The sequence below is a fragment of the Suillus fuscotomentosus genome (genome assembly GCF_016647785.1).
Source record: "Suillus fuscotomentosus strain FC203 chromosome Unknown F5891scaffold_121, whole genome shotgun sequence".
Lineage (NCBI taxonomy): Eukaryota > Fungi > Basidiomycota > Agaricomycetes > Boletales > Suillaceae > Suillus > Suillus fuscotomentosus.
In genome coordinates, this window is record NW_024539633.1 from 1 (window position 1) to 135407 (window position 135407).

Genomic DNA, 135407 nt, shown 5'->3' on the forward strand with positions numbered 1-135407 from the left:
AAGAAATTATAATACAAAGAAGCAGAAATGGGATAGAGAAATACCTCAACAGCAAACAGGTAAAAGACTTCTTCACATAAGTGCTTGCAGTCCAGTAAAAATTCCAAGTTGTCTCCACTGTCATATCCCATATATTCACGCTTCTCTTCTGGACTTCAGACCCTGAGATCCGATCCGGTCTGATGTATAGATCCGCTTCCGATCCGATTTACGATAAGCTTTCTAATTCATTTCCTGTTCATATAACGTTAAACACAGCCTATTCAGTATTTCCTCTTCCCGGTGTTTCAGTTATACTTCTTACCGGTATGCTTACTGATCCGTTAACCTATGTCTCATTTCTGACTCGCGTTTGATAACCTTTGCACATGCTTCGTACATAGCCTCGGACCTTTGCTTACTGATACTTCCGTTATCCTCATAGTATATAAACTCGTGTATATGTCCTGTAGTACCTCAGTTCGAATATCATCTTAGTTTGTCCTCTTTCTGTCCTCTGGACTTGAGTCCTTCTTACTCTTGTCACCCTCCGAGACTTCAGATAGATTCCAATAGTCTATATCCTTGGCTCTACCTTTGGGTAGTCTTTACTCTGTTAGTTTCTAGTTCAGATATGTCCGGATTAGCCTTATACGCGTTTCCGATATCCGGAAGACATCCGGATATACTACGAGACCCGTCCGGACCTTTGGACGCGTTATCGTTAGTACTTTGAAATAAGGGACAGTACTTGGGAAAGGGGCACAGCATACGAGCTGAGGCCGAAGTCCTTCGGATCCGACCCTACGAGAGTACGACCTTAACACTCCACCCTTCTTCCTATTCACAATCTTCTGGCCCATTCTCCATCGCACCTGCTCATATGTGAAGTGCATGTGCACAAAGTGGACATTCTTCCTTCAGAAAACACACTGTGACCCCATACTTGGAGCTTTGATAAAGCATGCCAGCCAGATCATGGTATGCCCTAGAGATGCAGCTTTGGTATGTGCGGATGCTGGGATAGCGTTCACATGGTGGAGGGGTGGAGTCTAGAAGGACTATGGTAGGTTGAGGAGGCTGAGAGTGGGCGTGCAAGTGTTGGGATCACTGGATTTAAGTTGTATGTGTGTGAGGGTAAACAGAGGATGAAGGGATGCAGTCAAGATATCCTTACCTGGGTTCTGGGGCGACCACTGTAATTTCCTTCATGCATGGGTTAAATTGAAGCTTGCTATTAGTAGGTTACAGCTTGCCCTGCACACAGCATGTGTAGCTCATCATTCGGTTCAGTCAAAAGGCATAAAAGACCCCCAAACCAGGGAGAACCTTCACTGTATCATGAACACATTTAGAGAGGTCATCCGTTTTTCTGCAAATAGATTTGTTAGGCATTGCAAAGATACCAGAGCAAACACTGACTGGGATTTGCATCCAATCATGTGCTGGCTTTTGTTAATACTGCCATAGTATTTGCGCACTCAAGAACAGCAGCATCATTGTCCTTAGGTGAAGGAGCAGCAATATTGAGTTTACTAAGATTACATAGATTGTTGGCCAGGCCACCGACCTTGGCCAATGAGCACAGTGTTTGTCAGCGGCAACATAGTTGATAGTGGGAGTAGGGAAACAGGAGAATTTGAAAGTAGGCTGATGACATCTCCAATGCAAGCAGCTTGCCAATCATGCATCATGCATCATGCTTGATGCGGCACATCACACCAAGGTTGTCCAGACATATAGCACCATGATGAAGGTATGACAAAAGCTTCATTTGCATGTGTCACTGGTCTGTGAGATGTGTTTACATCAGCTATTGCATTGTTCAAGTTGCTAAGAGACAGTAGTGCTATGAATACTGATAAAACTTCAGAGGCCAGAAAAGAGGAAGCAATGTAAGGTAATTGATTAGATAGATTGCATCAAAGTAGGAAGTGGAAAAGTTAGAAGAACTTTGGAAATTTGCAAGTTTTCTCATCATCTTACAGACTCTTCCACTTGATCTTCCTGCGCAGACATTTTAAGGCCCAGTGATAACAGTGCTCACTAGACACCCTTGGAAGGTGATTTTTGTGAGATGAGGCAAAAGTAATGGTGCATTTCCCATAACTGCTCTTGCAGCATTATCAGCAAGGCAACCAAGTAATCCTGGAGGTACCAGATAACATGTCAGCACCTGAAGGACTTGGAACTTAGACATAATGTGGAACCAGGCTGGCTGCGACAAAGGGCTGAGTGAGGACATGTCTATGAACCATGTAGCAATGTTGTCAAGTGGGAAGGGCAATTCGAACAGGGCAACAATAATGTCATGAATGTCTGGTATTGTTTGAGTGGTGGTGGAGTTGGGGATGTCATATTTGAAGTGCAAAACTTGAGTGCACATGTCATGGCTAAAAAGAAATTCAACCTCATGTGCAAGTGCAGAGAATTCTAGAACATGGCACTCAGACACCTTTAGCTGGTGCTCGAGTGCTTGTTTCATAAGACTGCTGTTGATCAATGGGAGTGCAATTTCGGTTGAAGCACTCCATAAGAGGTTGAGTGACACTGTTGCAGGAAAAACCACCCAAGGTAGGAAATTGAGGCAGGCAGCAAAGTCTCCTTGCAAATGCAAGTGCTGCAGGTGGACCAAGTGAACCTGCGCATACCTCAAGAGCAATGTCAAATGACTGGAAATGACTCCAGAGAGTATGAGCTCCTGGAGAAAAGGTAGGCACTTGAGAGTGTCGAGAAGCTCATTGTAGAGCAGCCTTGCCATGATCAATAAGTCATAGATCACAAGGTGCGTCAGATGCCACCCCTTGAGCATCCCAACATTGAAATCACAGTTTCGAACTTCAAAATGCCTGATGTTGGGAGAAGATGAAGCAAACAGTGATAAGGGAAGGATGAGATGATTTATTGAAGATCCACATACTGCACTTAGAGAGAAGGTGTGGAGGATGGGCAAATGCAGATTGAGATGTGGGACCAAAGATTGAATGAAGTGGCAATGAGCTCGAATATCAATGATATCAATATCTGGCAGCTCCTATAAAACCATGATGAAATTATGAGTGGCATCTTCATCATAGGGTGCCATAATTTGGGCATGGACACCAAAAGGAACTTGGGCAGATCGCTCCAAGATTGTTTTTATCCAAAATCGGTCATCATTAACGTCATCATTAACATCTAGCATGTTACTCCATAGTCTTCCACTGCGATATATAATGTCCTGCTACAAGCTGCAAACAAGTCCCAGGATGAATAATAATTCACGTTGTCCAGGAAATGGAACTACAAGCAAGAAGATGTACTCGAGGATTTCCAGTGGTAAAGAGAAGAGCAGCAGAAGGGAATTGCAGCGAAGTTGATGCTGTTTGATTTGAAACTTGAGTGACTGAACTGATTGGCACAAGCTCTCTACTGTTTTGTCAATACCCCAAATTTCACTGGCCAGAACACCCTCAGGAGAGCTTGACCAGCTGTGGACTGCAGTAGTCCCACTTGCTTGCCAGCCAACCATCCACCAACCAAGGCCAAGCGCATTGACTAGCAACAACATTGTAGTGGAAAGAAGTTTGAGAGTACTGAGTAGCATGTCAGATGAGCATGGGCATCCCACAGAGAGAGGTGGCGGAAAGCTTACTTTATAACTTATCTCTCCATTGTGGTTGTGTTGGGTCGACAGACTCAATTGGAAAGAGTTGAGCCTTTGAGAATTTCGTGTTGTTTGAGCATCTTGATAGAGCTCTTAGAATGGCCTCCCTCATGAGCTGAAACCCACTGAAGCGACAATGAAAATGCACTGACTCAGACATTGAACTCATTGTCACCACCCTCTAGGCAAAACCTGGCATTGTTCCCATTGTTCCCATTGCCCTCAATGAGTTCGCTGCTGTAGAGAATCATGCCTCTCATGGTGTGATATGATGCTTTACACTAGGAGTACATAGCACAAACTTGCAGCATCACTCTGTGTGCTATCCGCAGGTATTCCACTATGAGGCGCAGCTTTCCCGCGCAACGCGCACCATGCACGCACCATTCCTGCGCTTCATGATGTATACACACGTGCGCGTTCCCGCGCTTGAGCACCCTATAGTGCCAGCCATCCAGAAGCACCCATCCACTGTCCACCAAGCCCCCTAGTGCGTATATTTCTATTTCTCTCATTTGCATATTGTTCCGTCTTTATTTTTATCATGGATTCTCACTCATATATATCTTTACATACCTACTTGGTAGCGCTTCAGCTCTGCATTACAGCGCTTAGGCACGCTATATAAGCGCCAGCAGTACATAGTAAAACTTACTTTCCATTTTTACCACTTACTTTACCTCCCAATTACCTGTTACTACTTACTTACTACTTAGCAGAACATAGTAGAACTCTATTCCTTTACATCTCGCACTCTGACATCTCTTGCATCATATTATCACTTAAGTCTAGTCTCTCTATCATTTCTGCATATGCGTGCGCACTTTCACACACTTCGCGCCAATATGCGCGCATGTTCCCACCCCTCGCGCGCACCTGCGCTTTCTCGCACTTCGCTTGAGTGCATACCTCTAGATCTTTGCTGCACTCGCTTCCCCTTTAGGGTCGAACGCACTTGTCTCCTCAAGTAATGCAGACTAGGCAACACGCGACCTTACAACTATTTACAGATACAGTCAGGAGCATCATTTGTTCCTCTCAGTATTGTTGTTTCTACACCACCATCCTCTCCATTAATGATCCCAACCCTACGAGCGACACCATAATCAGGTATTCTGTTGTTCCATGATGGCAAATGAGCTGTGGGGTAGACATCTCAATTTTGAGAATCAAAATCTATTTCTGCATGTTTGCTGACCAAGGATGCTATTGGTCTCATGGTGCACACCATCATTTGCCCTGAGTCTGAGATGCTTGATGTCCGGATCAACGCTCCTCACGCTCTTGACCGCCTTTCAGAAATTTTGATCCATCATGCATTAAAACCAGGCTGGAGTCTAAATGAAGACACATTATTTGTATCTGCACCCTCAGCCAACAATTCTAACCAATAACTCACATTTGAACATCTTATGTAAGTTTGATATTGAATGAACTATATAATGCTATGGCCCATAGTAGGAGGAGGTAAGTCATCTCATAGTCCTGCTATGTTGCTCTTACTATACATCATTCTTAGAACCCTAGCCATTGCTCTCACCATCTATGTCATGTGGTTTTTCCCCACTGATTGTGAACGATGCATGGCTGTTTGCCAAGTTATAGAATTATATCACCAATATTTCATCCAAGGACCTATACTTGATGCAAAAAGAATCTACCTTCAATTGATACAACAAGGTGTATTTTACCTTTATCATGCAGTCTTCGATGTGCAACACTTGGATTCATCAGAGCTTCTTACTCAATGGTGAGGCTTTAAACTGGATTGATATACAGTGGCTCAAAAAAGTGTCCCAATGTTTGTAGCTTTTCATGTAATTGCTATATCATGTGTTGAGACGTGGGAATATGACTAAGCTATAGGGAGATGTCGGAAAGGTCTGCATCTCAGCTTCATTTCGGTTCCCTATACCGTGGGAAACTAATGACATTATGTGAAGATATGAGTATTTTAATTTGATGACTCATTGGGACACTTTTTTGACTTTGAGTTTTACTAATGTAATCTCTATAATTCTAGTACTGTGTGTGACCTCCTTCTGCTCCAATCACTTCTGCCACTCTTCTAAACATATTCTCTATCAATTTTGGGTATTTCTCTTTGGTGATTCCATCATACTCTGCTGTAACACTGTCTCATAGTTGGAATAGCCCCTACAGTGAATCTTGATATGCTACAAGTAATTTCTTGAGTGATTCTCAGGGGTATTCAATATGGTTGATGTCTTGGGTCTATGTTGAACATGATAGAATAGTAATATTATGGTCTTTAAGTTATTTGGTAGCCAATCTAGAAGGTTGCTCTATAAGACTTAAGATCTCTTAATCACTATATTCTAATTGGAAAGACTGCTGATGCTAATAAAGTGATTAAATTGATTATTTCCATCATTCCTATGACTATCTCTACTCAAATAGTCAGACAGACTCTCAAGACAGCCTATCTTAAAGCTATAATCAAGAAAAACAGATTCCTCTGTCTCCAACCTATAAAAATAAAAGACAAGATGCTACTTTCAAGTACAAATATCAGACTGCTAATAGCTGAAAGAGGTTTATCTAGTTAGATAAGGTTAAAATCAATAGGATGAAATCATATGGCAAGGAATTTATATTAAAATAGATAAGACAATCATTAAGATAAAGAAAAGTTAAATAAACACCTTAAGTTTCAAGACAAAACTTGATGGTATAGGACTAATGGAGTGGGAATATTCTATGAAGCAAAGGGGAGGATGAATACAGAGTAGTAAATACTCATTTGACAGGAGTGTCTGCTAAGAAGCATGCAGAAGTTATGAGTTAATGAAGAAGATACTGTTTTGTGATAAGACAATGACCCTAAGTATACCTCTATGTCGGAACTTTTTTTACGGCATTTTAATCCATTAAAATGGCCTAACGACACGGACCTATTATAATACATTATGATCAAACAGTCAGCATTTTGACCCATTTAAGTGCACATCGACATGATGACATAATAGGCATTTTAATGTACCCACCAAGTATCAATGCCCATTTTAATGGTACCCACTGAGTTTTAATATGCATATCAACCGAGTCTTAATGCCATCCTAACGAGGTGGTGATGAGCATGCATTGCATATCAATTGTTATTGCGAGATGTCAATACAAATACTAATCTACATTATGATATCGGTAAAAATGACCCTCTCCCCCATCCTTCTTGCTCTGTTTGCTGCTGACCGTCAGTTGTGTTGGGACAATGATAGTTGTGATGAAGGAATATTGAATGATAATGCACGTCACCGGACTTACGAAGTTTCATACTCATCACCGTCCAAGCCTGCTGCCGCTAGCTACTCCCTTGTCTTGCATGAATGGCCGGTAACTTAGCTAAGAGACACCCGCTCGCCCGCTTCCCATCGCTCTGGGCATGATTCAGAGTCTAGAACCCGGAAATGTTATCAACAACATCGAACATGGCACATATTACACTACTTACCCATTTATTGTTGCCGAGAATGAGGTGTCCCAACCAGGTCGGCGCAGCAGCAGCAGGGAAGGTGGCGTGGCCAGCAACCGCCACTCCAGTGTTTCCCCATTGTGATCATCCGATTTGCGTGTGCGGCGCAGGAAGTGCATCGGGTTCGGATAGCTCAAGTTCCAATCGATTGTTTTCAGGATGTACCGCTCTGCGAGAAGGATATCGGATTCAGTGTAGGATGAGTCCACGCAGTGAAGGAAGTGCGAGATGGATGGTGCAACAATTTCTTCAACCTTTGGAAGCAATGGAGACACGACGTAATGCCCATGAGTTGAAGTTTAGCGAGGGAGACGACACGTGCTGACAAGAACCTTTCGACAATGTTCACGCAGAGGAACACAGTCGCATGAAGTAATCAGAACCGTGCATGTACTTACACCAGCCAATTGAGAAGGATTCCACGCATCGACCAGGCCAGCTCTTTTTGCAATGCCATGTATTTCGGATGAGGAAGTGTTATAAGCTTAAGGCGTTTCATTAATTACAACGGAATGATAAAAATATACGGAGACTCGTACCTTGGTCTGCTTCATGTACTTGAAGATCTCGACAACATATTTGCTGACCATCAATGGATCATCGAAATCCTCAGCATCGAGATCGCCCCACTCGTCACCATCGAGGTCAGCTTCAGGTGCCACATCGACATCCAGAACAGCCGCCACTTCTGCCTCGTGTTGCGTTTGCTCGTCTATGTCAGTCTTGGGAGCATCAGAAGACATTACGATCGTCTTGAACTTCCTCCTGTGTCTCGGTCTTTATTAAGACGAGATGGAAAGAAGTTCATTGAGCAGCCTGAACACGTTGTACCTCCTGGGTGATCACCTGTTGAGTGTTCACCCCCGACCTGCGGGTCGAAACACATCGCGAGGGTTCAGGAGCCGGTGGGTGATCATTCCGTCCTTAGCAGATTCCAGCGGCCTTGTTCTTGTTGATGTTCTTAGTCGTAACTTCGAATAAAATGAGTCAGCATGTTTTATTGTAGGTTGAAAAATTAATAGACGGACATTTGGGTAGCGCCAGAAGAATGCAGGTCGATTCAGACCATAAATGTTGGCCAAGAAGGAGAAGGAGACAGAGCGACAGTGGAAAGTAAAGCAGACCGTGGAGGATGTTGAGAGTTACTGGTTCTAGTTACAGTGATACAAGGTAACAATATCGTAAATTTATCGACCATTGCTTCCCACGGCCGCATAACTTTATCTTTCCGGCTGTGAGTGTCAACCTTGTAGACAAGGTAATTAGGAACTAGCTGAAAGGTTATCAATATGGCGCATCTGAATTCGCAAACTGGGTATGTGGTAGTGTCTGGTGTGAAGATCAACACCAAACTTCGAGGTGTCGCGCTCATCAGCACTCTGTTCATGATTATGGGTATGTGGGGGCGTCCAGCGTGAAGATCAACGCCAAACTTCGAGGTGTCGCGCTCGTCAGCGCTCCGTTCATGATTATGGGTATGTGGGGGCGTCTGGCATGAAGATAAACGCCAAACTTCAAGGTGTTGCGCTCGTCAGCGCTCCGTTCATGATTATGGGTATGTGGGGGCGTCCAGCGTGAAGATCAACGCCAAACTTCGAGGTGTCGCACTCGTCAGTGCTCCGTTCACGATTATGGGTATGTGGGGGCGTTTGGCTAGTATATGCATGCATTCCGAGTTGAAGGACACCTAAACATTCTCAGATTACAATGGAGCTAAAATCTTGTGTCTGTAGGAATTGTGTGATCAGATCTTGATAGTAAGACTAGGAACACAACTACAAGGTAGGGGACTCTAATTTCATGTTGTTGTGTGACGTGAGGAGCGGCGAATAGTTGTGATATCATTGGCCGACGACTTAGGTTTCTTCTTGCCCCTGGATGTCTTTGCCTGAGATTTGGCAACACCAATAAGCCCAGCGGCTGGTAATGCATCCTCACTCTGATCCTGGGGATTGGCCGAAGTCTCTGCATGCGGTGCCATGGGTGTCGGAATAGGTGGAGTTGAGATAGAAGGTTGTGGAATGACAGCAGGCCCTGGGCTGCAACTTCAAGTCGAGGAGTGTCGACAGTGAACATAGTAGGTTGCAAGGTTGCGATGGTTGGCGCTGCGGCTACAGTGGCAAGGTGTACATCTTTATTAGCCTGCTCTTGCAAGTTGACATATTCCAATGACTCATCGTTCGAGTCTGAATCGCTGGCGTCTAGCGCAGCCATAATGCGATCGAGTGATTCAGTGACGCGCTCCACAGTACACTGAGTGTCATCGGATGGCTGCATCTTTACAGTACTACCGAAGACATATCCATTGATTTCGTCGACAATAGATTTGATGCGCTGGTGGGCCCACTTAACAACGAAGAATTTCTTGACTGTCTGAAAGACGGAGTGATATGCGATCGAGGAAATAGCACCAACTCCATCGCCCGAAAATTCCTGGTCCGGAGATAGGATGAATATGATCTACAGGGCGTGATGAGTATCAGCTCAGTATAAATTTAGAGTACTGAAACCTTACTGATGTGATGCCAAATGCAATCAGGCCAGGAGTGCAGCTTGTAAGCTTCCATATCTTGGCATAGGAAGGTGGTCCGCCACGCGCTTTGGAATACAATGACATCTTTCCACATATCGCAACCTTGATAACCTTCGAAACAACATATGAGTAGCTGGGTCTGTTATTGATGAGTAGACTACCTTTGCGATGACGATCCAATTTTTGAAAATTTTCTTCTCATTCACGATGTGGTCAGGGTAAAGTATCGGCGCCTTGAAGATATCATACATCTTTCCCTTGCCTGCTTCCCATCCAATCAAGTCTGTGACCTGCCGGAGGGAAGTACGGTCGTATTTGGAAACGAAATATTCATTAGGCATGTTGAAGATGCCACCTGCAACGGTACGCAGGCTGTTTAGGAATGAAGAGCGAGCTTGCTGCATTCCGCTCCCAAACTAAATGAAGTTTTGGTTAAATTTATAATGATAATATTAATGACTTGAGGTAGGAAAAACTACGCACCTGGTTGAAGAACAGATTTGTTCGCATCCGAGCATGCAACACGTGGTCAATGGATGCATAGAGTTCAGCAACAAGTGCATCCTTTTCTGTAGACCTCTTCGCATAACGATTTGGATTCGAGAGATCGACTAGAGGATCAGGACAGTCTGTTTGAAAAATGACCTTGTCGGGGAGGAACATCTCGGTAGTGAGTGCATACTTTTTGGCCAAGCTTAAAATAAGCTTGTCCGAGTCGATGTCACCCGTCTTCGATGAGTCAGAAGCTACGACGGAGGATGCAGAAGACACAGATGGCGCTACAGATACTTGTGATACAGATGGTACCCTGGATGATGGGCGTTTGCGAGAACGTTTCAGCTGTTGCACAGCAAGAATGTTGTTGCTCTCATTCAGAGACATATTCTGCTGCTGGAGCCGCCCTTGTTGAAGCTGGAGGTATTTAATATACTAATGTATCAAGGCATATGTTAGAATTTAGTATATATGATCTGAATGAAAGCAACAGCGTACCTCTTGGTAGTGCTCGATAGAAGCGTTAACACCCGGTGGAGCCACAGGCCGTTCTTCATCCACCAAGTCTGAGCCTGAATCAGAACTTGAGGATATTGGATTTGAGCCAGAGTCAGACATTTATTATGCAACGGGGAGGAATAGTATGCTCAACGAGCTGGAACCTGAGAGGGTGGGTCACAGGGTGTCGAGTCAAAGCCGTCTCGCAGTTGATGCTATTTTATGCAATCTTGAAGTCGGGTGGTGTCGGAGTGAACTCAATGTAATCATACACGCGGTCCAGGTTTGCTGATCGGCTCATTGAGGGCATGAGGCTGTGACCGAAAAAGTCAAATTGAATGGTAAATTACACGCAATGAAGACGTACATAATCATTATCGCAGCACGACGCAGGTCAATGTGTGATATTACACGTTGCAAGTCTACACACTATCATGCGGACAGATCAAGTCTTACGATTCAGATAAAACAAGGTCACTTACGTCTGTAAAACGGTGAATGTTGAGGGCTTGCCATCTTGCCGTGCATGAAAATACTTATCCGATCAAGCTGAGCCTCCCACATGAGGAATTTATTTGAAGGGCGTGTGCTCCAAGATACTCTAATTGAACAGATCGGAATCGAGGTGAGAGTTCATTCTAGGTTCGATGGTCGAGGTGGAACAAATAGAAGTGTAATGGACTCAGCCCGAAGCTTGAAAGTACACGTTTGAGGATTGTTCGTTCCTAATTTGATGCTTATTACAATGAGGTGTAAATGAATCGAGCCTCATTTTTGAACCGAATTGAACTCACTTCGAAGTCACCTCAGTTCAATTGCAACACTACCCTCAACACAGTAGCTCAGTTGTCAGAACTTTCCATCATGGCGCTGAGATGCCCACCTAGCCATATGCTGACAATGTGTAACAATGCTTTTGGAAGATGGTGTTGATACGAGGAATACTGCGGTCCCAGTAGGTACAAGATCTTAGACTTCGAGGGTAAGGCGCCGGTTCTAGCATCGCTTGATACTGTGTCTGAAAACCAATATTAAGTCAATGAATTAGAGGCAATACAACAATACAAGATGAACGTAAGATGGATTCGTCAAATGGTAAGACTCCGATGGCTGATTTCCAGTGCCTGCTCGAGTCGAGAGTGATGGATACGTAGATGCTTGTGGGAATGCGCTACAAGGGAAATTTAAGGTGTTTTTCTACTGACAACTGTAAATAGAGTGTGATGATCACCAAACGAATGCGAAGGTGATATGGAGTAACTCACTTTCAAGTCTGATACATCGGCCCTCTAAGCTACTGGGCATGATAGTGCGATGAAGCAAGACAACAAGATCAAGGATGGGCGGTGGTGGGAGTTATCTGGAAGAACTTCGTCGCCTTCAACTGCCGGAAGAGATTCTTTTAGTCATCGCATTCTCAGGTTGACTCTTGAGCTCATTGAGGACGAAACACTTGAGCAACTCGAACAACTTCTGATGTGATATACAAACTTTGACTGGCTGGTTAGGAGGAAGTGCTTCAAGTACCAGTTCTTCACCAGAGATACGTCCTGCGCATGATGCATGCGATCAGAGTGCCAATTATAAGGCTCAGGCGCCCATCATAGAGCATCACAATAGAAGTGAGGTCGTTCTCGAGAGGCCTGTCCTCACATCGCATCGTAAATTCTTCAATTGCCGGAATTGCAGGGAATCTTGGCTGACGAGGTCTTTGGGTGTCGTTCAGAACTGCGTGGAATGTGCAAATGGGTGGGTAGGGCATGGGAAATATCTGTAATACTACCACTAGTACATGTTATTGATCTGCGAAGGAGCATATCAATAAAAGTTTGTTGCAAGCGAAAGATGAGGAGACAAAAACGTACCAACAATACTGATAATAGCTTGCCTCACAATGGTTGAGCGCTAGCCTGGAGTGCCTTGACTCGAAGGAACATGTCAGTGTCCACAGTGTGGATGACGAAGTAATCCCCATCTGTTTCGGGATTTCTGGCGAGAGCAGCTCCCCGAACGATTGACCGAACCGAAATGATTTCAGAAGAAGAGCGAGGTTTGGCTCGCACGCGCCACAATCCCATATCATTATCCCGCCTCCGATGACTATTAGCAATACCGACGTCATATGGCTGAATAAGTGCGAGAGGGAATTCAGTGCCGCCAACCAAACAAGTGAACATGTATACGAGGCGAGCGAAGAATGGTGTGTTTGCAGTGTTCACGATGACGCAGTCGTATCTCGGCGATCCATAGAACTTTGGATTGCATTGGAGTAGGTCTCGGTGCATGCACCAGTCGACTAGTGATTCATAATTGATCCGCAAGAACCTAAACTCTGTTATCTGATAGAAATGCATCAGTATTATCAATTGAATGTAAAGTAAACGTACTGTATCCTCTGCTTGCATGTGAATGCGCCTTCCATCTGGTAATGGAATGTTATTCTGTGGCAGGAAGCCATTTAAGAAGTCGTTTAGCTTCATCCGAAAGTTGGTGAAGGCCCTGTCAGTTCCATGCAAGTGCATGATGTCGGAAAAAGAGTTATTACCCTGCCTTGAACCTAAATGTGCGTGAATAGTAGTAGATTTAGATGTTCCAGCGTCGGAGTCATCCAGTACTTCGTTGGTCTCAGGGTCACAGGTGTCTCGTTGATTGTACTTGTCGAGTTCGTCGAGTTCAGAGCGCATGGATGTCGAAGTTAGAAGCCATTCATCATAGTGTAGAATCTGTAACAATTAAAAACTATTGGTCTGAATCTGCATAACAATATAGTTAAGCAACGAACCTGAGAAGCAACATTCTTGAAATTTGTGCGTTGAAGATAGATTTTTCGTAAAGAGCCATGCATCTTTTCATTTGGCTTGGTACTGTAGTTACGTGTCACACCTTTGGCTAGAATATCGTCGAATGCATGCGAGACCAAGTGTTTCTTTGGAAAGTTCCAATTTTTGTTGGTTTCGGGGTGCGATTGTGCAATATATTCCTAATGAAAAGTCAGACAATTGTCATCGAAAACATCGGAACAACTTACATCCATCATTTCTGAGAACTTTTGCAGTGCCAGCCTTCCAGCTGCGATTGTATCCTCTGTATGTACTTCTAATGAGACATAAATATCAAACTCGACGTAGTAGTGAATGCAACGAAGAAGTAACTGTCCCAGTTTACAGTGGGATGAAGTAAGGATATCCTGTGCCGCAAAAACGATCATCTAAGTTTGTGTAAGTACCTAAAATCATTTATGATGGTGCAGACAAACCTTGGACAGATCACCGAGAACAGAACCATCAGTGAAATCAACTGCGACGACAGATGAAAAATGTGTTAAATTAGGCCATCGTGGAAGTTCATCGAAGCTAAGACACTGAGTCAGAAGTAGTGTCAATGTATTATAGCCACAATACATACTTTTTATCGAGTTTGACAGCCGCTTCACGCCCGAGGTCCAAAATCCAAAACTTTACTTCCTTCCACAAATGGTCACCCCATAATCCTTCCTCGTTTGTATGCAGGCGGTCGAAAGAAAGTGCACGATGAACATCGACATGAAGGATTCTCGAGAAGACATTCTAACAATTGAATTACATCAGCAAACTTGTCAATAGTAATAGATATAACAGCAGAAATGGTAAAATGGGAAGGAAGTGAAGTTTTTCATATGAGGTCGTGAATTGTTTGAAATACAAGTCAATCATTGTAAGAGGAAGGGTAAGTTGGGAGGGAAATGCATACCTCAACGTTTCGAAGCGAGAAAGCCTTTAGATGATCCTCTTTTTCCTTCTCAGACGGCTTTGATCTTGCAGTGCGGAGTATGTCTTCAGATTGGTGGCTTGTGCGCAGCTCATGGGTACGGAGAATGGACTGCTCGTCTTGTGGAACCAAACAAACTGGACACGGAAATTTTCCCTTAAGCCCACGGATCAATGCCATGATACATCTATAATTTGTACATGAGCAGCTCACAATAGTTAACTTGTAGTACTAGTATGACTTACTGTTCTTCGTAATCGGCACTTAAGATTAAAATGAGGGGCCAGAGATGACGTCGGATTCCGTCTCCGCATTCAAACCAATAGCCTGTATTTGAGTGCTTCGCAACCGAGGCCAGAAGCTGGTAGAAGGATGTATGCCAGACAGCATTTTTAAAGTCTACATAGTTCTTCTTTTTCGCATGTTCTTGATCCTCAACAATCTGAATTAATATAATGGCAGTCAGCATTACTATGAACTGAACAAGCTTGTCAGTATACTAACAATGGGCAGCCAGCCAACGACACGACCACCTCCTAGGGCAGTATTACTGTTACGAATATGAACCGGTAGGTTAGCGATGCGCGCAATGATTGGATAGCCTTTTTGGCTCCCAAATGACGATAGTTTACTCTTGTCCGCATAGAGGATGAATGCTAGTGGTTTTGCATCGGGCGGAAGCTGCGACTACAATTACAACAGTTTTGTAGCATATTATTAATTTAAAGAAACAAACAATAGATCAAATGTCGAAACATACTTGTGCCTTCCAAAACGCATCGGCAGTCCATGGTTCATCAATAAAACGTACAAATCTTTCTCCGTTGAATTTCGAGAGACATTGAGCATCAAATACAAAATGAGGTGCGAGACGTTTGTCTCGCAACAAGTCAAGGACCCAATCCCAGAGAGGGCGGTAGTGCATGTCGAATTCGCGCACTTCATTTCCGAGGGGAACAGACACTGCATCGTTCTGAAACTATGCACTAATGATCAGCTTATGGTAATGTACTAGTAGTAGCTACACGAGACAACACTTACTCTAGTATAACGTTGCGAAGCAAGGTCCCAGAGGGAGTGGACTTCATCATGATTATGCAGTGTGAACGTGTCATTGCCACTAGCAGATCGATGTATGAGATTGATAAGGCGATTGGTTTGATCCTTTGTCATCGCAGCTTCGAGTGCAATCTCTGCTACTTCGAAATCAAGCCGTGTGCGGAATGGCTCCCATGGTGAGTCGTTACGAGGTACATAGTCTTCTGTTGGGCAGCTGCGAGAGAACTCAGAGAAGCGATGCACGGTAGAAGGAATTTGGCTGTGAGGATGATGCTCGACTTTGATATCGTCAAGCTCGTGCGCAGGCTGATTGAGATCAGGATTGGACTCGTTGGGACCAGGATCGGGCTCGTTGGGACCAGGATCGGGTTCGTTGGGACCAGGATCGGGTTCGTTGGGACCAGGATCGGGCTCGTTGGGACCAGGATCGGGTTCGTTGGGACCAGGATCTGGTTCATTGGGACCAGGATCGGTTTGGTGGAAGTCAGGTAATGGGTCCGCCGGAGGGTATTGGCGAGGTGAAGACCCTCGCATAACTGATACTGTTAGTCTCAGTATAACACTAATCAAATTGAATCAAACGTACCAATGTCTGAGTCTGCGGCCCATATCGCGGTGGCATTCACTGTGTTGCGAGAAGAAAATTCTAAACCATAGTACTATTGTTAAAATATGAGTGCTCACCTGCAGATGATTGCGCATCCTCCAAACGTTGTAAATTATTACGAATTTTGCGACGCTGCCTTCGAAGTTCTGTAAAAAAAATTATCAACCATCTATCAAGTACATCATTGAAAGACAACTGATTCGAGTGCTCACCTTTCTTTTCGGCTTTCTGAACTATGCTAACAAACTCCTCATCTTCCTGCCGTTCCCGTTCCTTCTTCGCGCAAGACCTCGAATGGGATCCTAACCCACGCGCACGCACATTCACTCCACATCGATCACACGTCACAAGGTCTGATGCTCGTTGTTTTGACTTAGGCATTGATGTCAAGTAGCAAACGAGCAACGAGCAAGCTGATAGTGATCATATAATATTAGAGTGAGAGCGTAAAGCTGCGAGTAACGGAGTGCATACCGAGGACCAAGCGTCAAAGCCCGTCAGGAATACAGACAATGATTGAGGAGATGATATGTTTCGTTTAAACAAATTGGATATGCTTGGAAGAATTGTTGAGCAGAAGAACGACGAGTTTTGGATAGGGAAGACGTTTGGACTGACTGTAGACTTCGGATAGACGATGGGAGTGAACAAAAGTTGTTGTTATCGATGGTATGCGAGAGAATAAGATTATAAATCAAAGTGACAAGACGGTCCAGGGCTCAGTTCAGTTGAGAATAAAGAAGACAAATGAGACTGGAAAAGAGGCGTACAGTGTCGGAATCGAAAAAGAGGCGTACAGAGTCAGAACCGTTGATGCAGCATGTGTCGCCTCGCCTAGGTATAAGTCATATCAGTAATCCGAATCAGAATTGCATCAGCATGATATTCAAACTCCGCTTAAGGCGTCATAATGAGGTCGTAATGAGGGTCAAAATCATTTTGAGCCTGATTGTAACGCGTGACCATTATGATGCCGGTAAAAAATCTCCGACATAAATAAGCCACCAATAGCTTGCAAACCATGATATTACTATTCTATCATGTTCAACATAGACCCAAGACATCAACCATATTGAATACCCCTGAGAATCACTCAAGAAATTACTTGTAGCATATCAAGATTCACTGTAGGGGCTATTCCAACTATGAGACAGTGTTACAGCAGAGTATGATGGAATCACCAAAGAGAAATACCCAAAATTGATAGAGAATATGTTTAGAAGAGTGGCAGAAGTGATTGGAGCAGAAGGAGGTCACACACAGTACTAGAATTATAGAGATTACATTAGTAAAACTCAAAGTCAAAAAAGTGTCCCAATGAGTCATCAAATTAAAATACTCATATCTTCACATAATGTCATTAGTTTCCCACGGTATAGGGAACCGAAATGAAGCTGAGATGCAGACCTTTCCGACATCTCCCTATAGCTTAGTCATATTCCCACGTCTCAACACATGATATAGCAATTACATGAAAAGCTACAAACATTGGGACACTTTTTTGAGCCACTGTACATTCATGATCTCTAATATGATTATGCAGGAACTCTGGGAATTCAGATGATCTTATTGGTAAATAATGTGTTATTTCTGCTTTCATCATTCCTAAAACTCTGGGTACAGTTTCATAAACCGCATGCAGTGCTCAATGTACCAGCATATATAGGAATACATTCATGTGGGAGTCGGGGATTACACCTCCAGGATATTGTGCTTTGAAATACAGCAAACATTTAACAGAGCTTGTCATACAAACTCAAACATGTACTGGAAGTCCCCACATTTCCCATAAATTTTCCTCACCCCATCAGCATTGAGCAATGTCTCAATACACTGAACATGTGTCACACCCTTTGGATGTGTCTTTTCCTGGCACCGGAAAATTGCCACATCCTTTCCCTTGCATGGCCGATTTGCTACATATTTTGCAAGTTTGTTGCAGCATTGGACATCCACACCATTAGGCCACTGCCACCAAGCACATTCAACAAGGTGTCCAACCTGAGACTTATTTGCAATATAAACAGAGGTGTGAAAAGCGACTTCTTTCTTGAATGTGCGATGCACAGCCAAATCGAACAGTTCACAACCAAAGATATGAAAATCCATTAGAGTGAACAAAAATTGGGTGGATACTGCCTTATTCTGTTGAATATCATTACTTATGCAGAACAATAGTATTAAATCCTATTGCTAGTGAGCAAGAAAATGCGAAGATGTGGTCACGATGAAGGACATAGTCAGTGTCATTGATCTGAGTTAGTTTTTCTGGTAGGAAGTATCTGGGGTCCTCAGCCTTTTCTTACCCTTTCACCAGCAACAGTTTTTGACAATGGCAAGGGCAAATAAAAGGCTCTTGTTTTCTTGAGCAGGTTGCAATGATAGATACTGTATCCTTTAATTGCTCATCCTAGGGATAGATAATAGCATGCTTTGTACATAGTGTATATGTTAGCCTTTCACTCTGCTGATAATAATTCAAATAAGCCTAGCCTTTACTCAATGCAGACATTCTTGGATATTGCAAGGTGGTGATTTATCATCCGCTTGCATACAAAAGACCAACAAATTGATATCATTTTGAATCTTAATACTTCTAATGTATCTTTCTAATAAAAAGTCTGAGGCTTCACTCACAACATGTGTAGGTCATTATGTCCCCAAATAATTTCTACTGGGTCGTCTCGTGAATTGTTAAGGTTTATTACAGAGCTTGTTTAATTGAGACACTAGTTGGAAATTTTTTTAATTCACATCATTTAAAGGCAGCCTTTCAGTTACCTGTCAGTATCAAATATTTCAAAGCCTTCTGCCAGTCCTTTTCTGCATGTGTATTTTAACCTATATGAATAAAAAGTTTCAAGGATTTTGTGTTCCATTAGACTGCCAGTTGGAAAGCAATCTTGCATAAGATAAATTCCTTGTAAATCTGAAACCATTATCCATCCATTCAAAAGATAGAATATGTTGCAGATTTTGAATCCTTCTGACCTCCAGCAGTGTTTGTTTTTGAAAACATATTTTTTGTTGTAAGGATTGTTATGAATGTCAAAATTTCATGTTGAGTGAAATCAAACCTTACTAGTCTCACATATCCTACCCTGCTACCATAATGCAACTGCACAAAAAAGCCCATCATCCATGCATCATTCAGCTGGTTCTTGATTATATCTTACTGGTTGTAGTAAATGTCTAGGAATATAAAACACTTGTAGGGACTTGTAACACCACAGAAGTTAAAATTTTCAGCCATGCAATAGCTCTCAAATTTTATAAAATTAAGGTTTACATCCATTGTCCTGAAAGGCATTATAAATTTGTCCGTTTTTCATGCCTTTCTGATGCCTTTCATATGCTCAAAAAGGCTGCTCCTGCTGCAGTGTAAGTGACTGGTATAAAGTTTAAAAACTAGTAGATTTGTACAACCAGCATCACAAACATGTACATGTAACATATCACAAATATAATCCTGACAATGCACAGGGAATCCACATCAGGAAAACCCCAACTTGCTTAATCTTACTTAATTAACTTACCCACATTTGTTTCCTCTCTCATGCATCACCCACCTAGTAAATCTTGTATTTTTTAGTGCAGCCTGTAACAAAACATGTATATTAATATTATTATATGACTGAACAACTTTTTTTGAATATGTCAAAGTTGAATTCTGGCAAAGTAGGCTAAGTCACAAAGTGTTATACACTCAAATAGGTTTGTTATGTGGAGCCCTAAGGTGGGTGTTGTCCACTAACATTTGTGATGTAACTGGAAGGATCCGGTGTAGAAACAACAATACTGTGAGGAACAAATGATGCTCCTGACTGTATCTAAAAAATATTGTAAGGTCGCATGTTGCCTAGTCTGCGTTACCTGAGGAGACAAGTGCGTTCGACCCTAAAGGGGAAGCGAGTGCAGCAAAGATCTAGAGGTATGCGTTGAAGCGAGGCGCGGGAACACACGTGTATTAGCGCGAAGCGCGGGAAAGCATGTGCACACGTGCAGAAATGATAGAGAGACTAAGCTTAAGTGATAATATAATGCAAGATAAGTGAAGAGTGATGCGAAGTGTAGAGGAATAGATTTCTACTATGTTCTACTAAGTAGTAAGTGCTAGGTAGAGTGAGAGGTGAAGTTCAGTGGTAAAAAGGTAAGTCTGGAGTAGTATGTACTGCTGGCGCTTATATAGCGTGCCTAAGCACTGTAATGCGGAGCCGAAGCGCTACCAAGTAAGGTATGTAAAGATATATATAAGTAAGGGTCCATGATAAAAATAAGGTGGAACAATATACAAATGAGAGAAACAGAAATATACGCACTAGAGAACTTGGAGGACAGTGGATGGATGCATCTGGATGGCTGGCACTATAGGGCACTCAAGCGCGGGAATGCGTGCACGCATATACATCGCGAAGCATGGGAAAGCTGCGCCTCATATAGGGATAGCTGCGGGTAGCGCACGGAGTGATGCTACAAGTTTGTGCTATGTACTCCTTGGTGGAAACTGCCATATCACGCCATGAGAGGCATGAGTCTCTACACCAGCACAGTGAGTGAGACTGGCGACATCTAGTTGGCAGCAATCACAGATGCGCTGTAGGTACAACAATTCAGATGTAGGGGCTGCATGGCGTAGTGGTACCATTGCCAGCCTTGTTCAGAGGGTCGCAGGTTTGAATCCTGCAATAAACCACCAGGAGGTTTTAGTGGGTATTGCGTGTCAGTCGAGTCCCACAGTACCTAGAAATCTAGGTCTGCGTAAATGCATTCCCTCCTGACAGGTTGAAATTCCTGTATCGCTGGGTGTAATTCCCGGCATCCTAACGGGCCAACCTGGATTGACCTTGTCAGTTACCAGAAGCCAGTGGCCTCGAGCCACACGTTCTACCAAAAAAAAAAAAACAATTCAGATGGTGTATACTGAACTATGTGTTGGGTCTGCTTGCCTAAGCTGCTATGCTTGTAGTGACAAGAGCATTCGACCCTAAAGGGAAAGCAAGTGCAATAAGGATCTAGGAATTGATGCAGAGGGTGCTGTTCGTTGGCTGACGTGAAGCATATGAGGTGCAAGCATGAGTATGGAGTGCTTGAATGGCATGAGCATGGGAGAAGCACGAGGTAGGTTTATAAGGGAGGTTCGTAATAGACATTAAGGATATTCTTAGTGCCAATAGCTACTGACTATGGCATGTGACAGATGAGCTGTACACTGATAGTGATGTGCAGGGAGCTTCTATATGATTCGATGATCTAAAACATAAACTACAGGTTCCTATATATATGTCTAAAAATGTGCCCCTGAAGCAGAGCTGAAGTGAGTAGGTAAGTATGCAATTAAGGGTCCATGACATGAGAATTGAGCAATCATTAAATATAATAGTCTGATATGAAGAAAATGATATGAACACGTTGTAGAAACAACAACACAGTGAAGTATGAACGAGGCTCCAGACTGTATCTATAAATGTTGTAAGGTCGTGCATTGCCTAGTCTGCTATACTTGAGGCGACAAGTGTGTTTGACCCTAAAGGGGAAGTGAGTACAGCAAGGATCTAGAAGTATGCGCTGAAGTGAAGCACAAGAAAGTACAGGTGTGCACAAGGCACAAAGGCATGAGAATGTGTGCGCATGCTGCGCAACGTGCAGGTATGCAGAAATGAGAGAGACTAAGCTTAAGCAATGATATGATGTAAGATAAGAGATGAGAGTGCAAGATGTAAAGGAATAGATTTCTACTGCGACTTTCTAGGTAGTAAGTGGGTTGGTAAAGTTGGGTAAAGTGAGAAGTTAGGTGAAAGGTAAGGTGAGTACTGCTGGTGCTTATATACAGTGCCTAAGCGCTGTCATGCGGAGCCGAAGCGCTACCAAGTAAGGTATGTAAAGATATATATAAGTAAGGGTCCATGATAAAAATAAAGGTGGAATAATATGCAAATAAGGAAAATGGAAATACATGCACTAGAGAGCTTGGTGGACAGTGGATGGATGCTTCTGGATGGCTGGTGCTATAGGGTGCTCAAGCACAGGAAAGCGCACACACATATACATCGCAAGCGCGGGAAGGGTGCATGGAAAAGCTGCGCCTCATATAGGGATAGCTGCGGATAGCACACAGAGTGACACTGCAAGTTCATGCCATGTACTCCCTAGGGAAAAGTGCTATATCAGACCATGAGAGGCATGAGTCTCTACAATGTACCAGTGAGGTTAGTTTGGACAATGGATGGACATGCGACGTAGGGTGCTTCGAGCATGGGAAAGCACATGAGAATGCAGCACTTGGGGTGGCCGATGCATGGGAAGGTAGCGCACGCTTGGTGTGGGAGAGTTTTGCTTTGTATAGTGAATGATTGGAGAGGTATTGACACAAGTTGTGCATGGAACTGTACTTTGAGATGGTCACATATATAGCCTCTACAAGGCCACAGAGATGTCAGTCTCTACAGCACGTGTCATGTGACTACTAAGACAGATGTCTCCAAAGTCACCAGGCTCAAGGTAAGGACAGTCTTGTCCAAACAATAACAATGAGTGTCAATTGTATAGACTTAAGTGCGAAGAGCACTTAAGAAAAGATACTAGAGACTGAAGCTTGAGAGGCTTCAGAGAGAAGTATGTTTGAGGGAAGATTGAGTAGATTCAAGTTAGAGAATCTAGTACAAGGTGACTGACTACTTATACTAAGTGGAAAAGATTAAGGGCTGGGTTACTGTACTATAGGTAAAGGTAAAGGGGAAACAGAAGGGGTATAGGTACACTTGCAACATAGCCTAGATTAGTGATGGATGATCAAATGTAGAATGAGACTAAGAAATGTTAGAACGAACCAATGGTAAGAATACAATGCGCAGCAGGCATGAGTCAAAGAGATAGAAAAGGAAAGCTATATTAGTGGCATGAATAAGGATGAGTCATAGTCTGAAGGCACATGCATACATTGGTGTGAGAGGAGAGAAACAAGGAATGGAAATGGTCCTGAGGATCTGGTCAACAGATAGTTGGTAGAGGAGGGCAAGCCGGTAGCAGGTGAGGGCGAGAATGAAGGGAAAATGATAGGGGGGTCATATGACTGATGTTACTTGTAACACAAAGTATGACTCAAGTCTGTTTAAGGCAAGCTTAAGTAAGTTGGGTTTTTCCTGAAGCATAAACTGCATGATCATAGCATATTTCTCTTTAGTAAAAAGAGAGAAGTTGCCATAGATTGAGCAATAAATGACCCACATGATATTGCTATTCTGTTGTTGTGGACCACTTGATTTGAAATGACAAGAGAAGCCAGAGGAAGCTATGATGAAGATGATAATGTCAATGAACTGGATGCCATGAAGTCAAGAATGCTAGATGGAGGCAATGAGAGACAAAAAGGAGAGGAATCAGCCATGGATGACTAAGACATCTGGAACTGGTAAAGAGACTTACATCTCTATAGTCTCATAGAGGCCCAATCTTCCAATGCTTTAATCACTTCCTATGCACAGTGTGACTCATATCTCATACCTGTGCACTTAGCACTTCATCAGCTGCTCACATGCACTATGACTTTGGTTGCACATTGGTATGTACATCCTCTATCCATCCATTCCATGTCTATTCAGTTCATCAGTGCATATTTCTATTACATTTCTGTGTATTCTGACAATACCTCCAGTGCTATGCACACACATTCCATATATCTATGTTATGGACCCTTATATTACATATTATCATGTACTTGATTCACTTCCTAGTTTGCTTTAGTACTTGACAGTACTTAGCATTACTCATGTAGCATCATGTATATTTCTCACCTCTTGTTACAAGTAACATCAGTTACATGGCCCCACTATCATTTTCCCTTCATTCTCACCCTTATCTGCATCCAGCTTGCTCTCCTCTACTAAATATCCATTGACTGTTGTAGCACTTGGGTTGGTGCTGGGCACATATCCTGCCAATCTTACAGATAACTCATATTGTACTTCTCGACACTCCATTTACCTTCTAAAAGCTCTGCATGTTCATTTAAGTCATCTGAAGGTCATCTATCCCCTTCCGAGGCCTATTCTTACTTACAATCCACCATACTATGTCCTATCTATATCTGTTTGACTTTGCTGGTGCATTTTCACTTCATTTCTCTAAGTACTCAATATGTTATAGGTTGTTGGCCCATCAGGTACTCAATTAATATGTACAGTGGCATACCTTATGCATTACATCACCAAAAGTCCAGAAAACCAATATTACCTTATTCGGCTGACGGTCACAAGATTTTCTGGGTCACGGGTTTTGAGTGTTGAAAAGATGACGCCAGCGCTTGATCATTATGACGTCGAGTAGTTCGTAGCTTACCGTTGTTCCCATGTATGCTACGCAAATGAGATGCTTCTACAATCCTGATATACCAATGATATACTGCTCTAAGTTTGATCCCTCCCTGATATTCCGTGCAATGCATACAGTCCACTTCGAACACATGGTCAATGGAAGGAGCTCATCGAGTTCATTGCAGATTCATGTATACATTGTACTTGGATTCAAATGATATACTGTTATAAGTCTGATCCACATGTGATATTCCCTTAGCATGTGTTCTGAGTCTGATAAAGTGTGATAATTACAAGGCTCCATATCCCTCTTGTGCAAGAACATCCTCATCAAGCTCCTCTCCCTCGTCAGCTACAATTGCATCTTCCTCGTCCGAATTGTTAGTATTTTCATCCTTGCTATTCTCACTGCTCTCCTCGTCAATCTCTTCGTCAATCTCTTCAGCATCCCCTCCCCAAGGTTCGTCCAACTCTCCAAAATTAAGGTCTTCGTTCTCATCTGCGTCCTCCACATTGCTGTCACTCCGCAGAAGCTCGTATAGATCTTCAGGCATCTTGTGGCCCACACCACCTCGAAAACGCATGAACATGTCCCTATCTACGAAACTAAATGAATAATTAGATGAACGTAGCAGTAGCAAAGGCAATATGTACTGATTCACATAATAATACATGTAGTCCATATCCTTGTCTTCAGGTGGATGGACGAATGAAGGTCCGAGTCGGGTGTTAGTCTGTCCATATGCAAATCCAGGAATTAAGTGAACTCCCCGGATCACTTGATCAGGATCAACGAAGCCAAAGCTGTCAGGATCATCTCGACTGAAAAATCCAATGCGATGGAGTCATTTGGCAGACCACCCAGCTTTGAAGGCAACGTCTCGCCCGAACCAACGCACAAACAACACATGCATGCGAGTAGGTGCTGCTTGAGAACCACCAGGACCATAGTACCACACATTGACATGGAATACCTTGATAATATGAGCGTACCAATAGGGATGTCGGACCTCATCATCCTCATGTGACAACATCATGATGTCAGCGTGATTTTGTGGATTCATTGAATCTTGCTCTCGGCGAAGGTCATAGGTTGTATAGTTGATGCGCAGGATACTGTGTTCGTAGAGTTGATTGTTAGTGAGAATGACCTGGCTCCTGTCTTCGTCAGAGAAACCATCCTTGTCTCCAAAGTACTCAAGACCACGTAATCTTGCCAATAGATGGTTTTTCAATCTTGGAATGAAGTCCTATGACACCATATGAATAGATCAAAAAATACATGAATGAAATACTTACTTTGACTGCTGGGTCTTCTGCCAGGTTGCCAAGCCATCCAGTCATATCATACAATGCTTTAGAATATTTGGATATATGATAGTGCACAGCAGGTGAAGTACGTTCACGTGGTGCACTGGGTGCCTTAAGTAATTCCTCACGCTGTTGGACAATCCGTGCAATAACCCGTTCATGGGCTTTGAGGTGGGTCATTGTAGTGATCATGGTCTTCTTATTCTTGGCTGTCCTAGGGTACCAGCACTTGGCTCGCCGGTGTTCGAGTTCTCCCTAAAAATAGGATGTCAGATAGTCAACAGTTCAATTTGAGATAAACTTACCAGCTGTGTGGAAAAACTGTCTGTAGTACTGAAACATCGAATTGTGCTAGGATAATGTCCAAGAGCATGGAACTTATAAGTTGACAAATTGAGGGCCTTGAACTTGGGACTGGACTTCTGCTTCCCTTTACCTGAAGATGAAGGCTGCTTTGCTGCTAATGCAGCCTCTCAATGTCCACGTGCGGCATACTCATGAGGGAGTTCTGTTGTGTGGTAGTAGCTACACGTAGTCTTGAAGAATTTTCAGATAGATTGGCCCATGACCGTGGTTGCAGTATCAAATAATGCAAGCGTGTCTTCTGTGTGCATTCGAAGTTTGGCATATGCATGCCAAATGGAGAGATCGAATAGAAGATCGAGCACAATCCTGTTGTGATCATCTGGCAATAGCTTCTCGAAGACAGATATAGCGCACTGGAAATATTAAAAATAGATAACAGACAATCATTAAAATTGACTGACCTGTAACAGGTCCTCGAAGTCACGAGCTGCAAGTTTTTTCATAGCGGAGGCATTGCTGTGAAAGCGACGTATAGTTCCCCTGCCAAATGTTGGTACTTTGCGGTATCTAATGTAAAACGCTGTGAGCTTGTAAGACAATTGATATGCAAAATAAAACTACCATTTGTTGAGATCTGGAATCGCATTCCCTCCAGCTGCGTGAAGTATCCGCATCAAATGGGTAAATTTGGCCTTCCAAGTGCCAAGCTCAAACTTGTGAAGCAGATCAACGAGGAACATATTGGACATGTTGAATGTATGTTGCGCAAGTTTCTCAGAAAACGCAGACTGACTCTATATATTAGTAAACAGGATGCAGAGTATATGATGCTGCTTACCACGATTGGAACATATGAAGCTTCATCGAGTATCGCTTTGACACGACTCCCACCTACAGGGACTCCAAGCCAGAAAATCAAGGTACGGGCTTCTTCAACACTGCGCCGTCGTCGGAAATCATCAACACGTCTGTTAGTTACACGACCCTTCATGTCAAGTTTCATGCCCATCTTGTGGACATTCTCCTTCTTGACCAGGCAGCATGGACAGGGACACCATCCAAGAAACTTTATAGTAGCGAGTAGAACTCTGCGCAGTAAAAAACACATTAATGCCTCATGTCCAATCACACGTCAAATGAAACATGTACTTACTTCTCAGGATAGTCTGCCGAATATGAAAATAAATGTGGAAATACTCTTCGTGTGATCCCATCAGAGCACCAGATCACTATTCTGTGTTCATATGCTTCCATAAACTTACCATCTAGAAGCAACCTCCATATTGCTTGCATCAGTTCACATTTCAGATGCATATGCACCTCACTCATTGTAGCCTCGCCAAAGATATCCATGTAGATTTCTTGTAAATTATTTGGAAGCTGAAGGAGATACTGAGATACTGATATTAATGAAAATGAGTGGTACGTACTGTCGGAATATATGCCAAATGATGTGAAGCACGAGCCGTGGGCTTGCCTCGTGTATACTTGGACTGATTCCCAAAAAAGACATAAAACGGCCAGAGGGAGGCATCCCCAAAGTTCGCCAGGTGCATAGCATCTGACCACACCATGAGCGAGGCAACAACGCACTCAAGGTGATCTTCAGGGTCATGAGGGAGGGCATTGACCTCTGTGTAAGCTTCCATCAGTGCAGGGGACGCGTATGCCTCCCGAAACACTTTGACCATCTGATGATTGGGTGTAGTCCAGAACTGTTCAAACGGTGTCATATTGAATGACTGTGAGATGTTGCTCTCAAAGAGCCCCTTCAGTGACAAATTCCGTATTATACGGGCCACCCAACCTCCATAATATCCCGTATGAGACGGGCCAGTGGATCATGGGCCCATGTTGTGTATATTCTCGATGATGACGGATGGGCCAGAACACATATTATTTCCAATGGAGATGGGTGGGCCCATGTATGCCAATGATATATATATCCTTGATGTTGACAGATGGGCTGGGGGAATATGATCATTCATGGAGATAGGTGGGCCCATCTGGGTAATATGTAGAGTAAGATATTATAGACAGCTGGGCTGAAGAGAGATGTAAGGCAAATATTGTTATATAGACGGGCGGGCCGACAGGGGTGTATTACATATATGGGTGGGCCGAGGTAGGGGAATATTACATAGACGGGTGGGCTGACGTGGGGTGTATTACATATACAAGTGGGCTGATGTGAAAAGTATTACATATACGGGTGGGCCGATGAAAGGGATATCAAATAGATGGGTGGGCCGAGGGTGTGATAAAATATTTATTACATAGACAGGTGGGCTGAGGTGGGGTATAATTATATCGATGGGTGGGCCGACGTAGGATGTATTATATAGACAGGTGGGCCAACATAGGATGTATTACATAGACGGGTGGGCCAAGGTGGGGGATAATGCATAGATGGGTGGACTGATGTGGGGGAATTGTACATAGATGGGTACATATATGGGTGAGCCTAGATATGTTCCATCAAGACATACAGCTGATGTAGCCACCAGTGAATCAAACATGTAGGATACATGTACACTATGAGTGCATATACCTACCGTCAACCACCAAATCTAAACCCCTAAGCACAAAAACATGAATCGACCATGTGTGGCATTGACCAATAATCAAGGACTGAAGTGGAAAAACCCCACACCTGAACCCTGGTGTGCAACATATCCTATTTATAAGCATGGACACCAGAAGCACAACACTCACAAAAATATATATGTCAAATTTTCAGTGCCAAACCCCAAACCGAGATGTACCAACCCCCGAATCCCGAATCCCGAGACTGCTGGGTCTTGGGTTTCGGGGTTCAGGGGTCCTGGAACTTGGAACTTGGGGAACTTTGGGGAGATCAATAAAATTTGATTTACAATGGAGTTGATTGACAAACACATTGACTTACCCATGTTTGAAATATATTTTGTTTACACATACTGAGTTCCGAGTTCCAGGCCCCCGAACCCTGAAACCCGAGACCTGGCAGTCTTGGGTTTCAGGGGTCCGGAACTCGGGACTTGTGGAAATTTGGGGAGATCAATAAAATTTGATTTACAATTGAGTTGATTGACAAACACATTGACTTACCCATGTTTGAAATATATTTTGTTCTACATACCGAGTTCCAAGTTCCGGACCCCCGAACTCCGAGACCCGGCAGTCTTGGAGTTTGGGGGTCCAGAACTCAGAACTCAGTATGTAGAACAAAATATATCTCAAACATGGGTAAGTGTCATATCCCGTATTCCGGACCTACATCCGATAATATTCCCACGCCTCATCCGGACCTTCATATATCCTATCCATGTCTGCAGTCCTCTATCCATCCGGATCCCTGCACCTCCGCACATCCACATCCACATCCCTTTACCTTCGCAGCTAGCCTGCATCATTCACCCTTGTCCCATTGCCCTAATACTATATCTTGCATATCCACGCATCTCATCCAGACCACATCCGATCCGGTCCGATCCGATCCTATCTGACGTATAGATACATTTCCTATCCGATATACGATAAGCTTCTTGATTCATTTCCTGTGCATATAACATTAACACAGCCTATCCGGTATTCCTTGTTACCGGTACCTCGGTTATATCTATTACCAGTATGCTTACTGATCTGTTAACCTATGTTCATTTCCGACTCGCGTTTGTCAACCTTTGCATATGCTTCATACATAGCCTCAGACTCTGCTTATTGATCCTTCCGTTATTTCTCTTAGTATATAAACTCATGTATATGTCTTGTAGTACCTCAGTCTGAATATCATATTAGTCCTCGCACTAGTCTTCACTCTAAGTCCTCATATCAGTTCTAGTCTTCCAACTTAGTTGTTATCCATCTCAGGCCTAGGGAGTTTCTCCCTAGGCTGGAGCTCTGCTTATCTGATACTCCGCTCATCCGCTCATCCGATCCTCTGTAGTTTCCGGAAGTTCATCTGGATCTTTCCCGCGGTCCTCCAGACACTGCGGGCATTTTCTCATTTTCCTCCACCAAACATCCAAAAAACATTGAATTAGAAGATAGAAATTTCTTTTTATTGTGTGTATCAAAACATTGAAAAAAAATAATGAATGTATTGAAGATTTTCTGTATGCAAGACATAATCTAAAAATGAGTCATTTTCCCTCAAGAAACAGTCTATATTTTTCATTCATCATTCCTCAAATAACAATTTACAATCATGTCAATTTTTTGGCCTCTGTTTTTCCAATGTTCTGTGTATCAAAAATCTCAATTACTTCATCCTGTTCACCATATGTTTGATCCAAGAACATTGAAAAATCATATAACAAATAATAATAAATATTTTGACAATGTTTTGTTAAGGAAAAGCAAAGAAACTTTCAAATTTTCATTTGTATATTTGATCAGAGGAAATTTATGAAACATGCCCCATGTTTTGTAAGAATAAATACATAATGTTTGCAGTATATTCCTCCTGCACAACACTTAAAAAACATTTATTATGTTCAGAGAAAAAAAATGAAACATGATTGCAGGATACTCTGCCTCAGAACATGCACAAATTATACATTGTTTTCTGCACACAATAGGTGGAAAATACAGCATTATCCTTGAAGGAACATGATGAATTTTTGCATCATGTCCCACACACAGAAAATCATTGAAACATAAATTATCATTTTTTCAATGTTTTGACAGACAAAATGAAGGTACACTGGTTTAAGTAGTGCTGCTAAGAACCAAGAACCATTCGGCGGGGAAATGAGAACAAAATGGTGTGACAATATAGAAGGGTTTTTTGAGAAGATTTTTAGTAATGGTGAAGCAATGAGTATAGAGGCAAGGTTGAGAGTAGGGGTGCAAGTGTGAAGACGAAACATTTCGAGAGGCTAAGACTTTCTGTAGAGCAAAGTTTGCTTTGAGCAGGGAACCAACATATGATTCTGCTGTTGTTATGAGTGTACATGAGCAGTATAAATACATTTTCGAGTACTTTACTAGGCTGAAATAAGAATGGGGAGCATATGGCGAGGTGAAAATACTTTGGTGAAACAAGGGTATCGTGAAGTTTGAGCACAAGGTAAGATAACGGAAAAAGAGAGAATGGAGAAGTGAGAGAATGTATCCACATAACTCGGATGCGAAGTGTAGAGCTTTCTCGCATCTGTGAGTCACGTGGACTTTGTGAATGACAGTTCTCAGATTTCCTTTTTGAGGTGCGGGCCGTGTGTAGAGGATAGACAATCCTTACACATGTCATGGCCCATGGGACACAGAAAATTGATGAATCCTTTAAGTCAGCCTTTCTTATGCACAACCAGCTGCTTTTGCTCCTTGACATCACTTGGCATTAATTTGCATTTCTTTCTGCCTGTGAAACTGCAGTTGATGTATTTAGTACATGACTGCCTCAGTGCTGCACCAAGTAGTCCAGTTGTTGGCTTGTGACATGGATGGTTCACATTTGAACCCCAAAAAAACCAAACATGACCACTCTGAACAGTTTGCAAAGGTTCAATCCAGGGTTTGTCGACTCTGGTAGAACTGGACCCAGGTTTGGCACTTGCGCCCCCACTCTCAACCTTGCCTCTATACTCATTGCTTCACCATTACTAAAAATCTTCTCAAAAAACTCTTCTATATTGTCACACCATTTTGTTCTCATTTCCCCGCCGAATGGTTCTTGGTTCTTAGCAGCACTACTTGGACCAGTGTACCTTCATTTTGTCTGTCAAAACATTGAAAAAATGATAATTTATGTTTCAATGATTTTCTGTGTGTGGGACATGATGCAAAAATTCATCATGTTCCTTCAAGGATAATGCTGTATTTTCCACCTATTGTGTGCAGAAAACAATGTATAATTTGTGCATGTTCTGAGGCAGAGTATCCTGCAATCATGTTTCATTTTTTTTCTCTGAACATAATAAATGTTTTTTAAGTGTTGTGCAGGAGGAATATACTGCAAACATTATGTATTTATTCTTACAAAACATGGGGCATGTTTCATAAATTTCCTCTGATCAAATATACAAATGAAAGTTTGAAAGTTTCTTTGTTTTTCCTTAACAAAACATTGTCAAAATATTTATTATTATTTGTTATATGATTTTTCAATGTTCTTGGATCAAACATATGGTGAACAGGATGAAGTAATTGAGATTTTTGATAGACAAAACACTGAAAAAACAGAGGCAAAAAATTTAACATGATTGTAAATTGTTATTTGAGGAATGATGAATGAAAAATATAGACTGTTTCTTGAGGGAAAATGACTCATTTTTAGATTATGTCTTGCATACAGAAAATCTTCAATACATTCATTATTTTTTTTCAATGTTTTGATACACACAATAAAAAGAAATTTCTATCTTCTAATTCAATGTTTTTTGGATGTTTGGTGGAGGAAAATGAGAAAATGCCCGCAGTGAGACCTATTCTGCTTCGGACTTTGTCCTTGCAGCCTTTCCTCTGTTTACTTCTACTCAGGACAAGTCCTGAGTAGCCATTACACGTATCTGTATTAGGACGAAACCCCATTGTAATTTCCGGAAGTTCCTCCAGAACTTTCCTGCACTCATCCGGAAGTTACTTGTACCTGTCCGGAAAGTCCTTCTGAAGTTTCCCATGCCTTCAGACGTCTTCGGACTTTCTTCGGACACCAATCTGAAATTAAGGGCACATACTCGGGTAAGGGGCGCAGCGCACAAGCTGAAGCCAAGCCCCTCAGAATCAGTCCTACCCTTCGTGCATGGTCTTAACAGTAAGTCAATGTGTTTGTCAATCAACTCTATTGTAAATCAAATTTTATTGATCTCCCCAAATTTCCATAAGTTCCGAGTTCCGGACCCCTGAAACCCAAGACTGCCGGGTCTCGGGGTTCAGGGGTCCGGAACTCGGAACTCGGTATGTGTAAACAAAATATATTTCAAACATGGGTAAGTCAATGTGTTTGTCAACCAACTCAATTGTAAATCAAATTTTATTGATCTCCCCAAATTTCCCGAGTTCCGAGTTCCGGGACCCCCAAACCCCAAAACCCGAGACCTGGCAGTCTCGGGTTTGGGGGTTGATACATCTCGGTTTGGGGAATGGGGGTTAGTAAAATGTTTACAGATATACGTAGGTTGATTTAAACATTATCTGAGAGATGTCGTTCGTCTCAAATGTCAAATCCTGAGTTCCAAATTTTGGGACTCGGCACCCAGCACCTGGGACTCAGGGTTTGGCACTGAGAATTTGACATTTGGGTGTTTGGGTTTCAGTGATATCTACCTCAATCTACAGTTTCGAGTTCTGGATATTGGGACTGATCATTCAATCATTCAATTGTGGCATAGGTAACATGCATTGAAAAAGATTTATGTACATCTATCACTGAGCAATTATGTAGCCATTTCAACCTCCTCACCAGGAAGATCAACCTTTCCCTCAACATCCATCTCCTCATCAGAAGAAGCATATTCTGGCAGGAGGTTACCTGGTTCATTAGGACCACAATATCGCCAGAGGATTCTGGCAAGAGGTTGCCTGGTTCATCTGGGAGCACAATTTCACTGGAGGATTGTGGACCCTCAGGCTGAACTTGGGTGGGCTCAACCATGGGACCTACCATAGCAGATCCATGCTCAGGCGTCAAGGGTGTGGGTTCCATCACTGAAATGTCCAAATCAATGAGGTTGGAAAGTGCGGAGGGGAGGGGTGAATGGATGGGGGGGACCTCCTTGATCAAGCAACATTGATGCAACGGCCGGTGTGTCCAGAAGTGAAAATGAAGGGTGCTGGTCGATCACTGTGCGCCGGAGGCTCTCATGGAGGCATTGCAGGGTATCAATCTTAGTGTCCTGCTCCTGCACCTGAGCCTCAAGAATCATGATGCGAGCTGCACCATCCCGAATTGCAATTGCCATGGAATGGAGATATGGCATGGGAACATCGAGTGCTGCACGAGGCACTGCAATGCTGGAAGACCTGACTGCTAAGTAAAAAATTAGGTCAGCCGGTCATCAAGGGTTTGGGTGACTTACCAGCTGGCGCAGGTGCAGGGACAGGTGCAGGGACAGGTGCAGGTGCAGGTGCAGATGTCTTCTTGATGGTGATGGTCTTGCTGCGACCATGTGACTGCACCTGGGGTGTAGTTGCAGCAGGGATGGCCGGAGGTCGGGACAGGCCACGAGATTGACTACGAGTTCGGGCCCTTGACCGGGAGGGAGGCAGAGCATTGGATGGAGCAGGGGCAGGTGTCTTGGAACGCATCCGGCTGGTGGTAGACTTCCCTCAGATCCGTTTGGGTGGGGATCCCAGAGATGCAGAGTTGCATTTGATCTTCTTGGTGGAGCAGCGGATGCAAGACAAGCAGGGGAGACTGGTTCTCTTGTCCAAACGAGTCGCACAGGGCCAATTCTCCTTGACACAATAATGGCAGGGGTTGTTCTGTGGTATCCATTAGTAGATGGACGAAGGGGAATTAATTGGAGTACTCACTGGGCCAGGAATGGTGATATCAAATGTGGTATTGGCCGGCGGGTCACCATCCGAAGCACTGGAAGTATCTTCAGAGGGCTCCTCAACTTCTGGACGACTGCCGGAGGTTGCCTGACAGATTGTTAATACACATATGAGTTTCTGGAGAACTTCTAAGACTTACCCGAGCCTCCAGACGACTGCCCCGAGCCTCCAGACGACTGATGCGAGCCTCCAGACGACTGATGGGAGATTTCTAATGTAATGGGAATGAGTGACAATTATACATGGGAGGTCCAGACAAGTCCAAACGACTCACCGTGACCTCCGGACGACTGCCGGCAGTCAGCTGTGGACACATGAGCATATATTTAAGGTCCAAACAGATAAATCAGACTTACTGAAGCAGGCCCAAATGATTGCTTCTTGGGGGAACCAGGTGACTGAGGCGACTGGGGCTTCCTTACAACAATGGTGGAGCACTGGGGAAGGACGACCTCCGGCACTCCACGCGAAATCGGCTGCAACAAATTGAGAGCATGTCCCAAATATGCCAGAACACATACCTGAACAATTGGGTCTTCATCATCTTCCGACTCCACAAACAGCTTCGACTTTGGGAGTTGACTTGACTTGACACGCTTGCATGCATTCATCGCTGACTTTGGAGGTTGGGAGGAGTGTCCAGAAATCATCGGAGACTTCCTTTTGTTGCTCCCCCCAACTTCCAGCTCCAGGTCGACGGAGGTGGCCTTACCTTTTCCTTTGTCCCGGACCTCGGGGGTCATCTTGCCGGAAGGTCCAGCGACGACTGGAGGTGAGGGAATGACAGGGGTGGGGGAAGGGACAGGTGCAGGTGAAGGGACAGGTGGAGACGGAAGGTTGACAGTCAGTGGGCCAGTGGAAACATTAGGGACAACAGGGAGATCACAGGAATTATCACCCAACACCTCCCAGGCATGGACTTGCTTGTGCCAGGCATGTATAGCCACCCAGGGGTCATCATGGCCAATGCTGTGCCAGTTGGGTAATGCCCGGGGAGTCATGGAACGCACCCTCATCAGCTCCTTGGAGCAGGACGCCACAATTCCAGGGATGTATTTCCCTTTCTCATAGGCCCAGATGATGTCAGCCTACCCAGACATTAGAAACATTAATATTACACTATTTTAATGAGTTCAACATACCAAAAGAGTGGTGACCTGCTTTGTCAGAGCAAGGTGGACGTCCACTGAGCTGGCTGGGACATGCCGGGCGCCGGCAATGATGCCCACAAGTTGAGCAGTGGATGCCTTGAGGTCAGCCAAGGAAGATTGAACTTGAGTAGACATTTGGATGGAGTTGACAGATGTGAGAATGTTAAAAGCAGGGTGAAATCTGTTATCACTAGAATGAAGTTTCAAAGAAACAATACAATTGAAGGACAATGTTAAAAATCATTCATTGTTTGTGTTTGTTTGGTCATGGTTCAACTTTCCGCAATCGCTGGCCATCTGTTGAACTTCAATGTTATCAGTTATCAATCAGTTCATCAGCTCATCAGATATCATGAGTTCTCAACCTGGGGTCAGATTTCATGACCCTCCAGTCACTGAATTCACTTCAATGGATGTGGATGAGTCCTCCCAGTCCCGGATGTCCCTTGGTATGTTTTGTTTTTTCTGATTTCAGTCAATTGATCTAACATGGTTTAGATCCATTAGATGATATATACCTTGGGCCAGATGATGAGTTAGACTCTGATTCCGGGTCGTCCGGTGGTTTGGATGTGTTGAATGTGATTCCCGGTATGTTTTCCAATTCAAATGTACATATTCCACATGTGCAAATTCATCACATACTTCCAGATCCATCATCTCCGGCTCTGGCAGATGGACTGGCCCTTTACGATGACCCAGACTTGTATCTTGGTCTGGAGGATACCTTGATTTCGTCTGATGATGCTCCGGTTGTACCCAATTTTCCTATGGCTGGTGGGGTCATTCTTTCTATTTCATGTTCACCTTTCATGGCATTTCCCCAGTGAATGAATCGACTCCGGAGCCTCATCTGGCCACTTCGGTTGTACCAGAGGCATCCATACCTTGTAGGTATAGTCATATCATTTCATGTTCTTTACTCATGTTATCTCCCAAGCTATTTCAGAAACTGCCGAACGTCAATTGCCCGAGCTGGAACTCAACAATGAAGCACTGCGTGCTATGGTTCAGGAGTTCATGCCAATCAGATCTTATGATCAAGCTGAAAGTAAGTATGCAACATTTGATTATTTATCTCTGCTAATATCCTGCAAGTTCAATCAATTGTAGATCGCCTGGGTGATTACCAACAGTGTCATGAAGATCTTCCTGCCCCTACAGTAGCCCAAATTCTTGAGGCTGACAGACCATTCAGGATGGCATGGGCTGAAACATGCGACAAGCTGCGGAAAGCAGATGCTGACCTCTGGAGGATGCAAAGGGTAAGGGAGTCAACCTCCAAAATGCTGAAGGTATTAGATACCCTCATTGAGGCCTTTGAGGACTCAAGTAACATGTAAATATTGATCAATGTCTGATAGTAGACACATTTCAGTATACTTTACCTGCTAAGTACTTAATACTTGGTACTTGTATACTGTACCTACTCAGTAGGTAGTCCTTGGTACTTGTATACTCTACCCACCCATTACTCGCTGCCCGGCTTTCTGTTCTCAGTACTCGGTGCTCGGTACCCAGTGCTCAGTACTCGGTGCTCGGTGCTCGGGGCTCGGTACTCAGGCCTTGGTACTTGGTACTCAGTGCCCGGTGTTCGGGGTTCGGTACTTGGGGTTCAGTACTCAGGCCTTGGTACTCAAGATTTGGGATTTGGGATTTACAATTAGGTTGTTAGTACTTTGACATATACATAATAGCACATATGACATTACACATGAGGGCAGGAACATATATGTACATTAAGTGCGTCCCCGTGCTCTGGTTACTCTAGGTGTACTGTCTACTGGCATTTGCAACTTACTCCGGGTCGTCCTCATGGATGGTTCAACAGTGACTCAAGTGCCCCGCCTCCTTTTCTGTGCTGGCGGCGTGATACTCTCTTCCATTTCAACATCATCTCTAACCTCGCCCGTCGCATCTTCAGTTAACTCAGCAAGGAGGTCTCCCATTCATGATGTCAGTAATGCACCTTTTTTGGCCGGCTTGGCTGGGCAAGGCTTTGGAATTGCATGTGGGACTGCTGGCCCTCTGAGTGTAGGACCTCCCGTCCTGTGTTTCTTCAGCAGAGGTCTCCCGTCAGCCAGGTCATCATCCACATCATGCTCCATATGATGAGTAGCACTCTCCTTATCACTCTCAGCTTCTGTCGATGACTCCCGAGGCCTTTGGATGGTAACCCTCGGCTGCCTTCTCACTATATGAGTCTGAGGAGAGGGCGAGTTGCCAGATATGACAGATGGTATCATGTCCCCATCTTTGTTCTTCCATGCTTTGAACAGAAATGTGGGACCTTCGCCTGTTTCCTGCCGAGCACGCCAGAAATGGAGCAAGGTAGTGGTGTCCCAAATTTGCAGCTTCGAAGGTTCCTTCAAGTCAACATCCACCAGAAGATATGTCTGGGCCACGAAGTCATCCTGACTTTGTACAATGGCACTCCATGGCACAACCGCCTTGTCCTTCCCGGAGCATATCCCTTTGTCCATGCATTGAACAATTTGTCAGGTGATGCGACGACAAACTCACGATAGTGCGATGTAAGAAAGGCCCTCACTATGGCCTTCTTCTCCTCAAGTTTGGTGTTGGTGATGTCTGGAAGGAGTGGCATACCCTCCCCGTCCATTTTGAGTTCGAAGGCTGGTTTTTGAATTTGTTTTGGACCAATACAGAGAGCTCATGAGGGTCGCTCGACAGTGGAGGCAGTTGAAGACAATGAAATGGCATGGCTTCGGCCATCATTCTGATAACACGAGCACAGGAGAACTCGCATTATTTTGCCTGGCATGTCCTCAGCCTGGGATTAATGTGCTGTTGTCAGAGAATAAATCTCTTGATGAGTGAGTCCTATTCTGAACCACTGTGGCCTCCGTAATAATACTAGTGATCCAAGCTGAAAATACATCCGGTCATTTGTGATGGACGGAAATTTCAAAGCCAAACATCTGCATCCCATTAAGCCATTCAATGAAGTTTGGCTGTCCGATGGGCTTGGATTCATGGTAGGAAAGGACAGGTATAAAATGCATCTGGCAGAGGCTGCTGACACAGTGGAAAAATCAAGCTGCAACAATCACCGGGCAGTAAATCAAGCTAATGCTGCTCGGCACAAGCTGGAGTCCACCAGTATCGGGGGAGTTGAACCATGGGTCACTTGCAGACAAATGAACATAACCATCATTCGTGGAATTGGGTTATGGCACATTCATGGCCATCAGGACAGCTGCTATGTCCGATATGCTTCTAACTTTATTGGAAGCATTGGTCGGATCGATGGAGAGATCATGGAGACACTATGGGCACGGCTCAATCTGATCTCCCCTACTGCTCAGGGAATGACATCTCCCCACCAAAAGGAATGCCTTGATTATCAAATGAATGACTCCAATTTCTGCAAGATGATTCACATGAAAAGGACTCTATGCCGGAAGTACAAACTGGCTAGAAATGGCATCTTGGAAAGTGGAAAGGCATTCAACAGACTCGATGAAGCAGCACCCTCACATTTGAAGACAGAATGGTTATCCAGGGAGAGGATAGCTCAGTCAAGCAGATTGAATGATCCTTCAGCCATGGATGAATATGAGATCAATATCAAAAAGGGTACATTGAGTTCCATTGTCTCTATCGAGGTCTGAATTAATATTGCACTCAGCACCTAGCAAAAAGGAGATCGAGCTTAGATTGTTAGAGGAGGGTAACACCCGCAATGCAGCACCCTCTCACAGATCTGTGGCGACATGGATATCAACAGGGTTAGCAATTGAAGAGGCTCAGATTGCATTGCTCATCGAGGTCTGAAGGATTGGAAGAAGATCCACCGAGACACAGAGATTAGACATCGCCCGTCAATGGGATCAGCTCCAAGGCCAGATAGATGGATTTGCTCGATCTGCTCTAACACATCTCGGGGAGGGATTTGATGCAGATGATGAACCTGAGGACTTGGACATAGATATTCTAGATGATCTCAATGATGACCCGGCAGATTTCACAGAGACATCTCATACATGGACAAACTCTCCCGAGCTTACTGTAATACCATTGCCATCGAACCTGGGGGTCGATAGATGCAGACGATGCACAGCAGAGGATCTGATTCCCCTGGAGATGTCGCTTCGTGAAGGGCAGGCCAATGATGCCCTTCACAATCTCCACATTTACCTTTGCAACAAGGCGATCCTGTTCCGAACAACCGTTAGGCAGGCCAAATCCCAGGCCCTGAAAACTCAAGCTTGGTCCCAGGTGACATCGGTGCAGCAGGCAGTCTCCCTCCATGCCAGCATATATACAAAGACAAAGAAGCAAATGATGAAACTTGAGCCGGGGCAAGACCAGCTTCAGAAATACAAACCCCTGCTTCGCAAGCAACTCAAAATCAGCACTGCAGTGGGCGACCCAAATGCCCAAGGTCAACAAAATGAATCTTTGGCTTGGTTTTGGTCTGTTGAAGTCGACCTCGGGGGTCCTGATCAATCGTGGAATGAGGAATGTGAGTTCCTGCTTGCATGTCATATCCCACGGTTACCTGACTGGACCCATGCCAAGTTTACCGAGTCCATTGGCTGAGGGCAAAGGCACTACAGGATCGATGGAGGGAGGAAATGCTATTGGTCAAATTGGGGATGGATTGGACATGTAAGTTCTTTTTGTGGAAAACAACCCAATGGGGCAACCACATGCAGGAATCATTGGAGAAACACCTTCCGGGTCACAGATGCTATGCCGGAAGGCAATCCCAAATGTATTCATTGCTTGCACAGGATGCACAGGCAGCTTTTCAAGACCTACAAAATGTGTTGATAGAGGCTGGAGATGAATGAACATTGTTTTCTCATGAAGTCCCTTTTTCCACATACACAATTGAGGCCTGGGAATTGTCTGGGTCAGCCCATGTCGGAGTTTGAATTTCGTATCCATCCATCAGTGATTCTTATCTTCACATCTTCACCATCTTTCCCTTGTATTGCCAGTGCCATAGTCCTGTATTAGCCATGTCTGCAACTCCTGCATCCACTTCTGGCACTCTGAATGCTGGAAGCCATTACCAACCCCTGAAGCTGAGCCTTGCAACTATTGACTTTGTTGGTCAATGCTAAGAATTTGAGCAGACTTTTGTCACACCACTCCTGCAGTACTCCGCTTCACAGAATATTGTGTCAGTGGTTCCGGTCCCTGTCGCTTATATCCTTAAGTTGTATTCCACGCTAACCTGGAACATGGTTCCGGACAACGTCTTTTCATTCCACCTCCTTTCATTTCATGATGAGCCAATTGCAGGACATCCGTCCCGGATTGTGTTCGCATATACATGTCCATGGTGGATGGGAAACACCACAATCCCTGATCAACCATGGCAGTGGGGTGAAATAATGGCTTCCTGCATCTCTCACTACCAGTATTGGGCGGTAAGATCTTAGATGAATTACCTTGATTGATGACTTATCTGTATCAGCTTAATGTTGAGGATGATGCTTTGGTTCTTCCAGAGAAGTTGAAAAACACTTCGACTCCACCACTTATGGGACTGAGGTTCATTAAAGAACACATGGAAGCATTGATGGAGGAGCAAGATCAGGGCATCAAAGCCAAGATGGGAGAGGTGAAGATGTACACTGACATGTTAGAGAAATTGAGGAAAGGCAAAGGAGTGTAGTCCCATTCAGTCTTCATTGTATACAGGATGTAACATATTCTATGCATTCAAAAATCTTACATCTGAGTCCTGGAAGCCCAGGTCCCGAGTCCTGAATTTTGGAGGTCGAGGTTTGGAGACCCGGAGCTCGGCAACTGTGTTGGGTGTCAGGGTATCCAGAGCATTGGAGATAGCATGTGTCAGTATTTTGCGCTTCATGGTTCATGTTTCATGGTTATGGAATTGGGCGTCAGGGACTCAGTATTGAGAACAGTGTCGAGTCCCAGGTCACGAGCTCCGAGTCCCGAGTGCCGAACCCCAGGTCCCGAGTCCCGAATTTTGGAGGTCAGGGTTCAGCGACCCGGAGCTCGGCAACTGTTGGGTCTGGGGTTCGGGACTTGGGACTCGGAGCTCATGACCTGGGACTCGACACTGTTCTCAATACCGAGTCCCTGACGCCCGATTCCATAACCACGAAACATGAACCATGAAATGCAAAATACTGACAAATGCTATCTCCAATGCTCCAAATACCCTGACACCCAACACAGTTGCCGAGCTCCAGGTTGCCGAACCCCGACCTCCAAAATTTGGGACTCGGGACCTGGGCTTCTGGGACTCGGTATTCAGAACCATGTCGAGTCCAGAGTCCACAATGTCAGGGCTCAGGGTTTTGTCAAATGTGTATGGCAATAACAAATGTTAATTCGAGTGTATTTATACATCTTCCCCCAGTCTCAAATATCATGTGCTGAGGTCCAGGTGTTGGGACTCAGTAACCTGGCACTCGGGACTCCCACATGTCAAGTCCCAAGTTCCAATTATGGAATACCGAGGCTTGCATCCAAATTATTCAGTCCCACATATCACTTTGCAAATGCTCAAAATTGAGTATTAAGGTCCGGATAACCATTGGTACATGGTATTCATTTGTTGGAATGTATATAGGTCACAATGCTTGCTCTTCGTTTGATCCTTCACCGCTGTATGGACCGTCTCTCACAATCCTTCCGGAAAACGCAATCATACAGCTGGAATTGTACTTGAACTCCAGCTGAAGGCTTGGCATTGTCATCCGAGCATTAGAATAGTTCCCCACAGTGGTGAGAATGTCGAAGCATTCAGCAATGGACATGTGGTCTCGATGATGGGGGGTTTCCCAATTGGAAATGATGGAGAGGGTGTTAAACACAGATGCCTAGTACTGCAGGGCCTCCGGCATCTGTGGCAGATCCTTGCTTACTGCTGTATTTCCAAGGTTTGACAAGATTCTCAATCCTGCCCAGTACTGCTCAGGATGCATGACTCTGAGTGCCATGGACGCGATGGCTGCTGGCCTTGCAATGGCTTTGAGGATATTCTTGCAGGAAGGTCCCTTTAATGATGCAGATACCTCCGGATCTGACACATTCTTTGGGATTGGTGAGTATGACTGCTGGAATCACCATCTCATCAGATCCTACCTCATGTCCCTGTTGAAACCATGCCGGAGATAGATTGATGCATCTGGGAGTTGGTCCAACATCTTCCGAGCCCCAGTTGAACAATGTTTGATTAGTTTGCCAATTGCCATAAGCCCTTACACTTTTTTCGAGGCTTGGAGCGAGAAAATTGGTGGCCTCCCTGATTTCCTTCTGTAGGTTCCATTAATATTCAATATCCATTGAGTAACAATGTATATTACACACCTGGGTGGTGTCAGTCAGGGTGTCTGGGAGGTACCATGCAATGATGGCACCAGATGCATCGACAATTGTGGCAGGTTCATCAACCAACCTTTTGCCTTCATGGCCAGGAGGACACCTCTCAAGCAACCTCGCCTCTCTATGTTCATTATGCCCGGTGTCCTTCGGGGAGATCAATTTGTTACATCTTGCAATATCCATCTGCATCTGAACTGTCATGCAGGAATTTGAATGATAAAATGAATTTTCTGAATCTGCACAAAGACCCACTGGGATTTTTATATGCCTTTATGAGTACATCAGCCAAGCGATCACACGCCATCACCAGATCAGTGTCTAGGTTGGGGGAAGGTATGACTGGGCCTCCTTCAGTCTTCTCTGCCTTGAATTTCTGTTCGGTATATTCCCCTGCTTCATAAGTCACAGTCAGGGCCCAAGTGCGCCAGATGTTTATGCTATCAGGAGGGGAAGGGGAAGAACCGTTCATGCTGGATGTTAATCTTGGGAAATCAGACGCTGAATGCTGGATGTCCAGACTTTGGTGTTATAGGGGGTGGAGATAGAGAGGATCAGATAAGGGAGCTTGGGATAATTTTGGCTGTCAAAGATGTATTATCATCCATTGCTCAATGAAATACTACCTGATTGGAAGTGTGCTGGTCATCAGATATTCATTTGTCGACTCCCAGGTCCTGGAACTCAGAGGTCGGTACGGTTGACCCATATTTGGGTGGTCAGAATTTTGTGTCTTGTAGGGCAACACAAGCTCCGCACAGCCATGTCAGGAGATCACCTGCTGCTCCGGGAACTCGGTAACTTTGATTTATTACCTCCTCTGAGTACGTTGACTCACATTTTGGTGGTCGGAACTTGGCTTCTTGTAGGGCAACACAAGCTTTGCACCCCGGATTCCACATTCTGCAAGACAACCTAAGCACCATCAAAGGCCATGTCAAAAGAGCACCTGCTGCTCTCTTCAGAAACATCTCAACTTCGGTTGGCCATTTAACATGGAAAGTATTAACTAAATTATGTGTTGAGTTCTGGGTCCCGGACCTTGGAACTCGGAACTCGGTACAGTTGACTCAAATTCTGGTGGTTGGAACTTGGTGTCTCGTTAGGATACACATGGGCCCACTCATCTATATTTTATACCACCCTCGGCCCACCGGTCTCATTAATATGTGTCTGGGCCCACACGTATAATACAATATTTTATAATACCCTCGGCCCACCCATCTAATTTAATATGTGTCTGGGCCCACCCATGAATGTGATAACAAGTACCTACCATCTATCTCATACATATCTACCTTAATACACCCATCTGCATAATATCCAACTACCTCAGCCCACTGTCTACCTAATATTCATGTACATTGGCCCACTCATCTACTCTATATATTCTCTGCATGGGCCCACCTGCCTCCATCGGGAATAATTTGCCTCCTGGCCCATCTGTCATAGTCGAGGATATTGTTATCCTGGGCCCATGGTCCACTGGCCTGTATCATACGGGATATTATGCACGTCCGTTCCCTCGTATTATACGGAGATAGGTCACTGTAATATGTGTCTCAGGTGCCTTCCTACAGCGGTACCAGCTGGAATGACACGCTCTTGGTCTCGATGGCCATGTTGCCCAAAACTAATAAGTTCGTTGTAACCATAGCATGAGGGCATAGAGTATTTTACCTAGACACTAACTGTCATACTGACCGGGTTTGAGGAACGTCTGGAACGTCACCCCCTTTACTATCTGTTACAGTAACATGACGTGAGCCCCCAGCTACAGATATGCCCTATGCCACCTTGCACGGCAATGACACGATACCCGGGCCTTTAGGCCTTGATGACAGATGATGATTAGAAGAGAAGCCCGGAAGATGCCGGCTTAGATAAGCGATCTGGACCGCATATGATGACATAGGTCTAGAAGACCTATTCTTGTTATCAAGATAGAAGGCAAGCCTCATGATTGCCTCATAATACAGATAGAAGGATGCCTCGCAGTCCTTATCATAGATAGAAGCCTGCCTCATGCATGGTATCTCTGACTCGATAGATAAGCAGATTAGAACCCAGCTTCAAGCTGAGCTTAGATACGATAGAGTAGCCTTATATAAGGTCGACAATTAAAGTAGATGTTCCTTACTTTAATCTTACTGGGTTTTACCTTGAACTCCTTGTTCTGCTAAAGCTACTTGCTTGACATTCGACCCGCACCTTCAGAAGGACTTGAGACCCTTCTGCCTGTAACTGCTATCATAGCTCACCTCCGCAAGCTTACGCAACTCCTGCTTGTCTGTAGGAGTAGACTCAGCGTGCCTTTGCACATTTCTCTTCATTTTATGGTCCACGGACCAAAGGCTACTACTTCAAGGGTACAGCTTCAGAACTGGAGGGTGCAGAAGTGCCTGATGGATCGCTCTTCCTCAAGGTCGCAGGGTCAACACTTCCTTCCACTCTGAGAGAACATAAAGCCAAAAGTCAAGATTCCAATAAGAACTTCTGTCAATTGAGCTTAGTGACTCAGACTCGGAGTAAGCATCAGGATTGATTGCATACCGAGAACGAGATGTATACCTGCTGGCGTGCTGCTATTGATTTTATTGCTGACGAATTGACAAATTTGTCCTAGAGTATCATAGAGGAATCTTAAGCTTCTGGGCTACGTTAGGGTCACATGCGTGTGTTGATGGGAACATGTTGTTACTGCCACTGTGCCACATCAACTTGAAATTGTCGAATGCCAGTGGTCCAATGCATTTGTGCCACATTGGCCGACCAGATACAAGGCAAGTAGGAAGTAGGAAGCAGTTGTCTTTCTTGTCATCTTATTTTTCTTCCCTCATCAACTCTGCTAACAACACTCAATCAGCGCAGTCATTGAACATGTCATCTCCTGCCGATGAGATTGGTGACGCACCATCTACTCCTCCATGTGCCATTGCACCAGCTCATGGTGCTAGTAAAGCAGAATCTGCCACAAACAGCCGTTGGGTCTCCATCATCAGTGAGAATACTGACCTGGTCGGTGTCCAGTGCGTACCTTTCTTGTTTATAATAATAGTAATAAGTGATGCCTGACATTCCATCAAGGGGTTAAGAAAGTTTGCCTATGGATTCAACAGGATATTGAGCAGGTCACAGAGTGCAAGGAAGATGTCATCTTCATGCCCCCTACAGTGCGCTTCTTCCGCACCGGAGACCAGCAGCCTGAGCTACTGCATAAGTGCTTCAAAGTAGTTCTGCTGGTGTGCAATGGACAGGCCTTTGCCGCACTCGTAAAATCCTTTGACGTCAAGACAGCTCTCAACAAATAATGAGTACATGTTCAAAGTTCGCTGATTGGACATTTTCATGCTCACAATGATTGCAAGTGTGATCCAGGAGTCACCAACATCGCTCTCTCACGCCTTGAAAAGATCAACTTTGATAAGATGTGTCCTCCTGCCCGAAAGATATTCTCGCTTGCATCGAGTTGCAAGAGAAAGACTCCAGGAAGGATGAAAGGGATCAACTTACAGCCCTCTTCCTATACAGCGACAGACTATGTCCCTTCCAAGCCAGAATATCTACCAGTGGATTATTTTGACGCAGAAGACCCGGTGCCAGGTCCTTCGTGGACTCCAGCAGCATAAACTCCATTTGATACTGGTTGTAAGTGATGATATTTAGGACTCTGAGATTGAGCTAAATTAGCCAAGCTGCAGTTCTATCTTCTGCCTTTACTGCTGCCAAGCCTTCCTGGGACGTCCAGGTCCAGGTCCAAGCGCAAGGCCACAGACACTCTGGAACTTCCCATGCAAGATGAACCCGGACAACACGGACGTCGGTCTAGATGTGACCGTCCAGATGGGTGCCTGTACACCGCTGAAATGTTTGTGGTCAATCTTGGAGTCAGTCATCTGCTGCACACTATCGTCTTCGGTGAGTTCGTTCATCTGTTGAATGTATCTCACTCTCACCAAAGCTTTTTCAGATGATCTAGTGTCACGCTGTGACAGTGACTGAAAACACATCGCGCAGGAAGTCACCAATCAGTCTTCTGGTAAATAGAGCACGAGGCTCTGCCTGTTTGCGGCCGTCTTTTAGTCAGTTTGTTTATCGTAAGCGCTTCGTTCAATATCTCCCGCGCGTGATGGTGAAAAACTTGGAGAGGTGGATCTGCTGCTTCACACCAGTCACAACACAAGAATAATGCACTAAGCACTGCAAGGATGGGCCACCAATGTGGTCCCTGTCACAAGACCTCGAGACATGGATTGCTATCCTCGACATCCAATGTTCAGATCCATTTCGTGCATTCTCGTGTAAGATATTGTCCACGGCCTTGTGGCTCAAGATTCACTGGAGTTCTGGGTCGAGCTTTGACTGAATCATCTTTGAAGTAAGTTCTATCGCGCCTATTAAATCATTTTCTTAGCCAGTAGCAGCATGGATGGCACATTTGTTATCTGCAATGCTGCCTGTGGGACTGTGCTGCATATAATACATTGCCATAGTGGGGTCCTTGAACTCAAATGGGCACCTACATGCCTTCATGTCTGAATAAGCACAATTTTATCCCAAGGTCCTCCGTCCTACTTTCAGCAGTCACGTATTCTGCCTCAAGTCTCCATGATATTTTCCACCAGATTCTAAAGGGACCACTGCTATGCACTGGGACTTGATGGGTTGGTCATGCCTTGCTTTCACTGCATTCATTATTTCTCACACCACAAAGGATCAGCTGTACGACATGGTGTTGCTCTCTTGCTTCCTTGTTCACAAGAGAGCTCACCATCACCCCGCTGATTAATCATCGAGGACGGCAAACAAATGGTTGATTTTGGGTGGTTCGCAGGAGGTAAGCAGCAGCTCAAAACTATTGGGAACAGCTCACCATAAAACAGTTCCTGGTGTCCTCAAGTCTTTGCCTACACAGTGCTCATAAGAATCTCGAACTTGGAGTTGGTTCTCCTTTCTTCGTGAGTGCTGTTGTGCATTCATTCACATCTTCCGCAGATCCTCATTCCCCAGATCCTCCACCTTCGGGTTTGTCTAGAAGAGGCTTTTTCCCTTGTAAATCTACTGATGTACTAGAGGCACCTAGGCTTGCTTGAGTGACAGAATCTCCAGGCGATCGAGCTCGTGGTGTGAGGAGCTTTTCTCGAGGTTGGTCATGTGCCTTTTTGTGTCACTTGTCTGGTTATGGACAACAACCTACTGAGTAGCATGATGAGGACTATACAGACTCATCAGTCAAGGCAAATCAAAAGCGAAATGGTGAGGTCTTTCTCTTCTAATAAATGTATTTCATTTATATTTTCATATAGCTAGGGGCGATAACCTGTCAGCTTAAATGACCCTTCTCAACTGACTTCTCGTGATCGCACCAACATTCAAACACTCAAGCTTGCTCTCTCAACTACACAGTGGAGAGGTGGCACTCAGACCAGACAGAAGGAACAGAACAACTGGAATGGGCAAGAGGTGACTACTGACATGCTCTAGCTATATTACCTATGGACCTCGAGGCTCAGGCAGGATCCCTGACACCTCAGACAGACCCTTGGAAGTGTCCCTGGTGCCAAACCCCCTAACATAACAGAACTGGCTTCCCCATAGGTAAGCCCTTGACAAGTTTGATCCTCACCGCTGGCTTGGTTCAGAAGGTCGCCTTAAGGATGCTGTACTGCAGTATCAATCCTTGATCCGGTGCAGATCCCCGCCAAGAGACTGCAGGGACCAAGATCAAAGATGGAGACATCATTCTGACGTATACTTAGTAACAAGCTTCACACTTTCCTGTTTTCATCAGCTGATAGTTGTTTGTTCAGAACAAGTTCCCAGTGGTTGGTGCACGGGATGATAGGAAGCAATTCTCAGTTGTGGTCGTCGATTCATGGCCAATGCTAGAAGGCAAGAGGCCCTGTTACTATAGCCCTGTTTATAACCTCATACCATAGCCTACGGAATAGGCAAGAAGCTGCTCTTCGTACTTTCTGCCATGGGCATTCCCTGCACTTATCTCCTTCTGCCATCCATTGGATCTGTTATTACAGAGGTGTCGACAGTCTTAGTGGGCGCTCACTCCCTACATTTGAACGGCGCCCCCATGCAGGCACGGCCCTTGTAGCTATGATGGCAAAACAGCACAGTGTTCCTGTCATCTTTTGCTGCGAGACATACAAGTTTGCAGAAACAATCCAGCTAGATAGTTGTACCAAGAATGAGCTCTGTACATTTCTCTTAGTCGGCATCTTTCATCTCAAACTAAAGACCCCATAGCACCAACTGGCCTTCATGTATCATGACAGTCGTGACAGAAGTCGGAGTTGATCCTTCCTCGAAGGCGAGAAATGACACTTACCCTCAAAGCAGGCAAATACCTTTTCCTGTTCTCAGCCATTTCCTCCCCTCCCCAATTTACATCTCCTCCAGTACCTCCCACTCAATTGCACCGCTCATGTCAGGGACTGTGTCGCCAATGTCTTCCTACCTGCCTTCACCATGTACATCGTAAACCACATATCCACAGCACCACAGCACCACACATCACCACACACCAGGAAGTACACTGTTGCATCCCTCTCATCACATTCAGGAATGAGTTCACCACCACATCCACATCCACATCCACATCCACATGTATAGCATAATTGATTGGGTCAATTGAACTTCTGCATATCACGAGTCCACACCTGTTGTGCCTTCGGCACAGGAAGGCAGCGGAGCGCTTGTGCTCCTTTGGGGCACCTCAACTCCTTAATAATTCTGGTGAGGACCATTTCCCACACATCACCCCATAGTTCTTTGATTTGTGCATGCCAAATTCATGTCACATCGTGTCGCATCATGTGATCTCGTGTACTCAATGTTCAATGTTCTCACAATTGCAACACTCAGTTCCCATCTCTGGAGTCACACAACATCGTCTCTTGGACGATATTTCTGGTTTTGTTACTCCTGGAAAACTGACGGTCCTCATGGGCAAACTGGGTGCTGGAAAGGTAAGGGTATTGTTATGTCCTATTGCTAGCACCACCTAACCGGCCCCAAAGAGCCACTTGCACACTTTCTCTATTGCTATGCAGATGAGCCGCATGCTTTAAGACCAAATCTGCGGCTATGTCTCTTGCTGGTGTTGTTGTTGTGACACTCTTCACTAATTATACCATTCCCAAGCCAAATATTCCTGGTGCTCTCCACTGGATCATGTATATCAATGTGCGTTTCTGGATTGCAATTGTAGGCTTGCGTGCAGCCTGTGCGCTATGGTTTTGAGGCTCTGCTGATGACTGAGTTCCATAATCTGGAGTCTGAGTAGTGCCTGCTCTATGCTTGTCCCTTCAGGTCCTGCATATCTAAATATATTGTTGACTAACCAGGTGTGTGCTGTAGTTGGTGCTCAGCCTGGTCAGAAATTTGTCAATGGCAACCTCTTCATGGAGTTATCCTATAGCTACTATTACAGCAATCTTTGGAGGGTAAGTTGATGAATGATTCTGTGGCATAGAGATTCACTAATTTGAGCTCTTTAGAACTTCAACCACTTGAATACTCACAGGGACTGACCGAGGACATTGACATCCGTCTGTCACATTTTGGGCGCAGAGGCCAGTGTTGATGTTAGCAGTATCTCACACCCAACCACCCATGCAGCTTCATATCATGGGCATCATTTTAAATCTCATTACAATTTTTCTGACGAGTGCATTTTAAATACAAGCAACATTCAATTGGTGTACTAAAGCAAAATTTTCCTGCTGACCATATTTTGAATACAAACACACTTTTGTGAGTTAACATTTAAAATATTAGTATCATAAAAAGTGTATTCAAATCTTAAACAAAGGTAGACTTTAGCAAGGGACAGAATGATAATCTAAGTTTGGTTAGTATTTTAAATATTATTTAATACAAAATTCAAAATTCAACTAAGATATCTTGTCAACAAAAACATTGGAAAAAGGGTAACAAAAATAACAACTTTTTGCTGTGACAAATGATGATAAAAATTGTTCAAAAGTTTATTTACTATCAGGGTACAAAGTTAAAAATATATTAGGCTTTGTATTGCTGAAAAAGTATTTGAATTGTTAAAGTATGGGCTGATACAATATTGTAAAAAAACCTGACAAAATATTTAACTGAGGTCATCATTTCTTATCATGAAAAAGTGGGAAAGAAGCCTAAGTGTTGTTTAACATTTTGGGTGTCACAAAATGGTGAAATTTATTTCAACTTTTTTTAGGATCTTTTCAACATTTTTTATCATGAAAAGTCATCCATGCTTCCAGTGTTAACTGAAGCAAAGTGACACCCTGATTGGGCCCAATAGGAAGCAGGTATCTTTGAGGAGTTAGCCACTCTACAGACAGCTAGTATATGGAAAGTTGCTAATCTACCTGCCAGAGCAAACCTTGCAGGATCAAAGTAGGAAAGGACATTAGATGATATGTGGATGATAGAAATGTAAACATTAGCATGGTCAATAAAAGAACACGTGTGCAGAAGTATGCTAAAGGTTTGAATTTCAAATCAAGATGTTATTACATGCAGACAAATGATAATTTCAATAAGAGAGATAGAAGGAATAGTGCATGAAAATTGTAAATAAGATATATATATATATATATGCATGCCTAAGCAATACTTAGAACTGAGTAGGTAGCAATAAGTATGTAAGCCAGGTCCATGACACATCTAATGAGAATATAAATGAGAATAACTTCAAAGATATTGTCAGCCTAGCATGATATAAGTAATATATGCACCAATGAACCAGTAAAGGACATAGATAGGACAGACAGAGGATGTACAATGGACCTGAAGAAAAGCTGACATGAGCCAAAGTACATGTGAGAGTCACAATCATTGACCAATGACAAAATAGTTGTGTGCTACACTAGAGATAGCATGCACTATGCAAAGACCTAAAGATGATACAAAATGGCCTCTATGAGGCTGTAGAGGCTGTAAGTCTTACACCGAGTGATCTAGCATTGTGAGCAAAACTGGTTGTGCTGGCAGATGACAGAACTTGGCAGAACTCAGTGTTGTCAGAGAACTAGTTTATCATAATACAAGCGCTCCGATCGCCTTCGGACATAGTTCAACCTAAATCATAGTAACAGATGCTTATACACTACGTTCGCCGTCGTCTTTTCATCCTCAGTCTCTCCATATAGCATGTGAATGTCTCGACGACATCTCACTCTCGACAACACCATGTACAGTTGTCCATGTGCGAAGGAGTCCATGCGCAGGTCTAGTACTGCTTTCTGCAACGTCAGACCTTGACATCCGTTGAACGTGGTCACGTAGGCCAGTCTGAGAGGAAATTGTTTTCGGTTGACTGTCCAGGTGCTCCGCGGAGGCTTGAAAGAGAATGTGATGCGAGGCAAGCAATGCGTCTCACCAGTCTGAGGGACTTCGACTTCGACGAATCTGTGATGAAGTGCGGTGATGCGCATGCACGCATTTCGCACTGATCCGTTCTCGACCGACATGTTTCGTTGTATCGCGCACACCGCATCTACCTTGAGATCGAGGCAGTGCGGAGGGAGGCGTGTTTGTGTAAGTCAACATTGCTAAGTATTCCGGTGTCTGTTCTGGTGCATCTGGAGGCACCTGGTCCGCTTCTTTGAGATAGTCTGAGCTGAAATAAGATTCTGTATTGTTCATTCATCAGTCTCTGGCGTCATTGGACATGATAGGTGCTCACCGAAATCTCCAGGCAGTGCTTCGAGCATGATGTCGTTGAATTCGTCTACCAATATATTGCGAGGAGAAAGGAATGCTCATTGAATGCACATCATTGGATCCAGTAGAACGTGCGGGGGAAAGAGAAAGTCTATGGCATCAGTGATGCTCCCGATTTGATTGATGAGATGGAGACCTTGACGTTTCCCGGACCAGTCCTCTCCTAACGTGTCCACGAATTCGGTGTACTGTGGGTCTCCAAATGTGCATACAGGCGTGTTGAGAGTGAAGATGTACATGAACTTCCATAGAGGAGATGATTTCACGGACGCAGCCAGAGAAGCCAACTCTCCTGCACCACTGACGACGGGAGCTACTTGACAAAAGTCTCCCAAGCCGATGATTGGAATTCCGCTGAAAGGTTTGTCATAGACATTCATAATCCGACGGCATAAGTTGTCTACACATTCCCATGCCGCCCTATTTGCCATGGGCAATTCATCCCATATGATTGCAGTTGCGTTTCGAATGAGGTCTGCTCGAGCAGAGAAGGGATGTATTGTTGAATGAAGGTCGATGTTGTCATCGGTCATGGGAATTCCGAACATATAATGAGCAGTACGACTGTGCTTGTAAGCTGTTGCACAGAGTGCGCTGCTTCCCACAATCAGAATGATGTGTCCAGAAGCCCAGAGTGTCGATGCCAGTGCATTGACCATGTACGTTTTGCCTCTTCCTGGTCGACCCTCCACAAAGAACATGCAGTGTCGTTGGGATTGTATGCCATTGCAAATAGCATCAAAAATGTAACGCTGTTCCTCGTTCAACATCTCACACATGTTGTCCCATTGTGCTTCAAATGCAGCACGGTTGGATGCTAGAAATCTATCTTCGGTGATTAATTCAGCCATGCGCTTGTCAGGAATGCACATCCCGAAGTCTTGAAGGTGTCTTCCGCTGTGCGCAAGAATGTCCTCGATTTGGTGCAGTGTGTGTCTGTAACCGTTTGTGTCATCTCCGACACGCAGAATGTGATCAATTGACAGATTGTGCTTGAACTGCTCCCATAACGATGTTGTGGGATAACCTTCGAGTAAGACTTGTGCGAATAGAAAACGAAGTTGTGCAGGCGTTCGTAGACAGTCCACAGCTTCTTGTAGCGTGAGCAAGCCTTTCTCTGTTATTCTCGAATAAACCTAGGTTGTTTGCAGCTTCGTGGAAAGTGTTGAAGACCTGACCATTCACAGTTCATAGATCTTGAAAGGATGATGCTGGTTTGTGCAGCAGGAGGCTACAATGGTATCAGGCTGGTCAAAAGGAATTTCTGGGTGCACCTGTCTGCTGTCAGAAAGTGTCGGTTTAAACTGAGCTTACAACATACCTTGATGATGATGTGCGCATGAGGGAATCCCCGCTTTTGAAACTCAATTACCTTGATCAGGTATTTCTTTTCTCCAAATTGAGTGCGAAGAACACGTAAGACTTTCTCCAATCGAGATTTGAATATGCGAGCCACTACAATGGGAATGTCCGTTGCAGATTGGCCAGGATGAAGTCATGCACGAACTTCAGGCCAGTCTGGATTGAAAGTCATCATGCAAAAAAAGGTTGGTTTTCCAAATTTCCTGCCTAATGCCATGGCATCACACGTCTGTTCCAAGGTCCATGCACGTGAGCCGACGAAGCTTGAAGGTAGTTTGATGGTCGCTTCAAAATCTTCTTCATCTTCCTGATCTTGGACTTCTTCAGCATGTAGCTGGTGCTGTTGCGAGATGTATGCCAATCGCTCTTCTTCTGTGTGTGAGTACATGTCAACCAAGTATTCGCAGGTCAGTCTGCCAAAGATGCTGAATTGTTCGTTGTTATCTGCAAGCAGACGACTTCGATACCAGTCCACCTGTGATAGGTGTGGGATGCCGTCAATGGGAGTGATTCCCCAGCCGATGTCACCATGAGGAAAGAAAATCACATAGTGCAGTGGTTCATAGTGACACGATAAGATGTTGAGGAACTCGGGCTGTCTGTGACCCTTCCGACGAATGACAACTGACCGTGGATTGATGTCTGTCGAATTAGATGTGTGCATGACAGCTGCAAACTTGCCATTGGATGAGAAGTCCTTCAACTCCAGCTGCCTTTTCTTTCTCGAGCGAGGGCGGAATTGACACAGATGATGGACATAGGGATTCACGTCATTGAGATCATCAGTAATAGATTGAATGACTGTAGCATGGACTCTGAATTCAAGAGCTTTTTGCTGTCGCATGCATTCGTCGTAGAGAAACCAGTGAATGGAGTGATCTTCGTATTCTGTATCACGGACCAAATGATAAGTTCGTCCGGTGATGGCTACTGCTGGAGGTCCGATAGTTGGACCAGAGTTAAAGTGCTGGAAACCGCCGCTTATACCGATGCCTGCAAAAGAGAAGAAATTGTTCACTACACGACAGAATTCTATGATGTGTTTTAGGCGTATGTTCTCATTCAGCAGCATCCGCATGCGAACAGGCAGCGGGTGTAAAGGAGGTAGAGCCCGCGCGCCATTTCCACAGCAGAACGAGTCAGATTCAGTGGACAACAGAAGCGCGTGGCAATGTGGACACCGGCGGTTCCACATTGGCGGATCAATTGGAGGTGGAGGGTGTTGTCGAAGCGAAACCCACCATGGCACACGCTCCTGTTGAGGAGCCACGTGAGCAGGAGTACATCCTTGTTCTGATGCAGGGGACGGAGACAAAGATGATAGAGGTGATAGATTGGCTGGTTGCAAATTGCATTAATACATGAGTGAAATAGCAAACAATCGCACTATCTCACCGGTTAGCTGACATCGCAGAGCACTGCGCTGTTGATAATGCATGCGACAAATCTTGTTTTCATTCTGAAGATACTGAGGATCTGTGCAGGCAGCACATTTTAACTGTCGATGACACTGACGATTCACAGGCATCAGGAGGGAATAAACATCAACCAAACACGGTGCAGTTAATTCGAAGTAATCAAAAATACATGGACAGTTAGGAGTAAGCAGACAACAGAACAAACAAACAGATTAAGCCACTTTGGATGATGACACTGGTTCAATCTCTTCACCCGGCAACCCCTTTTTCACCGCTTTGGAAGACAAAACTTTTTCTTGCTTGGTCCCTCACCTATGTCCTCCGAAGCATCAAGCTTGCGAGCTTTGTCATTGTGCCGAGGTGATAGATCTAAATCAACATCTGAATCAGTATGAGATGCTCGCTTCCCCTTACCCTTTCCACCTCCGCTCCAATTGAAGCTTTTTAACTTGGCAGGAGGAACTGCATCTGCATGTCTGCGCTTCTCGATGACACCACTGGAAGGTCCAAGAGTGATATCGTGAACACGCATGACGCAGCGGTTGTGAAGGAGCTCAGAGATACAGCCTTGAACAATGATATGTTTCTCAGTCGTGCTTTCGACATGGACATCATGCAGTACAGTATCATGCCGCAACAACTCACGTGCATCTGCTGCTTCTATCCTGAGGATCATCCTCGCCTCACGAAGACACCAGTTCCTACTGCTCTCGACGAGTTCAAAAGAGCCTCTTGAAACCTTGCTGACGACAATGATGGTAGGAAGAGTCCTTCCACTGTCAGTCGGTTGCATCTCCTGAATGTAAGGAAGGATTTGTATTAGGAAAGGTACAAACGTAGAGAACAACGTATATCCACACAGTAAAGCTCGAGAGAGACATGTTCATCTATTGTGCTGGTAATTACGCAAGTGTTGATGAAGTAAATTCCATCTTCAGGTGGCGCAGTGGTTCCACTGAAGATGAAGACAGACACAGCGAGATCTGCAAGATCATCCTCTATGTCAAGAGAGAGAGGCACACATCCATCCATTTTCCAAAAGCATTTCCTGGCCTCCAATGCGTAGGGAACAGCATTTTGAATGCCAACGATGCCATGAAATGAGCACGCAGACGCCATGATGGTAAGTGATTAGGCCTATTAGGAGGAGAGTTAGGAGAGAGATCACTGCCATCTGAGATTCAAAAAGAGATCAAGTTGGAGCGCGCACGTGGAGTCTTTTCATCCTCAGAGTCTGTTGCATGCAGCGCGCGAAAGTGTCAACGACATTGCATGCTCGAAAGTGGTTGTTGATACTCAGCATGCGTTGAAAACAGCGCACAAATAGTTTAGTAACATCGCACTCGGAGACGCAATAATGGAATGAAAATAGGAACAGAGTTCAGTGCAGCACGGAGATTTTAAAAACAGTGTATGATGTACATCAACACAATACAGTTCCAATGTAGTCTCTTAGGAGAATGATTGATTGGCGCCAAGCGCACATATGAGACCAGCCCAAAATCACTGCAGACGTAAGTGCAATGCCCTTGCTCCGCCCTGCTATGCTTTTCGCCCCCCGGTACACCAAAGGGAGTTACACGGCAAAGTGGGCGGAGCTGCGAGTCTTGGCACACATGTCTGAGCGGTGAAAAACGTATTGGAAGAGATTGATGAAGTGATTCCCACGAGAGATTGACAAAGTGATTCCCACGAATCGGCAAGTGGCGCGCGCACATGGCGCCAGACCGATTTACACGACAAGAAGAACTCAGCACGAGCACAGGTGGAGCACAGACATGAAATTCAAAGATACAGCTGGAGCGCGCACATGGTAGACGCGAATTGGTTCCACGGGATCAGACATTCTGTGCTTATATATATTAGAATGTACACTGTAAAAATTGCCCATCAAATGTGTTATATCTCTTCTTACCACTGGACTCTTCATTTACTTCTGCATCTTTCAGGAACTATTAGTATCAGCAGATTCTGAGATGGACTTCATTTACATTGACATAGAATTATTTGCTCTGTTTCCTTTGATTGCATCAGTGTCTGGAGTATCTCAGTCTCTCTCTCTCTCTCCTCTCCTATTAACAGGGTATTTTCTTATCTCCACTACATGCACCCCAGATAATATCACTTGATACCCCAACTTTTACTTTAATTGACATAGAACTTGCTCCCATATTACATTTCTCAATGAATTTGCAGCCACATCATTAATTTTCCATTGCTATTGTAAGTGCTTGAAGAGAAAGGCTGGTAGTTGCCTGATATCTATATATGAGATCCCTCCTAGGTAATAATTACTATCAATGCTTATACTGTATCACTAGCAGCACAAGCATTCATCAACAATATTAAAAGCTGGTCTTACTAGCCTAAAGATGCTTTGAGGTCTAATATGTAGTAGATGGGTCTCACAATTATTGGGCTGACACCAACAAGTATCATTATAGGGTAATTTGATGTCTCAATGTAGGTTAACCTAGTAGGTCCTTGATTAATATAACTGACTTATTCTTATATAGTGATGATGGAGTTGGCTATGGTATACTTTGTTCCTTCTGGAATCATCACTAAAGACTCTGGATATTGGTAATGTACCTATGATAGGTACTGGGTACCTGATATGACATCTCTACCACCATGTGATGATGACATTATTGCCTATCAGTACTCAAGATATACTTTCTTTAATTATCAGAGGCATCTTTGATGGTAGAATTTTTTCATATCTAAAGGTGATATGTCTTCTTGCTATATATATCACCCCAATTAGCAGTAGCAATGACATCATTGCTCATTTTAAACTTCATCTGGAGTAGTACATTTGAGGCAGTAGAATACTGACTCTTAATGATGGATCCAATTTGTTTGAGGAGGATATAGAGATGATAATCCACTATTATGAGCTTGACTATTTCTCTGGTATGTCACCAGCAATAACTTTCTTCCTGCTTATCCTCATCAAAAAAATCATATTTATAATATCTGCTTTCCTGCCATACTTAATCACTAATATGTTAGAATCAGTTAAATTTCTAGACCAAAAGGAGCCATAGTTGGGGATGAAATATAGTACATTCATTTATTTGTGAGCTTATTGATGTCTAAGTTGACAACTTGAAGGGAATTTATATCCACACATGCTTCTATGTGATAGATATGCTATTGAACTAGGAATGTGCACACATTGTCAAGCAACACTGCAGGCATTTTCACATTTTCCGCCACCCAACATCCAAAAAACACTGATTGAGAAAATGCATTCAGTGGTCACCCATGCTCCATGAATGCATGAACATCAATAACCCCCTGAACCAGCTGGATCAGGCAAAGAGAAACATGATGCATCAGTTTTGTTTAGTCTGCACTGACAAATCAAATTTCAAAGTCTGCAATTATATGCGGCAATTGTAATGCCACATCCAGATTACATAATCTTTGTCTTTTCTTCTCAACTTCCATTGTTGTTGAATGCTTAGTGTTCAGTATCAATGTCACCAACAAACACTTTGTATTTAAGATTCACCTCCAGCAAGCAGTTGAACACCTAACATTTTTAACTGAATGGATCTTTTCACCATTGTTGAATACTTAGCATTTGATGTCAAGACCGTCAAACATGAGGTTGACATTGCATGTCAACTATTGTTGACTGCATATCTATCACAATCATATTATTGACTCTGAACACTATGAACTTGACTTGGATGTTGCATGCCTAACTGTTGTTGACTGCACATGTATCATGATCATATCATTGACTCTAGATACTATGAACTTGACTCAGACATTGCATGTCTGACTATTGTTGACTGCATGTCTAGTTCTTTCAGTGTTCTGCATCTTTAGTTTCATTCAATGGTGCTATTGGCGAATTCATGATCTCGACTCATTTCAGGTTGATATCAACAAAGCGGTCATCTCTGGCTGTGGGCATCATACAATCAACTATAAACATCTGTACAATGGCGATAAACTTCCAGAACCTGATGTAAAAAAATCATATAATGAGTCTTCCTCAACTTCTTAGTGGTTGAGGATCACAGTTATGATTTTGAAGGTCACAAACATCATGTTGTCATCTGTATCTTATCAGTATTATTTATGATCAAAGTACATCCTGACACTACAGCATTGACTAGGCAACTTTTGCACAAGGGGAAAAACACGATTATTCCACCCTCCAACATCTTTTCCTATAGCTACTCTGAGTCAGCTAATCTGAGGGCATGTTTAGTTTGGTCTTTTCTGATTTTGAGAATAGGGTGTATTTACGAGATATTACTATGATTTACTGTGATCTATATCTTCATTCTAGTTTTGCATATCTTTGCAACCATCTTCCTATAGCATCATAGTACTGCACAAAGCCAGTTATTGATTTGACTACACCATCTATCAATCTCCATCTTAACCATTCTAAGTACTACATTAAGTTAGTTAATGATTTAATGACCTTCAAGTATCTAAGCACTACATTAAGCCAGTTAACAGTTACTGTTCCCAAGATTTACCTTAATCTCATTCCTTTCAAAGTCATTAGGAAATTGCTTGCTTTGACAACCCAACTTTCACACCTCCTTCTATAAACAACTACATCATCAACCATTGGTGCTTATTTGAACCATTGACTGTAAAGGATAGTAAGAACTAGTGATTCTATTGCCAATCACATCATAGTCAAATAGTGTATATCCTATTGGGATGCTTAGTGAGAAAGATTCTTAGAAGGGTCATACTTGTATACCACTCCTTACTGAACTTCATCTATTTAGCCCAGTACCATACTTATAATGATCAAACCCTAAACTATCTTCAAAATGCTTTGGATATATTTTACAAGCATATGAAGGTGCTTATTAAGTTGGGTGTAAGGTACCACTTCAATAATTCAAACATACACAGCCTTATCCACTATATCAGCCCTATATGTCTGTTTGATGTTATGGACAATTACAATACAGAGGTATTTGAGCACCTTCACATTGATTTTACTAAGAACATCTAAAGAGCAATCAATAAAAGGGAGTAGCATCCTCAAATAACTTTCTAGCTGGATCAATATGAGAAGGTGTCATCTTTCTGTCCACACCTAGATGACTCAGGTGAAGTCAATCTCCTAACTCACATATCCCTACCAAAAATTTTAGTCAATTATTATAGAGTATCATCAAGTTCCATTACTGCCCTGGACTGGTACATGACCTTAAAAATTATCTTAATTAATGTCAGAAAAGGGCTATAGATGAAAGATTAGAGATGATATAGCTTCCATTTGATAAGCTTAAAATATACCATAGTTTTAAGTTTGTTTCAAAGGAATTAGGGAAGGACAAGGTTGACAGTAGTAGACACTGATTGGGTAAGGGCTTGTTTAGAGACTTGTAGTTCCCATGGTCAGGAACACTTTGATAAAAAATTTCCCTTATTTTTCCTATCAAAACATTGAAAAAAGTGATTTATGTTTCAATGATATTCTATGTGTGGGACATGATACAATAATTAGACATGTTCCTTTGAGGATAATGCTGTATTTTCCATCTATTATCTTTGAAATAACAGCTTAAAATAATGTTAATTTTCTTTTGTATTTTTCAATATACACAGAACATTTGGCAATATGAATGAAAAACAACATTTTCACCAATGGCTCCCAATTCATACTGAGACATTGCTGGCACTTATGTGTTAATAAAGGTCAGTGTTCATGGTTTCTAAACTTAGTCTATAACATTTACATTAGTGAGCTTTAGCTGCATAATGATAGCTATGGACATGGAATTTGATTTAGACTGAGATATGGGTGAGAAGGAAGTTTTAGAAAGAAAAGTATTGGACTCTGCAGAACTGCAGTGTATCAACAAGATATTAGTACTTTAGTTATATTATATGCCTAATCCTTTGTTTATAAGTTACAAGTACCTCCCAAACTATGTGAGACAATAGACTCATACCACACTTTCACTGCATCATTGTCATCATATACACTTTTCTCAGTGGTATTGTCCTATCAAGATGGGCTCACCGGAGGAGTCGCAGGTATCTAGTGTCAGAAATTTCTGGGTTTGATTTTAATGCATTGTAATGCATTCTAATGCCACAATGACAATGCACCCATGGCAATGGGAATGCAATGTAAGCTCCGTTTTGGAATGCCGACAGGTGCCAGTGATAATGTCATGGCAATGTGACACCAATTACTGCCAATGCCCATTGTCGTGACCATTGTGAACTTAATATCAATATTATTATAATGGTATTAAAATAAATGTATAGTCCATGGGAATGTCATCTATCTGATTATGATGGTACCCTAGGCTGGCGTGATTATCCTATTAGTCTATTATAGTCTCTTATTATATACCTATCTACCGTCTATCTGTAAGTTATCTATCTACTATCTAATCATCTACTGTAGTCTATTGCATTATTAATCTACCGTAAGTTATCTACTATCTTAATCATCTACTATAGTCTATTATATTATTAATACATTGTTTTATTACACAGGCTGGTTCGAACTAATAACTACACTATTTCTTACAGTAACATTATATACAGTTAGTAAGCAAAACTGTTAGACTACTAGGGCTTTATTATAAGGGAAACCAACTCTATTAGACTACCACTCTATAGCCTTATTAACTTATAATAAATTGAAGACCATAAAAAGAGTTGCATTGCATTGAGTGATTGGGGTACAGGATGTGTAATGGAAGTAGACCAAATAGCTCTGCAAGCAAGGCTGGCTAGCATTTCATAGTGTGACAGTTCATTGAGAGGCGGAGGGAATGTAGGATTAGGATGCTGAAGAAGTTGCCTGTCTGGCACAAACATTTCATAGCAGGCACCATACTTGCGACCACATAAGTGGATCTCTTCATCAAAGGCCATGCTTTCCTCGGAGACATTTTGACCCTTCTTCTTGCACTTTGGCTGGTTTGCCTTGAGGATCTTATTCTCCTCAGTCAACTCCTTGTTGATGTCCTTGAGTTCTTGCAACTCGAGCTGCAATTCTCACAAAGCCTGAAGCAAAATTTAGATGACATGAGTGACAGCGAGAGGATTGGCACAGACCTGTTTGATATCGGCAAGGCCTGGTGTGTTCAATGGTGGCATTGCGACAGTGGAAATGACCAGGGCACCTCGATGAAAGGAAGGGTAAGGTAAAAGTTATCATTTGAGGTGCTTGAAATAAGGAGCTAGACGGTGCCTTGTGCTGGTGGCAAGGTAATTAAACACTGCATAGGATGAGTCATTCAAAAGATAACAGACAGGTAAAATGATGCATGGTACACTTACGTGGCGCAACTGAGAGAGTAATCATTACCTTATGCCAAACACCTAGACTTCCTTGTGGCGAGTGTGAGCGGACATGTGAGGTTGAATATGAGCAGACATGTGACATGATGTATGTCATGGCTTCCTGGGCAGCTTTACCAAGCTCAGGTGGATAGTCTGTCATAAACTCTCGATGATGGATGTGGTAGCCGATAAGGGAGATAGTAGGATAATGTCGGTATCAATATTACAAGAACAGTATAGGCCATGATGTTCAGGGATGTGGAATGGGCTTGGTGAGACTGTTGTGAGAGTTGAACAAGCAAAATGTGAGGCCTTCCATGTCAGATTGTGGAGAAAAAATGAGAGCATTGAAAATGCAAGTTCCAACACTAGTTTGAATGACACCAGCAGCTCCGCAGGCATATTTGTGTCCAATAGAGCTGGAGATGTTGGTGGATCATACACTTGTGATAGTTGAACCACGTGTACATATAACAGATGGAAAGAACTTACATATACTAATTTGCGTAATTCATCAATTTTTTCTTGGCAGGGGTGTTGAACCAACATCATCGATTCGTACCATGCAGCATACTGATCAAATGAGTAGATGAAGATGATATAAGACTAGTTCTTCATGCTGGATGACCAGCAGACTTGTGCATTGACTTCATACACAAGAACATGTCAGTATCAATCATATCAATAACCAGATAATCACCCCAGATGCTGTGATCTTCTGCCAGTGCTGCGGCACTGCAGATAATAGAGTGATCTGAAAAAATCCAGATGAGGTCCTTGGTCTTTCACAAACACGCCAGAACTGAAAGTATTTGTCTTTGAGAGAGCGTTGTCCAACTGGAGTATTGTATGGGTGAACGAGCACAACTGGATGAGTTTGACCATCCATGACACAGGTGAAAAGCATTAGTAAATGCCCAAATATCACTCCAGCTTGAGTCTGAATGATAATGCAGTCATATCAAGGGAAGTTGTGAAATGATGGGCTGCATTGAAGGTAATCTGTGGTGGTTCGCCAGTTCACAATGGACTCGTAGTTGACTTTTATGAATTGATGCTCGGTCACCTGCATTCTATAGTTTAGACATGAATTGGAAAACAACAGAATGACATACAGTTTCATCAGGCATGAACTTGAGTCATTTTCCACCAGATAAAGGTATTCCGTGAGCAGGGAGGGAATCACTCAGAAAGTTTGCAAGCTTGATGCAAAACCAATTGAACACATTGTCATTCGTATGCAGTTGCTCCAAGGCCACAAATGTCTGCTCCTTTTGTGCCACACCCAACTTAACATAGAATGTGTCGTCAGAATCATTGTCAGGGTGTTCTTCATCATCCTAGCTGCCCTTTCATGGACAAATGAGAGTACACACCTGTTCAGCAATGTTCTTGAAGTTCATCTGCTGAAGATAAATTTGTCTGATTGGGCCATGACACTTCTCATTCAGCTTGGTGTTGGTGTTTCACATGGCACCTCTTGCCTCAATATCGTCAAACAGGTGAGCGTGTGCATGTCGTTTTGGGTATGCCCAGTTCTTTCCTGAGTCATCCTTTGCGCTATATTGCTATATGATTTAGATTGTCAGTAAGAATTCAACACACAACTCAAATGAGAAGCTTACATCCAATAGTTGAGTGGACTCCTTTATGGTACGATGGCGTTAAGCAATGGTTTCTGACATATGGAGTTCGAGAGCTGCATACATGTCAATGTTGACATATTCATGAATGCATTGAAGGAGTAGGTAAGGAAGTGCGTGAGTGGCTTGGTTGATGATGTCATGCGCAGCAAATACAATAAGCTACAGAACCATCAGAATTGGTAATACAAGTCAGAATTGATGAAATTGCCTTACCTTAGAAATATCTTCGTACTTTGAGCCATCAGAAAATGATATGTCCATGACATGATTAAAGTGATTGATGTTGTGCCAACGTGGCATTGAGTTGAAGCTATTCAAATTGTAATGTCAGTATCCACTATACCCAAAGCCGAAAAACATACTATTCATCAATTTTAGACTGTGTCTGCCGACCAATTGATTTGATGTGTTCCTGAAACTGGTCCAAAGATGGTCAGAAAAATTACCTTTGTTATTTACATGTAAGCGGTCAAATGAGACTGCAGAATGGATGTCTGTGTGAGCAACATCTGAAAATGCATTCCAAAAAGAACAATTAGAGTTGGGAATGAAGGTACAACAACAGGAAACTTATATCTACATCCTGGAGGCCTCAAGACATTAATACCTTCTTTTTGTCTTCTTGTCGAGTGAAACTTCGAGCCTCTCTAAGTGTAGCTTGTATAGATATGCTTGTTTGCAATGGATATGATGTAAGCACATCACCAAGTTCCTCTCTAGGAACAAGACAGACAGGACAAGGGAATTTGCACCTCATTCCACATATCAAGGTCATAATGCATCTGCAGAATAGCCATTAGTGAGTCATAATGATATAGGCAACACACGTACTGCTCCTCATAGTCAGCCGATAAAATAAGAATAAGTAGGTAAAAAAGACACTTGATACCATCCCAACACTTGATGCAAAAACCAGTTTTTGAGAGTAGTGTGAGTGATTTGAGAAGGCACTTAAATGATTCATGCCAGACGACATTCTTGAAATTGACGAAGGACTGAGTTCCAGAATATTGTCTCTCTTCTTCAACCTGCAAGAGTCAGTCATAAGCATAGAAGCTGATGACAAATTGAATAATTCATTACAATTGGAAGCCAGCCTATGAGGCGACCACCACCAAAACCCTCACCATTGCATATTCTGACAGGTGAATTTGCACATCGTGCAATGACAGGATATGCTTTCTGATGACCAAACAAGGAAAGTTATGCCTTGTTGGCATATATGATAAAAGTGAAGGGTTTTCCTTCATCCTTCAGCAAGGATGACTACAAAACACACATTTACATTGTTAGAACATTCAAATTTAGTAGCACATACATACTTGACTATCCCAGAAGGCATTGGCCATCCATGGCTCATCAAAAAAATGCACAAAGTCTTGTCCATCATACTTGTTCAACCACTGAGCATCAAACATGAAATGCGGACAAAGGCAAGGATCTTTCAACAGGTCACAGGCCCAGTCCCAGAGCAGCCTATACCTGTTACGACGGTAAGTCGCGTGCGAACTGGGATGATCTAACAGCGACGATCACGACAGTGATACCACGTGCTGAGAGTCCAAGGTCGGCTCCCACAGAAGAGCAGGAGTTGCGTACGTTTGCGGAGGCGAACGATGATAGCGGTTTACAGGCAGAAGGGGTCTCAAGTCCTTCTGAAGGTACGGATCTGATGTCAAGCAGGTAGCTTTAGCAAGACAAAGGTTTCGAGGTAAAACCCAGTAGGATTAAAGTAAGGAACATCTACTTTAATCTGTCGACCTTATATAAGGCTACTCTATCGTATCTAAGCTCAGCTTGAAGCTGGGTTCTAAGTGCTTATCTATCGAGTCAGAGATACCATGCATGAGGCAGGTTTCTATCTAAGATAAGGACCGCGAGGCGTCCTTCTATCAGTACATGAGGCAACATGAGGCTTGCCTTCTATCTTGATAACATAAATAGGTCTTCTAGACCTATGTCATCATATCATGTAAGCGATCCAGATTGCTTACCTAATCCGGCATCTTCCGGACTTCTCTTCTATTCGTCATCTATCATCAAGGCCTAAAGGCCCGGTTATCGTGTCGTTGCCGTGCAAGGTGGCAGAGGGCTGGTCGTGTAGCTGGGGGCTCACGTAGTGACTGTAACAATACCAAACATTAAAATTGTGCTCCTGGTCCCTATGCGGGACCGAAATCACTTTCTTTTTGAACTACACTTAAAAATTAATTGTTAGCAAGGTATAGCAAGCCAATACTCAGCAGACTTACATTTGCATGACAGGGAGATGCTACATCCCACATCTTACAAATGCTGTCATAGTTAGTAACTGAGAATTTTTCAAGTACAGTGCAACGGATGAGACCAATAAGCTCATTCATTTGCAGTTTCGTAAGTTTGGCTTTCAGAATCAATTTAGCAAAGTTCGAGTCAATGTGTGAGGCAGACGGTTCCCAGGGAATAGTATTTTCAGGTACTTGTGAGTGAGTGGCAGTATGACAACAAAAATCAGTAAAGCGATCAGTTTTCATAGGGATGCCGCTACATGATGCTCTGTCCTGATGTCATCCTGCTGGAATGCAGGTGGCAGGACATGATCATCTGGTGCCTCTTGCAGCACTGTGAATGGTAGACCTACATGCAATAAATGAATGGCCAGGTCTAGTATTGACAATAGAAATATAAACATACCTTCATCAGGATTTACATACGGGTCATAAGTAGGTTCATGCATAGCAGGAGCTGCATTAGAGCCTAGAAATCATTAAATAAAATACGGATCCATTAAATCAAATCAAACCTCGGGATGCACCTGGCTGTTGTAATAATCAAACTGGACAGTATTGAGGGTTCAGCAGCTCAGGGTTAGCTTGAGCTGTCAAGAGGAGTTATGCACAGACCATATAGTAGACCTAGTTGAATGTACTCACCTGCTTGAGCATTCTGTCTCTCGTGATCTTCCTGCATCCGTAAGGCATCCCCCTTGCAGGCCTTCTGGTGGGCAGCAAGTCCATAGCTCTTGAATTTCTGGCTGCAAGTGTTGCAAATTGAGGTCCATTCAGATGGCATGAAGGTGTGTACAGTCCAAAAGTAATAATAATATGTAGATACAAGAATTTGATAGTGATATAAACAGGTATATAGATAACAACCTTATTGATTGAGATATCACATTCCAATGCATTGAAATGGTGCATGCAACCATGGGAATGATATCATGATATCAACAAGATATGATAATGATTATCAAATATTCTAACAGATTGGAACACCACGTGATGTTGTGGAAACAACATCTCAATGGCAATTGCAATGTCACACCATTGCAATGGCTGTAGGAAATTTCCAACAAGAGATGCATGGATCTTAGTTTCATACTCAGGACATATATACAAGTATAAGAAAGGTCTCAGAAAATCCTGTGGATCACATTTCTTAATCCTAAGCTAATCAGTTGAAAATGTGGGTATGGGTATCTAAAGAGTGGTGAATAGCACAATATATACTATTGAAGTGAACTAAATAATCATACACTGCTTAGACAGTCAACCTATATGTGCAATCAATTGAGGGAGCAAGTGTCAATTGGAGCTGAGTGAATAAGTTGTTTTTTGGTGAGTGAGATGTTGTGAGGGTGTACTTGCCTTTTGAGTTGGTGGCATTCAAGTTAAACTTGACACAAACATCTCTAAAGGACTAGTTCCACATGTGTAGTAAATGTCTTATCAGTAAGGAGAGCAAACAGAATACTCACCATTCATTAGTAGCTTATTAGTAGGAAGGAAGTTTTGCACATTTGTAACCATATCTGTCCTTAGCCAGCAAATCTGCAAGTTATGACAAAGAATGATCTGGAAGGCTGTGATCAGCAAGACAGTACACAATATATCATAGCATGCCAGTATAACATGAAAGGCTGCTTGTAGCAGAGCCTACTATGGTTGCTTTGTCAAGTCATGAAAGTTATTATAAACTTTCAATAGTCATTCCAAAGGACATTATTTTGTATTAGTCTACACAGCTGTCAAAAATGTGATTCTGTCAGAAAGCACCTCTTCTTCATCTTCACAATGTGTGTTTAATTGTTGATACCATAAATCACACTCTTTAAATGCTTGTGACAAAGAAGAAGAACAGTCTAGTGCTAACATGATAAGAAACAATCTCTTGAAGTTCTTCAATGGACAAATTTTCATATACTGAAAGTCCATGGGCAGTTGCTAATGTACTCAGAGCTAGTTTTTATAGTATTTCATAGCCATCAGAAAGTTATCTACATGATCATTGTGATTTGATGAAGATAAATTCACTTAGGTAACAATAGAACAACCTGCTTGGATAGCTAAACATGATTTTATCTGAGTAGATTGCCAGTAAAAGATCATTCAACTGTATCAAAATTATTTGGAAGTATTAAGACTGTGTACAAAGGGTAGGACTGATTCTGAGGGGCTTGGCTTCAGCTTGTGCACTGTGCCCCTTACCTGAGTATGTGCCCTTAATTTCAGATTGATGCCCGAAGAAAGTCCAAGGACATCCAAAGATGCAGGAAACTTCAAAAGGACTTTCTGGATAGGTGCAAGTAACTTCTGGATGAGTGCGGGAAAGTTCCGGAGGAACTTCTGGAAATTATAATGAGGTTTCATCCTGATATGGATATGTATAATGGCTACTCGGGACTTGTCCTGAGTAGAAGCAAACAGAGGAAAGGCTGTAAGGTCTGGAGGACCATGGGAAAGATCTGGATGAACTTCCAGAAACTTAGAGAATTAGATTGGATGAGCAAGGAGTGGAGGAGTGGAGGAGCGGAGCTCTGGCCTAGGGATTTTCTCCCTAGGCCCGAGATGGATATTGATTAAGTCAGAGGACTAGAACTGATATGAGGATTTAGTGTGAGATCTAGTGCGAGGACTAAAGTGATATTCAGACTGAGGGACTACAAGACATATACAAGAGTTTATATACTAAGTGACTATTGGAAAGATCAATAATCAAAGGTCAGAGGCTATGTACGAAGCATAGGTTAATGGATCAGTAAGCATACTGGTAGTAAGTATAACTGAGATACCAGGAATAAGGAATACCAAATAGGCTGTGTTAACATTATATGAACAGGAATTGAATTAAGAAGCTTATCATATATCAGATAGGAAACAGATCTATACATCAGATTAGATATGGTCCAGATGAGATACGTGGATATATGAGATATGATATTAGGGCAATGGGACAAAGGGCGAATGATACAGGCTAGCTGCAGAGGTATAAAGATCTGATGTATAGAGATACAGGGGTCCAGAGGTCTGGATGAAGTGTGGGAACATTGTTGGACATAGGTCCAGAATATGGGATATGACAGGAAGAACATATGTGCCTCTAGGCTGAACATTTTAAGTATGACTAGCAGAAAGCTGTGTAAGATCCATCTCTGAAGGCCAAATAAATTGAGACTCATTAAAATCTTACATTCACAAACAGAAGCCAATCACAGCCAAGCTCAATATCACATCCATCCAGATATATAGTGCAAAAGGTCTGTTGAAAATTATACCAACCATTAACAGTAGGAACATGTGCCTCTTACTTGAAGGGTGCCAGGTTCTCTATGTCATCCTCATTGATTGTAGTTCTAAATACAGTGCAACTCATATCTCATTTCCACGCACCTAGTGCTCCATTGGGCACTCACACACATCCTGCTCATCCTTTATCCATCCATTCCATGTTCATTTGGTTTAGTATATATTCCTATTCTATTCCTGTTAATCCTGATAATGTCTCTGGCACTATGCACACATATTCTGTATCTATATGTCATGGACCCTTATATTACATATTATCATATATTCACTTCAATTTCTAGTTTGCTTTAGTGCTTGACAACACAGCTTTACTTACATAGTTTCATGTATTTTTTTCTCTCTTAAGAAGGGACCACCATTATCTCACATTATCATTAGACTCTAAGTCTAAGCTTCCATCATAACTATCAACTAACACTAAGCACCTGCACATACATCAGTGCTAATCATTATATTCTTAACAGGATTTCTTCTTATTATCTTTCAACTTATGTAGAATTGCTGTGCTCTAATTATCTGCATGTACACTTTATATTCGCTCAATGTACACTGTCACATCTGATCATATAGTAGCATGTCATAACACTTTCACTTTTCTGTGCTTTATACATCATTGCACACCTTATCAGACTTGACTAAGCACCCAGTTTAGTGTTTTTTTTTCTATTTATATATATAGAGGAACATCCTTAGTAACAATCCCTTTGGGCCAACATTAGCTTACATACAGAAGATTATCTGAGTATATCTCACACTACCCACTTTCCATTACTACATATTCCTCACCTACAACACCTAAATTCAAGACCTTATTGAGGTTGCTATCAATAACAGCTAGATCAGTATATATATTTTATTTATTTCCATTGTGCTGTAGACTCTCCCTTCAGAGATGCCCTTACTTCTATAATACTACTATCTCTAACCCAGTATTGCAAAATGGCTCAGAGTTACAAATCACAATGTAACATAGCACACTCATATTTTACTCATTTCCTTTGCACAATAATTCTAGAGGATGATTGATTGATAGCTTACTATTTGTATTTTTTATCTCATGAAAAATAGATGAGAAGTGCTTGCAGCAGTGAAACACTGCTCAGAATATGCATGCAAAGTTAAAATTCAGCACATACTATATGGTTATGCAAAAAAATACAGAAATATGTTGAGGCTACATCACCAGAAAGAAGCTGGTATAAAATAGTGTTTGAGCACAGAGTTGCAAAAATTCTCACCTGCATAGATCATAAGTTTTGCAATACTAGGCTGGAGATAGTACAAGCAAGACTCAATTAACTTGTTGATTCAAGCATTGGAACCATAGATGGTGAAATTTTGAAAGTCCATGGTAAAGAACAGACCAAAAAGAGTGAAAGATGGTACTGATGATATCAGCATTCATAATGAAAGCATTGAACATTGGTTAGCATGGCAGACATGATATGATATGCACCTGCACCAATTTCACCCCTAGTAGCAACAGGGCACTATTAAGAATATGCTCAAAGATTGAATTTAAAAAGCTTGGCTTCAGTTCGTGTACTGTGCCCTCTATCCAGGTATGTACCCTTAACTTCCAAGGGCTAAAGAACAAAGTCTGGAAGTTCAGAATCTGGATGCATAGGAATTCCAGTGGACATTCAGAAACAGGAGGTAAAACTAATCTGAATGAAGTTTAAAATAAAAATAAACAGCAGAAGACTACCAGAGGTGGAGGTGGAGAATGAAAAGAGAAGTGGATTAGATTTGGACATCTGGAAATAATTGCATGATAGATCTAATGTGGATATAACAATTCTAATAATAATTCAGAACAATGTGTTAGGTCTTACAGAACATAGCTACTAATTGACCCTAAAGGATTTCTGGACCAGGCTTAAGGCTCAGAGAAGAGGAAACATCATCAAAATTGCTAAAGACTTAGACTCATAGTAAAAACACAGGTGCACCCAGATCTCACATAGATCCATCTAAAAAGGGCCATAGCTAGGAGCCTCATCAGCTACATCAGTGCTTGCCATTATTATGAACTCAGATAGAGTCTTCCATAACAGCTCCAATAAAAGAGATCAAGAGTACAGTATCAGGTAACAATGACTAGAGGTAGAACTCTAGTGACATGATTATATATCAACTAGTCTCTTCACAAAGAGCTAGATCAGTAGGCACCCTCAGGTCCAAGTTAGTATCAAGTATAAACTGAATAGATTCACGTTAAGGAAAGGTAGCTGGGGTTGTTTATATATGTAGAGAGAAGTGCACAGACCAGTCTATAAGGTTATCCTTATGGTTAATATGAGGTACACTAGAAGCAAGACAGGGATCAAGAAATATTATACATATGTAGTCCTGCAAGTGATGATGGGAAAATGATGGGGTTACTATAACAGTCATCATGCTATCAAGTAGAGCCCAAAGGGACAGAAAATAAAAGAAATAAAAAGAAATAAACAGCCTAAATGAACTTGCTGGAATGACAACATCAATTGGAGTTTTGAAAAAAAAAGTGTAATTGAAACCAAAATATGAAATCAAATAAGTGAAATTAACATCACAAATTGAAACTTAACATGAAAATTAGTCTTGATAAAGTGAGAATTAGCACCCAAACATAAATTACTCACATTTAAAAGTGAAACAAAACTTTGAAAGCCTGAATTGAAATCACTGGGAATTTTGTCTGCTGGTGACTCTCATAACTAAGTCATGTGACATTGGATATTGCACTCAGATATTGAATGCAAAAATTGAACTTGAACATTGGATATGAACATTGAATATTTGGCTCAGACATTGACCTAGGACATTGAACTTGGTCATCAGATATTGAACTTGGATATTGGACATTAGATTTGAACATTAGACATTGCACTTATACATTGACCTGGGACTTTGAACATTTGATTTGGACATTAGATAATGCACTCAAACATTGACCTGGGACATTGAACATTGAACTTGGTGTAAGGCTTGGAGTCCTTGTGGCCTTATAGAGGCTATTTTTGCAGTGTCCCTCAGGTCCTTCATAACACATATGCATGATCATTTCATTATTAGTCAATGGCCACAGCTCGCACACATGCATTAGTTTTGCTTTGGGTCTGTTGCACATCTTTCCCCCATCCTATTCATATCCTCTACTTATCCATTGGTGCATATTTTACTTGATTCATACTAGACTGATTATATTTCTAAAGCTGTTTCTTTTATATTCTGTATTCATCAGTCTTAGCTTTCAACTTTTGCCCTATTCACCTTATTTATGTTTGCATCTCAGTAGCTAATACACTAGTAGGTTCTTTTTCTCATGCTTGCCCACTGTTTTGCTATCTTTGTGAGTCACTGAGATGTATGTTGATGCAAAAGGTCACAATTCAATTTTTTTCTACTGCAATACATGAAAAGACTAAGGCCTGATGAGAGGAAATTTCTGAGTGATTTCTAAGCAAATTAGCACAGGAAAATGTGAATTTCTTGTCTTACAAATGCTGGTTAACCCAAGCATCAAAAACAGGACCAGCAAATTCATTGGAGTGTGTCATGATTTCAAACTTGAATAAGAGTCCTAGAGACTCAGTCTGGTGTAAGAAGGAGTTGATCTTTGAGGGTGTAGGGTAGCAGACTTCATGAAAAAGTCTATCAAAATCTATTGCAACTATCTCATACACTTAGATAGAATAATTAGTAATACACTAATTTATCTACCTAGATGATGCTCTGCTTGGTTCTCTCAATTTGCCTGCATGGCGAGATATAAGAGAACTGAGGTAAGGAAAGATACTGATACACCATGGATGCATGATGGTGGTCATTGGTACTTCCAGATACAGGGGCACCTAGTGGACTTCACACTCTGGGATTAAGTGCAGATATTGCAGATAGATGCTAAGTATTAGCATTTAATTTGAATATCAGAAAGTGGAGATAGAGGGGGCTGTATTAAGTAAGCAAGAATTGAATTTTCTGACAAGGCTAATGAACTGGGCCACTTCTCATATGACCCCACATCATCACTATATTCACAATTACACCCCAAAATGTGTGCCAATTCGGCTGGCAGACTCTACTATCATCTATTCAGCTGGGGTAGGGTCAGTGGTCTTTAATCCTGTGTCTGTGAGCAAGGTAAAGAGTCTTAGAGTAGTCAAGTTTACTTAAGTCTTGCATGTACCTAATCTTCGTAACAATCTCCTCTCAGTTCTGTGTTTAATTTGAAACTGTGACTTTCATGCTGATATACATATATCCTCCTCTCATATGACCTTCTGTAAACTTGGGTGTCTTCTGGACAAGTCCATCTATGGCATCAAGCAAGGGGGCAATCACTAGAATAAGAAGATGAGAGCTGTGCTTAAGTTTCTTGGATTCAGGCAGATGTACTTGGACGCAGCAATCTACATCTATTCTCAAGGTGAAGACCACATCATTCTGCCTGTCTTCGTGGACAACATGACCTTGACATCCAAACCCCTCGCTGCCATTGACCAAATCATCTCTTAGCTTTCCCAGTACTTCAAACTTGCTGGTACACTAGTTCAAAACATACAAACTAGCCAGCCTTACCCATATATAGGTAGATGCAGGGTGGCTGGTTTGCTAGATTAAGTTGTACTGGCACTTGGTCAAAACTCAGCCCAAAGTAGTTTTGCCCTCTACACTAACAGAAACACCATTACTATGAGCACAAAAGAGCTACTGTCACTGCTGAAAAAAGACAAAATGAATGATCTATTAATCAGATAAGTGAATTTACATATATAAGTAGTTGGTCATCCTGTACTAGATTCCCTAACTTGAATCTACTCAATCTTCCTTCTAAACTACTTCCTTCAAGAGCCTCTCAGCTCTTGTCTCTAGTATGACTTTCTTAGATGCTCTCTGCATCTACATAAGTCTACCTCAATCCACACTCATCATTGGGACAAGACTGTTCTTACTTCGAGCCTAGTGACCATACTTTAAAAACAGTTATCTCAGAAGTCTGTCATATCACACACACACCTATGATCACTACTGACTTAACATCACCAGTCTTACTTGCTATATCAGATTCTTTGGGTTACATTATGAACATTAGTGGATGGTGCCCCTCTTAGAATTCTACATAACAGTGCATAACAGTGATGTGTTACAGTTATCTGTCTCCATATACAGAGGTATAGTATATAGGAAGAGTATATCAGTATACTACAACTTTTCCTACAGGAAGCACAGAATTTGTGTTTTTGTGCAGCCAATGATAGAATCTATAGTTCTACCAAGGTCCCAGCATACTCAGACCATAAGATATCCAGTTGCTCACAGTTCTACATAACCTACAGAACTTTTTTAATATATATTACAGCTGTTTTAATAAATGATGGCAGGGCATCATTTTTTATAAATTATACAAATTAGGATTGTAATACTACAAATTTGAGATTTATATGTTTTCAACTTGTACTCAATACACAAACTCCTCTAACAATATTGTACCTATCATGCTCAATAAACAAAACAGTTTTGACAATGATAGTGATGACTTGCAACATACTTACCATCACAGTGCTATTCTTGAAGCTCTTGATGATCCCAGTGCAGATCTGACTGATGCTAAATATGATGAATCCAAGGAACCTACATCCCCTCCTGTTACAACTGGGATTGGTTGAGCCATCTGTGCCCCAAAAAATAAGCTAGAGATAGATGTTGTTTTATTTCTGAATGAGAGATCAAGGTTTTTGGCTAAGGCAAGCAGCACTACTCTTAACTCAGGCTGACTATGATGACATAATGAAACATGTTCATGGAATGACTGTGAAGGCTCCAACAGTCAACATTAATTTTATCCAACAGGTTGTTGATGAAAATGAAAACAGGGTGAGGATGAGTCTGAGCTCATGAAGTCTAAGTTAAAGAAACAAGTAAGTAATTGATTGCTTCAAATACTTGTTTTCACTGTAGTTGTCTGAGCAGAAACAGTCAGCTGTGATCCTTCCTGGGAATAAGAAAAAAATCAAAAATATCTAACTCTTATGAGATCACTGAATCTGTAATAAGACAGACTCTGCTTGCCCATCATGCACTGCTACCTGATTCCTGGAACAGATAAACACTTTCCACTTGGACATCAGTAATTGGATTGCTAGGCTTCTGCAATGGTTGATATTGTGTGTCATATCTATGCATTAGTTTTGATGCTAACTTTGATAAATGCATCTGAGTCCATATCATCTTCAGCTCTAGTGTTCAACTTGACATTTAACAACAAGTTTGCAAATCTTTTCAAATCAAATAACATAGCCTCAAATGTTCCAGCCACAAACATTGGACCAGCACCAAACTCTGCACTTTTGCACCTTCCACTATTCTTTAAACCTATAAACAACATGGCCATTACATCCTTCTGTGGACTATATGCAAAGTCTTCACCGATCGAAACCTTCACAATTGATGAACCAAAGGATTCATGAGTGCTTTTTGAGAGTGGCATGATCCTTTGTCCATCCAGGAGTGCAAAGTTGTGAAAGAGTGCAAACTCTTGTAGCTGCGGTGACTCAGGGTGTGGATGTGGATCATGAGCATAGTGCACACTGAGTGGTTTTGTTGAGTTGTATTGTGTGAACAATGCCGCACACATGTTATCACTGAGTTGCTGCGGCTTAATAGATGCTAGTCCTGGTTGAACTCATAGGTAAGTTTGTAGTTCTGTGCTACAAGTCAGCGACAAAAAGGATAAGGTCTGAGAATATACCATACACTGACACAATTTGCAGGACAAAGGGCACAAGTTGTTCTCCTTGGCATTGTCTGTGATCATCCTGCTATGTGCAAGCTTAATGGATTCGCTGATCACAGTCACAAAAATGCGCCATGTTCTAAATGTGATGTCTCACAAGATGATATGTTTCCTGATGAATCTCTTCATAATGGTATGTGCTTCAATTGTATAATTGTATGACCTTTGTAATTTTCTTGTAGAGTTTCCTGCCTGTGATGGTGAAGCACATCGCCAGTGGTGTTATGAAGATCACGCACTGTTGGATGATGGTGCACATGCAGCATTCTTCAAAGAACACGGTGCCCGGTGGACTGAACTTGCTTACCTCTCGTACTTTGATCTTGTGCAACAAACAATCATAGACCCAATGCACAATCTTCTACTAGGTACATTTCAAATCTAAAAGAAGTGATACACTCTAACATCTCTTCAGGAATCGTCAAGTCACAGTGGTACAATTGATGGATCCAAAACTCAGCCCTTTGTGCTTCAACTTTCAACTGATGCCCAAGCTTGTGAACTCGACATGATACACAAATTTCTTGCATCTGTGAGTGGATCCTTCGACCATGTGTGCATCGTACTCAATGCGCACGTAGTTTGAAGCACTGTTATGGGCTGGCAAACTGCCACTTCATGTTGGAGAACCTGTTGGAGGCTCACCAACAGCTGATGAGTACAAATTTGCAGTGATAACTGCTTGGCCCATCATCATAAGATATTTAATTATTTATCCTTATTATCTAGTACCACTAATTCACTCTATTAGATTCCAATTGTTTGGCAAACCTTCATCGACAAGTTGAATAAAGACTTTGAGTCTGTGAGGAAGCGCTATCTCAAGGCTCAAGAAAAATTCAACATGGACTTTATGGCATGGAAGGTGCATCAAGAACTTCACAGGCTAGCACAAACATGTGGAAGAGAGGTAATCGAAGCGGATGCTGAGTGAGTCTAAGCCTCCAAAGCAACCTAATGTCTGCATGCAGCATGATGAGCCAGCTAACCTACTACATCTATCAACTGCACTGAAGATATTTTGTGGAAGCTCTGTGCAGCTTGATTTGCTACCCTAAGCTGAAGCACTACTTCAAGAATATCTTCTTGAATTCAAATGGGTAAGCTGTTTCTTCTTCGATATCAATCATGGCCAAGCATGCACCCTCAGATGTATGGCAAAGAGTCAATGAAGCCGTTGGCAACTTTCACTGGTCGGTTCACCTTGTGCAGCAAATCAATGACTATGGGCCTGTTTACAACTTCTGGGTGTTCCTGTCTGAGTGACTCAACAAGGTACTGAAAAGTTCCAACAAACAACTGGACAGGTAGGCAGGTCGAAATTTCAATGATGAGGGAATTCATGCGCACAGCACAAATCGACTCCATGGTAAGCAGATTCATATGCTATACATCAAACTAACTTTAACAGGCTCATGGAGCACTTCAATCAACCCAAAGGAGCCTGAGCTGGATGTATGACTAGCTTTTTAGTGGACATACCTTGTGGATATGCGGGTGTATGATAGATGCTGAGCCATGTTTAGACAGATTTTGGTTCATTTTTCCAGGTCATGTCATGTAAACACATTAGCTACGAACTCAGAAAGGCAACATTATTGGCAACAACGGTTACTTGTCTTGTCGTTTACCATATTTGCGGTATCTAGGCTGTAAAGTATGAGAAGCATGCAAAGCAACTTTGCTGTTTGTGCTTTCCATATCTTGCAGTCTTTGGCCTCATTCATTGATGCCTCTGAAATCTTACTATTGCAACTGTACTAGGAAGTGCAGAGGAATCCACAAGGCAGTCACTTGGGGCATCTACAGAAGCCACCACAAACTTCGCAATAAAATGGCTGAAGTCATGCCAGAGACTACATTTCGTCAACCAGCTGGGCCAACAGAGATGTGCCAGGACCTACTACACAGATATCATTCATCAGATAAGCCTGCCAACCCAGAGCAAGCTTCTGGCACCAGGAGCACAGACTGTTTCCCAGAGACAAGGTACAAAAAGATGTATGTCCTACCTGGTGTCATTATGCCTGGACCTTACAAACCCAAAAACCTCAATTCCTTCCTGTTCCCTGGTTTCCACCACCTTGCAGTACTTCAAAAGAAGGTCTCACTGTGTGGGATGCAATGCACAATATCATATTTGTTTCCCATTCTTTCCTTGCACTGGAAACTGCTGATGGCCCTGGGCTCGCATACCTCAATGGCCTCGTCGGCCACTATGGGAAGAATGGCTGTCAGTTGTACTATGGTGTTAGAGGGCACCATAAAGCTGGGTGCTCACACTATTACCCTGCATATACAAAGCCCCCATACTATAATGTTGAAGGTTGCAATCATCCTGATGTGGACATCAAGAACCTCCCTATATGTTCTTCAGACATCTACTGGAGAAACTTGATATATGTCCTCTTGTCACCTAACGAAGCACAGTACAAAAAATGACACTTGGAAACAGGTATCTCAAAACCAAGCATATTTCTTGGTTTCTCGTCTGCTCGCACCTTTGGTATTCCCAAATGCTTCAGATTAGATATTATGCACCTCATTTCCCTCAACATTCCCGACCTCATGTATTCACTTGATCTCCTTACCAGCCTCCACTGCAGCAATGTACTCTGCCTCAGTAGTAGACAGAGCACTCCTTGAAGCTTGAAGCTCCAGGAAACCGCTCTAGTGCCTATCTTGACAATATAACTGCCAGTTCAGTGCCCAGTGTCTTTGCAACTACCATAGTCAGCATTAGAGAATGTAGAGAACAACTCAGTGGAGTGGAGGTCAGGCTTATAGACAAATGCTTGATTGATGGAGCCTTTGATATAACAAAGAAGGTGCTTAACAGTCTGCAAGTGGGCGAAGCCTGGGTTTGAGTTGAATCTGGCAAGGATACCCACAGTTAGGTAATGTCGGGTCGAGTGGTGGTGGCTAGATACATCAGAGCCCCAACAGTAGCAAGATATGATACATGACACATAAATGATATCTCAGTGGTTTGAGGCAATTGAGAGCAAGAGAGACAAGATTGGGCTCTATAGGAGTAGTGACAGACTTGAAATCAGCCATGCCAAAGTGTTCAAGGATGTCTAGAGAATACTGACACTAAGAGAGTAATGTGATGTGACTGGGACAGTCTCTGTCTATCTTGATACCAAAAAGTTGAATGATGGGACTAAGGTCAGCCATCATGCATCCACCTAGGTAGCCATCAGGCTGGCCAGTTTGTAAGTCTAAAATAACATTTCAGTCACCCTGCATATACCTACATACAGGCAAGGCTGGGCAGTCTGTAAGCTTGAACTAGCATACCAGCTGCTCTATATATACTTGGGTAGCCATGAAGCTGGCCAGTTTGTAGGTATGAAACTAGCATACTGGCCATTCTGCATTCACCAATGTATGCTAACAGACTGGCCAGTTTGCAGGTATTAAACTAACATACTAGCCAACCTGCATTTACTTATGTAGGGGCCAGCCTGGCCAGTTTGCAGGTATTAAACTAGCATACTGGCCGTCCTGCATTTACCTATGTAGCAGTCAGGCTGGCCAATATATATGTACATAGAGCAAGGAAAGCCAGTTTTTACTCAAGTCATAACTTATCACAAGGCACTGCCCAAGTCTAGACAAGCATATGTAATTACTGTACAAAATTGACTAGCAATGAAGACAATGGAGGATACGAGATTATATCTTCTGGGATCTCTTAGAGGGTTGCCTTGCCCTACCTGATCTACAAACCACAGGCTTGGTCCTAGGCTTCTTGGACTTACTTGACGAAGCATGGTTGATTTTTCTCTTCCTCCCTTTCTGCACCACCTCTTTAACCTCCTGCTCCTGTTCTTCTCCCTCAACTACATTCTCCTCTGACTCAACATTCTTCTCCCTAACCTCATGCCTTTTCTTCTCTACCACCATCCTCATCTCCTCATCCTCGTCACTGAGTCCCTCTTTGTTCAGCCTCTCAATCTGACCAACAACTGAGAACAAGACTTCCTGGACAGCCTCATTCAGAGCGTCTAAGAACTGTAGATCAATAGCAGAATGAGGTAGGTAGAAAGGGGTATTGGGATCAGCCTCATCTTCCTCATACTCTATCACACGCTTAGACTTCCTATAGAGGAGCCCAATTCCTAGTACTACTAGCATTACCGATGATGGCCCTGAGATTGGACAGGTCTGTAGCTTGTTTAAGCTGGCCATTAGTGTCACATATAAGGTGTGAATGTCCTCAGGAAGATAATTTTCACTCCAAGACCAGTCAGCCCAGATAGGCAAATCTTGGTGTCGCTCAAAAATTGGCTGTTAGATATATAAGCCATAAAATTGCAACAGCACTAAGTGACACTAACCTTCTGTCTGGCTAATATTGCCAGGTTACTAGTGGCATCCACAAGCTCCAAATAGTTTTCAGTCTTACTAAGGGTTTCTAAAAATGTGTATTGGTCGTTGATAGCAACATCATCTGGTATTGTTGCATGGGTGGCCAGCTGTGTTGTATGTTCTGTGAAATGAGAGGCAAATGGAGCTAGCTAGCCTTGATCTTCTTCATCTAAGTCTAGGGTGCTCACTACCTTCATCTTGGACTTCCCAGTGATCTATGTTGATGGACACACTTTATTTGCTGCCAGCTGAAAAAGTCATGTGACCATGTTATATTAGCAAAGAGCCATATTAAGAAAGCAAGCACAAAAGCACAGTAGTGTATAATAATAATAATAATCAAATGCTGCACAGACCAAAGCAACAAAGCAACTATGATCTACTACATGTCTTAGATAGATAATGTGTTATGTAGATCTCAATTCTGCCTTGATGTGGCTTACCATTGATATGCTGAGGGACGCTGTAGAGACTCATGCCTCTCATGGTGTGATATGGCAGCTTTCACTAGGGACATGGTATGAACTTGTAGCACCACTCTGTGTGCTATCCGCAGCTATTCCTATATGAGGCGCAGCTTTCCCGCGCAACACGCACCATGGGCACACACTTCCTGCACTTCACAATGTATATGCACGTGTGCTTTCCTGCGCTTGAGCGCCCTATAGCACCAACCATCCAGAAGCATCCATCTACTGTCCACCAAGCTCTCTAGTGCGTGTATTTCCATTTCCCTTATTTGTATATCATTCCACCTTTATTTTTATCATGGACCCTTACTTATATATATCTTTACATACTTTACTCGGTAGTGCTTTGGCTCTGCATGACAGCACTTAGGTGCTGTATATAAGCGCCAGTAGTACATACCTACTCACCGAACTTATCACTTTACCCAACCTTACCTACCCACTTGCTACCTAGAAAGTCGCAGTAGAAATCTATTCCTTGACATCTTGCACTCTCATCTCTTATCCTGCATCATATCATCACTTAAGCTTAGTCTCTCTCATTTCCGCATACCTGCACGCACTTTCCCGTGCTTCGCGCATTCCTGTGCCTTCATGCCTTGCGTGCACCTGCACTTTCTCGTGCTTCGCTTCAGCACATACTTCTAGATCCTTGCTGCACTTGCTTCCTCTTTAGGGTCGAACACACTTGTCATCTCAAGTATAGCAGACTAGGCAACGCACAACCTTACAATGCTTATAGATACAGTCAGGAGCCTTGTTTGCACTTCGCTGTATTGTTGTTTCTACAATGCTATCATTGAGTATTGTCTGCCAGTCAAAATATACTATTGCCATAGGCAGATGGTGGCAGAACACTAGGACAAGTAGCAATGACGCCATATGATACAAACTTCCCTTCCTGATCAGAAGGTTGATCAGAAGGCTGACTCTTCCCTTCTGACCATGGAGGGGATTTGAAGAACAGTAACATTGATCATCAACTGTCAGTCCAAAATATGCTTGTAGTACACTAGCATATTAGTATCATTGGTTGTCCGTCAGTCCAAAATATGCTAGTGTGCTGTAACATTGATCATCGACTGTCAGTCAGAAGGCAATTTCAAAGAAGAATAGTGCAGGGCAGTTTGTATTATATGGTGTCATTGCTACTTGTGCTAGTGTCCTGCCAACATCTGCCACATGCCAATTTACTATTATACACTACTGTTTTTGTGATTGCTTTCTTAATAAGTAGATTCAGAATATCATTCATTCTTCTGTGGTAGTCTGCCAATATTAGTCTTCACTCTTCCACATCTGAGCGAGTTATTACAGAACTAATTATGTCACATGGATCATGTCACAATCTGGGCAAGACTTCATTTAATCCATCTTCCATCAGTGGATTCCATTCATATATCCAAATTTGATCACGGGACAATTTTTTTGGAATCATTTCATATAGTCATTTAAGTTAAATTGAGTCTTGATCCAAATGAGCTGGTTGAAAATTTTCCTTGCTCACCATGGACCAACAAATGAGTCAATCAACCAAGCTGAGGGCAGCTCTGACCACAAGGATTAAGGAAATTATGAGAAAATCATCAGCAACAGGGATCTTCAAAGGAGGGAAATTGCAACCTCACCGTTTACACAAAGCAAGGTGAGGTTATATTTAGGGCCTTATTTGATCCGCTCTATTGAATGGTCTCACTTAAGATTAAGAATTGGACATGAGCTAGACAGTTGCTTAGCAATGAGTGATATCAACTTCCATGCTTCTGGGTCAATCTCAGAATATGAGATCAATTGAGCTGCACTGACAGTTGCTCGTGCAATAGTAAATCCTTGTGAGTTATTTCACTCTGCAAGATATCACTTAGTTTTAAATTCCCATCATTTGCAGATTATGTGGATTGGGATGTTGACAGATTTGCCGACATGACCAAAGTCTCTACACCTAAATCAGATGGTCCCCTCGCTAATACCGATCAGCTACCAAAGTACTTTTCTGCAGCTATGATTGGCAAAATTTCAGTACCAGCTACTATTATGGACCAGCAAGGTAATATCATAACAATTTACTTGCCAAATATTCTGTCTTCTTCTCAGGTTGTATGTTTATTTTTCCTTGGGAATTCCCCTCATAAATTGATAAATTAAATTAGGAATATGTGAACTCAGCCACTAAGAGTTTACAGACTTTACTTCTTGAAATAATTATATTCTCCACCCAACAGTCTTAGTGATCTCAAGGCTTTTTGTCCCAAAGGGGGGTAGAGAATTTGGAGCAGGCAGAGTCACAGTATCACTAGCATATTTTATGCAAAGACATGAGGTATAGGCCAAATTTAGTGGTTGTTTAGCTACTTTTGACTTTGTTTGATTTCATTTGCAAAGACTGGAAGACCCAATGGTTACTTCGGCTTTCTATAAGTCTATGGAAGTCCAAGAGTGGCTAGCTATTTTATTAGCTACTGAATCTTTCTGGAATGCCATTACTGCTGTATCAGCTCCAGATCTATTCAAAGCAGGTACCTTGGCAATCACTTGTATTATTGAGGAACTTCAAGGTTCTGATAGAACATCACCACCCATCTGTGATTGGCCCTCAATCTTCTCAGGATTGGAAATAATTGCAAATCGTACAACTTTATCACACAGAGATTCTGGTGGCACACCTTCTCTTTTTGATCTTCTGATCAGTTTAGGTAGTGACCATGAGGCTAAGTTAACATTAGAAGATGTTGGGGCTGAACTGGATTATTACTCTGGGACAATGGTCTTCATTTCTGGGAAGGTTTTACAACATTCTATTGGTCCATGGGGTCCGGGAGAAAGGCTCATTATTGCCCATTTTATGAGGGATAAAATCCACTCTAGAGTCGGGGTATCCAACTCCCCTTTCCAACATAGGCCTATTTTTGCAGATGATGGAGCAGCAGGAAAGTTATTGGTTGTGACAAGTAGATGATAAGAAAGGAGTGGTTCTTGGAGGAGGAAGGGTGGAATGGGACAAATCAAGATATCAGTTGATGTGATCTAGTGATTCCTATGAATGGTTTTAACTATCAAAAATTGAATGTTGATAATATCAAATTTTCCCCCCACACATAACCCTATGTCTCCCAAGAAGAAAACTTGACTCAAGGCAGCTACATTTTCCTTCCAAGGAAGAGGTTGTTTGTCTAAAGGCAAGGACCTTGATGTTGCCTATGTATCTTATAAACAAGTCATTGGAAAGAGAAGGAAGCTAACCTGGGTGGAATCATGCGCTGATAACCTTTATGACACTGTCCTAACACCATCTCCATCCTCCAGCCCTTGTAAACATATTAGAGAAGACACTCAAGGATTGCAAAACAGTCATGAAGATTTTGATGGACAAACCCTTGGTGACTTTGTTTCTTATGTAGAGAACTCACAAAGAAAAACCAAGGCAAGCATAGTGATTCAGTGTCTTTTAATGATGTACTAAATAGAGATTATTATGATCAGACACAAAATGACTTTATCCAAGAATATCTGCCTTTCCGAGACTTGTACTTGGATATTCTCCTTGACTTGGAGAAACCCTCTGATGTATCCCAGTGCTAGTCTTGTCAGATTGGTGAAGGGAAATTCCGCTGTTTGACTTGCAGTGGAGATCAGACATTCTGTTGTTCTTGCATTGTCAATGCTCACCAGTTTTTGCCCTTCCACAAGGTTCAAGAGTGGACTGGGAAATGCTTCAATGACACATCACTCAAAGAATTGGGTTTTATCTGGCATATGGGCCATGGGGGATAACCATGTCCATTTTCTGACAACATGCATGCATGGGAGAATATTCCAATGGACACAGAGGCTGATTTTTCACTAATGGAGACAGTTCATGGTCCAACTATACCAACCAAGTTGACCATTGTACATTCCACTGGAGTGTTTTTGCACAACATTGTCTGGTGCAGCTGTCCTGGGGTCGATTGTCTGCAGCATTTGCAATTGCTGAAAGCTAAATTATTTCCAGCCAGTACCACTTGACCACAGACTACCTTTACTTTTGATGTTCTCAATCATTTTCTAATTGACGCACTAGAGTGCAAGACTTTAGCTTCCAGCTTCTTTGAAAAAATCTATTGAATGACCAATAACTGTTTCCTAGATACTGTTCCTGTAAGTCTTATAAGTCTTCTTGGTAAAAGTTAAACTAACAGTACAATTTGTTTTTCTAGAATCAATATTGAGAACTCATGAGAGTGTCTCAGCTGTGGAGAGACTTAATGAGTCGAAAATGATTTGGCTTTGCCCATAATGATGAATAGAAACCAGACAAGAGTGATCTGGCTTGGTTTTGCCCTACTTGTCCACAGCCTGGGATTAACCTACCTCCTGACTAGCAAGCCAGATATGAAAGGCAAGTCATTTATCCATGGTCTCATTCTAAGGAGAGGTGACTCAATTTCTCTACCACACTTGAGAATATCATACTCACTGGCTAGCCCTACACTGTATAGTGTACAGGAGCTCTGGCCGGGCTGACTTATATTCTAATCAAGCTGGCCAGCATGGCATACACTAGATGTAAAACCAGGCCGGCTGACACATTAAATTAACTTGCTAGCTTGACACAGATAGCATGCATAATCATGCTGGCTGGTTAAACTGAGATGCATAGATGTCACCCAAAGACATGCCAGCCAGAGAGTTAGTTCGGAGAAAGACTTCTATTTTTCTTTTTTGCACATTTTTAATCTTATGCTTACCTGTTTGTACAGTTGGCTTGTTTCACAAAGATATGTGGTAGACGGGAACTTCATTGCTCAACATATAGTAATAAGAAAACCACAGTTGGACATTAGTTTGTCAGATGGGCTTGGGTATATGGTGAAAGATCAAGAATACTAGACTCATCTGTCATCTGCTGTAGAAAGTAAAGAGGTAAGTTGGCTCATGACAACCACTTTTCATTCATGCTTCACTATCTTTGTAGCGGTCTTCTTGCAGCAATCATCATACAGTAAATGCAGCCAATATCAGCAGGAACAATCTTCGAGCTAAAGGTGTAGGAGCAACTGCTTGTGCTCGACATGGATGCTTTGTTTCTCATAGTATAGTTGATTTTCAGAAGAGTGAAAGGTCTGTGATTAGCTTGCTTTGCAAGGTACAGCCTCAACTTTATTCAAGGGGCTGACATGTTGATAGTGAGATTTTGGAGACTCTGTGGGCACCATTCAATAAGATCTCCCCAACTGCTCAGTCAATGAGTCAGGCTCACCATCAAGAAGTTCTTGATGATCATATGCGAGACTTAAACTAGAAAAAAATAGTGGGAATAAGTAAGCCCTCTAAATTTTGCATTTGAATAAGCTTGACGATTGAGCTTCCAGTGAAGACTCTCTTGAAAAAGTACAAACAGGCTCTCAAAGGTGTTGATGATACAAAGTCTCCCTTTGACGAGCTCACTCTGTCTCTGGACCCTAAGAAGATTTCGATGTGGAAGATCAATGAGAAAAAGGCCATGGAACAATGTGGAAAGTATCTTGATGTCTATCAGTTGCAGATGAACAAAGGTAAGTGAACTATGTCTAGTTGTGAGGCTGCTATTCTTATATAGACGTCTGATCAGTATTTGTATCTAGCTCCAACTATGGCAGAGATTAGACTCAAATTAACTGAGTCTGAGAATACCGACACTAGCAAACCTGGGACAGTCTCTTAGCTCATTACTGGCATCAATCTGGAGGATTTATAGTATGTAACCAATACAAATAGAGAAATAGTCTGATGTAGTACTATTTTAGGAATGGACTAAGGGCAGATATTCGACAACTTCCTACTGATGCAACCCCAGGACAGAAAGCTTCTATAGAAGAGAAGTGACAGAGATTGACAGCTAGGATAGCTAAATTTCATGAAACAGCTAATGCCATGACTGCTGATATGGATCTTAGAACTGCAACAGTGCATTCCAACGATTCTAGATTCTGCTATGTAGGTCATGATGAAAATGGTTGGGGAGAGGTCTCAGATGAAGAGATCTCAGAGTATATCGACGAAGAAATCTTGGCTGAAGAGATGGGTATCTGGATGCCATTATTAGTGCCCTACCAGGATGCATTGGCTCTTGGACTGGGTCCTCTTCAAGCTGAAGAATTAGAACTTCAAAAGGGCCAAGCCAATGACTGCCTCGAAAAGCTTCAAATGGCCCTTGGTTATAAGGCCATTATCTATTGTCAGTATTTTTGAAGTGCTAATTCTACATAGGCTGAGACTAGGTCAAAGCAAGAAGCTCAATGCTGTCAGCTCAAAATTGACAAGTGTGTAAGAAGCTATCAGAGGGCAAGGTCAGCAATGGAAGGTCTAGGCATGGACAAAGCCACCTTGGGGAGTTTTTATCAGCCAATATCGCCTATAGAGCTCAGTATAGACAAAGAGATGATAGAAGAAAATAGATTTGGACAAAGGTCAGACTAGCTGGCTTGGTTTTGGAGGGGAAATAATGCAAGCCAAGGTCAAGATGATGCCTGGATAGATGAATGTAAGAAAAAATCTTTATCTCTATGATGTCACTAAAGCTCCAACCAATCTAGTCTACAGGGTGAATTGGTTGAAGACTAAGGCTAGATGGAATAGATGGTAAGAGGAATTAAGACTAGTAAGATATGAAATGGGTTGGACCATAAACTGGTTTAAGTACCACCAGAATGAATGAGAGAGAAGGGGTGGCCAAGCCACCAGATCTGGTCATTAAGCCTATGCTTATCAGCAGGTCTTGATGTGGGGAAGATTTGTTGAGGAGGCGGAGAAAAATTTTAATAGATGTCAATTTATACTTTGATCTGGTATACTGTCTTTGCTAGGAAAAATATGACAGGATAATTCTCTCTGCTAATGAATGACAAGGTAGCATAGCTGGCACTAGCTCCACTCTATGTAGTCCACAGCTGGCTGAGATAATTGTATTTAAGATGTGGACTGGCCAGATGGTTCCTACAGCATGTATGTACATGGCTGGCCCTTATAAGAGTATATAACTAGCTTATATCTACTCTATGCAGTCCATGTAATTCTGATACCAATAACTGGTTAGCCTTGATTCTACAATAGACAGAATCAAGTTGGCTGGTATGAAATGTTAAAACCAATAACCAGCCAGTCTTGATCATACATGTTGTAGGAACTATCTGACCAGTATACAAATCTGAAACCAATGACTGATCAGCCTTGATTCTACTATTGTGCAATTAAACTGACCAGGATGCAATATTAAAACTAATAACTGGCCAGTCTTAATTCTACATGCTGTGAAAGCTATGTGGCCAGTATGAAATTCTGTAACTAATGACAAACTTGTCAGAAAAAGTTATTTTTGCTTGGCATACCTTATAAGGCATTGCAAGCCCTCAATTAACCGAGCCCATTTGAAGCGCTTGGAAGTGGACCTGAAAATCTTGCAAGCGAGGCTCAATTGACACTTGCAGGCTGATTGCAACCTCATTTAGGGACAGATTGGGACATATTTTTGCAAAAGTTACATTTATAGCCCCTTGTAAGCCGCTTGCGACGCAATTGCAAGTCCCTTCCAATTGACTTGAAAAAATTTCAGGTGACCTTGCAACCCCTCAATTAGCCTCAAGAGGGGTTCCTTGCAAGGCACCTTTGGAAATTTCCGACACTGGCCAGTCTTGATTCTACATGTTGTAAAATTAAACCGACTGGGATTGCAATGTTGGAATTGAAACCGACTAGTCTTGATTCTACTGTTGTAAAATCAAACTGGCTGGAATGCAATGTTGGAATTGAAAACAGGCCAGCCCTAATTCTACTATTGTACAATTAAACTGGCCAGGATGCAATATTAAAACTGATGACTGGCCAGTCTTAATTCTACATGTTGTACAAGCTATCTGGCTAGTATGAAATTCTGTAACTGATGACTAATATAGAAGTCTCAAACCAATGACTGGCTAGCCTTGATTCTACAACAGACAGAATCAAGTTAGTCAGTATGAAATGTAGAACCTAATAACTGGCCAGCCTTAATTCTATTGTGGTAGAGTCAAACTTGCCAGGATGCAATGTGGAACCAATAACTGGCCAGTCTTGATTCTACATGTTGTAGAATCAAACTGATTCTGTAAGCAATGACTGGCCAGCCTTAATTGTACCTATAGTAGAATCAAGCTGGTTAGTATAGAAATCTGACACCAATGACTGGCCAGCCTTGATTCTACTATTGTATAATTAAACTGACCAGGATGCAATATTAAAACTAATAACTGGCCAGTCTTGATTTTACATGCTGTAGAAGCTATGTGGCCAGTATGAAATTCTGTAACTAATGACTAGTATAGAAATTACAAACCAATAATTAGCTAGTCTTGATGCTACCATCATACAATTAAACCGGCCAGGATGCAATATTAAAACTGATAACTGGCCAGTCTTAATTCCACTGGTGTAAAATTAAACCAGCTGGAATGTAATGTTGGAACTGATAACTGGCCAGTCTTGATTCTACTGGCATAAAATTAAACCGGCCGGGATATAATGTTGGAACTGATAACTGGCCAGCCTTGATTCTACTATTGTACAATCAAACTAGCCAGGATGTAATATTAAAACTGATAACTGGCCAATATGAAATTCTGTAACTAATGATACTAGTATAGAAATCCCAAAACAATAGTTAGCCAGGCTTGATTCTTCTATAGGATTCAATTGGCCAGCTTTAATTCTACAACTGTAGAATTAAACTGGCCAGGATGCAATGCTGGAATTGATAACTGGCCAGTCTTGATTATACATGTTGTACAGGCTATCTGGCCAGTATGCAACTTAATAACAAGTGACTGGCTGACTTGATTTTACAACATGTAGAACCAAGACTGGCCAGTTATCAGTTCCAACATTTCATCCTGGCCAGTTTGATTCTACAACAGTGGAGTCAAGGCTGGTCAGTCATTGGTTACAGAATTGCATACTGGCAAGCTTGATTCTACCTGCAGTGAAATCAGGCCAGCCAACTAGCTAGCTGAATTCTATATCTTGTAGGCATAAAGCTAGCCACTACCACTGATGGTAATGATTTATATATATATTAACACTAAACACTAATTCTACATATTCCGGCCAGCTGTATTATACATTTTGTAGGCATAAGGCTAGTTATTGTGTTTACAGTAATTCTAATATGTATATATCTACACCAGTTAACACTGATTCCACATACTTCAGCCAGCTGGAGTTTGCATACTCTGGCCAGTGACTGGCTGGCCATGATTCTATAGCCTTTTGGCACATCCGGAGCCAGAGTTCTACATGGAAAGTGACTGAAGGGTCTGTCCCACCAAGATCTCAAACTCTTTCAAAACTTTTGGCAGGACTTGCTATTGATTCATTTTAGTTCTGTGTAGTTATCAGTGAGGATTTTGGCTGGTGGGTAGCTGCCTGAGATGCTTTTTGTTAGACATTTTAAGATGAGTCCCAAGTGCAGGGATGGTATAGTTTAACAAATAGTAAAAAAACATGGTGATATTACTTATTACTAAACTAATAAGTGCATTGATGGAAAATCTATGAAGAAAACCTATCAGATTGTCAAATTTTACTACAGTACTACTAGTAGTTGTGCCAAGTTTTGCCACTGGCCTCTCTAAGTTCACTAGCAATTGCCAGGTTGGTGAAACTGGTGTGGCACAATGGCACAGTATTGCCAACAACACTAGTTACTATTTAGCTGTTTCTTCATATTGGCTCCATTTTTGCTCCACTTGTCTCTCACTCCAACTTCTTCTCCCTTTCAGTTTTAAGTGGTTTCCACCTCAAGTTATCAAAGGTGAGCTGCTGGGTTAGCACAGTGGTACTCCAGTTAGGGAGTGCAGGCTTAATTTTTTCAAATAATTCAACCCTTAATTTATGACTAGATTGAATTGGAACAATGCATGTTGTTATTTGCTTGCCATAATCTAATGAATCTTTACTAATCTCCATGACACTCGAAAATAAACCACTTTGTACAAGCTGCATATATTGTATTTTCACTTGTTTTTCAGCACTAGCACTAACATCTGTATCAATATTCATTGGCATCTTATAATGAGGTAAGTTTTGAAAAAACTCTAGATGAAAAAATGGCTCACTTCGCAGGAATTTTTGCACCCTATAGTTTTGCAGCCATTATGAGTCTCTCAAGCCATACTTTGCACAAAAATTCTTATTCAGAGTCCTTCTGTCATATCCCATGTTCCAGACCTGGACCTATCACACAAATCATTTCCAGACTTCCGGATCCAGCCAACTTCTATCTTCTGTATCTGTTCCCTTCTCAGTTAGCCCCTGTCTCCAGACATCCAGTTATATCTATAACTGGCTGTACTTAATTTCTGTCTCTCTTTCATTTTCATTTTCATTTAATTAACTTCCGATAGACTAGTGTTAGACTCTGTCCATAGCCTCACATAGCCTCGCACTGTGCTGACTGATTCTCTGTTAAGTCCTCAGTAGTATATAAACTCTGTAGATTCTATGTAGTTCTTCAGTTCAAATATTATCTTAGACTCTGCTCATTCTCTCCTCCATCTGACTTGAGTTTCTCCTCTCATTGTCCTTCATTAGTCTTAGAATCAACTCCTATAGACTTCTCACCTCCGCCTCTATTTCTGGTAGTCCTTTGCTGTTTTCTTTCTAGTTTGGACATTATCCAGATTAGTCTTATCACTCATTCCTGAACATCTGCTGGAATTCCTGTGCATCGGACATTGGACTCCAGACATTGTCTGACAACCTTTGGACATTGTCTGACAGCCTTTGGAAGTTAGGGGCACAGCACACAAGCTGAAGTCAAGCCCTTTAGATTTGACCCTTGAGCATGTTCTTAACACCTTCTCCAATTGTTTGACAGCAAGTTTGAACATCTGGATGAGCACTTCATATCACTTTCCTTATTGCAGAAAACAATAGTTCCATTCAGCATAAGTTTGTGGGTCTCAAAGTACACTTTGAGGTTCCTATTGAATGCAAACCAAACTCCCTTCTCCTCTACAAGTTCAGTGTCAAGGCCAAACCCATATTGCAAACTCATAGAGTCAAGCAGAAGGACTATAGGTAGATTTTTTAATAGCTCAGCAAGATGATGGATGTAAGAGATGAGCTCTAAGGATGGGCCCTGTTGAACCATCATTTGGTATGTATTGACAATGTACACTGTAGTTAATTGATAGTCTACTCATGCTAAGTCAAAATTCCTCTCCATCAGAGTTTGAAACTCAATACCACTCTAACAGACATTAGTTGCTATTTTGTTCTGATGTCACAGACAATCAGACAAGGTTGCTAACTTTGCAACTATAACAGTGTGTCACATGCAATCCACAGTTGCCTCTATACACAGAGGTATAGTACTTTTGTTATGCTTTATCACATGACATTTGCTGAAACAGTGCAAAGTCTACCTTACAAAAAACAGCAATTGTAGTGGCCCTATTCTATCACCAAATCTAGATAATACACCTCACATTCTAAACTTGATTGGCAATGCCAAAGGTCACTCTATATTTTTTCAAATTTCAAGGCAAAACTGCAAACAGCTACCTAAAGGACCATTAATGTTTTATATGACTCTATATAAACTGCAATGTCACAACAAAACACATCATTGCTATAGCAGGAATTGACTTAGAGCTCATGTAGTAAGCCAAAATTTCAAAATACAAAATTTCTGTTGATCTCAGCACAGTTTCGGCCATGGGCAGAGTCTAAAATCGACATAATCACCCTTGTTAATATACTCTACAGTATTCTGCAATCCTGTCACTACTTTCATCATGGATGATGGATCTGTGCATATTCAGCCTCATAATTGGTAAATACTGGGTCCCTTGTTGACTAATTGCTTGATCCCACAACACATTCTCACTCCAAACACATTCTAGCCTAGCATGTGGCACAACAAAGAATCCATGAGTGGATGCTTTGCTATGTTGTCCTTCTAATCAGTATACTCATCGCTGCAACTGCACAGATAGTGCTACCAGCAGCATGAACTCCCAAAGACCCTGAGCCATACCATACTTCAGCACTTTCTGGACATGAATAGGTTCTGGAGCTTATCATTGGCCATCCCGAGCACATCCACTGTGAGCTTGGGGTGCACATACATGTATTTGAGAGTTTGATAAATGAGCTTCAGGATATTGGTCACACAGACTCGTGATATATCTTACTTGAAAAACAACTTGCTATCTTTCTCTACTCTTGTATGATAGGACTGACCATCTGACAGTCATTGAATGTTTCCAGCATTTAAATAATATTGTTCTCAGTATGTTTAATTTTTAATTGAAACTTATCAGTTCTAATACCCCTGTAGGTACTTTTGCAAAATGCTCAATATATCTGCATCACACTTATTCTACCAGAAATACATATCTTTTCCTAATGCTAATGACTCTGTCCCTGCCGAAATTCACAATAATCCCAAACATTGGCCTTACTTTGAGGGTGCTATTGGAGTGATTGACGGCAGCCATATCCATACATTCCCTCCCACAGCTAAGTGCCATGTATATCATAATTGCAAAGGCTTTCTTTCACAAAACTGCCTTTTTGCATGCAGCTTCGACCTACTTTTCATGTATGCACTGACTGGCTGGGAAGGATTGGCAACTGATGTGCAGCTCTGGGATCAAGCACTTAAAGGTGGCTTAAAGATACCTGCTGATAAATATCTATTAGTGGATGCAGGGTTGCCTTGCTGTGATAAACTTCTTGTTCCTTACCATGGTGTCCGATATCACTTGGCTGAATGGGAATGTGCTGGCACCAGGTATTTTTCACTCATTTTTTTTATTCAAATCAAACTAATACATGTTTTTTCAGACCGGTCAACAAAGAGGAACTCTTTAACCTTTGACATGCCACAGCACAAAATGTCATCGAACAAATCTTTGGTGTCTTAAAATGACACTTTCAAATCCTCCTCATATCTACAGAGTACAAGATGGATATACAAGCTTGCATTCCGGCTGCCCTCTGTGTTCTACATAAGTTCATCTGTATCCACAATCCATCTGAAGACCTGCTCCCACCATCAAGTGTCATTAATGACAACCTGAGCCATCAAGGATATGCTACAGCAGATGAGCATAGACCACACACTCAAGCTGCAAATGCATGTCATGATCACATCACAACACAGATGTGGGACAACTATCTACCTTTCATACACGACAATGAGTTAGGTCCTATTTGGCCAACAAATATTCAATTGAAATTCACATTCAATCATGTGACCTTATGTTTGAACCTTGGGATCTGGCTTGATCTACTATTGAATGCGACAAACATATATATGTGCTTTAACTGATAATCAATGATAAATAACGACTTTACAATGACCACCACGACAATGTTAAACCAGCCTGACAATGCGCATGTCCAAGAAGACCACATGTGATGTTTAATGCTCATACTATGCCTCGCTGTCACACAGGTACTAATTTACTATCAACAAATGTTTCTATCTCCTCATGAATGTGTACCCTACCACACATCAGCCTTGTTGGGTGAGGCATGGATGTTAGAACTCATCACAGGCTACCCAGATCGCATCTGACACAATCTCAGTGTCAGTCTAGACGTCTTCGACAGTTTATTGCAAGTTCTCCATGCAAATGAATTTGCACCATCTCGCAATGGAGTTTCGGTGGAGGAACAATTAGCAATATTTCTATATATGTACCTGTGTAACTGGGCTCTCGACTCGCCTCATTGGAGAGAGATTCCAGCGCTCATCTGATATGATTTTGCAGTGAGTCATGCTGGTATCTCAATCATTCACAGAATGTTGACTGCTGCACTCTTGAACTTGTAGATACTTCAAACATATTCTGTTTTTCTTATCTAGCCCCCCATTTTATTCCTCAGAAGTTCAGTTCCCCACAGCCAATACCCCCACTTCCTCGACAGTATTAAATGACATCCATTTGCGATATTTCGACCAATGTCTTGGTGCCATCAATGGCTCCCACATCCAGGCATTCACAAGCATCAAGGATCAACAGTTCATGTGGAACTGCAAGGGGTTTACATCTCAAAACTGCCTTTTCATGTGTGACTTTGAATTTTTATTCATTTATACACTCTGTGGGTGGGATGGTTCTGTTGCTGATGCGGCACTCTGGAATGATGCACGCATGCACAATCTACCAATTCTGCCTGGAAGATACTTTTTGGCTGATGCCAGCTTCAGAGCATCTAATGCGCTACTCGTTCCATACCGTGGTGTCCGGTATCATCTTAAAGAGTGGCGGCAAGCCAACCTCCAGTATGTCGAGTACTATATTCATAAGCTCCAGCAGTCCCTGATGATGATCTCAGCCCTCAGAATGCAAAAGAACTATTTAATCTTCGACATGCAAGTCTTCACAACATAATCGAACACATTTTCAGTGTGCTTAAGCGCCAGTGGCAAATTCTCCAATAGCTGGTTGAATATAGTATGGATGTTCAGGTGTGAATCCCAGCAGCACTATGCGCTCTCCACAATTTCATTCACAGACATGATCCTAGCATATACGACGAAGAACTTGATCATGCAGAAGGTGAAGAACTTGAAGATATAGCATATGGTGAGTTGGCAGATAAACCTGCAGATGCCACAGAATGATGACGAGCAGATGTGTGTTGCAACACAATTGCCCGTGCAATGTGGGACGACTATGTAGTAGAATGCACACAGCATTGATGCAGACCGGCACTAAAATTGTAGGCATACAACATTGATTGAAAGATATTACATGCATGTGATCACTACTTGCTACAATGATTATGACTTTATGACTGAGTTGCAGCGTGAAGATCAGCAAGCCACCTCTGCACCCACATCAACCAAAGGCTCTCATCCATATTAAGAAACTTCATGATGTGCTTGTTGTCTTGTCCAAGGAAGTCTATAACATCAATCCTTTCATTACTAGATAGTGTTGCACACTGGGAGACCATGGAGATGGCACGGCCAAAGTCTTCCATGAAAGCTCTTGCAGATGTTCTGGCAAATATTTGCCATATCTCCTCCATGGTGATTGTGAGGTTGTTCATTGCCTTACTACCATCATGCTGGGCCTGTACACTTGCTGAAACAGGTTGAGACCGCTTTGATGCACTCATAGCAGCCTCTGAGTCTATCGCACTAACTTTGCACTTATCTTGGTGGCTGACACTCGTGAGCACTAAGGACATAGCTCCCAAGCCAGTAGTAGTAGTCTGAGCCGCAAGAAATGTGGATGGGACAGCAGATGACGATGGTGGAATGTCTTGTGGCAAGCTGCTAGCAGACTAGATGTGAGATGGAATAGAAATGATTTCATTGGCAGCCGCAGTCAGCTAGCTGAGGTTTAATGTGGTAAGTGGTTGTAGTGGTGGCACAGTACTAGCCTCGGGAAGAGCTGCAGCAGGGACAGCAGAAGATGCAGTGCCAGCAGGCTGGCCAGGGTCATTGTGGTGGACCCAAGTGCCCTTGCTCTTTCTTGGCAACATCTGGTGGATGGCATCGAAATGAGGGAATCCTGTGTTTTTGAATGGGCTTGTATTCTTATGACTCTTTAAAATAATATACTAGTCGAGTACTACTAGTACAATCCACTACCATTACACACCTTGAAAAAGTTTGTCCAAGTAGATTCATACTCCAAAGTAATTCCTGCACCATCTATATCACTCCATGCAAACCCAGATGCATTCTTGATGTCCACAACAGCATGATAAGAACTTTTGAGCTATGGTAATTGTTGTCAGATCAATATAGAAAAGAAACAGTGCCGCATGCCAGGCAGATAGCATGTAGTGCATATGCCACAGTGACTCACTTTTATCCACCTAGTTTGACAGCTTGATTGTGTTTTCTCACCACCTAGTTGCTCAGGAAACCTCTTCTTGAGATGAGCAGCAGTACCATGCCAAGTTTGCTTCTTGAAGTTTGTCCCATCACTGGGAATGTGGAGGCAAAGGTATTCAATCAGAGCTGTGTCTTCATCTATAGTCCACTTGGCACCTTGTTCGCAACGTGTGGTGGCAGAGTTGCTGGCTTCAACAGGTCCTTTAGACCGAAGGGAGTGCCCTGATCCCATACTAGATGAGTTAGATTGTGGCATAATAGTGGGAGTAAACAACAATGAGTAGTGGCACAATCCGGGATTCTGCCGAGGTTCAAATGTAAGGTCACATGATCGAATGTGAATGTGAATTTCAATTGAATATTTGTTGGCCAAATAGGACCTTAGAAGATATTCCACACATTTTAGATATTAATCTTTATGATAGGTGCCAGTTTGTGGAGACAAGAGCAGAATAGATTCAGTTTTTTGTAGCTAGTACTACAATTAAAATGTGGTGCCACAAGGCTACTTCTAACAGTGAGAACTACAAATGTAAGGTTAGATATGAGAGCTACAAAGTGGAATTCTCTTGTCTGGCATAGGTAATTAAAGATTGTAAAAATGCAATGCACAGGTCGCAATCATCAATGTCATGAACTGAATCACATGCCACTGGATTTTTTTATGAGAACATGTGTCAAAATCACTTTCTCATTCTTCGAAAACTCTGGAGCTGACTAAACTTACTTTGATGTGTGTAACCTATGCTCAGCCACATGAGTGTCCTCAGTAGTGTGCAAGTTTGTATTTAATGAGTCTGATAGGCAGTTGATGGTGCCCTGAAGGTTCATCAACATAATGGTGTTGGCAACATCCTCAGTATTCTTCTTGCTCCTGCTTGTGCTTTGGCATGTCTTGTCACTGATGGTTGCAAGCCTGGGCTTCTTATCTGATTCTGGCTTCGTCTGTGAGACCAAAGTCTACATAGTGGATGGAGGAGCTGAGGTAGCAGCTGAGGTACTGTGATTCATTTCCAAATGCAAGCACTTGCCAGCACTAGAGCCTGAAGATGGGGGATGGAGCATGCTCATAGGAGGCACAATGGTAGTACCACTGCCTGCTGAAGGAACTGGAGGAGGAGTGCCCCATGTAATGTCTGGCTGGGCCATGCAAGTGTCAGCTGAAAGGATGTCTGGAGTATTCATGTGACATCTGACATGTTCACATCGGTGCCGCAAAGTGTACTACTAGTGCTGGCTACCAGTTGTTCATTCTCAGGTAGAGCTGAAAGAGCAGAATGATAGGTAGCAGTGCCTTGCACAGAGCTGTGAGAAGGGTAGTGCTGCCGAAGTTAAGTTCTGTCTAGTTTTTTCAAGATAACTGAGAACCGAGAACCAAACCTCAGTCAAGTTCACACAGGTAGGGTAGACTCTGGGCTGGACCACTTTGAATGGGTTCACAATGGTCAGGTTCAGGTTCAGACCAGTTCGAACTGCCAAATGTGATATAATATTTTGCAAAATTTACCAAACGACCTACAAACAATTGTAGGCTAATATGATCAACTATTCAACAATATTTTTAGAAGCAACGAGCTCAGCCTAAACCATTGCTGAGATATGGCCTTGACAGTATGCGCTCTTCAACAGTTAAAGTGCTTTGAATGTCCTTGGCAGCAAGGAGTTACGATGTGTGGTCCTGGTGATGCCACCACTTTAAAATGCCCATTCAGATGGAACTGCAGACCCCTGAATGGTGAGGTAGTCTTTTGTGATGTGAGCCATCATAGGATATTGAATAGAGTGATGCTTTGAAGAAATAATTGTCAGCTTGCACAGAATATCAAGGATACAAGTGAAGTGAACTTATACCCCATCATGCTACTACATTTTTGACATCCTCCAGTGGTGCAGCTAGATAATCCTCGAGTTCCTGATAAGGCCATTGACAAGCTGTGTCATAGGAGACATAAGCTTTGATTACATTGTGCATCCAGCTATGGCCATACAAACTTTGGTATGAGAGGGATGGTATAGTAACAGAATGTGTCACCATGGTAGATGAAGGAGCGGCATAATAATACTTATTAAACTAGATACTAAGTTAGTGCAAAGACAATTTATTAAGAGACCCATGGACTTACCACATCTTTGAGCCATTTCACACCATCAGCAAAGTCTTGAGACGCCCATTTTGCCTTAGCATAGGCAAATTTATAGTTGAGGTCAAGGGCTACATGAAAGTAAGAGTCCCATCAAAATGAGAACATGTGAATTATGAATGGGGTATGTACTAAGGCAGATAAAATAGACATCTGTGTTGTTTGTCTTTCAATACCACTTACGAAGATTGTCGAGACCAGATATGATGGATGCTGAAAGACTGTCAAATTTTAATGTGCAAGCCATGCTTTCCCAAGTCTCTTGAAGGTATTCGAGAATAGGAATGGTGCGCCAGACTGTAGGCTTCTGAGTGGCTGAGAAAGTCTGTTGAGCATTGACAGGCTCCTGTGCAGTGTTGTGCAATTTAATAGGGAAGGTAAAAAAAACAGTTAAAGGAACTGACCTGCAGCATGTCTCAAATCAATTCTAACTTCAGCCACTCCTGTTGTGTGAGCTTGAATGCCAAATATGTTTTCCCTTGTAAATTGGGGACTTCTTTGCTGTCATCAGTGAGCTGCGTGAACCTATTTACTCCCTGTTAATTCAAATCAATTAAATAGAACAGAATGTTTCAAAAGATACAACAAACCTTGGATAAGTGGATCACTCACTCCAGCATTTCGAAGAGTGATGCCCAACATGTTCAAATCCATTTGAGGAGTTCGAGAGTGGGAATGTTAACCTCAGCACAGCACTTCTTAAAGAAAACACAAGCTTGCAGGGACTTTTGTATTTGTGTGACAAGTGAAAGAGCTTTACCAACAGTATCAGCAATATCAAAATCAGTCTTGTCATCATCATTATCGTCTTCTGCTGTCTTCTTGAGTAAAGCACTTCTCGATGTTGGAGCAACCCTCTCAACAAAATGTTTTGCTGCAAGATGCAGTGCATGTTCCATACAATGGACATGATGTTCAACTGGGTCCCAGTCGATACCAGAAGGGTTGATAGCCTTTACAACAATTTGAATAGCAGTATCATTATTTATAGTGTTGTCAGCTGTGAACCAGCCAACCTATGATTGAACAATTAGATAAACATTAAGTACAACAATATCAATGCTCACCTTTTTGTGTATATCATAGTTATCAATGACTTCAATCAAAATGCCACTAATGTTGGCACTGCTGTAGTTACCCTCAATGGGCCTAAAGGCAAGTTGCTCCATCTTAAGCTGCCATTTCTGAGGCTTGTCAGCAGGTGAATCAATATAATGTGCCGTGACAGAAAGGAATGGGTCACCTGGTTCAGACATCCATGAGTTGAATGTCATTGAAATCTTGCTGTCAATGTGCTAAGATAATCATAATAAGTGAAAAGCAGGCAATCATCACAATTAATACTTACTGCTAGTTTGTCCTTGACTTGTACGACAGCAAGTTTTGCTCTCTCAAGAATCTCATCTCATGTCTTAGTGTGGTGTGGAATATCTTAATCTGAAAGACTTGGCCAAAGGTATTGAAGGAGGCGGCGAAATGGTCCTTTGTTAACAAGCTGAAATGCCTGCAATTGTGTGAGGACACATACATACATGAAACAAATAACGAAAGTTGCAAACCTCATCCTCAGCAACAATGAGCTCTATGACATGGTTAACAAGGCCTAACTTTGAAAATTGAGGTGGCTTTGGGATAAGGGCACAATCAAGAGTTCACTGTCCTCCATCAGATACTTTGATGTTCATGGGAATAGCACACACTGACATGCACCAAACCTGGTTTGTACATGGTCATGGCTACTTTTCATCCTTGAAGTTCTTTATTTTGCTCTATGAGTTTATCATCAATTTTCTACACTACCTTAAGATTTAATTTGATTAAATTTTCAGACCTGAAGACCTTACATTACAACTTAATAGTTCATATTAATACTTATCTGGTTCAAAGATTGGTTACAAACATACCACAACAGATTATTCAGCATTTCTCATGATTCTTACATTTTACCACACATTTCTCACAACTTTCTGTATTAGTCAGATATTTGAGTGGAGAAAGTTTATAGATGAGAATATGTGAGAAGTGAATAAGTCATCATGGAACATCTTGACAATGGAGTCACTATGAGTCATATCTGTTATGACTCATTTGAGTCATATTTCCTTATTTAGATAGTTACACAGCCACATTTAGAATAGTATATAAGAGATTCTGTTTCTCCTCTGAATAATAGATGCCCTCTTCTTGAAAGATTCCCTTTTGAGAAGAAAGGAAGATTTGAGTATCTTCCTAAGTTTCTCACCCTATATTTGAGTGAATATCTGAGTGAATAGTAGTTTATTCCCTCCATTCATTTATCATCATTTCCCACAATATACTGATCTTCTGAGGCCTACCTTGAGCCAATCCTTAAATTACACTAGCTAGTACACGGTTATCAGTCGTCTAGTTGTAGTTTTGTCATTCTCTTTACAACACAGGATATCTTTTCTGTGGGGAGAATCTACATATTTCTTAAAAATTAGGAAGGAAGACAAATAAGACTAGCACTTTACTCGACAATATTAAGAGCTTGGCTGCTTTAAGACTACATCAAGAAGGTGTACTCTGTTCTGACCTGTGTCATACTCATCGTGCAGTACCTGAGCAGCAGAGAAGTTAGTTTCAAAGCCACATATTTCAGTTGATTCGATTGTGTTAGAGGCTTAGTTTAATCTCCTCTGATTTTGAGAATAGGGAGTGTTTACAAGATAATACTCTAATTCACTGCATATCATCGCAATCCATTATCCTCATCTTATCCTTGCATATCTTTGCAACCATCTTCTTGTAGCATTGTAGCACTGCATCAAGCCAGTTATCAATTCAGTTACACCATCATCTATCAATCCTTATCATCTGTGTCCTAAGTACTGCATCAAGCCAGTTAACAATTACAGTTCCTAAGATTTACCCTAATCTTACCCCTTTCAAAGTCATTAGGAATTTGCTTGTTTTGACAAACCCAACTTTTACACCTCCTTCCACGAACGACCACATTATCAACCATTGGTATTTGTCTGAACCATTGACTGTGGAGGATAGTGAGAACTGGTAATTTTTATTGCCAATCACATCCTAGTAAAGCAGCGCATGCATGATGATACCTTTCTCCTCGCAGTGACTCTTGTATATTGGAAAGTGGCAGTTTGGATGGCTGGTTGGATGATTAGCATAACTCAAACATACTTGAGAAAAACTTACCAAGCAATGTGAGTATGACAGGTAGAAATGCTACCTTTGAAGAAACAATTTTGAAGAGGCACATTTGTGTCCCTATGAGACAGAAGGCAAATTAGTAAAAAGATACTCAGAGATAGGGAAGAGAAAAACATACTTGCAAATGTTACACCACTATCTATCTTCACTTTCACTAGTATGTATGTTCTTGTGACCCTTTTCCTCAGTAAATATTATCTGCAGATCTGCCATCCACTCATCTTTCTTCAAACTTTTGCAAACCTAGAGGTTTGATATTAGGATAGTAGGAGAAAGTTTGAAAACATACTTACATCTCAATCAGCATCTCCAAATGCTTTAATTTGCTGGTAAGCTGCCCCAGCTTCCTTGGCTTCTTCATCATCTGACTCATCCTTGTTGGTAGGTATATCATTGTCATCATCGCCATCATCATCATTGTCACCAATTGTAGAAGAGCTGGTTGCAGGGACAAGTGGGTGCTTGGTGGCAGGGGGCATGGTGGTAGTACCTGAATGTTTAGCTGGAATAGCACCTTTGCAGAAGGCTTGATGGGTCAGCCAGAGCAACGACAACCAGCAACACATGTTGCAGGTATGCCCATTTGGCCTATGAAGGAGTCCAGGGTATGATGAGAGGGGCCGGAGGACAAAGCTTTAGAAGAGGATTCAGGATGGGGAGAGATGGGCATGTCATCATCAGCATCATGATACCATTGAATTTCAGATGTGTCCTTCAAAACACCATTAGCATTAACTGCAGAGTTCAGTATATTTTGATGAATGAACTAACCTTGGATGCACCCCACCCTTTTATTCCTTGCTGAGGTTTTGCATAAGACCAGAAACAAGACATGAATATTCATTATGATTGATTGTGTCGGTGATGATTGTGCCAGTGACAATTGTGCCAGTGATAATGTCTCTAGCAAACTTACTAATGTGTTGACAGTGAGCATCTTTTGAACCTGAGGATCATGTCAGTTGATCATTATGAGTTGCAGAACAGAAGCAAACTTACAATGTGAATGATGGGTTCAGACTGATTCAGACTTGTCTGAACAGGTCCAACATCCATTCAAGACTGGCCGAACAAAGAACCTCAGACACCACCAACATCACGTGATAGAAATCATCACGCTGCAAGCATTTTGAGGGAGAAAAGTGTTACATTGGCTAATTTCATAGGCTACACAACCTTAGACAAAATCAGTTTCCGGGTGTGACAACTAAGATAACTCCCCCACCATTCCCCGGAAGCAGAATTTGATTTACTGTTCAATATATGGAGAAATAAGATGAGTTGTACTGAGTCTTTAGCTGACTAAGCTGAGCCAAAGTACATTATCATGAATCAATACATTGCCAGACATGGGTAAATGGAGTCATGCAGACTCAGCCTCCCATGCATAGGTTTGCTGCACATCCATTATAATTTATAGATGCCTACTGCAAGGGTTTAGATGAGTAACAAGCAGCATTTAATGCCATGAAGAAATATTGTGGTCACCACACTCTGAGTCTCCCTTTATCAGTTTTTGATGAGCTCAATGAGCTCAATTAATCATCCATACTTCTATATTATACACACATATACACAACATATACATAGCATTACTTATTTATGATACAGTCCTTTAGATTCTAACTTTTATGCTGTGTCACAATTATTATCCCAGCGCAATGGTCACTCAATGGTCACACAGTTGTCACATCATGTGATGTTAGTGGTGTTTGAGCGAGGCCTATCTTAGGTAGGGTTTGGTCCTGTATTGTATGTTGAACCACTGACCAAACAGTGGTTCTGTTCACAAAAGTTCAGGTTCAAACCTAGGTTCAGGACTAAACAGCAGCAGCACTAGAGAAGGGAGGATTTGTTCCATCTTGGAGTGGTGGGGCCAACCAGTAGTCTTGAACTGTTTCATGACTCCATTGGACTGTCAATAGATAATAAGGATTGTGTTCAATAAAATTGAGTGATACTATCACGCACCTTCTTGCCAATATGGTCCACCCAGACAGCTTCAGCAGCAGGGCCATCAATGTTGGCCCCACACTCATTGTCCCTAGGGATCCACACAGGTAAACCCGCAGGTGTCTCGAGGCCAACCCGTACCCGTACCCGCCATGGGTATGTACCCGTAGACATGGGTATGGGTATGGGTGCGGGTGTGTACCCATGGCGAGTGTACCTGCCCCCACCCGATCCCAGTAGCCACCAGTGCTTAGTGCACACGCCCGGTGCACATCGGCGAATGCTGACGTGGCTTGGACATATGCGGAGGACACTGGAGAGCGCCAGAAGAGTGGAAGGAGGGACGAGACAGGAAGAATGAGATAGAGGGTAGGATGAGGGCATGAGTGGTGGTGGTAGCACACTGTAAAGTTAACGATATTAGTAAACGAGAAAAAAACAACATGCGCACCTGGAACAAGCAGCGAACGACTGAGAGCAATGAGCAAAAGATTAGCAAGTGAGAGAGTGAGAGCAGTGAGAAACGCACCTTTGCCGCTTAGAGCCTCAACCCAATCACTACACCCCTACAAGAGTTAGCTTGAAGGCTGGGAATCAGGTGCTGGTATTGGTGGTTATCATGAGATGAGAGTCAAGCAGTGGTGAAAGTGTGAACACAAATATTTGTAAGCACGCTCGGCAGTACCCATGTGGGTAATGGGTACTCAAGACTCTGACCTGTACCCGTACCCATGACCTGCATGGGTTACCCGTACCCGTTCAGATCCCTAATTGTCCCAATGACAACCTGATTTGTTGTGATATGCCTGGATAGTGTATATGTATGTAAGCTTTAACTACATGGATATTAGTATACTGATGGTGGCAATCAATATAAGATAAATACCGACATCCATTTGTTTTTGCACTGAGGCCCTGTCTTTGGGGGCCCACTTGCTTGCAATCTGTTGTGCAGTTTCATTGAAGGTCACATCCTTGAAGGACATTCCTGCCATTGCTGATTTGACTGGTAAGAGATATGTAAGGAATGCATCAATTTCATTGGGGTTCCACTGGGCCTTTGGCTGAGCATTCTTCTTTTATCATCTTGGCAACCTGCAACTGAGTGCAGAGGATGACAGCAGTGACTGCAAGTACAACATGCTGGCATTGGAGATCATCTTGGGACTTGAATCTCCTAGCCATGATCAGAAGGAAAGACATTTCAATCTCAGCTTGTGGCTGGTACCATGCCAGGATCAACAGAACTTTCATATTTCAAAAATTTGGCTTATATTATCTGGTAGTGCTACAGGCATATGTTCTTGGGATGGTATCGAGAACTCGACCTGACACAACATACCACACAAGACGAAATGGATGATAATGCATTGCCAATCGCTTCCATAGTTCAACTGGCTTCCATGTTATAATGCAATTTTCTTTTCACCAATCATATTGGAGAGACGTACCATACTGGCTGAAAGTGACAGCAAAAGGCAATGGGTGGCTCTGTGAAAAAGAATTACTAAGCATCGCAATCACGAAAAAATATGGCCCACCTCGACAAAAACATCTACGCCATGTCCGCCATTAGTTAGTTCCACTCTCATATAAATTCCACCTAAAGTTTTTTCTTCAGCGAATACACCGACTGGTCCCATGTTACTAACCAGGTGATCGCCGTGGATCTTTAACTCTAAGCATTAATGCAAAGAGTGGAAAATAATTCATAAACGCAAGCGCCGTCTCCAAACTCGCATACACTAGAATAATCGACACGCGCATCTTGTTGTACACAAGTCAGCTAACATACTCCACCAACACCAATGCTAAGACTCACGGTAGCGAACAAAATATAGTACACCAGAACGGTGGGAAAGAGATAAGCAATCAGTGTGAAGAGAATAGTCCCCAAAAGTAGCTGGTCGACATCATAGTCCCAAGGATCCGTCCGATTCCTTAGCACGTTATGTCGTCGTCCTTGAATCGTGTTATTACTAGTTCTCATTATAGGACCGCGGAAGGTCACACCTCGAAAAAGATTCCAAAGCGATGCCGCCAAGCGTAACAAATGACCATACACAGTCACCGAGACCAAATAGCACAGTTGTACATGTGCCATAAAGACGCAGATAATATCACACACCATGGCAAGCGCCATCGTCACCCCAAACGCACTCCCCAGCTCCAGCGCACCCAATAATATGGGAATGAGTGGTATGACGGTTCGGAAACCTCCTGCGTGTCAATGAGAGTTGACAGAATATCGTGCAAGGCCGGACGTCAGTACGCACTGTTCCAAAGTGCAATCAGTCCCATAAAGCTGTGCGAATAGAATCGGCTGAGTTCGGTGTTCAGCTTAAGGCCTGCAGGCCAACTGTCGAGCCACAGAAGGATCTGTCGTATTTCATGCACGGCCTTGTCCTGCGTATTTATGTCAGAAAGAGTGTGGTGCGATACTCGACAATTCAAACCTCAAAGACAAGCTTGAAAAGGTGCAGGAAAGCCTGACGGTCCTGCCGTAAAAATTGACGAAGCGCAATCCCAATGATAAGATCATTCAAAATGATCCAGAGGGTGTTATAAAATCTTTGAAAATTTTTGAGTATATTACTCAAAAAGGAACGAAAAGGGACCCGGACTCGATGTACTGAGAGGACTTCAGTCTCATGTCCCCGTTTGGAACAGGTTGCACCCCTCGAAGCAAGCGACGCAACTTCCTCGCCCTAGATTCAATCTGTTGGACTTGGTGCAAGCTGGATATTAGATCCTGGTACATAATACAATGCATACCTGCGATGCTAAATTCTCTTGAGTAGACGAAGACAAAGGATGCGACACGCCAGAAAAGATTCGTCGAACTTTCGATTGCGTCGATTGTACAATGAAATTTGGCTGTAAAATTTGAGGTCTCTTTAAAACGAGCGCTGTGCTCTTGGGTGTCAATAGTCTGACCACGCTGCTCGTGCTCTATGAACTGCTCGAGAAATTTTGCAGAGTTCCACTGCAGCAGTCAAACTCGAGCACAGGTAATTATTAGAACACATACTTGATTGACGAGGATCTGCCATGTATTCGACGCGCTTCGCAATGATGTGGTATGCGAAAAATCGTGCTTCAAGCTCCAACGCAAGACCTCATCCTGAAGCTCGAAAAACCGTGTTCCATCCGAGTCCAAGGCATAAAACCGCAAAGAATGTACATCATGACGATGGTAGTATATGTATGTAGTAGAGTGTGCCCTAACATCAAAGTCAGTTGCATATCGGATATGCGAGGAGTATCCGACCGTGAGGAACCGCAGAACATGTCGACATCCGGTTGAGGGTATGATGACCTCGCGAATGGACTGAGTACACAACGTCCGAGAACTCGTGGAGCCCCACAAATTTCAATCAGGGCTTGTGTTTCTGCGGAACGAGCGACACGTTGGAGTAGAGCTTCTGCATGTGAGTCCTGTGCGTGGGCCATCAATCAATGGCAAATATTGTGTGATCATCTGACGTACCTCCTCGGCCTCTAGCACACCTGCGACACACAATGTAGGATGATCCCACCCATAGCAGAACCCGCTTCTTGCGACATCGCATGGCCAGAAAATGGATGACATGCCCTACCTTGTTATGCAACTGGCCGTATATACATCATCACCACGTGACCAGTACATTCAACGCGTTTGGAATTGTCCGCTGTGAACGAGTAACGAGTTGCAGACTTCCTGAAGACTTACTCTATCTGTTCCAGCTCGCTGTCTATCCCGTCGCTCGTCTCTTCATATATTTCTCACCCAAACCATAATCCTAACTGGTGCCAATGGACTCAAGAAGACCCGACATGAAGAAGAAGCTAGTAGTGGTTGGAGATGGTGCGCGGACCCTTGCCCTTGTCTCTTCAGTGTCCGTGCCCGCGCTCAATCCACTACACTCAAGGCGGATGCGGGAAGACTTGTCTCCTCATCGTATATGCAGAGAATAGATTCCCCGAGGTACGCATGAGTTACGCCTTATCATTCATTCATATGTACTCATTCACATTTCCAAACTCAAATTTACGCATGACTGCAGTCTTACATACCCACTGTGTTCGAAAACTACGTCACGCAAATCCAATTCGACGGCAAACTGGTAGAGTTAGCACTTTGGGACACCGCAGGGCAGGAAGAATACGACCGACTACGACCACTATCCTATCCAGAATCCGACGTCATCCTTATCGTATTCTCTATCGATTTTCCCGTCTCCCTAGGAAACGTGCAAGATAAGGTATGTTGTTGAGCAGCGTGTCAAGCGCAGTTGTGTTGACCAACATCCCAGTGGTACCCTGAAGTTGCCCACTTTTGCGAAGGAACACCTCTTATCCTCGTTGGAACCAAGACTGACCTGCGGCGGGACGAACAAACACGACGGATGCTTGGCGCGCAGGGTCAGGTGCCAGTGACACCCGAGCAAGGTGGGATGGTGGCGCGGGAAATCGGTGCCAAGTACGTTGAGTGCTCAGCAAAGACGGGAAGCGGTGTGCAAGACGTGTTCAACCTTGCATTGCGAGAAAGCATGAAGGGGCGCTGGGGGAAGATGGTGAAGCAGCGACGGTGTGTGATTGTGTAAGGGGGCGGTTGCCGGTCATGTTCACGCGTTCCATTGAGTGGTATGGGTATGGGACTGATATTTTGCTTGCCTTTCTCTATACTCTGTGCTAAAAGGAGCTATTGCATCTTGAGGTGCACATCGTAATAGAGGGTTTTGGAAATTGTCCAACAGTGCTGGACAACGTAGACGAAGGCTAGGAGGGTCACAGTCACGGTACATAACTCGATATAGAGGATGTGATTGATGTTACCAACAGGAATGTCAAATGAGAGAAGTGATGAAGTTGTGTGCTGGAAGATTTCGAGCTGAGCAGATGAATTGAGCAAGTGAAATGTGGGAGACTGTGATGGGAGTGTACTGTGGAGTGATTTGTCTTGAAAAGAAATAATTAGGATACGGGCAACAAAAGAGAGCTTGAAGCGCACATGAGGAAGGACAAGCCCAAAAATAAGTTGGAGGAGGTAGCTGGATGATGTGACGAGGGTCATGACCCTCCTGCGGCACACCGTATCTAACATGGAGAGGCACATCCACCACGATCAAGTCTGCCTCCGGCTTAACGGCGACCAACAGCCAGCCTGATTCATTCGCTACCCCGGACATGGGTAGCTCCAGATTCGTATTCCCCACAAACTGGAAGGAGAGTCCATGGTCATTGAGCTCAAACGAGTCAATGATAATATCGGCTGGAAGTTCATGGAGGACAAATAAGTTGCATGCTGCATATTCATGTCGCGCATGTAGAGGAATACTAGTTGAGAGCGTTGAATGGAAACCTTTTACTTGCATGGTCGTAGATGGTCGACGACTCGACGTACGCGTGGAGCACGTGCTCGAGATCGAATCACTCAATCAAGGTCTCACTTAAGCTTACTTTCAAGTTCCCATCTGCATCATGAATCGTCCAAGCGAAGATCACAACAGAGTTCATTTTCCTATTCTCTCCTCAGAGCTCACCGCAGCCCTCGGTGCCATCGAAGACATGGCAGACGATACGGATGCTGTCCTAGATAGTGTTGTTCGCGGCAGTCCGCCTGTCATATTCCGTGCTGGTGGACCAATGTTAGTCCTCAGATCACTGTCTGTCTGTCACCTTGAAATTATGAATTAACGATTGGGCACCCCGCACACTGCGCACAGGCTCAAACAATTCGACGAGTCCACCGCCTCCAGTCGCAAAGGCTCTCAGGCTCCGACTCCCCCACGCTCCGTCGTTGGTATCGGGAACAAAGGTTCGTCTCACCTCATCCCTATCGTTTTTCACTCATTTATCATTCTACCATGCAAGTCGCCAAACCAGACTACTCAGAAGCAAAGATCGTCCTTGCGATGGTGGGATTGCCCGCCCGTGGCAAATCCTACCTCAGCAACAAGCTCATGCGTTATCTCAAGGTTTGTCTTTACCCCTGCTGTTGGATTTCACTTACCCTCCCCAGTGGCTAGAGTACGACGTACAGGTCTGCTGCCGTAGTCCTCAGGCCAATCTGGTACTCATCGTCAGTTGTTAGGTCTTCAATGTTGGTCAGCTTCGCCGCTCGCGCGCGCACCACAAAGCCCAGCAGTACGTAGTATTTCGTCGTGCATTATATATACTGCACCTCTTGCAGAAGTGGAATTCTCGAAGATCACACTTCTAACTACTTCAGCCACAACAACGTAGAAGCCACTAAGCTTCGCGAGCAACTCGCAGAAGACAGTCTCGAGATGCTCATTCGATGGCTGAAAAGGGGCGGCAACGTCGCCATACACGGTACATTTTCACTTTCTACTCAGTCATGTCATTTATACCCCCCAGACGCAACCAATAGTACCCGTATGAGACGGTACGCCCACCATTCCATGTGATCATTTAGCAGTAATAGTTAATTCCACTTCACTCAGTGCCAAAATCTCCGCCCGCGTTGCCAAAGAAAAGGGCATGTCCGTCATATTCCTCGAGTCCATATGCAACGATCCTGCTGTCATCGCTGCTAATGTTGCCCTTAAGGTCTCCTCTGGAGATCCGGACTATAAGGACCTTCCCCGTGAAGTGGCCGAACGTGACTTCCTTCGCCGCATCAAGGAGTATGAGGCCGTCTACGAGACCATCACCGAACCCCACCTTAGTTATCTGCGAATCACGGATATTGGCAATGAAGTCACGCTCAGCAGAATAAATGGTTACTTGCAAAGCCGCATTGCCTTTTATTTAATGAATTTGCATGTGAAGCCACGCAATATATTTCTTTCCAGAGTGCGTCTTCTTTGAAAATGTCGAAACTCGGACTCAAGTCTTATTGTAGCATGGCGAGAGCCAGTATAACGTCGAAGGCCGGATTGGCGGGGACTCACTACTTTCAGAACGCGGCCTGGCATATGCTCACGCGCTCCCTGAGCTTGTACGAAACAACATTGGGGATGCACCACTTATTGTACCTGTCTACTTCTAGCCATGTACAGAACCTCATCTCAAACGTACAGGTCTGGACTTCGACACTTCAACGCACAATCCAAACCGCTGCGGAACTTCCCTACCCCAAACTTACTTGGAAATCTCTTGATGAACTCGACGCTGGCGTCTGCGACGGTATGACATATGAGGAGATTGAGGTGCATACTGTTTTATGACAATGCTTCTTACTTGAGAATCTTAATTTCTCTCGCGCTTCAGCAAGCATACCCCGAAGATTTCGCCAACCGTGACGAAGACAAATTCAACTATCGTTACCGAGGCGGCGAGTCTTACCGAGATGTTGTCGTGCGCCTCGAGCCTGTCATCATGGAACTTGAGCGGCAGGAAAATATATTGATCTTTGGACATCAAGTACGTGTGGATTCCTGTGCTCAAAATAATCTTTCTTTTATTCAGATCCACGCCCTGATTCTGTTATGTCCACTTCATAGTAAGAATTTATACTGACCATCATGGCAGGCAATCATTCGTTGCCTCTACGCGTACTTTCACGATCTCCCACAAGCTGATCTGCCTTACATCAATGTACCGTTACATACCGTCATCAAGCTTACTCCGAAGGCATATGGTTGTGACGAGGAACGGTGAGTTTTTCCTTTCACCTTGCCATCACTCTAATTTCTCTTAACTCACAAACTATAGGTACACTCTCCCCATCGGTGCAGTGGACACCCACCGCCCTAAACCAGGGTCCACTATTTCGCCACCCGACGTAGTACCATTATCGACATCGAAGAGGGAATATTTTGGGACCAATGTAGCGTTTGGTAAGTAGTCGGGCAGTCACTTCTGGTGTTGATCACCTGTCGGCGTGTCGCGAATGTTCACAGGGAAGCTAGAGACAGCTATTAATGGAAGAGTCTGAAAATAAGATGTATTTTATATGAGAACAAATAGATACTTGGCTTTTTTCACACTAAATGTGGGATTACTTTGAAGTTTCTGCCTCCTGAGTGTTGGCACTGCAAGCCTGCAAGTCACGTTTTCGTCCAAAGCTTCACTGTCATCCGTAACTTGTACAACTGATTATTACGCCTGACATGGAATCATCACCCAAACGACGTCGCATCACACGCTCTCCGTCACCGACGTACAAATTCGATGACGACGACGACGATTATGTGCCCTACGTTCCTGTCGCTCAACGACGAGAAGCTAAACTGGCGAAACTTTCTTCATTAAGCACCGTTTCTGACAGGACAAAGGCAAAGAAGCAACTAGAGGAACTATTAGAGCGTGAAGATGCAGAGAGGGAAGAGGAACGCCAGCGCGAGAAGACACGGAAGGAGAGGCCTTTGCTCATGGAAGCACAGGAAGTGCACGAGCGCAAAGCTGCAGAGAGTGCGTGCCTTACTGAGTTGCGAGCTGTTTATATGCTAATATTGTCATAGATGCAAAGAAGACTGAAGTAGAAAAAGAAGAAGAGGCAGATGCAGAGATACTTGCTGCCATAGCAAGTCGCAGGAAACTCGCATCTGATCTAGAGCTTGCGAAAGGCATATCTTACACAGACTCCCTCAAAACATCGTGAGATTCGTGCAACGAATGGGAAGTTGACCGTGTTCTTACTTATGCTACAGGTGGCAGCCGCCAAAATATATTCGAGAACGTACAGATGAGCAACATCGACGACTGCGAGAGAAATACCACATTATTGTGGATGGAGAAGACATACCTCCTCCTATTGAGCATTTTTCGGTACTTATATAATGGACGACTCCATCAGCGCTGGATTGACTGTTTCGTAGGACATGAAGATACCAGAATCGATGCTGCAATTTCTGAAGTCCAAGAAAATCACTACTCCGACACCTATCCAATTACAAGGGATACCCACTGCGTACGACCTCCCGTACTCTTTCATTAACTTCCTTTAACCAATCTCATAGATTTGCTGGCCGAGATATGATTGGCATTGCTTTCACTGGTTCCGGCAAAACCCTCGCCTTCTGCCTTCCCTTAATCATGCTCGCACTGGAAGAAGAGACGAAGCTCCCGTTTGTTCGTGGAGAAGGACCAGTAGGTGTTGTTCTCTGTCCCTCACGCGAGCTGGCCACACAGACATATGAAAATGTGCTTGCCTGGACAGGCGCGCTTGCGAGGGACGGAAAGTACCCACAGCTCAACACTCTCCTCTGTATTGGCGGCATATCAATGGGCGAACAGAGTCACGTGCTCAACAAGGGTCTACACATTGTGGTAGCGACTCCTGGCCGTCTGATTGACATGCTAGAGAAGCGAAAATTCACATTTAACAATAGCAAGTTTTTGTGTATGGATGAGGCTGATCGGATGATTGATTTGGGTTTCGAGGATGACGTACGCAACATTATGAGCTTTTTCAAGGTATGCCTTCGTAATTGTTAATTGGCTGTGATTTATTCATAGTACTTGGTAGCGACAACGGCAAACCTTACTTTTCTCTGCGACAATGCCCCGAAAGATCCAAGACTTTGCGCAGCAGTCGTTAATCAAACCTGTTCTTGTGAATGTTGGCCGTGCTGGCGCTGCAAATTTGGACGTTCTTCAAGTGGTGGAGTATGTTAAGCAGGAGGCGAAGATGGTTTACTTGCTGGAGTGCCTTCAGAAAACGGCTCCTCCAGTTATTATCTTTAGTGAGAACAAAAATGAAGTTGATGGTAGGCTATTCTCTTCTCTCTCAAACGTCGAAGTCCTCATTTTATACCAGATATACAAGAATACCTCTTGCTGAAAGGTGTCGAGGCTGTGGCAATTCACGGTTCAAAGAGTAATCGTTCTTCATCATTGCTAATTACAGAGGTCCTTACTTTTGTCTTTAGCCCAGGAGGAACGACAATACGCCATTAAATCGTTTAAGTCCGGCGCCAAAGATGTTATGGTGGCTTCGGGCGTTGCCTCGAAGGGCCTCGACTTTAACGATATTCAACACGTCATCATCTTCAGCATGCCCAAAGAGATCGAGGACTACGTACATCAAATTGGCCGTACAGGACGTAGCGGAAAGACTGGCATAGCTACAACGTTTGTAAATATGACGACACCAGAGCAGACACTTCTAGATTTGAAATATTTGTTGATGGAGGCTGGACAGAAGTATGTTGTCTGTCTCGCTCCAATGTGTCTTGCTGACATGTAACAGGGTTCCACCCTTCTTGCGCACCATCGAAGATCCTCGAGCAGCACAGGGTGGCTCGCTCAAAGGCTGCCCTGTATGTGGAGGTACGCGTGATATTTAATTAACCAGAATTGCTTGTTGATTTCAGCATCAGGTCTTGGACACGGGATATCGAATTGCCCGAAGTTGGAAGATGCTCAGAGACGACAGATGGCATCGCACAGAGCTGCCGATGATGGAGGGGGTTATTGAGTCTGTGTATGGGGTTCTGAATCACATTGTCACACTTCGCTGTTATCGTTGTGCAGTATCTTCCATACCACGTTCTCAAATGTCTCATGCTCGCATCCACGGTTGCTGCCTCCAAGCTACCTAAGATATCCCTCGAGTACGTGTCTACTGCATACCACGAAGCTTGGTCTAAAACCTTACTCACCGAAAAACCGTACAATGTTTGCGGTAAACTCCTTCGCCCGGTTGTAAGCTGTGATGTTGTTGTCTGATAATTTCCACTCACGCTGGCTTGTTCGACTTGGTCGAACTTTCAGGTCTTTGCAAGCGTTTGACAGATCGTGTAAGATCTCTGTACAAGTGTAGTGTGAACTAACCACGGTGACCTGTACTATGTAACTTGAGAATTTAAGCAGGGCTCTTTGAATGTTTTTGCGTACGGGGGAAAGGTATGTATGGATCAAGCACACGAAATGCGAACACGAACACACACAACGCTAAAGCTGGAGCACGCTGTCTTGTGGAATTCTAGTGTTCGTCGAGGATTCAAGTTGATCGGCCGTAGCGTAATCGAGACAAGCATCTTTCTGAAATGAACAAGACAGCTAAATGAGGTGGTCGCAAAAACAGTTATGATTTTCCAAGTCGGGGCTGACGTAGATGTCTTGCAAGTTGAAGGATTGGCCTGTAAACTATGCCATGTTGAGCAACCTGCGGTATTACATGCAAGCGCTTACCAATAGCATCATTGTCCCAAGTCGACGAGGAAGGAGGAACTTCAGCCATAACCATTACACCACCGACCGCTCACATGACGACATGATATAATCAACTCCAAAGATATTGTCAGGGAAACGTTATACACAGCATCGTATTGTAAATGCTAACAAAGCAGCTAAGAAAAATACAGGTGAGGATAGGTCATGAGTTACAATAAGTCAACAACGCCCCTGGTTTCAAAAGGCACGAGTCGTACAGGTCACCGTCATCTGAGACATAAGCCAAGTCAAATGGTATCCAGAAGATAGCCCTGCATCACGAAGCAATTCCAACTGCCTCAGGTTCCTCGGACGCGACGGGGGTAGCCTCATTGATGGATGAAGAGGTATCGGCAACTTGAGTGCTATTGGACGGGCTGGAAAATCCAGCTACAGATGGACCTCCGCGCCCGCGCCCGCGGCTTCTTGATGGTCCTCCTCTGCTACTTCCTCGACCTCTCCCTCCCCTATGTTCAGACGGCGAGGAACTTGGAACTGCTGCAGATCCATCAGCTGGAGCAGGGTTCCTCGCCTGTTTCCAATCACCCGGGGGCTTTCCAGAGTCCCATTCACGATTCTGAATCTTGTCCAACTTTCTCAGAGCGTTCTGCTCGCGGGTGCGGTTAACGCCCTCCTGCACTTTGCGCTGATGGGCTTGACGCACACGGTCAGCTTCCTGAGTCTTCTTGAACGCGTCTTCATCTGCTTGTACGTCCTAATCATACCATATCAGTGGATTGACGTTGTGGATATGCATGTCACTTACAATTCTACGTTGTTTAATCTTCTCATTCTGCTCCTTAATACGCTGCATCCGTTCAGCGAGCGCTTCTTCACTAAGTTTCTCCTATGAAGCAGTTAGCAGGACATATTATACTGTCCTGACATTGCATACCCTCTGCGCTCCGCCCGTCTTGACGCGCTCAAGGTTCACATAAGGCTTCTTCTTCTCCTTAACGTCCCTATCTGTTGACTGATTTTCTAGCACCTGTGACTCGTCTGCATCGGCCTGAGGAGGTTCAGTTGTCTCTTTGATGGAAAGATTGTTGAAATCAAGGCCAAGGGAGTTCGTGGAGGACTCGGCCATTGTGGTCGACAGAAGACGCGACCAAAGGAAATCATACCGCCGCGGAGAGAATTTGAGCTACTGGAGAAGTCCATGGACAGTCCAGCGATGAGGTGGGAAATCAGAGCCTTATCTGTTCTGATAAGATAAACGGTACGGGTTCGGTACCGTCATTTATTCGATCATCGTCCCACTGTTCCTAAAGTTAACGACGACCATGTCTCTCTCGAACAAGCTCTCTATCACAGATCTCGACCTCAAGGAAAAGCGTGTCCTCATCCGCGTTGACTTCAATGTTCCCATGCAGGATGGCAAAATTACTAACCCTGCTGTGAGCACTCCCCTTGTCACACATATATCCTTGCTGAAAGGGCTGTAGCGTATCGTGGCAGCGTTGCCCACCATCAAGTATGCTCTCGACAACGGTCAGTGTCATGTATGCATGTGGAGTGCTGTCACGAAGAAAATTGTTCTATCTATCTAGGCGCGAAGACCGTCGTCCCTCATGTCGCATCTAGGCCGTCCAGATGGCAAGATTGTTGAGAAGTATTCCATAAAACCAGTCGCTGGCGAGCTCGAGAAGCGTCTCGGAAAGCCCGTTATCTTTCTCCCCGACTGCGTGGGCCCTGAGGTTGAGAAGGCTGTGAATGCTGCCGAACCTGGCTCTGTCATCCTTCTCGAAAATCTCCGCTTCCACATTGAAGAGGAGGGTTCTGTCAAAAATAAGATGGTACAAAAACTAAGGCTGACCCTGCCAAGGTTGCGGAGTTCAGGGAGGGCCTTACAAGACTCGGTGATTTATACGTCAACGATGCCTTTGGGACAGCTCACCGTGCTCACTCGAGTATGGTCGGCGTTAAATTGCCCCAACGAGCCGCAGGCTTCCTCGTCAAGAAGGAGCTTGAGTACTTCGCAAAAGCTCTGGAGAATCCTGACCGACCTTTCCTCGCCATCCTTGGAGGTGCCAAGGTGTCGGACAAGATTCAGCTGATTGAGAATATGTTGGATAAGGTGGGTGGTGTGATTTTTCCCGGCCGCAAATCAGCTGTTCATCGCTTGGGTTTTTGCGCTTCCTTGAATAGGTTAACTCTCTTATTATCTGCGGTGGCATGGCGTTCACGTTCGCAAAGACATTGGACCATGTGTCTGTGAGTTCTACGAGTGATTTTTGATAATGCGTGATCACTCACGCTATTTCCAAGATTGGAAACTCCCTTTTCGACCAGGCCGGTTCTGAAAAGGTTGGAGCCCTTGTCGAAAAGGCAAAGAAGAATAATGTAAAACTGGTCTTCCCCATCGACTTCATTACTGCTGACAAGTTCGACAAAAATGCAAATGTGTGTATTTCGCCTCATGTCTGTTGTCTGCGTTGACTGTTCTCGCAGACTGGGACTGCAAGTATAGCTGAAGGCATTCCTAGTGGGTGGATGGGCCTTGATGCCGGCCCGAAGAGTCGCGAACTATTTCGCCAGACAGTACTCGAGGCCAAGACCATCTTATGGAACGGGTACGTGTAAAACTTCTCGGAGCAATATTTTATCTCAATGTTCACAGACCTCCTGGTGTGTTTGAGTTCCCTGCTTTTGCAGAGGGCTCGAAAGCTCTTCTCGATGCGAACGTCGAGGCTGCGCAGAGGGGCGTGACCGTCATCATCGGTGGTGGTGATACTGCAACAGTTGCAGCACTCTACAACGCTGAGGACAAGATAAGTCATGTCAGTACAGGCGGAGGTGCTAGCTTGGAACTGTTGGAGGGCAAGGTGAGAACTAGCAAGTCCGGTCACCCTGAACTAAGTTAACTAATTAACATTAAGGTCCTGCCTGGTGTGGCTGAGCTTAGCGAGAAGTGACTTCACAAGGGAAGAAAGATGGCATATTCATAGAGTGGTTTGTACCTTACTGCCGCCCGTCAATAGAATTACTATGGAATTGTACTATATCAGTCGAGTAAACGCGTAGCACGAATATGAAAGCAGAATACGCAATCATTTGCCTGAGTGACCCTGACGCTAATTATTAAGCTGTGAACGATATTTTTGGTAGCAAGCCTAAGCAGGAAATATTACATAATCACTTCTCCTAGCATCAGGTTTGGGGCTCGCGATCGACATCTGGTCAGATTTTTTTGGCAAATACTTCTTGACATTCTAAGCAACAGATGGCTCGGAGTCGACGTCGCATTACACGTTCGGCAACTCAAAAGTCACCAGAGCGCTCACCAAGCTCGTCACGTTCGTCGTTGACACCGATGGAGGATGAACCAGAGCCCACGCAGGCGGAATCCGCACCAACCAAGACAGATGAAGATATGTGCCCATCATGCAGAGAAGGTGTGCAGGGAGAAAAGAGCAGCTGGATACGTTGTGACGCCTGCAAGATTTGGTTTCACTGGGCATGCGTAGGGGACGGTAGTGACCTCGAGTCGATTAACAAATGGTACATACTAGACGTGAATTCACTGTGATGGTTTATCTAATACTGGATGTCACGAAACAGGTTCTGCGGGCCATGCATGACAGAGAAGCCGTCGCGTGTGATGACATTCAAGGTTCCTGCACGCAAGTCCTCACGCAAGCGTACACAATTGGACTACGCGAATCTCAACGCAGGAGTCGAATCCGACCCGAGTAGATGGTTGCGAGTCATCCAAAGCAAGCCAATCAAGGACGACAATTTTAGAAGAATGAAGGGCGCAGATGTGGGCCTGGAATGGTTGGAGAACGACGAAACCGCGATGCGTGAACCAATTGTAGTGGAGAATCCGGAGGGACTGAGAATGAAGATGCCTTCACCCGAATTCTCGGTTCAAGATGTTGCGGATGAAGTCGGCCACGAAACACCTGTGGAGGTCATTGGTGAGTGTGTTGTTATGGAGTGTATGTGTTGCTGATGTGTGGCTTAGACGTTGCCTCACAGTCAAACTCTCCTGGATGGACGTTGGGGCGTTGGGCTGAGTACTATAATACCGAACCTTCCAAACGAGATAAGATCCGTAACGTGATATCGTTGGAGATTTCAGGTACGAAGCTTGCAGACCAGGTGTTACCCCCAAGACTTGTGAGAGAATTGGACTGGGTTCTCTGGCCAAGTACACGCTACCCCTTCAGATCTCATGGGTGTGCTTCCGCGTGACAGTGAGTGATCAACATTTTTGAGCGATGGTACTCTAAAAATCGGCCATAGGATTGGCACGTAGATTTTGCTGGTTCGTCGGTGTATTATCATATACTTCGTGGGTGCAAGGTCGGTCTCTCAATTATATGCTCCATCCTTCTAACAGGTTGGGCGTTTATCCCAGGGATTCTACTTCATACGACCCACACCAGCCACTTACAGGCGGTATGAACGATGGTCTGGGACTGAGATGCAAAGTAATGTCTGGTTAGGTGACATGGTGGACGAGGTGGTGAAGGTCACTCTTCACGCAGGCAATACGATGATAATACCAACAGGGTGGATACACGCTGTGGTGAGCACCTCCGCCGCTATTGTCTTCCAGATTATGAAACATCGGTTGTTCCTTTAGCACACTCCAGTAGATTCTCTGGTCTTCGGCGGGAATTTCCTACACTCTTACAACATTGCAACACGTGAGTTAGCTTTTTGCTATTCTTTTTTCATGCTATAGACTGACGTTGGCCATCATGATACAGAGCTGAAAGTGATTGACATTGAGAAAGCAACACATGTGCCCAAAAAATTCAGGTTTCCGTTGTTTGTCAAGTGAGATTTTTCTTCATTTCTGTTAAACTGTCTGAGTATCAATTATTAGGCTCTGCTGGTATGTAGGTGACAAATATTTGCGAGACCTGAAATCGAAAGAAGAGTTCCCTCCTCGTGTTCTGGATTCTCTTGAAGCTCTTGCCCATTTTCTTGTGTCAGAGTCACAAGCTATGGAACGCGGGACAGAGGTGGCCAAGCGGGAAGCCAAGGAAAATGTCCCAAGTGATCGCGTGAAGGACGCACCAGCGTTGGCTCGTGAGCTGAGGTGGCGTGTGCGGCTTGCAGCAGGAGCGACGAGCGACGATGAAGACCTCGGGCGCCCGGTTCAGACGAATATGGTGAATGGCCACAAACGGAAGCGATCGCCCGCTAGTGCAGCTGTTGGCGTACAGTTCAGGAACTTCCAGCCCAAAGGATGGGATGTAGTTAATGAACTTCCCCGGGAATCGGACGAGCGGGTTGTGAATATTCACCGTCCAAAGACATCAGATATATGGGAACGAGAGTGGATGGAGTGGAACAAAGAGTCTGAAGATCAGGTGCAGGAGGAACGGGCGACTGTGGAGAAGACGAGAGATGTGATGATCAAAGTCAGAAAGACTGAAAATGGGGTGGAGAGGCAGCGAATAGAGCGGGTGATGGAAAAGTGGGTTTGGAAAGCTGAGTCTTCGAAGCCAGAAGGGGATTTCCAAGATGTCGAGATGAAGCCTATAGAAGACGCACCCCTAGGATGCCAAGTGACCAAGGAAGAAGAACAGGGGACTGAAGTTGATGTCATTTCGCCGCTGGAGACAACCCAAGCGATGGAGGTGGCTGCTTAGGTAGAAGCTCGTTGTCCTTCTTGCATGATCAATTGCTCTATCTGATCTATTAGAAGTGTCATTCTTTTAGTAAAGTAGAATGTGTGGACGATAAACAGACTTAAGTACTTAGTTTGATGTTTGCCCTGGGAAATCAACTCGGAGTCTCGGACAAGCTCGGTAACCGTAACTCATAGCCTTGCTGGCAATCCTCTGTCTGGCACAAGTCTAACATTAGCCTGCCTTCCCTGGTTGGCGTGGTTCATAGCCTACAAGGTTTTCTCGCAACCTAGCTCAGTGCTTGTTAGTTACTGAGACACTTATTTCGACAGGTTTTTTTCTGTTGTCTTTTGGCTTATTATTCTGTCATGTCCGACCCCGATTCATCGTTGGCCTATGACCAGCCCGAACTCGACTCGCAAGATCACCTACCAGTTGAGAGTGCACATTGGGATCACAATGGAATACCTCTGAACGGTCAACAAAACTGGGCGCTGGAACAGCATGCACTACAAGGCCCTACTGCTAATTACCATGGTGCAAACAACCATCTTCCAAACCCTGGTTAGTGATGTTCCGCTCTGTGTCTTATCGCTGCTTATCATTTTGTCGTCTCAAGCCTTTACACGCCATACTAATCTCTCCGTACCTTCCCTGCCCTCCCACAGTCAAAGATCAGAATACGACGACGTGCCACCACTGCCCAATTTCAATCATTCAACTCTCGTAGACAGCATGAACGCAATGCACTTAGGCGACCCCCTACCCCGGGGGACAAGTGCAATGTCATACAGCTCTGACCCTGTTCCTCATGCAGGAACTTCCATGTCGGTGCAATCCCTCTCCCCCGATCAGCGTGGTCCATACCCGCCGCGATATGCGAGCACGTTGCCATCAGCACCTAATGTGAATATTACCCGTCCTCTACGACTTCGACATCCAGCCGAACGTTCCCACACAGCTGATGAAGCCTCGCTTTACTCTAATGATCCCCATAGTGGCCTCTCCGTGGATACAGATCTCGTGGACATGCGTAATTATGACAACCAAGGGCAAAGTCCATACCCTTCTTCAGAAAGTTCCGTCGCACCCTATTCTCAACCCCCACCCTATCCACCGAGACAGTTTCAAGTTGGGCGGCAGGGTCCACCGGCAGCTTTGCCTCCCGCATACTACCCTCCTGGCCCAGGTCCTACACACCCTAGCCCCTCTCGTCAGGACGAGTATGACTACCTATATGCTGCTGCATCTGACGTCCTCGGTATGGGCCCTCCGCCACCACAGCACCATATGCCGGTTTATCCTGCCGGCCCCGCGTACGGAAGCCAAGTATCTCTTCCTGTAAGCCAATCTACACCTTATCTTTCTCCCCTCGGTTCGGGACCCTATGGTAGTAGTGCGGGGATGTTGCCCTACGGTGGCCCATCTAACCCGTCAGTGCCTCAAGGACTGGATGATCCCGAGTTTGAGCTTCGACCCTCATCGTTACAACGTTCTGTCTCCACGTCAGTTGATCCACGCACCAAGAAAACAAAGGCAGTTGATCTTACAGCCCCTCCGTTCACGAAAGAATATATCGACCAGTACCGACACCGTATTAAGGCCGATCCAGACCCTGAAGCTCATTTCTTATATGCAAAATATCTCATAGATGCTGCCAAAAAGATAGGAGCGGACGCCAAGGACCAGCGGGCTGTGAAGAAGTATCGTGACTTGCTCCTCCAAGAATCTCTCAAGACTATCCGTCGATTAGCGGAGCAGAAAGAAGCTTACGATGAGGCACAGTTCTTCCTAGCCAACTGTTTCGGGACAGGTTCTCTGGGTCTCCAAGTGGACCATGAACGCGCGTACCACTTGTACCTACAAGCCGCGAAACAGAATCACGCAGCAGCTTCATACCGCGTCGCTGTCTGTAATGAGATTGGAGCAGGCACGCGACGGGATCCGCAGCGGGCTTCTGCGTTCTATCGGAAAGCAGCATCACTGGGTGACACTGCCGCAATGTACAAGTTGGGCATGATTCTTCTACTTGGGTCTTTGGGAGAACAGAAGAACCCAAGAGAAGCTATCAACTGGTTGAGACGGGCTGCAGAGCAGGCTGACGAGGAAAATCCACATGCACTTCACGAACTCGCCATGCTTCACGAAATGCAAAACTCACAATTGGTTATTCACGATCCCGCGTGTGCCAAGTCACTATATGAACAAGCAGCACGCCTAGGCTATACGCAATCCCAGTACAAACTCGGACAATGCTTCGAGTACGGCACGCTGACATGCCCTGTTGATCCTAGGCGATCAATAGCGTGGTACACTAAGGCAGCAGAGAAAGGGGATGCCGAGGCTGAGCTGGCTCTCAGTGGATGGTATCTGACCGGAAGTGAGGGCGTGTTAAAGCAGAGTGATTCTGAAGCGTATCTGTGGGCGCGTAAAGCTGCCAACAAGGGCTTGAGCAAAGCAGAGTATGCTGTGGGTTACTACGCCGAGGTGGGGATCGGAATCAAGCAGGATATCGAGTTCGCCAAGAGGTGGTATATGAGAGCAGCAGGTGTGTACAAACGTTCTATTACCTGCACATTATTTTTAGCTCAAATTTCTGTATAGCGCAAGGGAACAAACGAGCCATGAACCGACTGACGGAGATGAAGCGTATGGGCAATAAACGCTCCAACGTTGGACGTCCAACGCGACAGCAAGCCAAAGACGAGTGTGTTATTTGCTAGTAACCCTGGAATGATCGCTATCAATTTCGCTGTCGAGCTTTTCCTTTTTCCTAATGGCTACCCTTCCTTAATTATTATCGGCGGCTTTTATCAGCTTATTGCTTGAACGCTAGTATTCTGGATATTGATCTTGTACCTGCTGTCGTTGTTTTGCAGCTCGGCTGTGTTACTAAGTATGAGGGAATCCATGATGTGCCACACCCGGGTGTTCCAACGTTCAGAAACAGTACCTGTCACTATCGACGCTCTCGTCACTTATTTTCATCACTATCGGTATGGCATCTTCAAAAGGCGGCATGCAAGATGTTGAGAATAACCAATTGTGCCCCAGTCCGTCACTGATTCACTAGATTTATAGGTTTCCCTTCTGGAGCACATTGCCAAAGCGCAATGCTTGAATGAGCAGGACGAACACACGTTGCAGTCCATACTTTCTTCCAAAGCACGAAACACATCACCTGCATACCTTGACAGCGATGCAGATGCAGAGTTACTATTAAACATCGAGGTATGTACTACTCGCATAACGTTGCTCTAGGCAGCGTTGACGCAGGTCGTGGCAGTTCAACCAGGCAGTTCGTGTACGATCATTGGTCATTCAGGCGCAGGATCGAGGACCGGCGAAACTCAGGCTTCGTATCAACTGCTCCGCTATCGACTTCACCAATTTTGAGGACTCGGAGGATACCCAGGTCATCGAGCTAAAGGCGGATCAAATTTCGAAAGATGGAACAATAAAGTTGATTACACTTCATCCCACCAAGTTCAACCATGTGAACTCGCTTCATGTGAGTCCTGACCCCATGCGAGGACCTCAACCTTACGGCATACCGAACAGATCCTTGTGGAATCTGACCACGATAACACCAGAATCGATGCACTCGATATCTTGGGTACGCTTGTCCAGTAAGTTGTCTACATCCAGGTGTTAACTTCATGTATAATAATGTTACCACCATGAAGCGCAACGAAGAATCTTAGTGGGCTTGCACAACAAGCGGACTAGCATTTTGCATTTTGCAACTTGTTACTTTGAGGCAATAGCTTGAATACGGAGTCCGTGCGTGGCACTGCACCCTTCTGCAGCCAGAATATGAATCTCAAGAGTTTGTGCTCAAGTATTACTACTAATGTGCGGGACTTTCATTTCCCGTCAATCTGAAGCCACATACTCCACCTCTTTCGTTCTTCCTCAGAACCTTCGAACACCCAATTAACCTTTATTATTTCTGAAAAGCCCTCTGTCAGTTGGGGCTCCTCGTAGTGGTTCTTGAAGCCTATGAAAGCAACGTATGGTATTATGTCGCGTCTCGACTAACCACCACTGAGATTAGATTGAGGCAAAACTTCGTGATGTATCTGACATTTACCTCTATTGAAGGATGAACATATGCACGGTAGAGGTTATTGTGCCATGCCAGATCCATTGAACCAACGAACTCGATACATCTGATGCAAAGCGTCACGTTCCTGTAGACGTAAGTAAGCAAAAATACTCGCCGAACAGGAATCTGAAGTTTCTTCGCGAGATCCAAATAATGTTTTCTAGTTGAAATGTCTCTATTGGTATTGTCTGCCGGACCGTCATGTGTTTGGCCAGTTCATACAAGAACAACAGGTACTTACCAACTACACAGCTTGTACCGGCTTTGAGTGCCACTTCAGCTGCTTTCATGCATTTGGAACGACTGCCCAATGTATCTTGGTTGATGTGGGTGTACCCAGCAGGCGCGAAATGCCTCCGGAAAAAAGTCGATTTTCCGAGGCATGGAAAGCCCGAGAATACGACTAGCTCTGTCCCTGCAGCATCAGGAATGATTTGTGCCATAGGAGGGTCAAGTAACGGTACTGCTTCACGAGTCAACTTCATCTTCAAAATATCAAAAAAACTAGCGAACATTTCGGGAGACTAGAAACATGGAATCCAGGAAGGGTATACGGCGCTGAGGGCAGCTGGAGAAAATATTCCTAAAGAGTTTCAACATGACATGAATACTTTCGAGCGATTGATTCTCACTTCTGGGGTATAAAATGAAATATCAATGTTAATCGCCCATTTCCTGTCAGTTGATGCAAAGTCATTTGTGCGACCCGCAGCATCTCCAACAAAGAATGAAGCGTTATTATCTGAAAGTGACGCGCATAAGATACTCGCAATGCATCCCACTATTCCTATGCCACTCACCTATCCGAACACCATCTTCTGCGAAAATACGTTCGAGCTCATCCCACATCCCTGGCATGGGTTTACGGAAGCCATCTTTGGCAGACGCAGCTAATATTCGAAAAGGTACGCCAGGAAGCTGTTCTCGTCTATGAGGAACGGATTAGGGAAGGAGACAGCAGGGCTTACAGCGGCAGAGATGAGAGGAATTTTCTTCTTCCAGCCATCCAGATGTTGTTGCTTTAATGCTTGATTGGATATCAATATGATCGAGTATCTGCGAGAATTGAGTCGTAGCTTGGCTTGGCATACTTTGGACATACCCTTCTTGATGTAATTCCTCCAACTTCACAGGCACACTAGCTCTCCACCACTCCCAGTGCAATGCGGCTTCTTTGCTTCGATTTTTGTGGTTTGACTTGATCACTGTTCCATCGAGGTCGAATGCAGCTACTTTCGGTGTGCTTTGTGGTATCAGATTGATTCCGTGCAGACACGTGCGCTTCGGGCCTAGAGCAGGTTTCAGCCATTGGAATGAGGACGCTGTAGAGTCCGCGCTAGGTTTGGTGAAGAATGGGTGTACTGGAGTAGCGCATCAGATGTAATTTTACACACAGGGACTATAGCTCACCTTTGGCTACCTTTCGAGACGTCATCGTGGAGCCATCGTTATCAGACTCGCCACCCAGATCTGAAACAGTTCGCTTCCTCGATTCTGTGATAAGGTGACTGAGCCAACAAGGTACAGGGTGCTCTCACTTCGAGGACCGAAGCTCGAATAAAGTACAGTGGAACGGGTTAACACGAACCTGATTGCTGCATTTGCTCCGAATATGACATACCCTTGGGAGTTGTTGGCATGTCGTGCAATTCTACACGGGCGCTCCCAAGCTTGCGGACCTCGCGGACGCGTTGTGGTTTCAGTGTTACACGAATACGCAGTGCCTTCGGTGTCCGACTTCTTGCTTTTATTGGTTTGTCTACAGAAGACTATTTTCAGCCAAAACGATACCAGCAGGTAACATATACTTATGTAAAATTATTTACAAAGTTTTGATCTCAGTCCCTGCCACGAGCCAGATCGCTTGTACATATACACATCGATTATCTTCGTCCTTCCATGCGTCCACCCTCGCCATCGATTCCAGAGAAAAAGTTTCTTTATGATGCTCTGAAGCAGTCTCTGCGACTAGACGGTCGTGATATGCTTGATTTTCGAACGCCGACCTTCACTTTTGGCCCTGAACTGGGTTGGGTAGAATGTGCAATGGGCAAAACACGGTAAGCATCCATGAGGATTCGTGCGTGTTATCAGATACAAGACAGGTACCAGCGTAATTGCACAATTAGACGCCAAAATGGTCAAACCGCTGCCAGAACGACCCTTTGAAGGCATCATTACAATACATTCTGAAATCTCTCCTATGGCGTCTCCGGACTATGAACCTGGTCGGTAGGTGCGTGCCATCTACATGTATTTTATTTTGCCATAATCAAAAATTTCACCAGGCCTTCAGAAGAAGAGGTCACCCTTACCCGCATGTTGGACAAGGTCCTCCGAAGAAGTGACACTATTGACAAGGAATCTTTGTGCATATTGGCAGGTCAACGAGTAGGTGAAGTCTTTCTCCGGTGAGTAATATGACACTAAATGGGTCAACGACGAAAAATTCAGGTCTGGCAATTGCGATTGACGGTTCATGTCCTCGCTGATGCCGGTAACATACTCGATTGTTCATGTCTCGCTGGCATCGTAGCTTTTAAGCACTTCAGAAAGCCGGAAGTAGAAGTCGTTGGAGACGAAGTCATCGTTGTACGTATTGAGACGACTTTGCTGCTTATACTGTTGACTTTTCTCCAACAGCACTCGCCATCTGAACGCGCACCCATCTCGCTTGCAATACATCACACCCCTTTCTGTGTGACGTTCGCATTCTTCCCGGATGCATTGACGCGACCCGTGGTGGACCCATCTTTGCTTGAGCAGAGGCTGAGTTCAGGTTTGATGAGCATAGCGATGAATGCTCAGCGCGAGATATGTGTCCTACACAAAGCAGGGGGGGTTCCGACGGCACCAGAGGAAGTCCTACGATTAATTAACGTAACTTCCATTCTGGTCAAAGATCTTGACAAGCGGGTCGAGGCTAGGCTGCTGGAAGACTGGGAGGGTAGGAAAGTTGAAGTGAGATAGATTATCAAGGTTGCTTGGTAGAAACAGGTTTAACTTCCATAACGGGACTTAACAAGTTGTCCTAGGCGACTTGTGCATTTGACTCACCGAGCCGCCGACTATTCGTGCTTATATATATATGCGTTAGCTGCAGGCTATGTTCAACTGAGTCCAGGTAGATGTAGCTAAAACGTAGATAGTACGCAGGTGAGAGTGGCTCTAAGTTCGAGCCACTGTTGACACCAGTGGTAATTTAAAGGGTCAAATTTCCGACATCGTAGAAGTTGGCTGATATCTGATGGCTTCGACGTGGCTGAAACCTTAGGTACCCCCAGATTCTCAGCCATCTCTAAGCCGTCGGAATTTTTGGACAACACGCAGTGTGTTCTTCACAGCAACTATGGTTCGGTTGATCACCCACAATTTACTCGCATGCCATGTCAAAGGATGCACTACAAATAATTTTCCACTCATATTTCGAGATGTCGAAGTTGAACTACAAGAAACAGAATTCAACCCTGACTTCATCCGGAATATGCTGTCTCGATTGGAATGGACTGCCTTGATAAATGCTGCGAAGCAGGTGCGTGCGATTGCATAACTGGCCCGAGCGAGTGGCTCATGGTCTATTGAGGTCGGAGACACATCACTACCTCCAGAACAGCCAGACATGATGGACGACGAGCTACTTCAGAAGCTTCATCATGTTTTAATGGAGGTACTATGTACCTTGATCACTTCCTCAAGTTTGTGCTAACTTTTCCCTAGATCAATGTTACTGATGGTGCGATGGTCTGTCAAAATTGTAACCACATATACCCCATATCTAATGGGATCCCAAATATGGTGAGCTACGGCTTGTCTCGAGACTCTTGATTGCATAACTGAGATTCTCTGCAGTTATTGGCCGAGCATGAAATCGGCTAAATCATGAATTGCCCCTTCGAGAGTTAACGTTCGCTAGTGCACTGCCGTGTCGAATTGATTTATCACAGCACAATGATGGAGTAGTCTGCAAAGTATAGTAGTATTTCGTGAATAAACTTTCAACTGAGTTGATTCAATGCCTGTTACATAACATGCATTTAGATCACACGCATCATGGAGTCTCTTGGATAAACAAGCTTTGCTACCAGTCATCGCGGCTCGTCGTTTGAGTCTGTCTTCGAAATTCGACGCTTCTTAACATCAGCATGGAGCCCTTTGATCCAACTACGCATCCTCACAGACGCTGTAAGTCCTCTTGATCGCCGTCAAGATGATCTCGACGAAACAATGATTGACCATGATACGGTCACAGATAATCCATTGACTAACACACACATTCTCGTCTCACCTCATCGCACCAAACGTCCTTGGCTAGGTCAGACTGAGCCTGCCGAGCCGTCAAACCTCCCCCAGTACGATCCCGCATGTTACTTGTGCCCTGGGAACACTCGAGCGGGCGGTAAGGTGAACGAAATGTACACTTCCACCGTGGTATTTGAGAATGATTACGCTGCCGTTCTTCCACCCCCTGGACCTGTTACACCTCAGGCTGCACATCCACTCCTAACTGTCGAGCCAATTCAGGGTGGGTGCGATGTTGTATGTTTCCATCCCCGGCACGATCTCAGTTTACCGACCTTATCTGTGTCGGACGTGGAGAATATCGTGGATGAGTGGACTCGTGTTTACATGAGGAGGGGGACTGAGCTTGGGATTAAATACGTGCAGATCTTTGAAGTATTCGACTTTGACCAGATCATCGCACAAGTCCTCATTTCATAACAGAACAAAGGAGCAATGATGGGGTGTTCCAACCCGCATCCCCACAGCCAAGTATGGTCGCTTTCCACTGTGCCTACCCTCCCCGCGAAGGAACTTGCTTCTCTGCACAACTACGCCTCTACCGCCCACGTACACTCTGGCGTTCCAACTGAGCCTGATGGCCATGCGTGCCTATTGTGCGAATATGTGCACCACGAGCTGTCTGTTCCAGAAGACGAAGGACGCATAGTCGTTACAAATGAGCATTTCGTTGCTCTTGTGCCGTGGTGGGCGTATTGGCCCTTCGAAATCATGGGTGTGTTACAAGTCACTTGTAGCAAATGCTAGCTCTGAACACGACATCACAGTGCTCCCTCACAAACGGCACATTTCGTCCCTTGTACATTTCACAGTTGATGAGAAGCACGCATTTTCAGACATCATGTCGCGCGTGACGAAGCGCTACGACAACATATTCTCCTGCTCGTTTGCATATGCGATGGGCGTTCATCAACGGCCACTTCCCCCACGTCGAGATGATGATGGGATGTATGTGAAAGATGCAGACGATATTGCACATCTGCATGTGCACTTCGAGCCTCCACTCTTACGGAGTGCTAGTGTGCGCAAATTTTTGGCGGGGTGAGTTTCACCACAAATTATTGGCTCGTTGACATAAGCTGATATGATTGATAGTTTTGAAGTTATGGCGGAACCGCAGAGAGACCTTACCGCAGAGCAAGCTGCTAAGACACTAAGAAATTGTTCTGAAGTTCACTACCTCCTCGCTGCAGAGTAGCGACATGATAACACCCGCCTGGACAAATGTTTTCATCACTTCTGTTATAGAAGTTCTTCTCTGGCTATTACTGTAGTCATCAACAGATTTCTGGTTCTTTGCCATGCTTGAAAAATTAGATATGACTAAAATAGCTTTGCAGGCGTACATGAGGCTCAGCTGTTAAAGGGAACATGCCGACCTTACTCCATTCGACACACTAGTGAATAGTGATTCCGGTACCGAAGATGAGAATGACCATGCAACACGGCACGTCAAGCAGACAGTCGACAAGGCCAGCAAGACTGGCAAGTACTTAGCCCAGCAGTATCGCACCGGTCACCAACATGCAAAACCAATCGATCACGATAGAAAACTGCAAAACATCCGGACATGTAACAGGCAAGGTTGGTGTCAAGCTCAGGTCCATCAAAAAAGAAGGCGAACAAGCGATACAATTGGTTGTAGTCAGCGAGGATGAACAGGACTGTTCCTGTAATTACCCTTTGTTTGGCTGGTACAGGGGTCGTGTATGAGGATTGTAACATCATATCGTGTATCAATAGTACTTCTTTCAAAGTTTCCAGTTTCAAGGCTGTAGATATTTAGAAACGCGAGGTTGTTCGCGACCCCTTCACGCGTGTTACAATAATTGTTGTGAAAAATTCTGTATGTGATGCATAAAAACGCATTGTGTTTAAGAAATTCAGCAATGATACACGAGGTCGAACGGTACTATACGTAACTGCAAAATTTGAATGAGAATGAGGATGAAGATGGACGCTGGTACCAGCAATAGATCAGTGAGTTGACAGTGGAGGAGATAAAGTCCAAGAAATGCAGGATAAACGTGTGTCATGGTCAGTATATAATTGTAGCTGACTTGTGTTTGACTAAAATCGGTGTATGCGATTCTGGAGGCGGTGCTTGCATTCACAAATGATTTTTCGCCCTTTGCATTAATACCGAGGGTCAAGGATCTACAGCTGGAAATGCGATAACACTAGTTGGTGTGCGGACTGACGGGAAAACCTAGGTAACCTTTTATGAGCGGAACCAAGGGCGGTTGCGTAGACGTTTGAGGTTGTGGGGTCAGTCATACTTTCTTGTGATCGCGATGCTTAGCTGGTGTGCCTCCCTGATGTCGTCGACAGAATTCAATCCTAATATGGAAGGCAGTTGAATTATGGAGAAGACATTGTGATCCATTCCGCCTTGCGTGATATGTGATGTCGGGTCAAGTTCTTCGTATCGTCCCGAGGACAAATATCTATGATATCACCTGATGGCCCTGCCAGGGGTATTATAGACTCATGCTATCCGTTCGACGTATCTTCCCTTACCACTCCTACGCGATGCCATCAGTTCAGAAAAGTCTGGAGAATATGGATGTTAGCATACCGTGCTTCGTTTTCAACCTCTACCAATTTCTGTGCATACATCTCTGCGGCACGTCGGTTGATGTCGCTTGTCTCTTGTGTGTCAGGGAAACCGATGTCCCAGTAGCCGGGTGGTGTCTTGGCACGATACCAATGGTGCCGATGTCGTGATATCTCTTTCTTGTGGTGTTCGATGTCTTCGCGGTTTTCCTTACAGTCTGAGAGGCTGTCAAAGGATAACCGGCGTTTCTTAGTAGGCGTTGAAGAGGGTGAACGCCAAAGTGGTTTCTGAAGGGGCTTGGGCAGTGGTCCAACGCCTTCATAGTACTATTTAGGACGAATAGAGATTGAGTAACGATTTTGCGAAAAATGAGACACGCACACCACGACAACATTCACAATCGTCAGCAAGCATATGTTTTCGCCCCTCGCGGCTCTTGACCACTTCATCATACTGAAAGTCCACGCCGTGATTGCGTTCTTTACTTATAGTGAAGCGTGAATTGATAGTGGTCGCATCACTGTTGGTTTGAAATCAGGGAGTCAGGGAGCAGCAAGCATGGTCTTGTGGGGACTTACGTGGCCTGGGCATATCTCCCGCGTCTCTTGGGTGGATCTCGACGCAAGGTGATACTGTGTAAGACAGACGTGCCTGCATTAATAAGATTAATGAAGTTGCCAAAGTATGTAGTTTGATAGGCACGCACCGGTTGCTAGTTCTTCGCCAGTAGAGTGTCCATGTATCGGGAACGGGGGTTTGAATGGAGTGGCAGACCGCATCCCAACTTCCGTTGAAATAGTCGTTTCTCTACGCGAAGCGTGGAGAGTTGATGGTACCTCCTGCTGCCTGCCCATAGCATCAGAAGCTAATGCAACATCAGTTGAGTATAAAGACGCGTGAAAGCCTGTGTACGTACGCGTCTCGGACGTCTGCTTCTCCTCTTCGTCAAACGCACTCAAGTCCGGACCTATTTCTTCAAATTTGCGTCGTTTGTCGATGCTAGAGGCTCTCCGATAGACATCATAGTTACTATCCTTCAGTAACGGATGCACCTCCTTGCCACAATCGGAACTCTCGCAAAGCCACTGTTTGACAGTTCGCCACTTTTTGTAGTCGGTCTTGTACCTCTCGGCGGCGCGCTCTTTGGCGGCAAGTAAAGCATCATACCGGTGTTGGAGGTGTGAAAGTTCGGCCTGTAGAGATGATATCTTCAACAACAATGTGGACGTGTCATGAGTGTTCGAACCAGACATTTAAACGTATTGACGCATGTAACACGGAACAGTGAGCGGTAGTGAGCACGATCGTAAATGACCATTGTCTAATCAAGTATGCAGAATATTATGTAATGGTGACGTACTGAGTTGCAATCCAGGGCAAAGAAATGGCTAGGAAATAGACTGCAGCAAACTGGGCTATTCAATTACGGTTGAATTTTGAAAAGTTGATGATTATAAAGGGGATATCCGTATGTTCTCCGTTAGACTTGTACGGTCACATCCACCGTCATCTATCGTCGGGCCTGCGATCATCAGACGGAATCTGAAGCTTTTTACTACTATGCCTGCCGCCAAAGTCATCAGTGAAGAGCCTTTGGACAACAAGGACGCAAAGTGAGAACGTTATCTGTGGAGGTCAACTAATATCTCATTCATGCATAGATGGATCCGTCTCAAGAAGATTCATTACACTGATCAAGACGGAAAACAGGTATATTTATCATGCTCTCGGGGGCGTGACGATCTCGCTCATTCATCGGTAAGAGACTTTGGGAATCTGCTGAGCGCACAACTCGCAAGGATTCTGGAATAGACGGTGAATAACATCTGTTCTTCCTCGTTATACAACTGCACAAACGCTCGTCCTTTACAGGCGTCGCTGTCCTCGCTGTCCTTCGCTCCAAGACCAAGGCTTTCCCCCTCTCGACAGTCATTATAGAGCAATACCGTCCTCCTCTCGACAACATTGTTATTGGCATGCTACACTTCCCTACCGTTATCAATCTATTCCCTACTCATTTTGTTCTGTTTCGATCATAGAACTCCCTGCTGGTCTCGTCGATGCAGGGGAAACAGCAGAGGCAGCAGCCATTCGAGAATTGAAGGAGGAGACAGGATACGAGGCTGATATGACTACCGAACCCGAGTCCTCACCGATCGTTGTCAGTGATCCAGGTCTGTATATTCGGTCAGATATATTGGTGCACATTTAAGATAGTTGTAGGAATGACTAATTCCAACATGAAACTCGTGGTTGTAAGTGTCCTCCTAGAAGATAAACTCGAAACTCCTACCCCGTGTCTTGATGATGGGGAACATATTATCACTCGCGTCGTAGAGCTAGACCAACTCGATACCGTGCTCAAAGGTGAGTCTCGCTCTTCGATGGAACGTGTTCCTGACCTTGAAATTCTCAAGTATACGACAAAAAGGTGACATTATTGAGCAGGAAAAGTACAGACCTTCACTCACTCAACACCCAGGGCTTTGTAGTAGATGCTAGGCTCTCTCACTTCGCAGCTGGTTATGCAATGGCGAAGAGGATCAGTATCGGCGCATTCCCCTGAGATGCTAAGTCGGGTGGTCCTAATAGTACTTGGTCTCGCATGATGGACCGAATGATAGAGAAAAGTGAATCATCGCTGGTCCAGCATTCAGACTAGCGACATGTACAACACTGGCTAGCATCATACGATGTACTAGTGATACGATTTTTTTGCGCGTTCAATGTGTGCCCTCAACTTCTGCTGCTTCTCCCTCAAGGACGCCTTCTTCTTTCCCCGTACCGCACCGCTGCTCAATATCATCATAATCGGCTTATTCCTTGCCTTCTCGCGATTTGTGGAGCTGCTTGGAGACTCTTTATTTTTTACCCTTCAGCGAGCCGTACTTTTCTCGCCCTTCCGACCCTTTTCATACTCGCTATGCGTTTCCGCATAGTCAGCTTTAGCCTTTTGCGCGGACAAGGATTCGTTCTCATAAATGAACGTGCATCAATCC

At 43.6% G+C, this 135407-nt stretch overlaps 9 protein-coding genes across 9 annotated transcripts; 4 read left to right on the top strand and 5 right to left on the bottom strand.

Annotated features, from left to right (window-relative positions):
- Positions 1 to 7093: 7093 nt before the first annotated feature.
- F5891DRAFT_1131482 (uncharacterized protein) lies at positions 7094 to 7708 on the bottom strand (the record flags this gene model as incomplete). Its single annotated transcript, XM_041364673.1, has 3 exons — positions 7094 to 7372; positions 7519 to 7602; positions 7658 to 7708. The coding sequence occupies 3 exons, from the start codon at positions 7706 to 7708 to the stop codon at positions 7094 to 7096; spliced, it is 414 nt and encodes a 137-aa protein (XP_041218291.1).
- A 1208-nt stretch (positions 7709 to 8916) lies between these two features.
- F5891DRAFT_1197363 (uncharacterized protein) lies at positions 8917 to 10764 on the bottom strand (the record flags this gene model as incomplete). Its single annotated transcript, XM_041368475.1, has 6 exons — positions 8917 to 9157; positions 9193 to 9578; positions 9634 to 9762; positions 9813 to 10067; positions 10135 to 10581; positions 10645 to 10764. 6 exons carry the CDS (start codon positions 10762 to 10764, stop codon positions 8917 to 8919), a joined length of 1578 nt encoding a protein of 525 aa, XP_041218292.1.
- A 1769-nt stretch (positions 10765 to 12533) lies between these two features.
- F5891DRAFT_964024 (uncharacterized protein) lies at positions 12534 to 15984 on the bottom strand (the record flags this gene model as incomplete). Its single annotated transcript, XM_041376064.1, has 11 exons — positions 12534 to 12983; positions 13032 to 13367; positions 13427 to 13624; positions 13673 to 13852; positions 13901 to 13997; positions 14050 to 14210; positions 14374 to 14578; positions 14637 to 14833; positions 14896 to 15078; positions 15152 to 15370; positions 15433 to 15984. The coding sequence occupies 11 exons, from the start codon at positions 15982 to 15984 to the stop codon at positions 12534 to 12536; spliced, it is 2778 nt and encodes a 925-aa protein (XP_041218293.1).
- Positions 15985 to 40603: 24619 nt separating this feature from the next.
- F5891DRAFT_1197370 (uncharacterized protein) lies at positions 40604 to 41265 on the top strand (the record flags this gene model as incomplete). Its single annotated transcript, XM_041368476.1, has 3 exons — positions 40604 to 40693; positions 40745 to 41017; positions 41065 to 41265. The coding sequence occupies 3 exons, from the start codon at positions 40604 to 40606 to the stop codon at positions 41263 to 41265; spliced, it is 564 nt and encodes a 187-aa protein (XP_041218294.1).
- Positions 41266 to 45824: 4559 nt separating this feature from the next.
- F5891DRAFT_986520 (uncharacterized protein) lies at positions 45825 to 46987 on the top strand (the record flags this gene model as incomplete). Its single annotated transcript, XM_041377784.1, has 5 exons — positions 45825 to 45945; positions 46032 to 46186; positions 46313 to 46547; positions 46635 to 46862; positions 46962 to 46987. 5 exons carry the CDS (start codon positions 45825 to 45827, stop codon positions 46985 to 46987), a joined length of 765 nt encoding a protein of 254 aa, XP_041218295.1.
- A 2811-nt stretch (positions 46988 to 49798) lies between these two features.
- Positions 49799 to 50544, top strand: F5891DRAFT_986521 (uncharacterized protein; the record flags this gene model as incomplete). Its single annotated transcript, XM_041377785.1, has 6 exons — positions 49799 to 49927; positions 50031 to 50144; positions 50170 to 50194; positions 50271 to 50305; positions 50330 to 50404; positions 50485 to 50544. 6 exons carry the CDS (start codon positions 49799 to 49801, stop codon positions 50542 to 50544), a joined length of 438 nt encoding a protein of 145 aa, XP_041218296.1.
- Positions 50545 to 60149: 9605 nt separating this feature from the next.
- F5891DRAFT_964054 (uncharacterized protein) lies at positions 60150 to 60464 on the top strand (the record flags this gene model as incomplete). The annotated part of the gene is made up of 1 exon (XM_041376065.1): positions 60150 to 60464. A coding segment is annotated over one exon (315 nt), but the record flags the coding sequence as incomplete, so codon positions are not given.
- Positions 60465 to 62086: 1622 nt separating this feature from the next.
- F5891DRAFT_986523 (uncharacterized protein) lies at positions 62087 to 62575 on the bottom strand (the record flags this gene model as incomplete). The annotated part of the gene is made up of 2 exons (XM_041377786.1): positions 62087 to 62464; positions 62534 to 62575. The coding sequence occupies 2 exons, from the start codon at positions 62573 to 62575 to the stop codon at positions 62087 to 62089; spliced, it is 420 nt and encodes a 139-aa protein (XP_041218298.1).
- A 1325-nt stretch (positions 62576 to 63900) lies between these two features.
- F5891DRAFT_986524 (uncharacterized protein) lies at positions 63901 to 67458 on the bottom strand (the record flags this gene model as incomplete). The annotated part of the gene is made up of 18 exons (XM_041377787.1): positions 63901 to 64050; positions 64138 to 64183; positions 64232 to 64321; positions 64469 to 64566; positions 64621 to 64717; positions 64770 to 64825; positions 64867 to 64916; positions 65141 to 65189; positions 65235 to 65435; positions 65491 to 65589; positions 65730 to 65889; positions 66007 to 66076; positions 66402 to 66429; positions 66524 to 66601; positions 66660 to 66692; positions 66935 to 67023; positions 67081 to 67143; positions 67320 to 67458. 18 exons carry the CDS (start codon positions 67456 to 67458, stop codon positions 63901 to 63903), a joined length of 1596 nt encoding a protein of 531 aa, XP_041218299.1.
- Between the last annotated feature and the right edge of the window lie 67949 nt (positions 67459 to 135407).